Consider the following 126,037-nt stretch of genomic DNA (forward strand, 5'->3'; position numbering starts at 1 on the left):
GGTAGGCTGATCCAGCAGCAGTATAGTCAAAAACAGCATGAAGATAGACAGAAACTGCTTCTGAAAACGTGACCGTTTCACTTTCACGAGGTTGGAGTAATGTTCAACTACTTAAGACAGTGGACAGTACACGACCCCGTCCATAGTTGCTTAGCTAAACTCCATATTTGGTGAGTAACGAACATATTTTGAAATTATAACCCTTGCCGAGCTGTTAATGTGAAAATGAAGGGTAGCTTATTGGGATAGAGAGGAGCCTCGTCATATTCATCGTCTCCTATGCCCAGATACTGAACTTTTCAAACATGCATTTGCAAAGTATGAGAACCTTGATAATAGCCCAAATTTGTTTTTATTAGGAAGACCTGCAAGCAGGAAGAAATGGGCCAATGGCTCATGCTGAAATTCTGCCGTATTTGCCTGACTTACTGCTGCACATTTGTAATGTTTAATATTTAATTTGAGCTGTCTAATGTAGTATCAGAACTAATATGTTAGACAACTAAATGACCTGCTGTTTTGATACTTTTTGCTTACATTTATGAGGTAGAGCGGTGGGCATTCATGTTATGATTCAGGTTCTCAGACAGTGTTCTTTACCAGGAGGAAGGTGGGATATGAGGTATGCTTGAGGTTATATGGGAGAAACTTGGAGAGGGTGGGGGTCTTCATGTTCCTTGGGGTATACTTTGACACTAGACTGACCTGGGCAGAACACATTGAGAGAGTGGTGGGAAAGTGTAAAAAGGTGCTAAATGTGTCTGACGGGGAAGGAGTGGGGGGCTGGGCGTTCCTCATTGAGGACCATGATCAGATCTGTAATAGACTATGGTAGTATAGTGTATGGTTCGGCAGCCTGGACCTTATTGGAAAGGCTAGATGACATACAGGGGCAAGGACTCAGAATATGTAGTGGGGTGTTTCGGACCTCCCCAGTGGCTGCATTACAGGTGGAGATAGGGGATATGCCATTGCAGATTAGAAGACAGCAGCTGGCAATTAATTATTGGGTTAACCTACAGGGACATCAGGGACAGGTGTCTCATCCTGTGAAAGGGATTTTACAGGCATGCTAGGAACATGAGCGAAGACAGAACACAAGCTTTGGGTGGCTGGGTAATACCCAGGCGAAGGAGCTGGGACTGTATGGAAGGAAGTTTAGTCCAACAGTAGTTATTCCTGTAAATACACCATGGCTACTCCTGCCTCCAGTAGTTGATCTAGAAGTGTTGGCGAGACTACAGAAAGATAGGGAGGGTGTTGATCCATCTGATTTTTTTAAAGAGAAGTCTAGATACTGTGTATCAGGATTTTGTGGCCATTTACACAGATGGTTCAAACGATCCAAGGACAGGATTTACTGGGTCAGCATTTGTAGTGCAGGAATGTGGGGTGGCAGACAGGAAAATATATTACAGATCATCTGGCTGTATATATGGCGGAGATGATGGCCATACTGTTGGCCTTGCAGTGGGTGGAGGAAATCAAGCCAGACAGAGTAGTTATTTGCTCTGATTCATGTGCAGTGCTGATGAGTCTCCAGTCCTTTAGCTCACGTTGCAGAGAAGACCTGCTTTATGAGGTACTACAAACCCTTGGCAGGATTAGACAGATGGGTATACAGATAAGATTTACTTGGGTCCCAGCCCATGTGGGGGTGGAGGGGAACGAGGCAGTTGATGTACTGACTAAACAAGCACTTAGTAGTGGGGATGTTGAAGTTGTAGTTTCAATGAGCAAGGCAGAGGCAAAAAGACTGATATATACAGTGATGGTGCAGAGATGGCAGGAGCAGTGGAATAGAGATACTAAGAGCAGGCATTTATTTCAAGTACAGAGGAAAGTCGGGGAGGACGGCAGGAAGGGACAAAAGAGAGGAGGCTATTTTTACAAGATTAAGGGTGGGACACAGCTGGTTGAATAAGATCTTAAATGTGATAGGAAAGCATCCAACAGGAAAGTGTGATTATTGCAAGGAAACGGTGACTGTGGAGCATGTATTGCTATAGCTTGGGAATTATCAGAGGGAAAGAGAGAGTCTGAGATCTAGTGTGAGGGAGAAGGGGATACAGGAAATTAGGTTAAAGAGTATATTGAGTAGAACGTCATTAGATATAGTCTCAAGTATGTTGTTATCTTTATTAAGAGCAACGGGGCTGGCAGGTAGAATTTAGTTTCTCCCTGTCTCTGGCTTACACTCCAGTACAGTAGGTGGCGGTAATGCTCTGTAACATTGGATGCCAACCGCCAATAAACCCCACCGAAGAACAAACCTCCCGTCTTTGTTCGTCACATGACATTGTGGGACGTGTGGTGCTGAAGAGGCAACAACGAAGATGGCATGCTGTGGGAATTGCCTATGTTGTCACTGCTGCTGCAGGGATGAAGAGACCCTCACACCCGAGGAACTGGTATGAGATAATTTGCATAATGTGTACAAATGCCTCAATTAGCAAAACATTTTGTGCGAGATTTCCAAGGAAAACTAAGCTTGTGTCCTGACTTCTTCATCCTGGCTAGAGAAAGCTCAACCCTCTTCTGTTGTGATGTTCTCATACCCTAAAAATGTATGCACGCATGACTGTAAGTCGCTTTGGATAAACGCATCTGCTCAGTGGCATATATTATTATATAATAGACATTTCTCAATGCTAGCTTAACTAGCTAGCTAGCTTGCTAGCTATATTGTATGATAGCTAGATAAATAAAGACATATTGAGTTCGACTATGTTTGCTATATAGCTGTCGGAATAGCAATATGCTGAATAAATGTTTTGGGGAAATTTGTACTGAGTCAAACTAAACAACATGACAGCTAGCTAGCTGACAGTGGTTAGCAACTATGCTGACTAGTAGCCATTGGCACTACATTAGCTTGATGCTTAGCAAGCACGACCCATTCCATTTATCAAGAAACATTGCATGATCATGATGTTCATTGTTTAATAGAGGCCCTTGTCAAACACCCAATTGGACAGTTTGACAATGGAGCACTAGTTGTCTGAAGAAGTGTATGTTGAAAGAGAGCTAAAACATCTAGCTATTAATTCCCCTCAAACTATTCACAGCCTTGCATGATGACTCAGGAAGAAACCTCGGCAACAGCTTGCTCTTTTGTTGGGGGTATTAATTGTGTGGCATGTAGTACTATGTGTAGTAAGTGCCAGCTATCTTCTAATGATGACTGGAAAGCAGTATTGCAATAACTTTATTTGTCAGGCTGAGAGTCGTTTTGTGTTGTTTTTTTATTCTTCATGCATAGGGCCGAATGTCAATGTCACATTCTTCAATCTTCTATTTTCCAGACTATTCTTGGGGAAACTCAAGATGAGGAGGATGAGATCCTTCCAAGGAAAGATTATGAGGTGAGAAAATCCCTTAGAAGCAGATGAACATCAAGATGTTGGCGTAACTCATGTGAATGAAGAGCAAATGGACACACCCAAATAAGCATCAGTGTAGCTCTTGACTAGCTCGGTTGCCAGTCTGTTTCTGCTCTCTTGCCAACTCTTAATGGAATTGTCATGTCAATGTTTGGCTTGACAATGACAATGGAGTAGGGAAGAGCACAAACGGATCTGGAACCAGGCTAGCTCTTGACCACGTCTGTTGCCTGAGTACCATTGAAGTCTGTCTCGTTAGAAAAATATACTAGAGAATCTATACAATAAACACACTCTGACTCATCTCCAAATGGTTCTCTCTATCTTTTGGCAGAGCCTGGATTATGACAGGTGCATCAATGAACCATATGTTGAGGTTCTGGAGGGAATGAACAATAAGGTATACTAAGAAATGAACCGTTGCACTGTGGTATTGTTTAAGTGATAAATACATGTTTTAAGTTAGTTACAAAGTCGTTACTTAGTGATTAAAAAGCCTTTTTTTTTTTTTTTTTGTCTTTATATACTTTTTTTAAATTTCCACAACCAGCATGTTACAATTGTGCTGAGTTTGTCTATATTTCCATTTATTCTAACATGGGTTCTCCTATCACATATTAGAAAGCCAAAAAGTATGAAGCTGTGAGGTGGATGCTGGTGTTTGCAATTGGAGTTTCAGTAGGCCTGGTAAGTGCCATCATTTTCTATCTTGCATGTAGAATCAGACATGCTGATTTTTGGTTAGCTTACATACCAGTAAGCAAAAAACAATGACGCTCTGTACATTCTATGGAAATAATATATGACGAAGGTATGGACGATGCCAAGTTCTACTGCCAAATGGCTGCATTCATCAGAAAATGCACATTAAACTCTTGACACCATTTTATTTTCTTTCAGGTGGGCCTTTTCGTGGACTTTTTCGTACGCCTCTTCACTCAGCTCAAATTCAACTTGGTGGGAAAATGTATCTTTTTTTTGAAGATGGAATATTTCACTCCAAAACTCAGATTGAACACAATATCTCAAATTGATAAAAAAAAAAAACACTATCTCAAATTGATCATGTCTTTCTGATATTGAACACTGCAGGACACTTTTCTTATGGTGGTGATTATTTAGCATTCCTAAAGCCTTCATAAAGCCTTTATATGTATGATATAATAGTCATAATTCCCTAATCAACATATTAGTTAGTTTAGAGCAGTGAGGTGTTGTGTGGCAGACAGTGCTTTTCCTTAATCAGTGTGTGCTAGCTGTGGAGGAGTGCAGTGAGAAAGGCTGCCTGGCTCTGTCGCTTTTCGAGCTGCTGGCCTTCAACATGACCTTCATCTTCATCGCCAGTGTGTTGGTCCTCATTGAGGCAAGGCCGCTCTACACAAATACCTAACATGTCCTAACATTATGTCCTTTCATGCTATTGTTATGCTATTACAGTCGACTCCTGATAAATGCAGTGACTTGGGACTGTTGTGATGGCGTGCACTAAACCAATGCATGCAGTTATCAGGAGCAATTTAAAAGGGACACCGCAAACTATATTGCACTTCAAAAGAGCTGGCACTTATCTGAAGTGCACTTGTCAGTAGTCTGGCTGTACTGCCTGCCCGTACTGACCATACCCTCATTTTCAGAAGTAATGTGCACGCTCATAATCCCTCTGACAATACGCTTTGACAGTTTATTTTCAAAACTGCTTTACATTTTATTTGCTTGTCTGGTGGTATCATATCAGAATTGTCCCAACTTCTACTGAACGTCCCTGTCCTGTGTCATTTAGCCTGTAGCTGCAGGCTCGGGAATCCCCGAGATCAAGAGCTACCTGAACGGAGTGAAGATACCCGGAATAGTCCGGCTACGGACTTTCCTCTGCAAGGCCATCGGAGTCCTCTTCACCGTAGCCGGAGGTACTACAACATAGATGGAACTGGGTCGTATTCACTAGGCACCGAACGGACTGAAACAGACTACCTGAACTTGTCCAATAGAATGGTTATTTTTCGTTTTCCGTTGCAAAACATTTTGCTACGGTGTGCACTAATGAATACGACCCTGACTTTCCAACAGATGCAAACATTATAGGATTAAACTAAAAGGAATCCGGTACCAAAGTGTCTGTTCCGCCTCTGACTAGGTGTTTGATCCCTCAGGTCTGTTTGTGGGGAAGGAGGGTCCAATGATCCACAGCGGAGCCATTGTGGGAGCCGGCCTACCTCAGTTTCAGAGCATCACTTTCAAGAAGATCAACTTTGACATCCCTTACTTCCGCACTGACAGGTACAGTAGAACGCTCTACTAGTGTAAAGTGCTAATAGCGCAGTAGTTCATCATTATAAGTTAAATGTCTGTGCTTAATCTTCATTACAGGGACAAGCGGGACTTTGTGTCGGCGGGGGCGGCAGCTGGGGTGGCCGCTGCGTTTGGGGCGCCTATAGGGGGCACGCTCTTCAGCCTGGAGGAAGGCTCCTCTTTCTGGAACCAGGCACTCACCTGGAAAGTGGTAGGTCGACGGACACGCATACATACAGTACCAGTCGAAAGTTTGGACACACCTACTCATTCAAGGGTTTTTCTTTATTTTTACTATTTTCTACATTGTAGAATAACAGTGAAGACATCAAAACTATGAAATAACACACATGTAATCATGTAGTAACCAAAAAAAGATTAGATTCTTCAAAGTAGCCACCCTTTGCCTTGATGACAGCTTTGCACACTCTTGGCATTCTCTCAACCAGCTTCACCTGGAATGCTTTTCCAACAGTCTTGAAGGAGTTCCCACATATGCTGAGTACTTGTTGGCTGCTTTTCCTTCACTCTGCGGTCCAACTCATCCCAAACCATCTCAATTGGGTTGAGGTCAGGTGATTGTGGAGGCCAGGTCATCTGATGCAGCACTCCATCACTCTCCTTCTTGGTCAAAAGCCCTTACACAGCCTGGAGGTGTGTTGGGTCATTGTCCTGTTGAAAAACAAATGATAGTCCCACTAAGCACAAACCAGATGGGATGGCGTATCGCTGCAGAATGCTGTGGTAGCCATGCTGGTTAAGTGTGCCTTGAATTCTAAATAAATCACATACAGTGTCACCAGCAAAGCACCCCCACACCATCACACCTCCTCCTTCATGCTTCACGGTGGGAACCACACGTGGAGATCATCCGTTCACCTACTCTGCGTCTCACAAAGACACGGCGGTTGGAACCAAAAATTTTAAATTTGGACTCATCAGACCAAAGGACAGATTTCCACCGGTCTAATGTCCATTGCTCGTGTTTCTTGGCCCAAGCATGTCTCTTCTTCTTATTGGTGTCCTTTAGTAGTGGTTTCTTTGCAGCAATTCGACCATGAAGTCCTGATTCACGCAGTCTCCTCTGAACAGTTGATGTTGAGATGTCTGTTACTTGAACTCTGTGAAGCATTTATTTGGGCTGCAATTTCTGAGACTGGTAACTCTAATGAACTTATCCTCTGCAGCAGAGGTAACTCTGGGTCTTCCTTTCCTGTGGCGGTCCTCATGAGCTTCAGTTTCATCATAGCGCTTGATGGTTTTTGCGACTGCACTTGAAGAAACTTTCAAAGTTCTATAAATGTTCCGGCTTGACTGACCTTCATGTCTTAAAGTAATGATGGACTGTCGTTTCTCTTTGCTTATTTGAGCTGTTCTCTCCATAATATGGACTTGATCTTTTACCAAATAGGGCTATCTTCTGTATACCCCCCCTACCTTGTCACAACACAACTGATTGGCCCAAACACATTAAAAAGGAAAGAAATTCCACAAATTAACTTTTAACAAGGCACACCTGTTAATTTAAATGCACTCCAGGTGACTACCTCATGAAGCTGGTTGAGAGAATTCCAAGAGTGTGCAAAGCTGTCATCAAGGAAAAGGGTGTCTACTTATATATAATATATATAAATATATTTTGATTTGTTTAACACTTTTTTTGTTACTACATGGTTCCATACAGTGGCTTGCGAAAGTATTCACCCCCCTTGTCCTTTTTCCTATTTTGTTGCCTTACAACCTGGAATTAAAATAGATTTGTATCATTTGATTTACACAAGATGGCTACCAAACAAGAAATAAAACAAAAAAACAGAACTTGAGCGTGCATAACTATTCACCCCCACAAAGTCAATACTTTGTAGAGCCACCTTTTGCAGCAATTACAGCTGCAAGTCTCTTGGGGTATGTCTCTATAAGCTTGGCACACCTAGCCACTGGGTTTTTTTCCCATTCAAGGCAAAACTGCTCCAGTGCCTTCAAGTTGGATGGGTTCTGCTGGTGTACAGCAATCTTTAAGTCATACCACATATTCTCAATTGGATTGAGGTCTGTGCTTTGACAAGAACATTCCAAGACATTTAAATGTTTCCCCTTAAACCACTCAAGTGTTGCTTTAGCAGTATGCTTAGGGTCATTGTCCGGCTGGAAGGTGAACCTCCGTCCCAGTCTCAAATCTCTGGTAGACTTAAGAATTTCCCTGTATTTAGCGCCATCCATCATTTCTTCAATTCTGACCAGTTTCCCTGTCCCTGCCGATGGGAAAAACAGCCCCACAGCATGATGCTGCCACCACCAGGCTTCACTGGGGGGATGGTGTTCTCGGGGTGATGAGAGGAGTTGGGTTTGCGCCAGACATAGCGTTTTCCTTGATGGCCAAAAAGCTCAATTTTAGTCTCATCTGACCAGAGTAACTTCTTCCATATGTTTGGGGAGTCTCCCACATGCCTTTTGATGAACACCAAACGTGTTTGCTTATTCTATTCTTTAAGCAAATGCTTTTTTCTGGCCACTCTTCCGTAAAGCCCAGCTCTGTGGAGTGTACGGCTTAAAGTGGTCCTATGGCCAGATACTTAAATCTCCGCTGCGGAGCTTTGCAGCTCCTTCAGGGTTATCTTTGGTCTCTTTGTTGCCTCTCTGATTAATTCCCCCCTTGCCTGGTCTGTGAGTTTTGGTGGTTGGCCCTCTCTTGGCAGGTTTGTTGTGGTGCCATATTCTTTCCATATTTTAATAATGGATTTAATGGTGCTCCGTGGGATGTTCAAAGTTTCTGATATTTATTTATAACCCAACCCTGATCTGTACTTCTCCACAACTTTGTCCCTGTTTGGAGAGCTCCTTGGTCTTCATGGTGCCACTTGCTTTGTGGTGCCCCTTGCTTAGTGGTGCCCCTTGCTTAGTGGTGTTGCAGACTCAAAACAGGTGTATATATACTGAGATCATGTGACAGATCACGTGACACTTAGATTGCACAAATGTGGACTTTATTTAACTAATTATGTGACTTCTGAAGGTAATTGGTTGCACCAGATCTTATTTAGGGGCTGTGAAACATGGTGGTGGCAGCATCATGCTGTGGGGCTGTTTTTCATCGGCAGGGACTGGGAAACTGGTCAGAAATGAAGAAATTATGGATGGCGCTAAATACAGGGAAATTCTTGAGTCTTCCAGAGATTTGAGACTGGGACGGCGTTCACCTTCCAGCAGGACAATGACCCTAAGCATACTGCTAAATTAACACTTGAGTGGTTAAAGGGGAACCCCCCTCACTCCCGAGGTGCGCAGTGGTCTAAGGCACTGCATCGCAGTGCTAGCTGTGCCACTAGAGATCCTGGTTCGAATCCAGGCTCTGTCGTAGCCGGCCGTGACCGGGAGGCCCATGGGGCGGCGAATAATTGGCCCAGCGTCGTCCAGGGTAGGGGAGGGAATGGCCGGCAGGGATGTAGCTCAGTTGATAGAGCATGGCGTTTGCAACGCCAGGGTTGTGGGTTCGATTCCCACGGGGGGCCAGTATGAAAAACATAATGTAGGTACTCACTAACTGTAAGAGCGTCTGCTAAATGACTAAAATGTAAATGTAAATGAAACGGTTAAATGTCTTGGAATGTTCTTGTCAAAGCCCAGACCTCAATCCAATTGAGAATCTGTGGTATGACTTAAAGATTGCTGTACACCAGCGAAACCCATCCAACTTGAAGGAGCTGGAGCAGGTTTCCCTTGAAGAATGTGCAAGAATCCCAGTGGCTAGATGTGCCAAGCTTATAGAGACATACACCAAGAGACTTGCAGCTGTAATTGCTGCAAAAGGTAGCTCTACAAAGTATTGACTTTGTGGGGGTGAATAGTTATGCACGCTCAAGTATAGTTTTTTTTTGTCTTATTTCTTGTTTGTTTCACCCCAAAAAATATTTTGCATCTTCAAAGTGGTAGGCATTTTGTATAAATCAAATGATACAAACCCCCCCCAAAAAATCTTATTTAATTCCAGGTTGTAAGGCAACAAAATAGGAAAAAGGCCAAGGGGGTTGATACTTTCGCAAGCCACTGAGATCATGTGACAGATCATGTGACACTTAGATTGCACACAGGTGGACTTTATTTAACTAATTATGTGACTTCTGAAGGTAATTGGTCGTACCAGATCTTATTTAGGGGCTTCATAGCAAAGGGGGTGAAAACATATGCACTCACCACTTTTCAGTTATTTATTTTTTAGAATTTTTGAAACAAGTTTTATTTTTTTGATTTCACTAAACCAATTTTGACTATTTTGTGTATGTCCATTACCTGAAATCCAAATAAAAATCAATTTAAATTTCAGGTTGTAATGCAACAAAATAGGAAAATCGCCAAGTGGGATGAATACTTTTGCAAGGCACTGTATGTGTTATTTCATTGTTTTTATGTCTTCACTATTATTCTACAATGTAGAAAATAGTAAAAATAAAGAAAAACCCTTGAATACAGTACCGTTCAAAAGTATACATTAGAATGTCTAGTTTGAGAAACGGGCGCCTCACAGGTCCTCAATTGGCAGCTTCATTAAATAGTACCTGCAAAACACCAGTCTCAACGTCAACAGTGAAGAGTTGACTCCGGGATGCTGACCTTCTAGGCAGAGTTGCAAAGAAAAAGCCATATCTCAGACTGCCCATCTTAATCTTTTATTTTTATTGGCCAGTCTGCGATATGGCTTTTTCTTTGCAACTCTGCCTAGAAGGTCAGCATCCCGGAGTCAACTCTTCACTGTTGACGTTGAGACTGGTGTTTTGCGGGTACTATTTAATGAAGCTGCCAGTTGAGGACCTGTGAGGCGCCTGTTTCTCAAACTAGACACGCTATTGTATTTGACCTCTTGCTCAGTGGTTGCACCGGGGTCTCCCACTCCTCTTTCTATTCTGGTTAGAGCCAGTTTGCGCTGTTCTGTGAAGGGAGTAGTACACAGCGTTGTACGAGATCTTCAGTTTCCTGGCAATTTCTTGCATGGAATAGCCTTCATTTCTCAGAACAAGAAGAGCCTGTAATCGAACCCACAATTGCTGATGCTGCAGATACTCAAGTAGTCTCAAGAAGGCCCGTTTTATTGCTTCTTTAATCAGCACAACAGTTTTCAGCTGTGCTAACATAATTGCAAAAGGGTTTTCTAATGATCAATTAGCCTTTTTAAAATGATAAACTTGGATTAGCAAAAACAATGTGCCATTGGAACACAGAACTGATGGTTGCTGATAATGGGCCTCTGTACGCCTATGTAGATATTCCATTACAAATCAGCCGTTTCCAGCTACAATAGCCATTTACAACATTAACAATGTCTACACTGTATTTCTGATCAATAAATATGTTATTTTAATAGACCAAAAAATTGCTTTTCTGTCGAAAACAAGGGCATTTCTAAGTGACCCCAAACTTTTGAACGGTAGTGTATGTGTACACACACAGGCTATTCTTCTGTCAGTTTAAGTCATTGTAAGTCAGTTGCTGCTCTGAGGTACCCCTCTCTTCCTCGGTCTCCCTCCCCTCAGCTCTTCTGCTCCATGTCGGCTACGTTCACCCTTAACTTCTTTCGCTCTGGGATCAACTACAACAAATGGGGTTCGTTCCAGCTACCCGGCCTGCTCAACTTTGGAGAGTTCAAGGTACAAGCACTCATTCACATGCACAGACATTGCTTGTTCATGTTTTGGAGGTGTGAGTATATTATGTGGGTCATGTGAAATCCATAGATTAGGGCCTAGTGAATTTATTTCCTTATATGAACTGTAAATCTTAGAAATTGTTGCATGTTGCGTTTTATATATTTATATATATACAGTGCATTCGTAAAGTATTCAGACCCCTTCACTTTTTCCACATTTTGTTACGTTACAGCCTTATTCAAAAATCAATCTACACCCATAATGACAAAGCAAAAACAGGTTTTTAGAAATGTCTGCAAATGTATAAAAAAAAAAAAAACGGAAATATCACATTTACATAATTATTCAGACACTTTACTCAGTACTTTGTTGAAGCACCTTTGGCAGCGATTACAGCAGGGGTGTCAAACTCATTTTAGCTCAGGGGCCACATGGAGGAAAATCTATTCCCAAGTGGGCCGGACCGGAAAAATCATGGTATATATAACTTAAAAACAACAACTTCAGATTGTTTTCTTTGTTTTAATACGATCAACATACAACATAAAGCTGGAGCCTGAGGACAGTGTGTCCAAAATAGTACAAGCACAACATCACTATTAATCATAAAACACGTCAAGTTTATTTGAAAATTCTAAAGAAAAAGAACACACAAACACACAATGCCTCAGTGATTAACAGAACTGTTTCACAGATCACAGAACTATATCAGGGTGTCATTTCTCAGGCAGAAATGTAGATACAAATAATGAAATCCTGTTCCCCAAACAAGTGCAAGAACCACAGAGTCAAGAATAGGTTAAATATACAAATAAAATAAAAACAATTAAAAACAATAGCACATCAACATAAAAACATATAAACATAAATCTGAAAGTGTTGCTCAAACTCCCGTAACAGTCCTGTTATTTTATCTTTGAACCGCTTCATGTCTGCCACATGTTGGGTCGCGCACACATTTTTCAGACAGGGGAAGTGAGCTGCATCACCACCGGCAAGTTGCGTCTCCCACAATGACAGCTTCAACTTGAAAGAACGTATGCTGTCATAATACTGCGTGACAACTTTGTTGCGCCCTTGCAGCTGTTTGTTCAAGTTATTCAGGTGCTCTGTAACATCCACCATAAATGCAAGGTCCTGCATCTATTCTGCGGAATGAAATTCTAACACTGGTTTGCCCTTTTCTTCCATGAACTGTTCAATTTCTTCTCGTAAATCAAAGAAACGCCTCAGCACAGCACCTCGGCTTAACCATCTTACCTCAGTGTGGTATGGCAGGCCATAGATGTGGTCTTTCTCTCTGAGAAGGCTGTCAAACTGACGGTGATTCAGGCTTCTGGATCGGATGAAATTAACAGTTTGGATGACCACCTTCATGACGTTATCCATCTTTAATGACTTGCAACACAAAGCCTCCTGGTGCAAAATACAGTGAAAAGTCAAAAAATCACGTCCCTCCATTTGCAGATTGCACTTTCTCTCTGAACTTTGTCACAACGCCTGCTTTTTTCCCGATCATTGAGGGCGCACCATCTGTAGCCAGGCTGACAGCGCGGGACCAGTCCACTCCGACCCTGTCCAGCGCGCCGACGAGTGCGGTAAAAATATCAGCTGCTGTCGTTGTATCTGTCATCGGCACCAACTCCACGAACTCCTCGGTGACGGTCAATGTGTCATCAACTCCGCGGATGAAAATGGCCAGTTGTGCAACATCTGTAATGTCCGTGCTTTCATCAATTGCAACCGAAAACGCAATAAATGACTTTACTTTTTGCTTCAACTGGCTGTCCAAATCCACTGAAAGATCGGAAATCCTGTCTGCAACTGTGTTTCTTGTCAGGCTGATATTTGCAAAAGCCTGCCGCTTTTCAGGGCACACAATCTCCGCTGCCTTCATCATGCATGTTTTTACAAATTCACCCTCACTAAATGGTTTTGAAGCCACTGCGATTTCATTAGCAATGAGGTAGCTAGCTTTCACTGCAGCGTCACTGATGTCTCGGCTGTGAGTAAACACAGACTGCTGTTTCTTCAGACCCGCCAACAGTTCATTCACCTTCTCTCATCTCCGCTGTCCTTGAAAGTTGTCATATTTGTCGGCATGAAGACTCACATAGTGGCGACGAAGGTTATATTCTTTCAGCACTGCAACATGCTCTGAACACACCAAACATACAGCTTTCCCATTCAATTCCGTGAATAAATAGGATGACCATTTTTCTTGGAACACTCTGCACTCTGCGTCCACTTTTCTCTTTTTTGACAGAGACATAGTGGGGCAATGAGGGTGCCAAAGCACATAATGTTAAAAGTAGAAGCCGTAATAAATATCGCGGGCAAAACAAAGTAGCTCATTGGCTGCACGTGCTTGACCTACTTGCTCTGCCCCGGTATAAACAGTTTGCTTGCTTAACACAATTGCTATTGCGCCATCCAGTGGACGCAATTGGAACAGCAGTTTATTTTATTGAAAAATTGCAGCGCATTTTTATACTCTACAAAAAGAATTTTTATTTATTTTTATTTTTATTTATTTTTTCAAAATCATCTCGCGGGCCGGATTAAACCCGTTTGCGGGCCTGATCCGGCCCGCGGGCCGGACGTTTGACACCCCTGGATTACAGCCTTGAGTCTTCTTTGGTATGACGCTACAAGCTTGGCACCTGTATTTGGGGAGTTTCTCCCATTCTTCTCGGCAGATCCCCTCAATCTGTCAGGTTGGATGGGGAGGGTCGCTGCACAACTATTTTCAGGTCTCTCCAGAGATGTTCGATTGGGTTCAAGTCCGGGCTCTGGCTAGGCCACTCAAGGACAATCAGAGACTTGTCCCGAAGCCACTCCAGCATTGTCTTGGCTGTGTGTTTAGGGTCGTTGTCCTGTTAGAAGGATAACTTTTCGACCCCCAGTCTGAGGTCCTGAGAGCTCTGAAGCAGGTTTTCATCAAGGATCTCTGTGTACTTTGCTCCGTTCATCTTTCCCTCGATCCTGAGTAGTCTCCCAGTCCCTGCCACTGAAAAACATCCCCACAGCATGATGCTGCCACCACCATGCTTCACCGTAGGGATGGTGCCAGGTTTCCTCCAGACGTGACACTTGGCATTCAGGCCAAAGAGCTCAATCATGGTTTCATCAGACCAGAGAATCTTGTTTCTCATGGTCTGAGAGTCCTTTAGGTGCCTTTTGGCAAACTCCAAGCGGGCTGTCATCTGCCTTTTACTGAGGAGTGGCCATTAGTGACTGACTAGTGGGGAGAACAAGTATTTGATACACTGCCGATTTTGCAGGTTTTCCTACTTACAAAGCATGTAGAGGTCTGTCATTTTTATCATAGGTACACTTCAACTGTGAGAGACGGAATCTAAAACAAAAATCCAGAAAATCACATTGTATGATTTTTAAATAATTAATTTGCATTTTATTGCATGACATAAGTATTTGATCACCTACCAACCAGTAAGAATTCCGGCTCTCACAGACCTGTTAGTTTTTCTTTAAGAAGCACTCCTGTTCTCCACTCATTACCTGTATTAACTGCACCTGTTTGAACTCGTTACCTGTATAAAAGACACATGTCCACACACTCAATCAAACTGACTCCAACCTCTCCACAATGGCCAAGACCAAAGAGCTGTGTAAGGACATCAGGGATAAAATTGTAGACCTGCACAAGGCTGGGATGGGCTACAGGACAATAGGCAAGCAGCTTGGTGAGAAGGCAACAACAGTTGGCGCAATTATTAGAAAATGGAAGAAGTTCAAGATGACGGTCAATCACCCTCGGTCTGGGGCTCCATGCAAGATCTCACCTCGTGGGGCATCAATGATCATGAGGAAGGTGAGGGATCAGCCCAGAACTACACGGCAGGACCTGGTCAATGACCTGGAGAGAGCTTGGGACCACAGTCTCAAAGAAAACCATTAGTAACACACTACGCCGTCATGGATTAAAATCATGCAGCGCACGCAAGGTCCCCCTGCTCAAGCCAGCGCATGTCCAGGCCCGACTGAAGTTTGCCAATGACCATCTGGATGATCCAGAGGAGGAATGGGAGAAGGTCATGTGGTCTGATGAGACAAAAATAGAGCTTTTTGGTCTAAACTCCACTCGCCGTGTTTGGAGGAAGAAGAAGGATGAGTACAACCCCAAGAACACCATCCCAACCATGAAGCATGGAGGTGGAAACATCATTCTTTGGGGATGCTTTTCTGCTAAGGGGACAGGACAACTGCAACGTATTGAGGGGAGGATGGATGGGGCCATGTATCGCGAGATCTTGGCCAACAACCCCCTTCCCTCAGTAAGAGCATTGAAGATGGGTCGTGGCTGGGTCTTCCAGCATGACAACGACCCGAATCACACAGCCAGGACAACTAAGGAGTGGCTCCGTAAGAAGCATCTCAAGGTCATGGAGTGGCCTAGCCAGTCTCCAGACCTGAACCCAATAGAAAATCTTTGGAGGGAGCTGAAAGTCTGTATTGCCCAGCGACAGCCCCGAAACCTGAAAGATCTGGAGAAGGTCTGTATGGAGGAGTGGGCCAAAATCTCTGCTGCAGTGTGTGCAAACCTGGTCAAGACCTACAGGAAACGCATGATCTCTGTAATTGCAAACAAAGGTTTCTGTACCAAATATTAAGTTCTGCTTTTCTGATGTATCAAATACTTATGTCATGCAATAAAATGTAAATTAATTACTTAAAAATCCTACAATGTGATTTTCTGGATTTTTGTTTTAGACCTCTACATGCTTTGTAAGTAGGAAAACCTGCAAAATCGGCAGTGTATCAAATACTTGTTCTCCCACTGTGTGTGTGTGTTATATATTAAATATATATATATATATATATATATATATATATATATATATATATATATATATATATATATATATATATATACACACACACACACACAGTGGGGAAAAAAGTATTTAGTCAGCCACCAATTGTGCAAGTTCTCCCACTTAAAAATATGAGAGAGGCCTGTAATTTTCATCATAGGTACACGTCAACTATGACAGACAAAATGAGAAAAAAAATCCTGAAAATCACATTGTAGGATTTTAATGAATTTATTTGCAAATTATGGTGGAAAATAAGTATTTGGTCAATAACAAAAGTTTCTCAATACTTTGTTATATACCCTTTGTTGGCAATGACACAGGTCAAACGTTTTCTGTAAGTCTTCACAAGGTTTTCACACACTGTTGCTGGTATTTTGGCCCATTCCTCCATGCAGATCTCCTCTAGAGCAGTGATGTTTTGGGGCTGTCGCTGGGCAACACGGACTTTCAACTCCCTCCAAAGATTTTCTATGGGGTTGAGACTGGAGACTGGCTAGGCCACTCCAGGACCTTGAAATGCTTCTTGCGAAGCCACTCCTTTGTTGTCTGGGCGGTGTGTTTGGGATCATTGTCATGCTGAAAGACCCAGCCACGTTTCATCTTCAATGCCCTTGCTGATGGAAGGAGGTTTTCACTCAAAATCTCACGATACATGGCCCCATTCATTCTTTCCTTTACACGGATCAGTCGTCCTGGTCCCTTTGCAGAAAAACAGCCCCAAAGCATGATGTTTCCACCCCCATGCTTCACAGTAGGTATGGTGTTCTTTGGATGCAACTCAGCATTCTTTGTCCTCCAAACACGACGAGTTGAGTTTTTACCAAAAAGTTCTATTTTGGTTTCATCTGACCATATGACATTCTCCCAATCCTCTTCTGGATCATCCAAATGCACTCTAGCAAACTTCAGACGGGCCTGGACATGTACTGGCTTAAGCAGGGGGACACGTCTGGCACTGCAGGATTTGAGTCCCTGGCGGCGTAGTGTGTTACTGATGGTAGGCTTTGTGACTTTGGTCCCAGCTCTCTGCAGGTCATTCACTAGGTCCCCCCGTGTGGTTCTGGGATTTTTGCTCACCGTTCTTGTGATCATTTTGACCCCACGGGGTGAGATCTTGCGTGGAGCCCCAGATCGAGGGAGATTATCAGTGGTCTTGTATGTCTTCCATTTCCTAATAATTGCTCCCACAGTTGATTTCTTCAAACCAAGCTGCTTACCTATTGCAGATTCAGTCTTCCCAGCCTGGTGCAGGTCTACCATTTTGTTTCTGGTGTCCTTTGACAGCTCTTTGGTCTTGGCCATAGTGGAGTTTGGAGTGTGACTGTTTGAGGTTGTGGACAGGTGTCTTTTATACTGATAACAAGTTCAAACAGGTGCCATTAATACAGGTAACGAGTGGAGGACAGAGGAGCCTCTTAAAGAAGAAGTTACAGGTCTGTGAGAGCCAGAAATCTTGCTTGTTTGTAGGTGACCAAATACTTATTTTCCACCATAATTTGCAAATAAATTCATTAAAAATCCTACAATGTGATTTTCCGGATTTTTTTTCCTCAATTTGTCTGTCATAGTTGACGTGTACCTATGATGAAAATTACAGGCCTCTCTCATCTTTTTTAAGTGGGAGAACTTGCACAATTGGTGGCTGACTAAATGCTTTTTTTCCCCACTGTATACTACCAGTCAAAAGTTTGACACACATACTCATTCAAGGGATGTAGGCCTAGTGGTAAAAATAATTGGTGGTCGCAGTGAAAAAAGTAATTCTCCCTAAACCTTCTTTGTGTTTTCTCCAGAAGGTGCGTAAACTGTCATGCAAAAAATAAAATATTTGCATTTACCTTCCACTACAACACTGTCAAATTGATTGGATACGGGAGCTTAATGTTTATGACAGTTTGCGATGGAACGCATGAAAAAAAAGCATGTAGCGTACTTTCAGAATTGCTTGCCAAGCTACTCATAGGTAGGCTGTGAGCTACTGGTAGCTCATGATCTACCTTTTGGATACCCCTTGTGTAGGTGAAGCGGAGGAAACAGGTTAAAGAAGGATTTTAAAGCCTTGAGACAATTGAGACATGGATTGTGTATGTGTGCAATGCAGAGGGTGAATGGGCAAGACAAAATATTGAAATGCCTTTGAACAGGGTATTGTAGTGGGTGCCAGGCGAACCGGAGTGTGTCAAGAACTGCAACACTGCTGGGCTTTTCACATTTAACAGTTTCCTGTGTGTATCAACAATGGTCCACCACCCAAAGGACATCTAGCCAACTTGACACAACTGTGGGAAGCATTGGAGTCAACATGGGCCACCATCCCTGGTGAATGCTTTCGACACCTTGTAGAGTCCATTCCCCAATGAATTAAGGCTTTTCTGAGGGCAAAAGGGGGTGCGTCTCAATATTAGGAAGGTGTTCCTTATGTTTTATATTTAACTGTGATGTCTTACGAGGGTCTTGAACCTCTGTATTTGTACCAGTTCTACCAAGATTGCCCTAAAAATAAATACTTTACCTAAGTGTATAGTCATTTTTCCCATTGATTGATTGTGCTTTTTCAGTACTGTTTGTAGGTCCATCTGAACACAGACATTATAACTTAACAACCACTACTGGACCTGGCACCAAAAGCGAACCAGCAAAGGACAGTACCAAAAAATATGATCTATTGAGAACGGATTGATGTGTCAATTGTTGTTTTGTATGTCCGTGCATAAACCCGATGCCATGGTATTGGGACACAAAAAATCTGTTCCCAACTATCTTGAATTTTATACGGCATAGTTGTCAAACCTCTCAACCTTTTTTACGATTTATAGTAGTCATTTTAAGCCAGGCATGGTTTTTCATTGGAGGCAGACAAACCAATTCATTCCTTTCTCTTTTGAGTAATTGCCTCTTCCATTTTTGTGGCAGAGCTATGATGTGGGTATAGTGTTTTGTATGTGGTTCTGTGTGTACATATGATGATATAGTGACTTGAGTTCTACACCTCTGTGTGTCCATCCCTCTCCCACAGTGTTCAGATGGGGAGAAGAAGTGCCACCTGTGGACGGTGGTGGACCTGGCCTTCTTTGTCCTGATGGGGGTGGTGGGAGGGCTGTTGGGGGCCTTCTTCAACTACATCAACACGAGGCTGGCCAAGTACCGCATGAGACACGTCCACCCCAAGGCCAAGTTTGTCAGGTAACTGCTGGGAAACACACCGTAACATACAAAGGCATGAGCATGAACACACACCTTTATGCTTCTATGTCGTTGTAGTGTTAGTTGCTGCAGTTTTTGAAAATGTTTGTTCCAAATTATTAATACATGAAACGTGTATATATGTAATGTAATGCAGTCTTCTACTTTTAGCCTAATTATCAAATAAATTAAATCAATCAACCTTCCCATCTGAGTGGAAAGGCATTTTTCTCAAAAAGGTTGTCATTTGTTTTACATCTCTTATTCCTCCTCTACTCCCTCTCTAGGGTCCTGGAGAGTCTGCTGGTCGCCATGGTAACGACGGTGGTGATATTCGTGGCGTCCATGACAATGGGCGAATGTCGTGACTTGGCCTCCCCCACAACCAACAACAACAGTACAGCGCTGGTACGTTTGGTAGAGCTCAACTTCATAAAAAAAGTGAAGCATATAAAAAACAAGTTAAGAACAGCCATAAAACGATGTCATAATTATCCTAAAACAAGCACTGAAAGCATATTGAAACATAGCAAGATCATAAAACAATCTATAATCATACAAAAATAATCTTTAAAAAGTTTGTCTTGTGTGTTTTCTATTGTGTCTCTGATATCTTTCGGCAGACTAGTCGCCTGAGTTGAATGACTTGAAATGGCATTGATCCCAACCCTGCTAACAAGGGGGGCGATTCAGGAGGATGCAACAGTTAAGAATTTTCAGAAAGTAGTGCGTTGTATAAAACCAATATGATTGTCTGTCATGTAGAATAGAGAATCCAGTCAGCTCGGTTCATTACATTTCTTTATGCAACGTCACTGAACATACCCCAGTTTCAACATTTCACTTAATTGAACATACCCCAGTTCCACTGCTCAGTTTGTTGAGCTGTGTAGCAACTTGCTCAGTGTAAATGAACCAATTCATCTGGCAGAACACACTCCCACTCCAGTATTACACATTCACTGTGTTAATATTTCATGTTTCAATGCTTTGGCTGTGATCTTTGGTATAGAAAACACCTCTATTCCAAACCAGTCTCTTCAGGCCTCTATTCTAGTGTACACTCAAGTCTTTTGCATTTTTAATGAGCCCACACTGGACAGACATCATTTTACAGTGCTTACATGTAAGAATAGATAGAAACATACTCACATTCAATGGCTTTTAGCCATAAAGACCTAAGGATGGAAATGTGTCTTAATAACTCACACTTATGAGCTTAGGGGTAAATACTAACTTAAGTTGAAGTTAGGAATCAACTTCTGTCAGACTAGAGTCGTACTTTTTTTTTTTGCACGTCTCCTGCACGTGCAGCTTGATCTGTAATGATAATGGCCATGTTAGGTCATTGTTGTAATATGGATATGGTGTTTTTTTAGGTGTCACTCAACGAAGACGTCATCAACTCCACCATCCGCCAGTTCTTCTGTCCCAACAAGACGTACAACGACATGGCCACTCTGTTCTTCAACTCTCAAGAGGTGGCCATCCACCAACTTTTCCACCAGGACGGTGAGACAGGACCTGACCTAGGATCAGTTTGACATTTTAGATCAGGGTTTCCCAATAGGCGGCCCGCGGGCCAAATTCGTCCCACCGCTGAATGTAATTGGGGACCCCTGTTTTAGATCATAATGAATGAGATTATGGACAGGCTCCCACCTGATCTGAAGGGCAAAACTTATCCATCTCTTGTACTAAACAGCATGCATTTTTCAGAAACTGCGTTTACTTGCGTTTACCCTCCATTAGGCCTACAGTGCCGGTAGCCTACCCTCTCAGCCGAGGCAATTTTACACACATGAACATGCAGAACAGGTAACCTACATTCAATATAATAGGCCTACATGAGTTGAATCAAAACATGTTTATGCCCTAGTTAATGAGTTGTCCATAATTAATGAGTCGAATGCTTGGAATCTTCACATATATTGACGTAAAACTCTACCTTTCTTTCCTTACATTAATTACATTTATGACCGTGTTATTATTACCGTGTCATTATTAAGCATTTAACAATTGAATTAGAACATTGAACTTAAACCCTGTGTGAATCCTGGATCTTGGAGATCTCGGAAGGTGCACTGTAAGTTTAACTATGCCTACGTAACAGTTCATTATGTTTCGCCATCAAAACATTTCGCATGGGCACACAAATAAAAAATTATGTAGGCCTATGACATTGCAAAATCGAATGCTTCTAACCGAAGGTAAACTATAGGCCTACTGTCATTAACATATACTTGTTGGATGGATTGGATGTGCATTGGTGTCTAGCTGTAGGCTAGTTGTCTTGTGATATTGTCGACCATCAGCAGCTGATCCAGGAAAGAAAGCAAATATTGATAGAAAATAATAAAGATAAATGGTCTACTTCTTCTTGCCCCGGATGGCACGGAGAACACCAATACCTGAAAAACAAAGCAATGAGCGCTCTAAACAGCTGACTGACAAAAGCAAACAATAATACATCAACGGATAAATAGAATGCATTGGAATAAAGGCTATTTTTATGAAGGATTCATGGCAAACAAATGGCAAAAATGAGGAAGTACAAAGGAAAATCTAGGCGTTTAAAGGAGCTCAGCTGAGGCTGAAATTCAGCAATACTGAGTGGACAGGTCCACTGTCTAGCCAGCTATAGAATTCAACAGTACCAGTCGGGGACAGGGAGACAGTTTGTGCAGCCATGTAGAAATAAATGGTTTAAACCATGACAGAGAAGTGGGGGTGTTCGTTTCATTTGAAAGCTTTTATTTTCATATTTACCACTGGATTTTAAACAAATAGGAGAATGGTTAAATTAGCATTATTTAGAGACCACCCAAAAGTTGGACTTTTGTTGCATTTAGGGCAGCTAATGTCTCATTCAGGGGAGCTGAGTCCCCCCTGGCTCCCCCGTAATTCGCACCCTGGCCCCTAGTCTCACTCCCTATACACATACACACTGAAATATATAAATGTGCTTGTGTTTCAGTGTACTGGTGATGGCTATACTTTAGTTAATCATTATACTGAACATAATTAACACCTCTGTGGCCTGCTATATAGTTATCCTCCTATGTAAGTTGCCATATATCAGGAGTGAACAACTCAATCAGGCCCTTGAGCTCTGCAGTCCTGCTTTTACTGCTGTGGTGGTTTTACGAGGTAGAAAATCAGCAGGACTGAGGCCCTTGAGGACTCGGCTGGAGTTGTGCAGCCCATGCTATATTGACCATCCTTGTCATGTGATGTGTATATTTACTGTGTGTTTCCTGTCTGCCTCTGTAGGTACGTTCAGCCCCGTGACGCTGACAGTGTTCTTTGTGCTGTACTTCCTGTTGTCGTGCTGGACATACGGCGTGTCGGTGCCCAGTGGCCTCTTTGTGCCCTCGCTGCTCTGTGGCGCCGCTTTTGGACGCCTGGTGGCCAACCTCCTCAAAATGTAAGGCCAACGTTCTGATAATGTTCTAGAAATGTTTGGGCAATGTTCTCACAATAAAATGTTCTCGTAATGTAAACCCAACATTTGGATAATCTGTACTCAAATACGTAAGCCCAACCATCTCATAGCAAAATGTCCATGAATGGTAATGGTGTATATCAGAGTCATTGTATAGACACACACATATAGCTACAGTTGAAGTCGGAAGTTTACATACACCTTAGCCAAATACATTTAAACTCAGTTTTTTCACAATTCCTGACATTTAATCCTAGTAAAAATCACTACTTTATTTTAAGAATGTGAAATAATAGTACAGCTTTTATTTCTTTCATCAAATTCCCAGTGGGTCAGAAGTTTACATACACTCAATTAGTATTTGGTAGCATTGCCTTTAAATTGTTTAACTTGGGTCAAACGTTTTGGGTAGCCTTCCACAAGCTTCCCAGAATAAGTTGGGTGAATTTTAGCCCATTCCTCCTGACAGAGCTGGTGTTACTGAGTCAGGTTTGTAGGCCTCCTTGCTCGCACACGTGTTTTCAGTTCTGCCCACACATTTTCTATAGGATTGAGGTCAGGGCCTTGTGATGGCCACTCCAATACCTTGACTTTGTTGTCCTTAAGCCATTTTGCCACAACTTTGGAAGTATGCTTGGGGTCATTGTCCATTTGGAAGACCCATTTGCGACCAAGCTTTAACTTCCTGACTGATGTCTTGAGATGTTGCTTCAATATATCCACCACATTTTCCTTCCTCATGATGCCATTTATTTTGTGAAGTGCACCAGTCCCTCCTGTAGCAAATAAAAAACCCACAGCATGATGCTGCCACCCCCGTGCTTCACGGTTGGGATGGTGTTCTTTGGATTGCAAGCTCCCCCTTTTTCCTCCAAACATAACGATGGTCATTATGGCCAAACGGTTCTATTTTTGTTTCATCAGACCATAGGACATTTCTCCAAAAAGTACTATCTTTGTCCCCATGTGCAGTTGCAAACCGTAGCCTGGCTTTTTTATGGCGGTTTTGGAGCAGTGGCTTCTTCCTTGCTGAACGGCCTTTCAGGTTATGTCGATATAGGACTCGTTTTACTGTGGATATAGATACTTTTGTACCTGTTTCCTCCAGCATCTACACAAGGTCTTTTGCTGTTGTTCTGGGATTGATTTGCACTTTTCGCACCAATGTACGTTCATCTCTAGGAGACAGAACGCGTCTCCTTCCTGAGCGGTATGACGGCTACATGGTCCCATGGTGTTTATACTTGCGTACTATTGTTTGTACAGATGAACGTGGTACCTTCAGGCGTTTGGAAATTGCTCCAAAGGATGAACCAGACTTGTGGAGGTCTAAAAACAATTCTGAGGTCTTGGCTGATTGGTTTTGATTTTCCCATGATGTCAAGCAAAGAGGCACTGAGTTTGAAGGTAGGCCTTGAAATACATCCACAGGTACACCTCCAATTGACTCAAATTATGTAAATTAGCCTCTCAGAAGCTTCTAAAGCCATGACATCATTTTCTGGAATTTTCCAATCTGTTTAAAGGCACAGTCAACTTAGTGTATGTAAACTTCTGACCCACTTGAATTGTGATACAGTGAATTATAAGTGAAATAATGTCTGTAAACAATTGTTGGAAAAATTACTTGTGTCATGCACAAAGTAGATGTCCTAACCGACTTGCCAAAACTTTAGTTTGTTAACAAGAAATTTGTGGGGTGGTTGAAAAACGAGTTTTAATGACTCCAACCTAAGTGTATGTAAACTTCTGACTTCAACTGTATATACAGGTAAAAGTCAGTAAATTAGAATATTTTGAAAAACTTGATTTATTTCAGTAATTGCATTCAAAAGGTGTAACTTGTACATTATATTTATTCATTGCACACAGACTGATGCATTCAAATGTTTATTTCATTTAATTTTGATGATTTGAAGTGGCAACAAATGAAAATCCAAAATTCCGTGTGTCACAAAATTAGAATATTGTGTAAGGGTTACATTTTGAAGACACCTGGTGCCACAAACTAATCAGCTGATTAACTCAAAACACCTGCAAAGGGCTTTAAATGGTCTCTCAGTCCAGTTCTGAAGCCTACACAAACATGGGGAAGACTTCAGATTTGACAGCTGTCCAAAAGGCGACCATCGACACATTGCACAAGGAGGGAAAGACACAAAAGGTTATTGCAGAAGAGGCTGGCTGTTCTCAGAGCTCTGTGTCCAAACACATTAATAGAGAGGCAAAGGGAAGGAAAAACTGTGGTCAGAAAAAAGTGTACAAGCGATAGGGATCACCGCGCCCTAGTCAAGATTGTGAAAAAAAAACCCATTCAAAAATGTGGGGGAGATTCACAAGGAGTGGACAGCTGCTGGAGTCAGGGCTTCAAGATCCACCACCAAGAGACGCTTGAAAGACATGGGTTTCAACTGCCGCATACCTCGTGTCAAGCCACTGTTGACCAAGAAACAGCGCGAAAAGCGTCTCACCTGGGCTAAGGAAAAAAAGAGCTGGACTGCTGCTGAGTGGTCTAAAGTCATGTTTTCTGACAAAAGCAAATTTTGCATTTCCTTTGGAAATCGAGGTCCCAGAGTCTGGAGGAAGACAGGAGAGGCACAGGATCCACGTTGCCTGAAGTCTAGTGTAAAGTTTCCACCATCAGTGATGGTTTGGGGTGCCATGTCATCTGCTGGTGTCGGTCCACTCTGTTTCCTGAGATCCAGGGTCAACGCAGCCGTCTACCAGCAAGTTTTAGAGCACTTCATGCTTCCTGCTGCTGACCTGCTCTATGGAGATGGAGATTTCAGGTTCCAACAGGACTTGGCGCCTGCACACAGCGCAAAATCTACCCGTGCCTGGTTTACGGACCATGGTATTTCTGTTCTAAATTGGCCAGCCAACTCCCTGACCTTAGCCCCATAGAAAATCTGTGGGGTATTGTGAAAAGGAAGATGCAGAATGCCAGACCCAACAACGCAGAAGAGTTGAAGGCCACTATCAGAGCAACCTGGGCTCTCATAACACCTGAGCAGTGCCAGAAACTCATCGACTCCATGCCACGCCACATTAATGCAGTAATTGAGGCAAAAGGAGCTCCAACCAAGTATTGAGTATTGTACATGCTCATATTTTTCATTTTCATACTTTTCAGTTGGCCAACATTTCTAAAAAATCCCTTTTTTGTATTAGCCTTAAGTAATATTCTAATTTTGTGACACACGGAATTTTGGATTTTCATTTGTTGCCACTTCAAATCATCAAAATTAAATGAAATAAACATTTGAATGCATCAGTCTGTGTGCAATGAATAAATATAATGTACAAGTTACACCTTTTGAATGCAATTACTGAAATAAATCAAGTTTTTCAAAATATTCTAATTTACTGACTTTTACCTGTATATGCTCTGGTTTATATGATTTGAAATGTGTTGGTTTGGTTAATCTCCCACCTACTTTCCCAGCGCCAGTTTTTATGAAGTGTAGCTGGGGCTCTTCTCATGGAGTTTCTATCTCTTGAAAACTGAAAAATGCTTACAAAGCTACTTTTTAGCATTGACGTACTCTGAGAGGGAATCTGCTAACTGGGCATGTTCTCTCAGCGCTTCTCTCTCCCGCTCTCTGAGTTTTTTTCTCTCTTCAAACCACTTCTACTTCTTCCTCTGCTTTGTCAGACTCAGGCCTTTTCAGTTCTGCTCAACTGCAAGTAATGACTGCTGTGTGTCACACTAGGATGTCTGTGGGAGAGAGTTATGTTAGCAGGCAGCTTATTCCGTTTGGACTGTATGTGCCAGGACAAAACTTTGTAACATAGTTGAGGGAAGATCCCACACACTGCATTTATTGCTTCATATCACATGTTAACTGTCCTTGAGCAGTCTGTCTCACGTCAGATAGCACGACTTGAGTGTGGGTGTAATGCCACCTGTTGGAAGACAATGCAAGCAGTCTTATCAAAACATGATTATTATGCTGATTTATAGTTATTGGTTCATGGATTAGTTTTGTGTTTCTAGGAACAAGAAAATAACGCAATTTGAGTTGACACTGCTAGCAGTAAGCCTTAGTCTTCTGCATGCTTTTATGCTCACTTCCTGTTTTGTTGCCACAGCAACCTGGGGATGGACATCTACTCCGGGACCTTCGCTCTGATTGGAGCAGCCGCCTTCCTGGGAGGCGTGGTCCGGATGACCATCAGCTTGACTGTCATTCTCATCGAATCAACCAATGAGATCACCTACGGCTTGCCCATTATGATAACCCTCATGGTAAAGTACACGTCATTGATTTGAACTTACATTCACAATTTAGTGCACTTGCGTCAGTGTTGGTGCTTACAGGATGGTGTGCGTGTGTGTGTGCGCTCAGGTGGCCAAGTGGACGGGGGATTTCTTCAATAAGGGCATCTATGACATCCACATTCATCTGAGAGGAGTGCCAATGCTGGAGTGGGAAACAGAGGTGGAGATGGACAAGTAAGAAAATAATACTACATTTATGATAGTAAAGATCAGTGGTCATTAAACAGACACTTGTATCCAAATGAACTTACAGCTAACACATTTATCTTCAGTATACTCATACAGTATGCTGAATATACAGTATGTGGCCCTTTTAGAACTTTAGCCAACAGTGTAATCTGCTGCTGTGTTCAATTCCAATTCAAGTCACTCAATTCAGGAAGGGATAACATAAAAAAAAAAAAAATCTAAATAAACCCTAAATAGCTTCTTCTTTTCAGTTTCTTGAGAAGACCTTGAAAATAGATTACCTTTTTTCAATTAATGAATTTGAATTTCAGTTTTACTTCCTGAATTAAAGGACCCTAACCCTGGCACGTATGTGTCTCTCGTTTGTCCCCCAGACTGACAGCCAGTGACATCATGGAGCCCAACCTGACGTACGTGTACCCCCACACGCGCATCCAGTCCCTGGTGAGCATCCTGCGCACCACCGTCTACCACGCCTTCCCTGTGGTCACCGAGAACAGGGACAACGAGCACGAGTTCATGAAGGGCAACATCCTCATCAGCAACAACATTCGCTTCAAGGTAGGAGCCAGGGCCACGTGCAGATAGAAATGTCATGAATAGAGCCGACATGATTTCTTATTCTAGATGTTAGAGAGGTATGTTTGTTCTACATAACCTATTTCTATCTCAACCTTTCACAATGTTTTGTCCTGGGGTGTATTCATTTGTCGCAGACCGTAGCAAAATGTTTGGCCTGTTGCAAAACACATTGCAATGGAAACCGTTTACTGAACCAAACGGAAGCAAACAGTGGGGGGACCTACCTGAATTTGTCCAAAAGAAACTAGCTTTCATTGCAAAACGTTTTCTGTTGTTCCCATTGCAAAACGTTTTGCAACAGACCAAACGTATTCACTAATGAAAACACCCCTGCTGAAGGTTCCCTAGCCATAACATCAGCTGCCACCAGGGGGAGTCAGAACTCTGTTATACTGTATAATGCATGGGTTGGTGCCATCTACAGTACCTTAAAGTATTCATACATCTTGACTTATTCCACATTTTGCTGTGTTACAGCCTGAATTCAAAATGGATAAAATCACAATACCCCATTATGACAAAGTTATATGTTTTTTTTTAATGTTTGCAAATGTATTGAAAATGAAATACAGAAATGTAATTTACATAAGTATTCACACCCCTGAGTCAATACTTTGTAGAAGCACCGTTGGCAGCGATTACAGCTTTGAGTCGTCGTGGGTATGTCTGTATCAGCTTTGCACATCTGGAATTGGGGATTGTCTCCCATTCTTCCTTGCAGATTTTCTCAAGCTCTGTTAAGTTACATGGGGAGTGGCAGTGAGCAGCAATATTTAAGTCTTTCCACAGATTTTAAATGGGATTCAAGTCTGGGCTTTGTCTGGGCCACTCATGGACTTTCACATTCTTGTTTTAAAGCTTTCCAGCGTTGCTTTGGCTATATGCTTGGGGTCATTGTCCTGTTGGAAAGTAAATCTTTGCCCCAGTCTAAGGTCGTTTGCTCTCTGAAGCAGGTTCTCATCAGGGATTTACCTGTATTTGTCTCCATTGTTCCCTCTATCATTTTACATTTACATTTTAGTCATTTAGCAGACGCTCTTATCCAGAGCGACTTACAGTTAGCGCATTCTATCCTTACCAGTCTCACAGTCCCTGCCGCTGAAAAGCATCCCTATAGCACGATGCTGCCACCACCATGCTTCACGGTAGGGATGGTGTTAGACGGGTGATGAGCTGTGCCTGGTTTTCTACAGACATAATGCTTTTCATTCAGGCCAAATAGTAAACTGTTTGTCTCATCAGACCACAAAATATTTTGTCTTATGATCTCAAGAGTCTTTCACGTGCCTTTTTGCAAACTCCAGGTGTGCTGTCATGTGCCTTTTTCTCAGGAGTGGCTTCTGTCTGGCCACTCTCCCATAAAGCCCAGATTGGTGAAGTGCTGTAGAGACTGTTGTCCTTCTGGCAGGTTCTCCCATCTCAGCCAAGGAACTCTGTAGTTCTGTCAGTGGTGTGGTTATTTGGTTTCTTGGTCACCTCCCTGACCAAAGTCCTTCTTGCCCGGTTGCTCAGTTTGGTCGGACGGCCAGGTCTAGGCAGGGTCTGGGTAGTTCCATATTTTTTCAATTTCCCAATGATGAAGACCATTATGCTCTTGGAAACCTTCAACACTCTAGAAATTGGTTTATACCCTTCCCCAGATATATGCCTCATCACAATTCTATCTGGGAGATCTACAGACTGTTCCTTGAACCTAATGGTATAGTTTCTGCTCTGACATGCACTGTCAACTGTGGGACCTTATATAGAAAGGTGTGTTTCTTTCTAACTCATGTCCAAGCAATAGAATTGGCCACAGGTGGACTCCAATCAAGGATGATCTATTGGTTGCGCCTGAGCTAAATTTGGAGCGGCATACCAAAGGAGTGTGAATACTTATGTAAATTAGATATCTGTATTTCATTCTCAATACATTTGCAAACATTTCTAAAAACATGTTTTTACTTTGTTATTATGGGGTATTGTGTGTAGATGGGTGAGATTTTTTTTTATTTTATCCATTTTGAATTCAGACTGTAACACAACAATACGTGGAATAAGTCAAAGGATATGAATACTTTCTGAAGGCACTGTATAGGCTTCTCTTTGGCCCTGTTTCCAATAGTTAGACAATGTAGGTTATCCTTCCTTTCCTCCTTGTAGTGTTGTTACTGTAAAGCACTTTGTGACATGTGACACTGATTTGACACGATTGGATAGACAACAACAAACTTTCTATTTCTATGTTAGGGCAGTGATTACATCAAGGGAATGTAGGAAACTGGGATGCACAGACAGTGAGTTGTTTATGGTCTCTTACTGTAAGAAGCATTACATTATATGAACAGGAAGGTGTGTGTATGGAGCATGTGTGTACACGGTAGCTTAGTGGTTAGAGCATTGGGCCAGTAACCAAAAGGTAGCTAGTTTGAATCCCCGAGCCGACAAGGTGAAAAATATGTCTGTGTCCACGAGCAAGGCACTTAACCCTAACTGTTGATAAAACTGACCCTGGCCATGACCCCACTGCCCGAGGGTGTATGCATAATACACATTTCCATTTCACAAATGTGTATAATACACACTATAAGCACTCACCAAATTATTTTTTATTATTTTCTGTGCGCACGTGTGTAACCCTGCCCTCTCCCCCCCTCAGAAAGCGAGCGTGCTGACGCGGGCAGGGGAACAGCGGCGGCGCTGCCAGTCCATGAAGTCGTACCCGTCCAGCGAGCTGCGCAACGTGTGTGACGACCAAGCGGTGGCCGTGGTGCCCGCCTTGGAGGAGGGCCAGGACATGCTACAGCAGATGCTGGAGAGAAGGTGAGCCCCCACGTACACACACGCACCTTCATTCTCACCCCTGAGTTGACCCCATCCCATTTTTTACAATACCAACCATGTGACCAACCCTGTAACTTTGACTTGGATCAAATGTGTGTTTTGAGTCCCTCATTCTTCTGAAATGTATTAGTTTAAACATTGCACACATTGTAATCAATATATTCACTGTGTAGGAGTCATGATGGTAATGTAGATATTGAGGACAAACGCTTGAATCCAATTCAAGACTTTAATTAACGGCATACACGTAGCATACAAAGTCATCATACATGAGTCTCAACCGGCCTTTTATACTTTCAACTTACATAACATTTACATTCTTATTGGTCAGTACAAAAACATCAGGTCAGTTATATGATCAGCATGGCTGCGTTTACCCAGGCATCCCAATTTTTATATTTCTTCCACCAATTGGTCTTTTGACCAATCACATCATATCTTTTCACATCAGATCTTTTTCAGAGCTGATTTGATTTGAACAAAATACCAATTAGTGAAAAAAAGATCAGAATTGGTCTGCCTGTGTAAACGCAGCATTTGGAAACATATGGGGCCAATATGGAAACATATTGCAACCATCGATGGTGACCAGATTATCGCCAGCTGATCTCTCATGATCTCTCGCGATAAATTCACTGGCACAGCTAATCTCAATTGCAACCATTATTGGTCACCTCATTACCGCTCCGTTTCCAATTCATGCAGTCCATTAAAGTCTCAGGAGGCAGCTTTTGGGGCGACCTGACCAAATTCACGTAGAAATGGGAGTTATAGATTGAAAGCAAGTCTGAGAAGCGTATATCTGTTTTATGTGCGCTATTTCTATTCATACTTTTTAATTATATTATGTGAGATAAACATTTGTAAATAAATGATTTGTAATTATTTTTACCCCCCTTAAAACATTTTTTTTTTTGTTCTAACATTACTGTCCGCAATACAACAACAAAAATACTTAAATACATGTAATTTTGTTATTGAAACATTTAATTTAAATACTGTAGAATTCCGTTAATTCCTATGGAGGACTGCTTCTTCTGAGGAGTGCCAATATGTCTGACCGGTGACTTCACAGCCTCTCATTGGCCAATACATAGTATCAGCAATCCAGGGTTTATAAACATAATTGGTTAACACAGTGGTATATGCGAAGTTCAGCTTGTTCGTTGCAATGAACCCATGGCTTCTAGGTCTTAATATGGATCAGGGTTCCCCAACTGGCAGCGAGTGGTTTTATTTGGCCCTCAAAGTTTTCTGAGCAAAAAACTAATCAAACATGTTTTATGTTTTATCGTTGGACATAAAAGTTTATAAAAACACCAGGAAATCAGCTCCAGGTGATTTTTTATTTTGTAAATCTGCTCCCAAGTATTCCCACACGTAATAGAGACGTGATCATATACAAATGGGGCATGTACTCTACAAGGTGTCAAAATTGTCCAAATAGATACGCAAGGTAGATGGATTATTTTAAATATGTTATTGGACCATAAACAGATATGGCTCATTAACCTTTATGGACCAAATAATGATGATCCACACTTCTTTGACAATATATATAATAAATGATCAACCCTGCAAGCAATTCAAGACAATATTAGTATGGTGGGGGATTATGATACTGTTTTAAATAGCTCAATGGACCGTAAAGGAAATCACACCACGAACAATTTGATGTTGATGGGGGACAAAATGCGGTCGGACCATCATATTATTGGCATATACATTACTCTTACTGAATTTCCATGTGGGCGAGGATATTGGAAATGTAATCAAAGCCTATTGGATGATAATTTATTTTTAACTAGGACAAAGGAATTTATAACAGATTTATTCCGACATAACATAGGTACAGCAAATCCCCTTATTGTATGGGACACCTTTAAATGTGCCTTTAGAGGCCATGCAATTCAGTACTCATCTCGAAAACAAAAGCAATTTAAGTCAAAGAGTTTATACTAACAAAGGAAATAGAAGGTCTAACAGAATAGATAGATGGCAATAAAAACTGTAACATAGAGGCTCAGAATAAATTAGAGGAAAAAGAAATTGAGAAACTTATTCAAGAAAGATCAAGTGTAATATATTATAAAAAATAAAGCAAACTGGATGGAATATGGGGAAAAATGCACCAAATTCTTTTTTAATCTTCAACATAGGAATGCTACCAAAAATAATTTAATGAAACTGGTTACAATTGACGGAGTCACCCATGATTCACGAAATGATATTTTGAAGGAGGAAACAAAGTACTTTAAGCATATGTTTTTGTTTCAGTCGCCTCCATCTCCTCTAACTGAAGCTAATTGTAGAGATGTTTTTCTATTGATAATGTCAAATTAACAGCCATACAGAAAGACTCATGTGAAGGTGAAATTACAGAGGAGGAACATCTGGATGCAATTAAAGACTTAAGTCCGGGAAAACTCCAGGGTTGGATGGCAAACCAGTCGAGGTATACCAAACCTTTTTTTTATATACTAAGAGGACCGTTATTAGCATGTTTTAACCACTCCTATGTAAGTGGTAGATTATCAGACACTCAAGAAGAAGGTCTGATTTCATTATTACTGAAACAGGATACAAGTGGAAAATATAAAGATCCAGTCCATAAAATTTTTTTGAGACCCCTTACACTTCAGTGTTGTGATGCTAAAATTCTAGCAAAATGTATAGCGCATAGAATCAAAAAGGTATTGGCGGACATTATTCATTCTAATCAGACAGGTCTTTTTTACATGGAAGATACATTGGAGATAATATAAGGCAAGTACTGGAAACAATAGAACACTATGGAAAATCTGGGAAACCAGGCCTGCTATTCATAGCAGACATCGAAAAGGCATTTGATAAAGTACGACTGGGGTTTATATATAAATGCCTGGAGCATTTCAATTTTGGAGAATCTCTTATAAAATGGGTCAAAATCATGTATAGTAACCCTATGTGTAAAATAGTAAATAATGGCTATTTCTCAGAAAGTTTTAAACTGTCAAGAGGAGTGAAATAAGGTTGTCCACTATCGGCATATCTATTTATTATGGCCATCGAGATGTTAGCTTTTTTTTTTTTTTTTTTGTCATTTAGCAGATGCTTTTCTCCAGAGCGACTTACATGAGCTATTAAAATCAGATCCAACAATAATATCAAGGGATTAGAAATCCAGGGCTTAAAAACAAAGGTGTCATTGTATGCTGATGATTCATGTTTTCTTTTAAATCCACAACTAGAATCCCTCCACAGCCTCATAGAGGATCTAGATACATTTTCTAACCTCTCTGGATTACAACGAAATTATGACAAATGTACTATATTACGTATTGGATCACTAAAAACTAAACATTTTACATTACCATGTAGTTTACCAATAAAATGGTCTGATGGTGATGTGGATATACTCAGAATACATATCCCAAAGGAAATAAATGATCTCACTCCAATAAATTGTAATAGAAAGTTAGCAAAAATAGATAAGATCTTGCTACCATGAAAAGGTAAATACCTGTCAATTTGTGGAAAAATCACCCTGATTAACTCTTTAGTATTATCCCAGTTTACCTATTTGCTTATGGTCTTGCCTACGCCTAGTGAACAGTTTTTTAAATTATATGAGAAAAAAATATTCCATTTTATTTGGAACGGCAAGCCAGACAAAATTAAACGGGCCTATTTATATAATGAATATGAATTCAGAGGACAGAAATTATTAAATATTAAAGCATTAGACCTATCACTAAAAGCTTCAGTCATACAAAAGTTATACTTAAATCCGAACTGGTTCTCTAGCAAATTAATAAGATTGTCTCACCCAATGTTCAAGAATGGCCTTTTTCCCTTTATTCAGATTACAACCTCTCACTTTCAGTTATTTGAAAAGGAAATCATCTCCCAAATATCACTATTTCTAAAACAAGCCATAGAAAGTTGGTTGCAATTTCAATTTAATCCTCCAGAAACGACAGAACAAATACTGCAACAAATATTGTGGTTAAACTCAAATAGACTAATTGACAAAAACTTTTTTTTTTTTTTACAGAATGTTGAAAAAAGGTATACTCTTCGTAAATGATATCATCGGTAGGACTGGTGGAGTTATGTTGCACATGCAGCTAACAAAAACATATGGAAATGTCTGTTCTACCCAAAATTACAACCAAATAATTGCAGCCTTACAGCAAAAATGGAAGAGGAAAGTGGAAGGGGGAGAAAGTAAGGAACTTGTCTGTCGGCCTTGCATTAAAGAACATAATTGGTTAAACTGTGATAAATAAAAAAGTATACCAGTTTCATTTAAGGACCAAAGTATTGACAGCCTTCCCATATAGATTGCAAAATAGTGGGGAAGAGATTTTTGACGTACCGATCCCATGGCATAGTGTTTATGAACTGATACGCAAAACGACACCGGATTCAAAACTTAGTCTTTCAATTTATTATATAACATTTTTGCTACCAATATAATGTTATTTATATGGGGGATACAATCTTCCAGCTCTGCAGATTTTGCTGCGAAGAGATAGAATCATTAGATCATTTGTTTTGTTACTGTCCATTTGTAGTACTGTCCATTTGTAGCTTGGAGAGCTCTTTGGTCTTGGCCATGGTGGAGAGTTTGGAATCTGATTGATTGATCGCTTCTGTGGACAGGTGTCTTTTATACAGGTAACAAGCTGAGATTAGGAGCACTCCCTTTAACAGTGTGCTCCTAATCTCAGCTCGTTACCTGTATAAAAGACACCTGGGAGCCAGAAATCTTTCTGATTGAGAGGGGGTCAAATACTTACTTTCCTCATTAAAATGTAAATCAATTTATAACATTTTTGACATGCGTTTTTCTGGATTTTTTTGTTGTTATTCTGTCCCTCACTGTTCAAATAAACATACCATTAAAATTATAGACTGATCATGTCTTTGTCAGTGGGCAAACGTACAAAATCAGCAGGGGATACTTTTTTCCATATATATATATATAAACATGGGGGATTGGAAGTGATGCAGACAATTACATTGATGGAAGTTACAATCTATCTGCAATATTAAGCTGATCTACCCCCTAAAAATGGGGCATGTACTCTACAAGGTGTCGAAAGCGTTCCACAGGGATGCTGGCCCATGTTGACCCCAATGCTTCCCAAAGTTGTGTCAAGTTGGCTGGATGTCCTTTGAGTGGTGGACCATTCTTGATTCACACGGAAACTATTGAGCATGAAAAACCCAGCAGCGTTGCAGTTCTTTACACAAACTGGTGCGCCTGATACCTACTACCATACCCCATTCAAAGGCACTTTTGTCTTGGCCATTCACCCTCTGAATGGCACACATACAAAATACATGTCTCAATTGTCTCAAGGCTTAAAAATCATTCTTTAACCTGTCTCCTCCCTTCATCTACACTGATTGAAGTGGATTTAACAAGTGACATCAATAAGGGATCATAGCTTTACCTGGTTTCACCTGGTCAGTCTATGTAATTGAAAGAGCAGGTGTTCTTCATGTTTTTTATACTCCGTGAATATCTGTTTAGTCTTCTTGCGATCAATTTGCAGTCTACAAATTATTTGTGATTATGTTCCGGCCCCGACCATCCGCTCAAGAACAAATCGACCTGTGGCTGAATCTAGTTGATGATACCTGATGTAGGTCTTCAAATCAAATTTTATTGGTCACATACACATATTTAGCAGATGTTATTGCGGTGTAGCGAAATGCTTGTGTTCCTAGCTCCAACAGTGCAGTAGTATCTAACAATTCCCAACAATACACACAAATCTAAAAATAAAATAATGTTATTAAGATATATATATATAAATATTAGGACAAGCAATGTCAGAGTGGCATTGACTAAAATACAGTAGAATACAGTATATACATATGAAATGAGTAAAGCAGTATGTAAACATTATTAAAGTGACTATTGTTCCATTATTAAAGTGACCAGTGATTCCATGTCTATGTACATAGGGCAGCAGCCTATAAGGTGCAGGGTTGAGTTACCGGTGGTAGCTGGCTAGTGATGGCTATTTAACAGTCTGATGGCCTTGAGATATAAGCTGTTTTTCAGTCTCTCGGTCCCAGCTTTGATGCACCTGTACTGACCTCGCCTTCTGGATGATAGTGGGGTGAACAGGCCGTGGCTCGGGTGGTTGATGTCCTTGATGGTCTTTTTGGCCTTCCTGTGACATCGGGTGCTGTAGGTGTCCTGGAGGGCAGACAGTGTGCCCCCGGTGATACGTTGGGCAGACCGCACCACCCTCTGGAGAGCCCTGCGGTTGCAGGCGGTGCAGTTGCTGTACCAGGTGGTGATACAGCCCGACAGGATGCTCTCAATTGTGCATCTGTGAAAGTTTGTCAGGGTCTTAATGTATACAGTTGAAGTCGGAAGTTTACATACACCTTAGCCAAATACATTTAAACTCAGTTTTTCACAATTCCTGACATTTAATCCTAGTAAAAATTACCTTTCTTAGGTCAGTTAGGATCACCACTTTATTTTAAGAATGTGAAATGTCAGAATAATAGTATAGAGTGATTTATTTCAGCTTTTATTTATTTCATCACATTCCCAGTGGGTCAGAAGTTTACATACACTCAATTAGTATTTGGTAGCATTGCCTTTCAATTGTTTAACTTGGGTCAAACGTTTCGGGTAGCCTTACACAAGCTTCCCACAATAAGTTGGGTGAATTTTGGCCCATTCCTCCTGACAGAGCTGGTGTAACTGAGTCAGGTTTGCAGGCCTCCTTGCTTGCACACGCTTTTTCAGTTCTGCCCACAAATGTTCTATAGGATTGAGGTCAGGGCTTTGTTATGGCCACTCCAATACCTTGATTTTGTTTTCCTTAAGCCATTTTGCCACAACTTTGAAAGTATGCTTGGGGTCGTTGTCCATTTAGAAGACCCATTTGCGACCAAGCTTTAACTTCCTGACTGATGTTTTGAGATGTTGCTTCAATATATCCACATAAATGTCCTTCCTCATGATGCCATCTATTTTCTGAAGTGCACCAGTCCCTCCTGCAGCAAAGCACCCCCACAGCATGATGCTGCCACCCCGTGCTTCACGGTTGGGATGGTGTTCTTCGGCTTGCAAGCCTTCCCCTTTTTCCTCCAAACATAACGATGGTCATTATGTCCAAACAGTTCTATTTTTGTTTCATCAGACCAGAGGACATTTCTCTAAAAAGTACGATCTTTGTCCCCGTGTGCAGTTGCAAACCGTAGTCTGGCTTTTTTATGGCGGTTTTGGAGCAGTGGCTTCTTCCTTGCTGAGCGGCCTTTCAGGTTATGTCGATATAGGACTCGTTTTACTGTGGATATAGATACTTTTGTACCTGTTTCCTCTAGCATCTTCACAAGGTCCTTTGCTGTTGTTCTGGGATTGATTTGCACGTTTCACACCAAAGTACGTTCATCTGTAGGAGACAGAATGTGTTTTATTGAATTAAGAATTTCAAATGCCATGGTATATCCTTGTAGGTCAAAATGTCACAAGGATTATTTTATTTTAGACAGCTTTTTCAGTGATAAAATAGGCCTACATAAAAATAAAATTATGAACACTCAATTAATCAAATCGGATATTCGATTAACCGTGCCCATCCCTAGTAAGCACAACTGAATGCAACATGATGTCAAGCAAAGAGGCAATGAGTTTGAAGGTAGGCCTTGAAATACATCCACAGGTACACCTCCAATTGACTCAAATGATGTCAATTAGCCTATCAGAAGCTTCTAAAGCCATGACATCATTTTCTGGAATTTTCCAAGCTATTTAAAGGCACAGTCAACTTAGTGTATTGTGACGTCACGAGAGGCTACACAGCTTTCAGCGGGATTGCTCAAGTAGTGCAAGGAGACAAGGTTCAAACAAAACAAGGATTTTATTATAGGTCTTGGGAAATTAACGAAAATATAACAAAATTCTGTTCTCTTGTGGCTCTTTAAGGGTTAACAGTTCAGGGATGTCTCTTCCACATCCAAAATCATAATTCTCACTCGCTCAGATAACTTTTCCCCAGCCTTACTGTAGTCCACGTTGCAGCTAGTGGCCAACCCAGCAAAAAGTCCTTCCAAATGTCTCTCACGTATTTCCACAGGTGCATATATCCAAAGGTGAGTATTTCCCAAAGGTAAGTATCTCCAAATCCTTATATTCCTCATGGAAGTGGACGTGCAGCACTCTTGTCCTCCAGAGAGCCCAGGTTGGAGACTGTGTCTCTTCCCTTCCCCAACCTTCAGCTCATCAGCTCCTCATTTGTTTCAGCTGCGTGGGAAGATTGGCCATAGAGGGGTGGAGTTCCCGACCATACCAGCAGATGGAGCCATAGCTGTCTGGGTTTGCAGCCACCTCAGGGGGATGTAACGTCCCTCCAGGACACAGCCTCTCGTGACATCACAGTATGTAAACTTCTGACCCACTGGAATTGTGATACAGTGAATTATAAGTGAAATAATCTGTCTGTAAACAATTGTTGGAAAAATGACTTGTGTCATGCACAAAGTAGATGTCCTAACCGACTTGCCAAAATAATATTTTGTCAACAAGACATTTGTGGAGTGGTTGAAAAACGAGTTTTAATGACTCCAACCTAAGTGTATGTAGACTTCTGACTTCAACTGTACATCGGTACATCTTATCTTCCTTGTTTCCTGTGAGAAGTGGAGGGATGCCCATACCTTCCCAAGAAGAGTTACCTAGCACACACACAATGCTTGACTACTAGGTGATGTGCCCAAACAGATGTTATGGTATGTTCTAACCACTGAAGTCATAACCATATCTTAGCACTGATGTCTTTATACCATTACTGCAGTCATAAACCAGAGAATGAACCATCCTCTTATTTAATTAGCAAGGCTGTTTTAGAGGGAGAAGCATGTGTAAGGGAGTGTGTACAATTATTACTATGAATTGTGAATCGGGGCACCAGTCCGTTATTGGACAACATTTGTATTTTAAGGAGAACTGACTTATTAGTTATTTTAACAATAAATCTGTAAGACAAAAATGAAAATACTAGGAATCATAAAGATTTATCTGAAGGTATGAATTCTTTTGAGAATCAATTGGAGGTCACTTTTACCAAAATAAGAAGACCACACAATTCCTTTATACAATCAACATTTGAAGACACTAATCAAAATATTTACAAAACATGAATATTATCATGGAAGAAGGTAGAATAGGGAATATAATGATTTATGAAAAGCTAAAGTGTACTGTTCAGGCTACACTAACTCTTTAAATCTTGTTAGGCGAGCGCCTGTAATTGCTATTTGAAGTGGGGAAAACAGCATACCGATGAACCTCCCGAGTGGCGCAGTGGTCTAAGGCACTGCATCGCAGTGCTAGCTGTGCCACTAGAGCGTCTGCTAAATGACAAAAAAAAATAATATAAATAAAAGGGCAACCTGGAGGGCTAAATGCGCAGCAGTAGCTCAAGGCACTATAATAAAACTACATTCAAAAGTTTGTTGTTTTATTAAATTAAGAATTTCAAATGTCATGGTATATACTTGTAGGTCAACATGTCACAAGGATTATTTTATTTTAGACAGCTTTTTCAGTGATAAAATAGGCCTACATAAAAATTAAATTATGAACACTCACTCAAGTAATTGAATCGGATATTCGATTAACCGTGCCCATCCCTAGTAAGCACAACTGAATGCAACATCAGGATTCACATTTTATTTAACCCTTGCATTATGTTCAATAAGACTATACACAGATTACATTTTGACCTGCAACATAAAAGCAGGGTTAAACGCATATACTTTTGATTTAGTTGAGTCATTTCAACTACAATGTAATATATACATATATATATATATATATATATATATACAGTGAGGAGGAAAAAAGTATTTGATCCGCTGCTGATTTTGAACAGTGAGAGACAGAATAACAACAAAAAAATCCAGAAAAATGCATGTAAAAAATGTTATAAATTTGATTAGCATTTTAATGAGGGAAATAAGTATTTGACCCCTCTGCAAAACATGACTTAGTACTTGGTGGCATAACCCTTGTTGGCAATCAGAGGTCAGACGTTTCTTGTAGTTGGCCACCAGATTTGCACACATCTCAGGAGGGATTTTGTCCCACTCCTCTTTGCAGATCTTCTCCAAGTCATTAAGGTTTTGAGTCTGACGTTTGGCAACTCGAACCTTCAGCTCCCTCCACAGATTTTCTATGGGATTAAGGTCTGGAGACTGGCTAGGCCACTCCAGGACCTTAATGTGCTTCTTCTTGAGCCACTCCTTTGTTGCCTTGGCCGTGTGTTTTGGGTCATTGTCATGCTGGAATACCCACCCATGACCCTGGCTGAGGGAAGGAGGTTCTCACCCAAGATTTGACGGTACATGGCCCCGTCCATCGTCCCTTTGATGCAGTGAAGTTGTCCTGTCCCCTTAGCAGAAAAACACCCCCAAAGCATAATGTTTCCACCTCCATGTTTGACGGTGGGGAATGTGTTCTTGGGGTCATAGGCAGCATTCCTCCTCCTCCAAACACGGCGAGTTGAATTGATGCCAAAGAGCTCGATTTTGGTCTCATCTGACCACAACACTTTCACCCAGTTCTCCTCTGAATCATTCAGATGATCATTGGCAAACTTCAGACAGGCCTGTATATGTGCTTTCTTGAGCAGGGGGACCTTGCGGGCGCTGCAGGATTTCAGTCCATCACAGCGTAGTGTGTTACCAATTGTTTTCTTGGTGACTATGGTCCCAGCTGCCTTGATCATTGACAAGATCCTCCCGTGTAGTTCTGGGCTGATTCCTCACCGTTCTCATGATCATTGCAACTCCACGAGGTGAGATCTTGCATGGAGCCCCAGGCCGAGGGAGATTGACAGTCTTTTGTGTTTCTTCCATTTGCGAATAATCGCACCAACTGTTGTCACCTACTCACCAAGCTGCTTGGCGCTGGTCTTGTAGCCCATTCTAGCTTTGTGTAGGTCTACAATCTTGTCCCTGACATCCTTGGAGAGCTCTTTGGTCTTGGCCATGGTGGAGAGTTTGGAATCTGATTGATTGATTGCTTCTGTGGACAGGTGTCTTTTATACAGGTAACAAACTGAGATTAGGAGCACTTTAAAGAGTGTGCTCCTAATCTCAGCTCGTTACCTGTATAAAAGACACCTGGGAACCAGAAATCTTTCTGATTGAGAGAGGGTCAAATACTTATTTCCCTCATTAGAAAGCAAATCAATTCATAACATTTTTGTTGTTGTTATTCTGTCTCTCACTATTCAAATAAACCTACCATTAAAATTATAGACTGATCATTTCTTTGTCAGTGGGCAAACGTAAAAAATCAACAGGGGATCAAACTTTTTTCCCTGACTGTATATGTATGTATGTATGTGTATATATATATATATATATATATATATATATATATATATATATTCATTCCAAATTAAAATATTGTCATTTAGAGCATTTATTTGCAGAAAATGACAAATGGTCAAAATAACAAAGAAAATGCAGTGTTGTCAGACCTCGAATAATGCAAAGAAAATAAGTTCATGTTCATTTTTAAACAACACAATGCTAATGTTTTAACTAAGGAAGAGTTCAGAAATCAATATTTGGTGGAATAACCCTGATTTTCAATCACAGCTTTCATGTGTCTTGGCATGCTCTCCACAAGTCTTTCACATTGATGTTGGGTGACTTTATGCCACTCCTGGCGCAAAAATTCAAGCAGCTCGGCTTTTGATCACATTCCAGAAGTTTTCAATGGGGTTCAGGTCTGGAGATTGGGCTGGCCATGACAGGGTCTTGATCTGGTGGTCCTCCATCCACACCTTGATTGACCTGGCTGTGTGGCATGGTGCATTGTCCTGCTGGAAAACCAATCCTCAGAGTTGGTGAACAATGTCAGAGCAAAAGGAAGCAAGTTTTCTTCCAGGACAACCTTGTACGTGGCTTGATTCATGCGTCCTTCACAAAGACACATCTGCCCGATTCCAGCCTTGCTGAGGCAACAAGACATTTCACAGTGGGTGCGAGACACTGTGGCTTGTAGGCCTCTCCAGGTCTCTGTCTAACCATTAGACGACCAGGTGTTGGGCAAAGCTGAAAATTGGACTCATCAGAGAAGATTACCTTACTCCAGTCCTCTATGGCCCAATCCTAATGGTCTTTTGCAAACCTCAGCCTGGCTCTTCTTTGCTTCTCATTGATGAAGGGCTTTTTTCTAGCTTTGCACGATTTCAGCCCTGCCCCTAGGAGCCTGTTTCGAACCGTCCTCGCCATGCACTTCACCCCAGCTACCGTTTGCCATTCTTTATGTAGGTCACTTGATGTCATCCTACGGTTGTTGAGTGACATTCGAATGAGTTGGCGGTCATCCCAGTCAGTAGAGAGTCGTTATCGCCCTCTGCCGGTCTGTAGCTTTGTTGTCCCCAATGTCTGCTGCTTGACCTTGTTCTTATGAACCGCCGTCTTTGAAATTTTAAGGATGGAAGCAACCTGACGTTCTCTGTATGCCTCTGCCAGAATTGAACCCTTCTTTTCCTCACTCAAAACTTTCCTTTTCAACTCTTTTGGCATGGTCAATAGTTATTTTTTGATTAATATTACTTTTGAGGTACTATTAGCACTGTTTTTGCCATCCAGCTGGTCCTATTGCAAGAGGATAGTGATGACCACAGCAGTGGATTTCATACTTTTCCTCGTTAAATAAGATGTGGTTCATGTGATCACCTAATCAGTACCTAATTCAGTAGAATGAGGTGTACCTGTGTTGGAATTCAACAGACACTGGAATAGAATGGTTGTCATACATGTAGAGATGCTGATTTAAGAAACATTTGCAGTGGTCTCATAATTTTTTCCAGAGAGCTGTGTATATACAGTGGGGAGAACAAGTATTTGATACACTGCCGATTTTGCAGGTTTTCCTACTTACGAAGCATGTAGATGTCTGTAATTTTTATCATAGGTACACTCCAACTGTGAGAGACGGAATCTAAAACAAAAATCCAGAAAATCACATTGTATGATTTTTAAGTAATTAATTTGCATTTTATTGCATGACATAAGTATTTGATCACCTACCAACCAGTAAGAATTCCGGCTCTCACAGACCTGTTAGTTTTTCTTTAAGAAGCCCTCCTGTTCTCCACTCATTACCTGTATTAACTGCACCTGTTTGAACTCGTAAGAATTACTGCTAATACATGCTTCGTAAGTAGGAAAACCTGCAAAATCGGCATTGTATCAAATACTTGTTCTCCCCACTGTATACACACACACAGTACCAGTCAAAAGTTTGGACACACCTACTATGATATACAATTTTCTAGCGCTGAGTCTCTACTTTTATCCCACGTAAAAAACAGCATTTTAAATTTTGCGACAAAAGACCGAATCGAGCTGGTTGGTCACACACCTACACATTCCAGGGTTTTTCTTTATTTTTACTATTTTTCACATTGTAGAATAATAGTGAAGACAACAAAACTATGAAATAACACATATGGCACTGCATTTGCCTTGATGACAAAGCTTTCATCAAGGCAAAGGGTGGTTATTTGAATAATCTCAAATATGAAATATATTTTGATTTGTTTAACACGTTTTTGGTTACTACATGATTCCATATTTGTTATTTCATAGTTTTGATGTCTTCACTATTATTCTACAATGTAGAAAATCGTAAAAATAAAGAAAAACCCTGGAATGTGTAGGTATGTGACCAACCAGCTCGATTCTGTCTTCTGTCGCTAAATTTAAAATGCAGTTTTTTACGTTGGATAAAAATAGAGACTCAGAGCTAGAAAATGGTATATCATACACTACAGTTGAGGAACAATGGGAAAGTAATTCTGCTTTGAAAGTTTCCAAATTTGTAACCCCACTTTTGAGAAAATGGCCCTTCAATGTTTTGGTACACCTACTGGAGAGCTATTCTTTGTCTACGTCCATTCAGCATCGTTCACACCCTCTTAAGCTTTAGCTCCACCCATCTCTTTAACGATTCACATGTGAGGCCATGTGTTAAACAGTGAGTATTATCGTGTACTAAACAACCAAAGATTTCAAGACCAAAGGCTGGTTTATACTATGTCTATCGACATGTCTGTATTCAGTTGTCATTCATTATTACAGGAAAATAAACCCACAACAATATCATTATTTACAAGTTAATGGCGAGCTAACAGTTGTGAGTGTGATAAAATTAAAGCAAGGCATTCTACCGGACAATTTTTGAACTTGGACACTGTCTCGTTGGCCTAACGTTATATCCTAATTTGACTTTGGTGCAGGTCATGTTGTTCTTCACATTACCGTCTCTGGTAAAAACCACAGGAGATGGTGTTACCTTAATTGGGGAGAACGGGCTCGTGTTAATGACTAGAGCGGAATCAGTGGAATGGTATCAAACATATGGTTTCCAGGTGTTTGATGCCATTCCATTCGCTTCATACATTATTATGAGCCGTTCTCCCCTCGGCAGCCTCCTGTGGTAAACACACACTATATCAAATAAAATCTATGTTTATTTGTCACATGCACAGGATATAGAAAGTGTAAATGTTACAGTAAAATGGTTACTTGCATAGTGGAGTCTTTTGTTTATACACGTAACATTAGTTAGCGAGCCAGTCAGCCAGCTAATGTTAGCTAGTTAGCGAACAGTACGCTTTAACTTGCAATGAAAACGACTTTCTAACTAAATTAGAAACGTACAATACCTGAAAATATAGTTAGCTAGACTCTCATACCCGTATACATGGATGAACGCTTATCCCTCTCTGTCATGAATTCCATGGTTGCCCTTAGTTTGAAGATGTAATCCGGAGACAGGTGTTTTATACAACAGACTTCTGTGTTCTCTTTTCGACTCCCTCCGCATTTGCAATCAAACGCCTGAATTTCTCCATATTCTTAGCTATCATACTCTGCTTCCATCGGACATTCCATTGATTTCAAAACTCGATCCTCTAGAAAGTGGAGAGCTATCTTTCAAAAAAATCATCTTTAGAAAGGATTACCTACACATACTGAGCAGCTCATTATAGACAGAACCTTGCTACATGGCAGACCAATCTGATCTCATCTCTCGGAATGTCCAGCCCATCCATAATCTCAGCCAATCATGGCTAGCGGGAAGGTTCCTGTCTTTTTCCGTGGCTAAACCAACTACGCTCGTAATTTAACTATTGTATTCTTATTTACAGATGGCATACAAGTTTGTTATTAAGGCACATGAACGTTCACGTTCCAGAAGGCATTTCTGCCAAAAAACGCATTTTCAAATCAAATCATTTTATTGGTCACATACACGTGTTTAGCAGATGTTATTGCGGGTGTAGCGAAATGCTTGTAACACCCATTTTGATCCCATAAAAATGTTTAAGTTCAAATGCCTCTCCTGTGAAGTAGTGACGAGCGACATACGCCTAGTTTCCTGAAACTAGTCACATATTTCCACACTGAGGATGGAATAATACTGTGACATTTTGAAAATTATGATAATGCCCTTTTAGTGTAAGAGCTGTTTGAAAAGACCACCTGAAATTTCAGCCTGTTTTGGTAGGATGGAGTTTTTGCCTGCCTGTGTCATCACTAGGCGGTAAATTAGTTAATAGACCAATAAAGGGGTTGCAGTTGTGTCACAAATCACCTAGCAACCACACCAGACGCCGTTTTGGAAGACCAGAGTCAGTCTGGTGGAAGTCCTCCAATCGTCCATATGGCTGGCTGCGTTTTGCTACCACCAGAAACATTGGGAAGATTGCCCATTATTTTGTTTTTTTCTAAGGACCCAGAAAACGGAGGCAGTTGGAGAAGCTATTCAAGTATGTAAATATATTTTGAAAATGATAAACAATGTATTATTAGCTAACTAGCTAGCTAGCTTGCTACAGAAACTTAGTGTGCAGGCTAACTCAAATGAGCTGCTAATGTAATGTTACTCAAACAGCCATGGAAGAGGGTGAAAGGATTAGCAACTCAAGCTGTCAGAGAAGGGAGAGAGTAGGCTACTCTGGATAGGGCAGGTACCTTTGTGGGAGGACATTATGAAAATATTCTTCAGTTCCAGTCCCTAGCAAAAAAATAGGACGGAGATATAGCAACGTATTATTCTGTGCTCTCTAATTTGTGTATAATGAACCCTATTTCTTTGTCATGTTTTCTGTCTGCAGATGGTGGTCCTCTGTAGCTCAGCTGGTAGAGCACGGCGCTTGTAACGCCAAGGTAGTGGGTTCGATCCCCGGGACCACCCATACACAAAAAAAAAAAATGTATGCACGCACGACTGTAAGTCGCTTTGGATAAAAGCGTCTGCTAAATGGCATATTATTATTATTTATTATAGATGACGAGGTCCCAATGAATGTCCCAAGAGAATAAGGGTACATCATTGTATTCCATGAGTTATATGTATACCTATGTTAGCAAATGTTTTAAACAAAAATACAATTTAAAAGACACACACAATGTATAAACCTATTACAACTGGAGTAGGCCAACCATGCTTAGTGTGCATGCTTCTGTTCCAGCCCAGCACTAACACACCTGATTTAAATGTATCAAACCTAATTAGTTGATAATCAAGTGTGCTATTGCTAGGCTGGAATAGATGTCTGCTCACCAGGTAGATCAGGGATCAGTGGAGCGAGGTTGGCCACCTCTGGTATTGACTTTGTTTTGTTCACCTTATGCTTTCGTAATAATAGCCTACTTGTTACTAAGATGTCTAACCTTTACATATGAGTTAGCTTACTTGTACACTTTGAAATTATATAAAATGAAGTGCTGATTCTTTGAAGTGAAGTGTTTAAACCTGTTTCTATTGTTAACTATTATTCAAGATGAACTAGTGTCGATGTTGATTAATCACAGATCACAATCCTGCAATAAAGAGGGGAAGGGAATCTGTCTCAAATGTTCTGTGTTTTTGTGTTGTATTCTCAAATGAACATGACCTTTTTGTTCAGTTGTAAGCTCTCCAATTAGTTTTATTTGATTGTCACTCTTTCTCAGGATATCAGTCATGAGAACCTATTTTGCGGCTGATGATAATGGCATACAACGCCAATGCGGCAGTGGTTCCCAACCTTGAGCACCCACAGCAGCACACATTTTTGTTATAGCCCCGGTCAAACATACCTGATTCAACTCATTGAGGGCCTGATGATTAGTTGATGAGTTGAATCAGGTGTGCTTGTCCGTGGCTACAATAAAAATGTGTACTGTTGTGGGTACTTGAGGACCAGAGTCAGGAACCACTGGCCTACAGTATGACAGCATTAGCATTATGGGCATTTGCAATGCACCCCTTGACATTATGCATCTGAAGCAGAAAATAGCTTAACTCACACATTGTTTACATATTGTTGAGCTATATGTTTTCAATTATAAAATGATACCAGTAGACAATGTATATTAGGCTAATCATTATACTCGATTTTGTACATGCCTTGCGCTGATATGAAATTGTTTTGTGCAAATCCAACCCTAGTGAAATGTCTGGAAGCAGGAGATGATGGGATCCTTATCTTAAAACATACAACTACTACTAAGTTCAATGCCAGTTGGAGGTGCCACTGTGATAATGAAGATGGTTTGCCTAAGACTACCACAACTATTACATTGTCTACGCTACTTGTGTTTAAATTGTAAAAGAAAGAAAGAATAGTTAGGCTATAAGAAATACATTTTTATTCAATGAGGCAAGGCAAAGCAGAGATGACACACAATACAACAATATAGACTATTATTAAAGTATATGTACAATATCATAAACAATAGTATTTTACATGTTCCAAATTACAATGTATTTATTCATACATGTGTACATAAGTTACTGTGAAACTGTGTTTCTGTTTAATCAGCAGTTATTGCTACACCCTTCATTCGGTTTAAGGGGGCACTTTTGTCATGACGACAAGGGGAAGGTGCTCTCTACTCAAATGGCACAACAGAATCATTCAGATTGACCAAGGCACAGCATATGACAACCATTTTGTCTAACTGAGGGATGTCTCCTTTCATATCTGGAAATGGGCGAAGTAGTAGAAGTAGAAACTGATGCTGCTGCAGCATTGCTCATCTTCACAGTGGGAATCCAGTCGACATGGGTGTCCTGATAGAGGTTAGCTGGTGAACCTACAGCATCAGGGCTCTTGATTGGTTGTGTTTAATTCAGGTGTTTTAGTGTCATATAAAGATTAAATCTATTGTTGGGCTGGATGAACCAATAGTCAACACATCAGGTTGTCCTATCCCATTAAGGCCTTTGTTCTATGCTGTAATGGCCATACATTGTCACTCTTTATGAATAAAGTTCTCAACAAATTATCATTGGGTCAGTGCCACTGGAGTTTTTTTGGACAATAATGTCCTCCTCCAGGCTAGATAGACGTCATATTGTACAATTTGTGTCTCCCCTTTTCGTAGGCCTAGATTAGATGCTTGCATTCAAGACAAGGTCGTTTTTATTGATCTGTTTGTCAGTGTCAGCAGAGAAGGCCTAGGCTACCCCATGATTTGTCGTATAAAAAAATATTCTGCTAATGTCTCCAGTGTAGTAGAATTGCATTGCCCTCTATAGCTCAATTGGTAGAGCATGGCGCTTGTAACGCCAGGGTAGTGGGTTCGATCCCCGGGACCACCCATACGTAAAAATTGATGCACACATGACTGTAAGTCGCTTTGGATAAAAGCATCTGCTAAATGGCATATTATTATTATTATTATTATTATTATTATTATTATTATTAAATGTGTTTATCAAAGGCCACATTTTTCCTGTGCAAAGGAAAGAAAAGAAACATCTCTGATATAGCCTGTAGGCCTATGCCACTATGCGTTGAGCCATGCACAGTGATTAGACTGAGTTATATTAAGAGCCTAAATTATGACTGTCCAATCTACTCATCACATTAGGAATAGTAGGTTTACATTAGTCTGCAAATGTGATGATAGATGCATGCAATGCTTTATTATAAATGTTAATTTTTATGGTGGAAAAAATAGCTTCCCTAAAACTTGAAACTCATGCGCAGCCTATGAGAGAAACTAATGCTAATAGCTAGACTACACGCTATTTAGCTAGCTAATGTTGGGTAACTTAGTCCTGTTGTCAACACCTGGTTAGCATAACAGCTAAACTCTAAATCGATCAGACTAACCAGTGATGAAATGATCGGAACAGACCCTGTACTGACAGCTGACTGGGTTCAGGTCTTGACTGGCAAAAATATTTATTAGCTTTTTTGACAGTTCTTGAGTCTTATCTCCTTGGTGTGTCATGATTGTGGGTAATCTGTTGTCTTTCCTGCCTTGTTAGAGCAGCCAAATACTGAACAGAAATGTACCATGGTGATGAATCAACTCGTTTTAGGCTCTGTTATCATGCAGCTTGGGGTAGCCACTCAGCTGGTGTTGTCGGAGGAATTGAATCTTCCAATATGGTCTCCAGGAGGCGTCATACGCATTGACGGGTCCACAGTGGAGAGGGTCAAGAGGTCCAAGTTTCTCGGTGTCCTCATCCCTGAGGATTTAGCACCAGCACAGTCGTGAAGAAGGCATGGCAGCGCCTCTACACCCTCAGGAGGCTGAAACGATTTGGCATGGCCCCTCAGATCCTTAGGAACTTTTACAGCTGCACCATCGAGTGCATCCTGACTGGTTGTATAACCGTCTGCACCGCTTTCGACCGAAAGGCCCTACAGAGAGTGGTACGGATGGCCCAGCGCATCACTGGGGGTGAGCTCCCAGCCATTCAGGATGCACATGCAATGCGGTGTCTGAGAAAGGGCCGAAAAATTGCCTATGGCTCCAGCCACCCCAGACACGGACTGTTCTTCATGCTCACTTCCGGCAGGTGGTACCAGTGCATTAAGGCTCAGACCAACAGACTCCTAAAAACTTCTATCTCCTGGCCATAAGACTGTCACGGTAATCTCCTTTTATGCATTCTGGGCATGCTTTTGTAGTACCTAACTTGCTAATGACCATCAGGTCCTAATGGCCTGGTACTCAGGGCTCTATTGCCCCTCTAACTACTCTGACATCAATGCAAATGCCATCAAAAATCACATCAAACAGTTATCATCAAAACAGAATCCTGCTTTTAAAACTCAACTTACTGTGATCAATTTGAAGAAAGAAGTTCATCAGCAGGTTGAAACTGAGTGCAAAACATGGTCGTTGTGATGTTGTTTCAAAGCCTAACACAACTAAATGGACAGCGCTTTCTAAGGTGATGATTAATTCAATACACCCATACGCATATTAGAGCTTATACATACGCATAGGCTTATGAGCCCAAGCCAGAAAAAAAACCTGAATTATGATTGCGCCTTATACAATACATAGCCTACCGCATATTACACATGGCAGGGACACATAAAACAAAACTGATTTAAGATGTCTTTGGTACATAATTGGTCTAGCCTATACTCCTCCCAAAAATATTTTGGGATTTTTAAAAATATTTTCATAATTAATTGGGTGGAACATTACCTTCAGCTATACAGAATATCTCACCACCATGCGTTTCCATCTCCTCCTCGCTCTCCTTTATTCCTTTCTTGAGCGTGCAAAGGGGCTGTCAACAGTTTAGTGAAATATGTTTTGTTTGCGAAAACATGTTACTGCAATGTTCCCAAACAGATTTCACTTAGTTTCCCAAATTAAGGACTGGGTAGCTGCAGGAACAGGTTAGAGAGCCCATGGCATAAAGAGTTTGGGCGGAATATCACCTGTCGGGCAGCGAGAGCATGTTCCTCAAACAGTGGTTGATGCGTGGCGTGAAATAAGTGTTCTTATATTTATTTCTCAGCTGCTCATATTAAGCATAGCTCCGCTATAAAACTGAAGTAGCCTACCAGGCATCATCGAAAAACTGACTGACGAGAAAGCTCGCGGCCTCCATTCGCTATTTGAGTACATGCCCCTGTTCCTGCCCATTTGATAATGGGCCATTCTAAATCGAAACTCATTTAGCATATTAGTAAAGACGAGATTAAATTGAGAATAGTCTGATGGGTGAAAATATGATCACTTGATGAGAGAACAGTTGTGCAGGCTGAGGCAAGGAACAGAGCGCAAGCTTTTTTTGCGACTTTCTCAAATCATCAATAGCCTATAGTCGCATCATGCAGCCCTTATATGTTTTGATTTTTAAGACACTCTAAGGTTTGTATCATTCACAACTAAAGTTGCCAAATAACTCTAAATCTAGCATATAGGACCTGTTTCAAATGATCCGTTTTAGCTCAACATAGTCCCTTCATATGCGCACTCGCTCCGGAATGGGAAAAATATCCTTTCTATTTTATTCAGCTAAGTGCAATTATATTCTTTTAAAATAATATAATATAAAATAATGGCACGGGACTTATAAGCATATCTTGTCAGCTGAATGAACAAGCCTACAGCCTATGGCATGGGGCATAGCCAGTTGACATACAGTAGGCCAACTCGTATTCTGTTCTTCGGAAATACATTTTCTTCATATCATAATGTTTCTTTAGATCTGACTAAAATAAACAATGGATTTTTTTTTATGGTGTATATTAAATTGATTTATTATACTTTTTTAAATGTAGATGTTACGAAGGCGCACATCAGCGGCTTGTATGCAGCGTGTACGCCTTGAGGCCTGGAGATGCTAAACGTGTGTTTATATTATTTAACGGTCAACTACCATGAGACTGGCATCTTTTACATGACAATAACCGGCTGACAAAATATCATGACCGCCACAGCCCTAACACACCTTCACTGTCACTCTTATTCACATGTACACACACATACTCACATACGCACACTCACATACACCCTCACCCACACACTAATTACTGACGCCACACACTTACCCTTCTGCTAAAACGATTTTCTGTTAATCAACACCCACTTACATACACACCCACCCACCACTTATGCTGCTGCCATACTGTTTACTATTATTATTATTTATCCTGCTACCAGTCACTTTCTCCTAATCCCTGCCTACATGTACATAACTATCTCAAACACTCCATTATCCCTGCACATTGTAAATGTGGTACTAGCACTGACCCTGTATATCGTTTTTTTTTTTTTCTTCCTCTCTTATTTCTTCTGTTTTATTTTTGTTATACTATTTTGATATTCAATACTGCACTGTTGGGAAGGGCTTGCAAGTTAAGCATTTCACTGTACTTGTGCATGTGACAAATGAAACTTGAAACTACTATATTACTTTTTTTATTGAACCTCTTGAGATGGGGAAATGTGTTTTTTATGAAGTTGAACATGTGCTCTTTATGACAGAATGTTAAAATTAGGTGAAATCAAGTATTATAATTTCTTTCCAGTTACACTTCTTAAAAGGCACAGAATTGGTGGAATGACCCTTATATGATTACTTTATGGCTTGGTCAATATGAAAACATATGGCTTCTAGGTCTTAATGTAGGTCTTAATGTATACATCGGTACATCTTCCTCGTTTCCCGTGAGAAATGCGAAGATGCCCATACCTTCCCATTCCCGAGAAGAGTGCAGTTACCTAGCATACACACAATGCTTGACTACTAGGTGATGTGTCCAAACAGATACTATGGTATGTTCTAACCACTGAAGTCATAACCATATCTTAGCACTGACGTCTTTATCCCATTACTGCAGTCATAAACCAGGTAATGACCCATCCTCTATTTAATTATAAAGCATGTTTAGAAGGAGAAGCAGGTAAAACATAGTTACTTCCCATTAACTGTGATGAGTCAGTCTGGTGTTTTTATTTGGAGAAAATGTTGTGCTGACGTTTGTGTCTGTGTGTATCTTTCCAGACACGTGCCCTACCCTAACCTGTATCCAGACCAGTCCCCTAGCGAGGAGTGGACCATGGAAGAGCGCTTCCGACCTCTGACTTTCCACGGCATCATCCTGCGGTCCCAGCTGGTCAACCTGCTCATCCGTGGCGTCTGCTACGCAGAGAACCAGTTGGTTAGTGTCCCAACCCAACACACTCCTCAAAAGAGTCATATTCGTTAGTGATGGGTGAAAACATTTATACAATAGATTATTACGAGATTATCTTAATCTTATCTTGATTTTAATCTTTTTATATGGTGAGCCAACATGTTTTCAGCACTTTTATTTCAATGACTGCTCAAAACTTTTTTTCTCATGGCTCTCTTGTTCCTCTTGAACATCGAATCACAATAAAATCAGAGTATCGATTCGCAATATATAAAATAGTGTTACATATAGTATCGGCACCTAAGTATCGTGATAAATCATATTGGGAGGTCCCTGGCAATTCCCAGCCCTAGTATTCATTAGGCACCAAATGGAAGAAACTTGTTTTTGTTCTCCGTTGCAAAGCGTTTTGCTACGTTTTGCTACTGTGTGCTATGCACTAATGAATATGACCCAGGAGTTAGTCAGTGTGTCTAGGGGAGAGAGGAAGTGTGGGAGTGTCTGTGTGTCTGTATTTGTGCATTTTTCTCTTTGACTGTATGTCTGTGCATCCACATAGAGTGCCACGCAGCCCAGACTGTCATACGCTGAGATGACGGAGGACTACCCCCGTTTCCCAGACATCCACGACTTGGACCTGGCCCTCCTCAACCCCCGCATGATAGTGGTACGACCCAGTCCATCACACATCTATAGCTACTACTGCACCCACACCCCCACATGATAGTGGTGCAACCCCGTCCATCACACAGGAGCTGTATTGTTAGACTTCAGTGGAGTTTCTGATATTATCAATCATAATCTGTTGCTGAAAAACCATGTGTTATCTGCCATATCGTGGATTGAGAGCTACCTATCTAATAGAACACAGAGGGTTTTCTTTAATGGAAGCCTCTCTAACGTAAACCAGGTAGAGTGTGGTGTTCCTCAAGGCAGCTGTCTTAGCCCTCTACTGTTCTCCTTTTTTACTAATGACCTACTACTAGCATTGAATAAAGCCTATGTGTCTATGTACTCCGATGACTCAACATTATACACGTCAGCTACCACGGCAAGTAAATCACTGCAACCCTTAACAAAGAGCTGCAGTCATTTTTAGAATGGGTGGCTAGTAATAAGCTAGTCCTAAATATATCGAAAACTAACAGCATTGTATTTGGGACAAATCATTTGTTAAACCCTGAACCTCATCTAAATCTAGTAGTGAATAATGTGGTGATTGAGAAAATTGAGGAGACTAAACTGCTTGGTGTAACCCTAAATTGTAAACGGACATGGTCAAAACATATTGATTCAACGGTTGCTAAAATGGGGAGAGGTCTGTCTGTGATAAAGCGCTGCTTTCTTAACATCACAATCAACCAAACAAGTCCTACAGGCCCTAGTTTTATCATACCTGGACTACTGCCCAGTTATATGGTCAAGGCAAAGAGTGACATAGGCTAATTACAGTTGGCCCAGAAGATAGCAGCACATCTGGCCCTTAAATGTACACATAAGGCTAATATCAACAACATGCATATTTACATTTACATTTACGTCATTTAGCAGACGCTCTTATCCAGAGCGACTTACAAATTGGTGCATTCACCTTATAGCCAGTGGGATAACCACTTTACAATATGTTTTTTTTTTTTGGGGGGGGGGGGGTAGACGGATTACTTTATCCTATCCCAGGTGGAATTTCAAGTGTCTCCAGAAGGTGGTGAGTGACTCCGCCGTCCTGGCGTCGTGAGGGAGCTTGTTCCACCATTGGGGTGCCAGAGCAGCGAACCGTTTTGACTGGGCTGAGCGGGAACTGTGCTTCCGCAGAGGTAGGGGGGCCAGCAGGCCAGAGGTGGATGAACACAATGCCCTCGTTTGGGTGTAGGGACTGATCAGAGCCTGAAGGTACGGAGGTGCCGTTCCCCTTACAGCTCCGTAGGCAAGCACCATGGTCTTGTAGCAGATGCGAGCTTCAACTGGAAGCCAGTGGAGTGTGCGGAGGAGCTGGGTGACGTGAGAGAACTTGGGAAGGTTGAACACCAGACGGGGTGCGGCATTCTGGTTGTAGGGGTTTAATGGCACAGGCAGGGAGCCCAGCCAACGGCGAGTTGCAGTAATCCAGACGGGAGATGACAAGTGCCTGGATTAGGACCCGTGCCGCTTCCTGTGTAAGGCAGGGTCGTACTCTCCGAATGTTGTAGAGCAGGAACCTACAGGATCGGGTCACCGCCTTGATGTTAGCGGAGAACGACAGGGTGTTGTCCAGGGTCACGCCAAGGCTTTTTGCACTCTGGGAGGAGGACACAACGGAGTTGTCAATCGTGATGGCGAGATCATGGAACGGGCAGTCCTTCCCTGGGAGGAAGAGCAGCTCTGTCTTGCCGAGGTTCAGCTTGAGGTGGTGATCCGTCATCCAAACTGATATGTCTGCCAGACATGCAGAGATGCGATTCGCCACCTGGTTATCAGAAGGGGGAAAGGAGAAGATTAGTTGTGTGTCGTCTGCGTAGCAATGATAGGAGAGGCCATGTGAGGATATGACAGAGCCAAGTGACTTGGTGTATAGCGAGAATAGGAGAGGGCCTAGAACTGAGCCCTGGGGGACACCAGTGGTGAGAGCATGTGGTGCAGAGACAGATTCTCGCCACGCCACTTGGTAGGAGCGACCTGTCAGGTAGGACGCAATCCGAGAGTGAGCCGCGCCGGAGATGCCCAACTCGGAGAGGGTGGAGAGGAGGATCTGAAGGTTCACAGTATCAAAGGCAGCAGACAGGTCTAGAAGGACAAGAGCAGAGGAGAGAGAGTTAGCTTTAGCAGTGCGGAGAGCCTCCGTGACACAAAGAGCAGTCTCAGTTGAATGACCAGTCTTGACACCTGACTGGTTTGGATCAAGAAGGTCATTCTGAGAGAGATAGCAAGAGAGTTGGCTAAAGATGGCACGCTCAAGAGTTTTGGAGAGAAAAGAAAGAAGGGATACTGGTCTGCAGTTGTTGACATCGGAGGGATCGAGTGTAGGTGTTTTGAGAAGGGGTGCAACTCTCGCTCTCTTAAAGACGGAAGGGACATAGCCAGCGGTCAAGGATGAGTTGATGAGCGAGGTGAGGTAAGGGAGAAGGTCTCCGGAAATGGTCTGGAGAAGAGAGGAGGGGATAGGGTCAAGCGGGCAGGTTGTTGGGCGGCCGGCCGTCACAAGTCGCAAGATTTCATCTGGAGAGAGAGGGGAGAAAGAAGTCAAAGCATAGGGTAGGGCAGTGTGAGCAGGATCAGCAGTGTCATTTGACTTAACAAACGAGGATCGGATATCGTCTTTTCAAAATGGTTGACGAAGTCATCCACAGAGAGCAGGGAGGAGAAGTTGGCAAAGAGCTTCCTAGGGTTAGAGGCAGATGCTTGGAATTTTGAGTGGTAGAAAGTGGCATTAGCAGCAGAAACAGAGGAAGAAAATGTAGAGAGGAGGGAGTGAAAAGATGCCTTGTCCGCAGGGAGTCTAGTTTTCCTCCATTTCCGCTCGGCTGCCCGGAGCCCTGTTCTGTGAGCTCACAATGAGTCGTCAAGCCACGGAGCAGGAGGGGAGGACTGAGCCGGCCGGGAGGATAGGGGACATAGAGAGTCAAAGGATGCAGAAAGGGAGGAGAGGAGGGTTGAGGAGGCAGAATCAGGAGATTGGAGGGAGAAGGATTGAGCAGAGGGAAGAGATGATAGGATGGAAGAGGAGAGAGTAGCGGGAGAGAGAGAGCGAAGGTTGCGACGGCGCATTACCATCTGAGTAGGGGCAGAGTGAGTAGGGTTGGAGGAGAGTGAGAGAGAAAATGATACAAAGTAGTGGTCGGAGACATGGAGGGGAGTTGCAGTGAGATTAGTAGAAGAACAGCATCTAGTAAAGATGAGGTCAAGCGTATTGCCTGCCTTGTGAGTAGGGGGGGACGGTGAGAGGGTGAGGTCAAAAGAGGAGAGGAGTGGAAAGAAGGAGGCAGAGAGAAATGAGTCAAAGGTAGACATAGGGAGGTTAAAGTCACCCAGAACTGTGAGGGGTGAGCCATCCTCAGGAAAGGAACTTGTCAAGCTCATTGATGAACTCTCCAAGGGAACCTGGAGGGCGATAAATGATAAGGATGTTAAGCTTGAATGGGCTAGTGACTGTGACAGCATGGAATTCAAATGAGGAGATAGACAGATGGGTCAGGGGAAAAAGAGAGAATGTCCACTTGGGAGAGATGAGGATTCCTGTGCCACCACCCCGCTGACCAGATGCTCTCGGGGTATGCGAGAACACATTGTCAGACGAGGAGAGAGCAGTAGGAGTAGCAGTGTTTTCAGTGGTAATCCATGTATCCGTCAGCGCCAAGAAGTCGAGGGACTGGAGGGTAGCTTAGGCTGAGATAAACTCTGCCTTGTTGGCCGCAGAACGGCAGTTCCAGAGGCTGCCGGATACCTGGAACTCCAAGTGGGTCGTGTGCGCAGGGACCACCAGGTTAGAGTGGCAGCAGCCACGCGGTGTGAGGCGTTTGTATGGCCTGTGCAGAGAGGAGAGAACAGGGATAGACAGACGCATAGTTGACAGGCTACAGAAAATGGCTACAATAATGCAAAGGAGATCGGAATGAAATGAACTAAACATCTGGGAAAGCGAGAGAGCGGGGCCTCCCTCACTTACGTTTCACTGAAACACCCAAATATACAGTGGGGGAAAAAAGTATTTAGTCAGCCACCAATTGTGCAAGTTATCCTACTTAAAAAGATGAGAGAGGCCTGTAATTTTCATCATAGGTACACGTCAACTATGACAGACAAAATGAGAAAAAAATATTCAGAAAATCACATTGTAGGATTTTTTATGAATTTATTTGCAAATTATGGTGGAAAATAAGTATTTGGTCACCTACAAACAAGCAAGATTTCTGGCTCTCACAGACCTGTAACTTCTTCTTTAAGAGGCTCCTCTGTCCTCCACTCGTTACCTGTATTAATGGCACCTGTTTGAACTTGTTATCAGTATAAAAGACACCTGTCCACAACCTCAAACAGTCACACTCCAAACTCCACTATGGCCAAGACCAAAGAGCTGTCAAAGGACATCAGAAACAAAATTGTAGACCTGCACCAGGCTGGAAAGACTGAATCTGCAATAGGTAAGCAGCTTGGTTTGAACAAATCAACTGTGGGAGCAATTATTAGGAAATGGAAGACATACAAGACCACTGAAAATCTCCCTCGATCTGGGGCTCCACGCAAGATCTCACCCCGTGGGGTCAAAATTATCACAAGAACGGTGAGCAAAAATCCCAGAACCACACGGGGGGACCTAGTGAATGACCTGCAGAGAGCTGGGACCAAAGTAACAAAGCCTACCATCAGTAACACACTACGCCGCCAGGGACTCAAATCCTGCAGTGCCAGACGTGTCCCCCTGCTTAAGCCAGTACATGTCCAGGCCCGTCTGAAGTTTGCTAGAGTGCATTTGGATGATCCAGAAGAGGATTGGGAGAATGTCATATGGTCAGATGAAACCAACATTTTACCAAACTTTTTGGTAAAAACTCAACTCGTCGTGTTTGGATTTGGAGGACAAAGAATGCTGAGTTGCATCCAAAGAACACCATACCTACTGTGAAGCATGGGGGTGGAAACATCATGCTTTGGGGCTGTTTTTCTGCAAAGGGACCAGGACGACTGATCTGTGTAAAGGAAAGAATGAATGGGGCCATGTATCGTGAGATTTTGAGTGAAAACCTCCTTCCATCAGCAAGGGCATTGAAGATGAAACGTGGCTGGGTCTTTCAGCATGACAATGATCCCAAACACACCGCCCGGGCAACAAAGGAGTGGCTTCGTAAGAAGCATTTCAAGGTCCTGGAGTGGCCTAGCCAGTCTCCAGATCTCAACCCCATAGAAAATCTTTGGAGGGGAGTTGAAAGTCCGTGTTGCCCAGCGACAGCCCCAAAACATCACTGCTCTAGAGGAGATCTGCATGGAGGAATGGGCCAAAATACCAGCAACAGTGTGTGAAAACCTTGTGAAGACTTACAGAAAACGTTTGACCTGTGTCATTGCCAACAAAGGGTATATAACAAAGTATTGAGAAACTTTTGTTATTGACCAAATACTTATTTTCCACCATAATTTGCAAATAAATTCATAAAAAATCCTACAATGTGATTTTCTGGATTTATTTTTCTCATTCTGTCTGTCATAGTTGACGTGTACCTATGATGAAAATTACAGGCCTCTCTTATCTTTTTAAGTGGGAGAACTTGCACAATTGGTGGCTGACTAAATACTTTTTTTCCCTACTGTATAAGATCCCACAGTTGACAGTGCATGTCAGAGCAAAAACCAAGCCATGAGGACGAAGGAATTGTCCGTAGACCTCCGAGACAGGATTGTGTCGAGACACAGATCTGGGGAAGGGTACCAAAACATTTCTGCAACATTGAAGGTCCCCAAGAACACAGTGGCCTCCATCATTCTTAAATTGAAGAAGTTTGGAACCACCTAGACTCTTCCTAGAGCTGTCTGCCTGGCAAAACTGAGCAATCAGGGGAGAAGGGCCTTGGTCAGGGAGGTGACCAAGAACCTGGTGGTCACTCTGACAAAGCTCTAGAGTTCCTCTGTGGAGATGGGAGAACCTTCCAGAAGGACAACCATCTCTGCAGCACTACACCAATTAGGCATTTATGGTAGAGTGGCCAGACGGAAGCCACTCCTCAGTAAAAGGCACATGACTGCCCGCTTGGAGTTTGCCAAAAGGCACCTAATGATTCTCAGACCATTTGAAACAATATTCTCTGGTCTGATGAAACCAAGATAGAACTCTTTGGCCTGAATGCCAATCGTCACATCTGGAGGAAACCTGGCACCTTCCCTACAGTGAAGCTTGGTGGTGGCAGCATTATGCTGTGAGGATGTTTTTCAGCGGCAGGGACAGGGAGATTAGTCAGGATCAAGGCAAAGATGAAGGGAGCTAAGTACAGAGAGATCCTTGATGAAAACCTGCTCCAGAGCACTCAGGACCTCAGAATGGGGCGAAGGTTCACCTTCCAACAGGACAACGACCCTAAGCACACAGCCAAGACAACGCAGGAGTGGCTTCGGGACAATTCTCTGAATGTCCTTGAGTGGCCCAGCCAGAGCCCAGACTTTAACCCAATCAAACATCTCTGGAGAGACCTGAAAATAGTTGTGCAGCAACGCTCCCCATCCAACCTGACAGAGCTTGAGAGGATCTGCAGAGAAGAATGGGAGAAACTCCCCAAATACAGGTGTGCCAAGTTTGTAGCGTCATACCCAAGAAGACTTGAGGCTGTAATCGCTGCCAAAGGTGGTTCAACAAAGTACTGAGTAAAGGGTCAATATGTAAATATTATATTTCAGTTAGCAAAAAATTCTAAAAATCAATTTTAGCTTTGTCATTATGGGGTATTGTGTGTAGATTGATGAGGGGGAAAAACGATTTAATCAATTTTAGTATAAGGCTGTAAGGGGTCTGAATACTTTCCGAAGGCACTGTAACTCAAGCTAGCAGTAAAATCAGATTTAAAAAACAGATGAAACACCTCCCGGCACAACACGGACTGTGAAGAGACAGAAATTCACACACACCCACACACTATTCTTTGTAATGTAATGTAGTATTGTAATATTGTAATGTAATAATGGAGCATTGTAAATTTATATTATGCATAATGTTTTGAATGATGTTATGTTTTATCTCTTTTTGGACCCCAGGAAGAGTAGCTGCTGCCTTGGCAACAGCTAACGGGGATCCTAATAAAATACTAAATATTACATCTACAGCTAACACTGCACTTACACCCCCACATTATAGTGGTATGACCTAGTCAATCATTATGGATGTGTGACAACTCTTTATGGAGTCAATACAATGGAAAATGCGTAAAAGGGACAATTTACTTCAAACATAAAATTGACATTTATTTTTAACAAGTGATCATCTTTCCCTTTCAGGACGTCACCCCATACATGAACCCGTGCCCCTACACAGTGTCCCCAAACACGCATGTGTCCCAAGTTTTTAACCTGTTCAGGACCATGGGCCTCCGACACCTGCCTGTGGTCAACGCTGTAGGAGAGGTGAGTGTTACTGCAAATGGTAATTAAGACCCATTCCTCTAAGACCCATTCCTCAACTTGCTGTTTCCTCTCTGTGGACAGGGTTGTATTCATCAGTGAACACTGTAGCCAAACGTTTTGCAATGGAAAAGAGAAAGGAGTGTTTCTTGTTGGACAAGTTCAATTAGTCCCTCCTTGTTTAAGTCTGTTTCCTTCTGTTTGGTGCCTAATGAATACAACCCATCATAAAGACAAGACACACCATAAACTAATTTCAAGTATGTGACGCAGTATGTATTAAATGTCTATATTGTTCAAATCTAAACCGGTATGAATTATCAACATTCTCTCAGACATAAATGCAGCTTCAAGTGACTAAAGCCACTTATTTGGTCTGTGAAAATGTGCTCTAGAATTTGCTTTTGCATAGACGCACTAAGCAGAGAAATTGCTTTCTTAATGAACTACTGTAGCTAATTAATTATTTTTGAGAGTCTGTCTAGAGTAGAGGAAGCAATTTGCTCCATGATGTCGCTTTCTGAACCTTCTCTTTCAGATTGTGGGAATAATCACACGACACAATTTAACCCACAAGTTCCTTTTGGTGAAACTCAGACAGCACTACATCACCATTTGAGCTCCAGAATCCAGTCTTTAAAGCCGACAAGAGCCGCCCACGTCTTGCTGTCCTTGAGACACAATCCTCCCTTCAACTGGACCTGTACCATGCTTTTCCATGTCTTATCCATTACACACACACAACCGCATGGCATCCATTCTCTGTATGAGACAATAGGCACACACCCCTTGTAATGAAAGCTGGTGACTTTCGTCTGCTGAGGAGCCTTCCTTCACCCCAAGACATACCCCGTGTCCCAACAAGTTTCCATGCTTTATCAACCGACCGACGATTTATCATCTTTATCACTGTAGCACTTTTGTTTAGATTTCTGACTGTATGTTTTAATTTTGTTATGTTTACTGTATATTTAAATGTACTATTCTATATATTTGCACTAAAACCATTTCACTGTCCCGCCAGGGCTTCGATCAAAGTAGGCTTATCAAGAGATCAAGATGTCACATTAGGGACCATTTCTAATCAAGGGATATGTTTGGAGCTACATTAACACAAAAATACATAATTGCACTTGTGTATATAAAGCTTAACAGCAGACAGTTATTCTCACAAATATTCAGGCAACAAGGTTATGAGAGTGTTTGAGAGGACTGAGGAAGATGGTGTATGTCAAGACTGGATGGAATTGACCAAGGTTTATTCATTTAATTTGTGTTATTTTGACTAAATATGCTGGGCCAAGGAAGGCTCAGCATATTTTCTAGACAGAAGGGTGGATGTTTGTTTGTCAGTATTAATCCTTAAGAGTCTATTGGCGCACCCGTGCGCTAATCTAAGTAACATAACAAAATAATCCCCATCAAAATCTGTCAGGTTAAACTAGAGATATCAGGTTTTTTGCATGGGCTGCGTAACAATCCACCACATCAGCCTATGTCGGGCGTTCCGCATCTGCGGTCGAAGGTGGCCGAGCTACAGCTGTGTTTGTCAGACCATGAGACATCCTGAAAATTGGTATTCTCATGAAAACGTCTATAGCGTCGGAATGGTTTGGCCAACAAACTCTCACGAACACAATGGTGTTCTCCGTTTTGCTCTACGACCCAACCACAAGTGTCACAGGAATCGTCTGAAGGTAACTCATACAAATGAATGGAAGTATGGAGGTAGTTTTGTGCCAACAAAAATATTTTCGGAGCTTTCTTATATCCTAGATATAGGACAGACACTTCAAAACCGTATTTATTTTTTACTGTATTTTTTGCCATTTATGAACGTGTTATTCAATGAGTTTCTATGGGCTATAGTAGTAAAGGCCAAATTCAATATTATATGAAAATAAATAAAAAATATTTAAAAACAATTATACCTAAAGGGGTCCTAAAATTCCAAATGAAATAGCTAAATGATCCATGGTATGACCATCTTAATACAATTCCATATGTTAGCTTTGCTTTTCTAAATAGTGTGGATAGATGTAAAGATAATAAATTATGACAAACCATGATGGCACATATTTATACACTAAGTATTCCTTGTTTTATTTATGTTATATTTTTTGCTAAATGTTTTATTTAAGGAATGAACATTGTACTATGAATGGATCAAATGAAATGGCATTACATTTGGTCTATAACAAGATGGATCGATTTTACTTTGGGAATAAACGTTATTATTCTTTGTATCATCGCCATAGCTTGGGTTTAAAAATGTAAGGGTCATTTTTCCAAAATTCCCTGGTTTTCCAGAAATCATAGTTGGAGGATTCCCGGATTTCCTGTTTATTCCTGCGTAATTCCAAGAATCTTCCAACCAGGATTTCTGAAAAACAGAGAATTTTGGGTAAGTTACTGGAATTTTGCAACCCTAGCCATAGCCCACTTGTTATTTTAAATCAATGTTTTTATCAGAGGAGGCTGGTGGGAGGAGCTATAGGAGGATGGGCTCATTGTAATGGCTGGAATGGAATTAATGGAACAGAGTCAACGTGGTTTCCATATATTTAATGTGTTGGATACCATTCTTATTTACTCCATTCCAGTCTTTACAATGAGCCCGTCCTCCTATCGCTCCTCCCACCAGCCTCCTCTGGTTTTTATATATCATGCTACTTTATATCCACACTAAATGTTGTCTCTGCAGATGACATGCCATCAGATGAGATTGTATGACAAATGGTAAATGCACTACGCTTAGCTAGTGTCGGGACCAGAGGGACTGTTTATTTGCCAAATAACATTATGGACACACCTGTTTTTAGTACATCTGCTGTGGAGGTTTAGGCATTGCTCTGAGCTTGTTGAGAAGTTTGTGAAAGCTTGACAAATGTAGGAAAGCAAGCCCAAGGCAAACAGCATAGGTCCCTTGGAAAGATAAAGCAGAGACCTCTGTTTTGTGCCTTGACATTACTCTTCAAAATAAAGGTCCCTTTGTTTTGTAAATCATTCAAATGTATCCATCTTATTTTTGTATAATTATCACTGTTGAAAATGTTTTAGAAGATATAATACAAAAGTGTTGTGTTATGTTCAATGATAGCATATTATATATACAATGCTCAAAAAAATAAAGGGAACACTAAAATAACACATCCTAGATCTGAATGAATGATATAATCTTATTAAATACTTTTTTCTTTACATAGTTGAATGTGCTGACAACAAAATCACACAAAAATTAACAATGGAAATCAAATTTATCAACCCATGGAGGTCTGGATTTGGAGTCACACTCAAAATTAAAGTGGAAAACCACACTACAGGCTGATCCAACTTTGATGTAATGTCCTTACAACAAGTCAAAATGAGGCTCAGTAGTGTGTGTGGCCTCCACGTGCCTGTATGACCTCCCTACAACGCCTGGGCATGCTCCTGATGAGGTGGCGGATGGTCTCCTGAGAGATCTCCTCCCAGACCTGGACTAAAGCATCCGCCAACTCCTGGACAGTCTGTGGTGCAACGTGGCGTTGGTGGATGGAGCGAGACATGATGTCCCAGATGTGCTCAATTGGATTCAGGTCTGGGGAACGGGCGGGCCAGTCCATAGCATCAATGCCTTCCTCTTGCAGGAACTGCTGACACACTCCAGCCACATGAGGTCTAGCATTGTCTTGCATTAGGAGGAACCCAGGGCCAACCGCACCAGCATAGGGGGTCTGAAGATCTCATCTCAGTACCTAATGGCAGTCAGGCTACCTCTGGCGAGCACATGGAGGGCTGTGCGGCCCCCCAAAGAAATGCCACCCCACACCATGACTGACCCACCACCAAACCAGTCATGCTGGAGGATGTTGCAGGCAGCAGAACGTTCTCCACGGCGTCTCCAGACTCTGTCACGTCTGTCACATGTGCTCAGTGTGAACCTGCTTTCATCTGTGAAGAGCACAGGGCGCCAGTGGCGAATTTGCCAATCTTGGTGTTCTCTGGCAAATGCCAAACGTCCTGCACGGTGTTGGGTTGTAAGCACAACCCCCACCTGTGGACGTCGGGCACTCATACCACCCTCATGGAGTCTGTTTCTGACCGTTTGAGCAGACACATGCACATTTGTGGCCTGCTGGAGGTCATTTTGCAGGGCTCTGGCAGTGCTCCTCCTGCTCCTCCTTGCACAAAGGCGGAGGTAGCGGTCCTGCTGCTGGGTTGTTGCCCTCCTACGGCCTCCTCCACGTCTCCTGATGTACTGGCCTGTCTCCTGGTAGCGCCTCCATGCTCTGGACACTACGCTGACAGACACAGCAAACCTTCTTGCCACAGCTCGCATTGATGTGCCATCCTGGATGAGCTGCACTACCTGAGCCACTTGTGTGGGTTGTAGACTCCGTCTCATGCTACCACTAGAGTGAAAGCACCGCCAGCATTCTAAAGTGACCAAAACATCAGCCAGGAAGCATAGGAACTGAGAAGTGGTCTGTGGTCACCACCTGCAGAACCACTCCTTTATTGGGGGTGTCTTGCTAATTGCCTATAATATCCACCTGTTGTCTATTCCATTTGCACAACAGAATGTGAAATGTATTGTCAATCAGTGTTGCTTCCTAAGTGGACAGTTTGATTTCACAGAAGTGTGATTGACTTGGAGTTACATTGTGTTGTTTAAGTGTTCCCTTTATTTTTTTGAGCAGTGTATATATAGATATATTGTCATAGTGCACAACTTCACCTTTCCAATGCTTGAGTTGTCCAGACTTACTCAAGACTCCCTGTTGCCTGGTACTAAAATGAGGACATGCATGGTCAGGCTGGCTGTGTAAGGTGTTCTGATGTGCCGGATACAGAGGGATTGCACGAGGTCCTGGTCCCAGTTTTCCACATTTGACTGGCTCTGGGAACCTAGCCCACACTTATAAACTACCAATTACCAATCAGACAAATCTTCCGCCACAGTGGAAAAATCTTCCCAGGGTTGTTATTCCATGGGCTGTCGCACCTGTTCTTATCACTGGGATAACAGTCACTGACAAGCCCAGGAGTCTAACCAGAGTTCCACAAGGGTCAGTTGCAGTGCCACTTAAGGTTTACAAGTGATCCTGACACTGTTAAGGAGAAAAGTCGCCAGGCACATCATTTGTGTTTGATTAGTTCCTGCACGGAACAGCTGCTCCTCCTGAAAATGTAGCACCTTCTCTCAATGGGTCGTTGCCATCTGTGGTGATCCTTCACTGAAGCAGACTACCGGAGTCTAATTCATAAAGAGTAACCCAACTTGACATGAGTGTGAGACTGGAGTGACAGGGCTTCGCTTTAGCGTAACCAACACTGGCGTCCCATTCACGCTGCCTGTCAGAATACATTCCCACCAGACACACTCCACATTGTGTGTAGAATTGTTGAATTAGTTATGAATGAATCACATATTTTATCTCAGGTTGAGGTTATTTTTGACTTCATGTATCAAAGTGGCTGTTATACAGATTTTTAATATTTTCTGGTGTTGTCCAATGCCGTAGCCCCCTCAGTTCATTATCTAACGATCGTTCTAGGCTATAGGAAGACCCCTATGTCACCAAAGGTAGTTTTTTTAGGATATCAAAGAGTTATGTTTGCCTCTCTGAGGAGCTTATGGCTAGTTCCTGCCATTTTTGCTGCAGAGGTACTTCAAAAAATATTGAGTTATAATAACATTTCACATTCACAGTAAACATCATGGCAAGATTCAGCCCTTCAGACAACCAGCACCATGCTTATACACTAGACTAGAGTAGTCCTACAATGCCATGCCCTTGTTCCTTGTTGTGCTGATGTACAGGCAACATGAACAGCAGACATCCACTTTAGAGAGCAGAGAGAATTCCTGCTTTACAGAATGTGTTGTACATTGACAAGCCCTGAGTCCTCCCCCTTTCCCTTGGAAGATCCATTGCAGAACGAATCTAATAGTGGGTTGAGTCATTTTCTGTTTTTTCTTGGTAGTCTGAGCATTGTGTCCTCTTGCTGCTGTCATGTCGAAGTGGAGGGATAGAGTGAGCAGTACTGTTGTCACTAGGCACAAGACACCCTACACACAACCACATCTCCACTTCATCGAACACTGATGTGAAAGCAACTGGACTTGTGAACACAAATTATAAAAATCATGCCGACCCCAACCAAACTGAGCTGGACCAGGCCGTCTCAGTAGAGCTTTGTTTGGTGTAGCTCAGTTTGGCTCAGTGTTTCAAAACCCTTGTTGTGGTAGGCATTCACCATATTGCTTTCCTTTAATCTGTGGCTTAAGGCCAGCAAAGATATGAGAGCAGCCATGGGCTCATTGAGATGCACCTCATCTCTGAAGGCACTGCAGACTCCTTGGAGGAGTGTTAGGATGTTATTAGCTCACTTCACCACTGCCCAGAAAGGTGTTTTTAGGATGTGTAATGATGGCCATTTGCAGTCTATGGGGAAGAAGAGCTAGGTGATATACTCAGGAAGTGTGGAGGCAGCCACACTACCGGGCTACTAGTTTTCAGGGTTTCGAAGTCTGGAGACTTGAGAGATTTTGGAGCAAAGTTAATTAAGTACAGATGGTGGCCTTCAATAGTTCATATACAGAACAAAAATCTAAACGCAAAAATTTAAACGATTTTACTGAGTTACAGTTCATATCAGGAAATCAGTCAATTAAAATCAATTCCTTAGGCCCTAATCTATGGATTTCACATGACTGAACAGGGGCGAAAACAAGCACACATCTAAATCGCTGTGAAATATATTTTAAATAAGATAAAATATCATCATCTGCTGGTGGACCAAAACTGTTGTTTGAAGCTAGTGGACTACCAGCTTAAAACGGCTGTAAAAACGATATTTGTTGTTTATTGTAAATATATTTCACAGCGATTTAGATGGTACAATGATTCCCTACACTATTCAGTGCTTGTTTTCTCACATAAACTGAAATTGAGCGAACAGTGTAGAAGTTTAGCAACCAGGAAATGATAGAGCGATTTCCACAAGATAACCCAGCCACAAAGTCAGAACAGCTTTCCCATTTTGACAACAGATGCCGGTCTGACGGGAGAAATCAATAGGTATTATCACAGCCAATCACAACACTGCCAGGTAAATAATACTGTGAAACACTATCATTCCACGATTAGCACTCAATATATTATGGACATTTTCTGAAATTGCAATGCAAAAATTCAAAAGAATCCTATGTGTAGCACCTTTAATACAATTTAAGAACATAGACAAATGTTGTCAATATACTTCCTGTAAATTATTCTCCGGACATATATGATATAGATCAGAGGTCTTCAATAGGCGGCCTGCGGGCGATTTGATTTGGCCCTCCAAGTTTTTAAAAAGTTTCTTTTAATTTTCAATGTTGGACAAAAAAGACCATAATCACCAGGAAATCAGCACAAAGTGATTTAAGTATTCCCACGCATAAATACAGAGACATATGTTATCGTATCTGAATGTAATCAAGGTTTGAAATTATGTTTTTGTCAAATACTATATCTGTTTGAGCTTCTTGCTGTAAATGTTCAGTGTACAAATTATTTATAATTATGTCCTGGCCCCCAACCATCTGCCCAAGAAAAAATCAGCCCATGGCTGAATGTAAACGCAACATGCAACAATTTTAAAGATTTTACTGAGTTACAGTTCATATAAGGAAATCAGTCAATTGAAATACATTCCTTAGGCCCTAATCTATGGATTTCACATGACTGGGCAGGGGCGCTGCCATTGGTGGGCATGGGAGAGCATAGGCCCACCCACTTGGCAGCCAGGCCCACCCACTGGGGAGCCAGGCCCAGCCAATCAGAATTAGTTTTTCCCCTCAAAAGGGCTTTATTACAGACATAAATACTCCTCAATTTCATCAGCTGTCTGGGTGGCTGGTCTCAGACGATCCTGCAGGTGAAGAAGCCGGATGTGGATGTCCTGTGCTGGCGTGGTTACACGTGGTCTGCGGTTATTAGGCCGGTTGTACGTACTGCCAAATTCTCTAAAACGAAGTTGGAGGCGGCTTATGGTAGAGAAATTAACATTCAATTCTCTGACAACAGCTCTGGTGGACATTCCTGCAGTCAGCATGCCAGTTGCACGCTCCCTCAACTTGAGACATCTGTGGCATTGTGTTGTGTGACAAAACTGCCCATTTTAGAGTGGCCTTTTATTGTCCCCAGAGCAAGGTGCACCTGTGTAATGATCATGCTGTTTAATCTACTTATTGATATGCCACACCTGTCAGGTGGATGGATTCTTGTGGCAAAGTAGAAATGCTCGCTAACAGGGATGTAAACAAATTTGTACACAAAATTGGAGCGAAATAAGCTTTTTGTGCGTATGGAACATTTCTGGGATATTTTATTTCAGCTCATGAAACATGGGACCAACACTTTACATGTTGCGTTTATATTTTTGTTCAGTATAGTTTGGGACCACTGATATAGATGATAGTTGATGCTAAAATCTTGAGTCCACAAATGTTTTCTATTCTACTTGCTATAACAATAGCATGTGTCATAATAGTATCACAAGAGTGGTTCACGACTTAAAGAGTTACATTGACTTCAACTGTTAAGTTGTATCAACATTTATCTTATAATGCAACTAAGTTGACATAACTTAAGGGGGTAACTCTTCTTTTGAAGTTAAAACAAGTACATATGTTTTTCTGTGTACTGAATATACATCAACTGACTGTACTAGCTACCTCTTTTAGGACTGCAGCCTAGGCAGCTCGGTGTCCCGATGCAGTCCATCCTGACTCCAAAGCACCCGGACACAGCTTTACTCCTGGTGGCCATGAGCAGGTCCTGCAGTCGGCTTCTCTAACTCCAGGCCCTGCTGTAGCTCTCTTCTGCAGCTGGCTCCTGGACGTCTGAGAGCAGATGCCTCTCTGGGTCCTCTGGGGCCACATCCCACCATGGGCTAGCCTGACTGTGTTCGGGCTCTGGGTTGGGGCCCTCGTAGTCCACTGCAGGATCCTCTGCTATGGCCACCGCAGCCAAGGTCTCCTAAAATCTCTCCAGTAGATTCGGTAGAACAGGGAATTGACATGGACGTCACAATATTTCACGACTTTATTTAGTTGCAGTATCCTGGGCACTGTTATGGTCATCTATCACAGACAAACAAGTTCCTGAAGCCATTGACATGAAGGCGATTCAAAATGTATTTACCTTCAAATACAAGAAACCTTCATTCCAATAAAACTCTAGATAATGTACACAAAATATGGTTTTGAAGAGCGCATATTAGGTCAGACATTTTCTCTTTGACTAGCTGTTATTAGATCACAAACGTTGCCAGGCCAACAACCATCCATCAATCCAATTCAACACAACTTTATTATCAATTCTACCAGGGACAAATAATCAGTGAGCCCTACCTACAGCAACTGACTGGACTAGTAGCTACCTATCTTCAATTGGGCCAAATTACTAGCAGGGTATGTCACGATCGTTAGACGGAGTAGACCAATGCGCAGCGTTAGTTGCAAACATACTTGAACTTTATTATCTTTAGTGATAATATAACAACAAAGCAACAAACGAAACGTGCAGTCCTACGGTTTACACAACCAACACGGAAACAAACCAAACGGAAACAAGATCCCACCAACACTAAGGGAAAACAGACTGTTTAAATATGGTTCCCAATCAGAGACAACCAGCAACAGCTGACACTCGTTGCCTCTGATTGGGAACCAATCTGGCCAACATAGAATCTACACACCCTGGCTCAACATATAGAGTCCCCAGAGCCAGGGTGTGACAGGGTATTTACATTTTAGGCATTTAGCAGACGCTCTTATCCAGAGCAACTTACAGTTAGTGAGTGCATACATTATTTTATATTTTATTTTTCATACTGGCCCCCCGTGGGAATCGAACCCACAACCCTGGCGTTGCAAACGCCATGCTCTACCAACTGAGCTACATCCCTGGTAGGGTCTGTCCAACACATGGGCTGCCATCAACGTCTGCTGACAAAGCAAGACCAGAAGTCCCCATGAGGCATGCCTGATTCCATTTAGGCTGTGGTTTGTTAGTGCTAAGGCAGGTTGTTAGCCAGGCACTCTCTTATATAGGCACTTAGAAATAAACATACACACCCACAGAGGAGACGATCTGGTGTCAGTGGCTCATCATTTTGTGGATTGTCTGAAGTGCATTCTGACACCTCTGTCTGATAAGGCTGCTGGTAAAATGTCCTTTTAAGTGGCGGCTGGCTGGTGACTGATGTGTGTGTGTGAGGATACTCATGGTAGGGCTCAGGATCAGTCTTAGGGGCCTGCGCTCAGACATAGCTGTGCTTTGCCGGGAATGGATCCGCTACACAAATACTTGGCATTGCTCTCGCTCCAAACCCTAAATATACCATAGTGGGTTAAAAGCATGCTCTGCTAGTCTATATATAGTGGGGGTTTATTCATGAAACTTTTCTCCAGGTTAGAATAGAATACTGTTTTAGGGAATGTTGATTGCATCATACTGGCTTACTTGGCAAACATAACATACATAGAGACATCACAAGACATAATGACAAGGCAAAAATACACAAATAAGTACGGTGTTAGGTATAGTCCTAGAAAGCCTGTAGGTACCTCATTGAACATTCAATAACCTTTAGCTCTGTCTATATGGTGTACAATCCAAACCTTTAACTGAGCAAACACTGATGTTGGCCTAGTTTAGAATGGTTAAAGCATCCTTAAAAGAAGTAGAATATCTTCCTTTGAGTGTGTGGACCCCCTTTATAGTGTTTTCTCTTGGAGTTTCCTAATCATCTTGCATGGCCCAAAAGAGAGAGAGACCTATGAGAGGCCATGTTTGACTTGATTCATCTTGAGTGGTGGTATTTATGAGTCGTCAATAATAAATAGTCTACTTGTGAATAAGTCATGTTGTGGCAATAGTTACCAGGCCCTCCTATCAGTATTATGGTAAAGCATGTGAATTATCTGCTAATGGGACTGTTGTTGGGCATTCACTGATATATGGATGAGACTTGGGTGCTCCATATCAGACTCCATATCTCATGTCCTATCCATGTCTGGCCAGAGTCATGGGTTTGTCAACGTTGTGAAATCATGGAACCATTGAACCAAAGTATAAAGTTACACGTCCAAAATAGGTTTGGACGAGTCAGAGGGGTAGCCAAAGCCTATATCCCGAGCGTTCTCTTTCCATGGTGCTGAAATAACAATAGCAGTGCCGAAGACGGTGTTGAAGCAAACCTCGAATTTGAGGTTTATTCCTTGTGATTTTACTTAGCACCAAGTAGTTTTTATTTGCTTCTCTAGTAATGTATTGTTCTGTGGGGTTTGATTGTTCTGTGAGGGTCACCCTGCTAGGTCTCTTGTGAGTTAGTAGGGTATGGTCAGGTCATCCCAACTGATAAGCATCTGGCTCAATTTGGCTTATGATAGGCCTATGAATAGGATCCCAAGGTGGTTTAGGGAAACTTCACAACTCATTATTTTCCTCATTGATTATTCAGTCTGAGCCTATGACTTAGGCATTCTGTAATTTTGAATAAAAAAAATTCTAATGGATGGTATAGAAAGTAACCAGATAAAACATTTTATGCGCAATTGTAAACATTTATTGTACACCAATGACACCGGTTCAAATAAATATATTGCCAATAATCTAAATGTAATAAATATAAAATAAATAGGTAGCCTACAGACTATAAATAAGAATACACTTTGGTAAGTAATGACTTTGCTGTTCCAGGTAATGTGTAAGACTTCATCTTCTCTTTGGATCTGAAAATAGAGAAAACAAGAAATTAGCCAACACAATTTTGTCTCTTAACATAGCTCTCACAATGGATATTGTCAACTTAGCCACGCAGTTTCGGAGTGGACAACTTGGACTCTATTTGGTTAAGAGATTTTGTCTGATGCACAGTATCCTATGATCTTAACCTTAACTATACCCACTGTCTTTGCCAACCATGTTGCATCCAAGAGAGCTCATTGAGCCGATTCGGTCTATCCTTCGCCCGAAGCAGCCTGAGGATCTCTTCGATGTTGAGTCGTTTCGGACAGTTTTCAGGTCACGAGCCGAGAGGAACTCTCTTATTGCGGATTTGTCGAGTCGTGTTTGTTGTTGCTCTCTCTCATCTGCTGCAACCATTGCGATGTCTTCGAGAGTCATGTTGTCCAACTTTTCTGTGGCGACCCGATCGACCTCGCTCCGCTCAGGAATGGACTCTTCAAGTCGATGGAGAAGTACCTACAATGCCAAAAGCAAGTTTGAACAAACGGTTTCAATTGTATCTATCCTTGGGCTTCAACGTATAAGAAATATATCCCTCAAAGGTGTATATGAGCCTGTAGGCCTATAGCCTAAAAAGGACTTACCTTTAAGACATCTATGTCATCATTGGTCAGTAACTCATTGTAGACAGGATATGCGCTGAGCAGCGGCAGATTTAAGAACAGGAGAAGGCCAAAAAGAGGAATGTTGGAGAGCTGCATTATTCTCTTTCTTCTTCAGTGAAGGTGAAGTGGTGTGTAAAGCTTATTTATTTTCCTCGCAGTTGTCGTTGTTTCTACACACCTACCGCATGGTCTTTTATATCTAGTCTGACACGCACAGTTATGCGAGGAATTGGAGTTGCATGCCAACACCTGATTGTGATAACAGTAGCTGTCGGAAATGACTCCTTTTAAAGCGTTGTCTTCCTAGATAATGGGGCATACCCATGACATAGGCATAGTCAGAGAAATCCTTTCTTTAGAAACACACGTTCATAAATTGGCTCACATATTGTAAGAGATTGTTGACTTGGAGTAGGCCTACTGGAAGTCATACGCTTAACACAGGCTTTGCCAACAGCTGGCCGCTGTCTAGCATTGAGGACAGGCCTTGTGCCTTGTTTAATGTTACTAAAGTTGGCGATATTCATGATTAAGTTCTCAGTAAACCACAATGATTCAATGACCAAATATATGTCACAGGCCTATATGGGTTTTAGGTAACCCATATGCATAAAAGTGAGTTTAATGAGATATACCCAGGGGTGTACTGGGACAAAAATTCAGCCCTGGCATTTCAGCCACACCAGCCCACAACACTGCATGCGTACACACATGCAGAAACGCTACTGACACATAACATCTGGATAAGAGTGTCTGCTAAATGACGAAAATGTAAATGAAAATGTTAATAACATATGCAACTATAGTACAGCGTTTCTCAACTTTTACTGTACCAGTGACCGGTGAAACATATTCCTCCTTTTTTAACCAGCTCTTTTTAACCAGCTCATGTTTAAGACAAATACAACATGTAAAAGCACCACTACAACTCACCACTATAACTGTGTCTCTGTTGCCTCCCTGTTGTGCAGTCTGTCTCTGCATCTTCTCTGCTGTCACTCTGTCTCTGTTTTTGCTTCTCCTTGCACTCCTCTGTTGTCTGTCTGTCTGTCACTCCTAAGTGTTCATTGCTATTACATACAGTATAGAGGCAACATATTAAGGAACTGGCAGAGCATCTGTGTCTCTTTGTTTTCTTCCTACCTCCACTGCACTCACCTCTTGAGCTGTCTCTGCTAACCCTAGCATCCTTTCCCACAGCACTGGTACCAGAAGACCAGGGGACCATACTACCTGTGCTAGGCCCAGAAACATCCTAGTTGTGAATGAATAAACACATGTATTAGATACAAAATAAAGGTTACTGAATAAATGCCAAATAGATGACCATTGGCTCATAATACCTTATGAAAGCCTAACTACTTATATTGAAAATATAAGTGCCTGGCTGTCATACATGTTCCCCCCTATCCTAAGGGTTAATTACTGTTACATATATAATATATCAATAAACTGGCAGTACATGTGTCAGTGTGTGTCTCTCTCTTTCTGTCTGTGCGGTAACACTTTATTTTAAGAGTCCATAATAAACTATTTATAAGGCATTTACAAACCGTTTGCTCAACATTTATTAATCATTACTCGCACATTTGTAAATGTTAGTAAGCTAGTTATTCACACATGTACACAGTGCCTTCGGAAAGTATTCAGACCCCTTGACTTTTTCCACATTTTGTTACGTTACAGCCTTATTCTAAAATTAATTTAATTGTTTTTTCCCCCTCATCAATCTACACACAATACCCCATAATGACAAAGCAAAAACAGGTTTTTTGAAATGTTTGCTAATTTATTCAAAATAAAAAACTGAAATATCCCATTTACAAAAGTATTCTGACACTTTACTCAGTACTTTGTTGAAGCACCTTTGGCAGCGATTACAGCCTCGAGTCTTCCTGGGTATGACACTACAAGCTTGGCACACCTGTATTCGGGGAGTTTCTCCCATTCCTCTGCAGATCCTCTCAAGCTCTGTCAGGTTGGATGGGAACGTTGCTGCACAGCTATTTTCAGGTCTCTCCAGAGATGTTAGATTGGGTTCAAGTCCGGGCTCTGGCTGGGCCACTCAAGGACATTCAGAGACTTGTCCCAAAGCCACTCCTGTGTTGTCTTGGCTGTGTGCTTAGGGTCGTTGTCCTGTTGGAAGATGAACCTTCGCCCCAGTCTGAGGTCCTGTGGGCTCTGTAGCAGGTTTTCATCAAGGATCTCTCTGTACTTTGCTCCATTCATCTTTGCCTTGATCCTGACTAGTCTCCCAGTCCCTGCCACTGAAAAACATCCCCACAGCATGATGCTGACACCACCATGCTTCACCGCAGGGATGGTGCCAGGTTTCCTCCAGAAGTGATGCTTGGCATTCAGGCCAAAGAGTTCAATATTGGTTTCATCAGACCAGAGAATCTTGTTTCTCATGGTCTGAGAGTCTTTAGGTGCCTTTTGGCAAACTCCAAGCGGGCTATCATGTGCCTTTTACTGAGGAGTGGCTTCCGTCTGGCCATAAAGGCCTGATTGGTGGAGTGCTGCAGAGATGGTTGTCCTTCTGGAAGGTTCTCCCATCTCCACAGAGGAACTCTAGAGCTCTGTCAGAGTGACCATCAGGTTCTTGGTCACTTCCCTGACCAAGGCCCTTCTCCCCGATTGCTCAGTTTGGCTGAGCGGCCAGCTCTAGGAAGAGTCTTGGTGGTTCCAAACTTCTTCCATTTAAGAATGATGGAGGCCACTGTGTTCTTGGTGACCTTCAATGCTGCAGAAATGTTTTGGTACCCTTCCCCAGATCTGTGCCTCGACACAATCCTGTCTCGGAGCTCTACGGACAATTCCTTCGAACTCATGGCTTGGTTTTTGCTCTGACATGCACTGTCAACTGTGGGACCTTATATAGACAGGTGTGTGCCTTTCCAAATCATGTCCAATCAATTGAATTTACCACAGGTGAACTCCAATGAAGTTGTAGAAACATCAAGGATGATCAATGGAAACAGGATGCACCTGAGCTCAATTTCGAGTCTTATAGCAAAGGGTCTGAATACTTATGTAAATAAGGTATTTCTGTTTTTTGTTTTTACTAAATGTGCTACAATTTCTAAAAACCTGTTTTCACTTTGTCATTATGGGGTATTGTGTGTAGATTGCTGAGGATTTTATTTATTTAATCCATTTTAGAATAAGGCTGTAATGTAACAAAATGTGGAAAAAGTCAAGGGGTCTGAATACTTTCCGAAGGCACTGTATACTTCCTTAAACATCATGTGTTGTGTGCTTGTTCTTTTACCAGGTACTGCAGGAATGTCTACCAATGGCATGCCCATATTTTTGTGAGAAATGACACTGGTAAGTCAAAACATTTATAAAGTATTCATAAAGTATAAATAGCACTCACCTTAGATTAAGGACTGCAAAAATACTTTACTAATGCCTTATAAATTGTTTATTACGGACCTTAACATAAAGTGTTACCCATCCTAGTTGTGAATGAAAAAACACATATATTAGACAAAGAAGAAAATCACTGAATAAATGCCTTTTAGATTACCATTGGCTTATATAATATCTTATAACAGCCTACTACATATTTCAAATTAGTGCATGTCAAGTGTTCCCCCTGTCCACTTAGTTAATGTGTGCTGTGATGACGCTGACTCAGTAGCTCTTGTCAGAAACGCATTTTATTGAATTCCCCTTATAAATTCTTTAGTTCGTTCATGTTTCCCCATATATCTAGTAATTCATTTCTCCTAAATGTATATACTGTTGTTCTTTTCCTCTTTTGCCAGTGTCATTAGTATTTACTGTGAGCAAGGTTACTTATGTGTCGAGGAAATCTTTGGTCAAGTTGCATTGTGGCGCATTTAAGTTTCATATTTAAATGCAGTAATGTATCCTTTTGCAATCCTCCAAGTGGATGCGATGTTCAGGTGCACATGAACACTTGCTACACTGACGAGAAAAAAAATGTTTATTTCCTTATTGTAATGCATCCTGTGTTTGAAGTTCGCAAGTCTCGGAGCTCCATGCCTTGTCTGTCATGTACGTGCGTAATGGGAGCACGGGCGGGTGCACGGCTCCATAAGTAATACGTTTTGCTGCTGCTTGTTGGCCTGCAGAACTATTGTTATTAAATATGCCTTTGTAGATTATATAAATATTAATTGGATTTCTCCATTCACCTGGAACCACCTTTCACTGATAATAATCTGGACACTATTTTGCACCTGATCCTGCTGCCTCCTGCTAATTACTGCGCTTAAGGCTGCTCCAACATCTGGTCACATGTGCATTTTAATATATTTTAATAATTTAGACATAATTTAGCTCGTGTGTGTGTGTCTAAGGTGGGGTGTGTGCTGGGCCCTGGGCCTGGGCTGATGCTCTCTCTACAGACCTGCCATATAGATTTTGAAGTTGGACTATTGTTGTGTCGATGTGGAATAATAGACTGCTGCATCTGCCACGTTCTTGTTTCTGAATTTACATTGACTTTTGTAGTGTCAGTAACTTTTCTTTTAACAGTAACCAATGGGAGACTTTCCAGTTTACTGGTCCAACAGCAAGAGTTGGGCTTATAATTAGAAGGAATTCGTTAACTGTGTCATACTACTTGTCTACAAGAATGCGAAATATTGTTGATAATTCGTTTTATCATAATAATCCTCAGATTATTTGGACTTCATGTGCTGTCTTTGCAGCGCTGGTTGAGTGCATAAACTATTCCTTGTATTGCAGTAAGTAGTTATCAGTATGACTTGAATTGATCTCATTATCTTTCTCTCTGTGTGACAACTAATGTGACTAACTATGGAAGGCTATAATGTATTTAATTAATAAAACGTATATGATTGGATAATTGATAGTTATGATAATAAAGCAAAGCGTTCCATATCTAATAATTTATTAAAAATAATACCATCTCACAACATGATCAAACATATACATCGATTTGATACACACAAGTGAACAATACTGTACAGGCGCAAACAAATAACAAATACTTTGTATTAGGTATTTCTGGAGAGTGCAATTAGCAATCATATATCCCTTTTTCGAAGTAGAAATACAATATGCATGTCTAATTGTCACTGATAGTCTAGAAACAAACCAACCCAGAAATTAAGAGATTGAATTTCGTATGTTTTAATATCGAAATTATTTAGTATACATTCGTTTATGAAATGTTTTTCTTCTATTGTTTGAAGGGAAGAAATGCATTCTCCAGAATGGGAGGGAGAGTTCCACAGAGGTCAGAAATGGCGCAGTTTCGTGACGTCCATGAATGGGCGTTGTTCTTCAGTTCCAAGATATTCTCTTCTTGTTACCTGCAAATACAAATTAAAATCATATCATAATCTACTCATTATTTTCATTTTTAGTGGTTATATTGTTAGTCAAACATCACCATGCAGAAGTTCAACTCATAGCCCTAAATTGTATCAATTAATAAAGAATATACAGCCCTTTCTTGATTATAATAATGTAATGGAGTTAATATCGATGTGTGTGTGATCTTGCAACAACCTTTATGTTATATCTTACAATAGACAGAGCTATGCGTAAAATCAATTCGTGCGTAAAACCAATACATTTTACGCATACCTTTTAGCCTCAAAGTATGGACTTATTTCCACACAAATTGACATCGTACTACATTCTTGAGCTTATTTATTTGTTTAAAGGCATTCCACTCAAATAATTGCCATCAGATATACCAGTCTTGACGTTATTGCACCCCAGTCCGCTCCACGAGCCGATTCTCTCAATCCGGTTACCGAAACAACTGTTGAACGATTTGGCCGTCCTCCTCAAACCGATTAGATCTTTCAGGTGTGACACCACAGGGCTTTCGGTGGCAATTCTTTTGGGTGCGTTCATTACCATTCTCTCCTCCTGCCCCCGGATCGCCGCGGGCGAGTTCTCAATGTCCTCCATATCGGCTGCGTCCACGTCCTCAGACTTAGACGGATAAAGGTCATTTTCCTCATTAACGGTCAACTTGTCCTCGAGCCGCTGGATCAGGTCCTATAAGTGAACAAATGGCGCGTATTAATGTCACATAGTCATAACGTATTACTTTGAAAGGTGATTTTAATATAGAATGTAGGCCTGTGCGCATAGAATGTATGCTTATGTCTCCAGTTACTTTTTGTCTGCAGAAATTACACAATTCTAAGAACTTCAATTAACTTGATTGCCTTTTTTATGTTTTTGAACTGCTTCTAACTGTATGTCTTACCTTCAGATTATCCAACTCCTGAACATTCCTACTGGCATACAGATTTCCCCAGCTCACACTGTGGGTCATTATTAATATGATATATCCAAAGAAAATATACAATTTTGCCATTCCGATATCAATCCCAGCGGTCTTTTTGAGGTGTTTCAGATATCCCGTTCAGTGTTTTAATGACGGGATGACTAGGGGGGCTTTTTATGTAGAGCCCGTGCCTCGGATAGTAGCCTACTTATCAAGGACTGCATGTTATGACATAATTCAGCTTGACATTCCGTCGCCTTGACAGTGATAAGGGAGCAGGGTTGTGTGCGGCGTCCGACTGCCTTTTAAGATAATATTTTGTTTGGACCATTATTTGGACTGGATAACTATTGGTAACTATTGAGGTGTCATGTTTTTATTTTGTCTTTGGGGATGAGAGGAGGAGGAGGGTGAGGATGGGAGATTAAGAATAGGTCAGGTGGAGGATGGAGAGGTGAGAAGGAAGTTGCGATAGGCTACTGATCGCTGTTGGGAGTTATGATGATGATTTTGGCTAGTCAGAAACAGATGCTTCACTTGCTTGGGTGAGGAGAGTGTAAGTCTCGGTATGCCAGACCAAGATTGTAAAAAAAACCCGGAAACAATAAACTCACAACAAAGTAATTTATTATGCAAAATATTTATTTCGCCGCATTAGGCTACAATCTATCGCAAGTCTGCACGTTCTTTTTCTTACAACAAAATAAATAGATAAATACATTCAACAATAGTATATTATAGCAAGAGCCAAAAATGAAAATTCGTCAGTTCTAAAATAATAACAATTTAAATATGCCAAATGCGAACCACAAATTTCAATACATCTCATCACAAACGCCATTGTAAACTCTCAGTCGATACTTTCTGAGGTGATGAGGTTCATCCTTCTCGAAGAGTTCAAGTAAGGGTCGTTTCTTGTGCTCTGATCAACAGCCCAGACCCTGCAGAAACAACACAAAACATAGAGCCGGTCTTGAGAAACAATATTGCATTTATTTGATAGTTCAAATAAACACATTATAATATAAATTCAACTCCATCATACTGTGGCTACAGCTTGAGTGGAGAATTTCATTCGGTTGGATTGACGCAGAGGATAACCATACCTGTCCTTTAGCATCCAAGCCCACTGAATGACCCAATTCGCTCTAGCCTGACGCCGAAGCAGCTTCTCAGTCCACCCTTCTTGAACCGGCTCCACGAGCGCTTGGGGGTCGTCATAATGTCATTGAGAAGACGCGCAATTGCGTTTTCCTTTCCCGTCAGCGCGGGATCCCTTGCATCTTCGGAGTCCCAAGGAGGCACCTCTTCCGCGGTGTTCTCTGTAATGAAGTCTTTCCCATCCACCCCCATCTCCTCCGACGTGTAATATGGTACATGACTCTCCTCCTCCAGAAGCTGTTTCAAGCTCTAACGGAGAGAAACCATGGAATTATTAACCTCAATGTCACTTAAAGCCACTTGAAACAGTCTTCCATCAATTACAATAATATATATATATATATATATATATATATATATGAATTGGTGGAATAAGAAGAACAGCAAAATAGCAATGATCAAGAGACTTTGGCCCATGAAGCACTAGCTTACCTGTAGGTTTGACATGGGGTTGGCTCCTACCAAGTTCAGAAGTACAAGTGCAGTTAAACAGCAAAATGGGATATTTGAAATCATTTTCATGTAGTTTGTCTTCTCCCCTTCGCTCTGTAGGTAGACCAAATCTTTCCCCTTGCCTGTTCTCCTTTGGCAACTAAACGTCACCAGGTGCGCTTTTATATCTGTGCCGTTTCGTCACGGAGGCCCAAGAACACATGAACCGTGATTAATCTAGAGATTATGCTGTGGGAGTGTGTAGTTCATTCGACTGGATCTCCACCTCAATTGACATATGCCTTAAACTGTGACGCCAAGAGGGCTCTACCCAATTACCCCTATCTCCATAACCGTGTCAAGAGACGCATAAAGGGGGCTATGCCTCCAGCTAAACGTTTCATATGGGCATGTCTCTGTGGTTCATTTGAGATGATGCTGTTTTGTGATGCTTTCACAAGAAGAGACAGACAGACAGACAGACAGACAGACCACTGGGCAAAAACTGGTTGAATCAACGTTGTCATTTCAACCCCCAAAATCTATGTGTTGAAGTTGAATCAATACGGGAAACAGAATTGGATTTGCAAAAAGTCATCAATTTCGTATTTTTTTCACCCAACTTTTAACCTAAATCAATTGACATTGTCACGATCGCTACAAGATGCGGACCAAGGCGCAGCGTGATATGCGTACATCTTTAATTTATGTACACCACAACACGAACAAAAACAACAAACCAAACAATACGTGAAGTCCTAGGTTAAATAACACCAACACAAACCTTCCGGAACAAAGATCCCACAATAAACAGTGCCAAACAAGCTGCCTAAGTATTGTCCCCAATCAGAGACAACGAGAATCAGCTGCCTCTGATTGGGAACCACCCTGGCCAACATAGAAATACACGAACTAGAACAAAACATAGAAAATAACACATAGAAAATCCACACCCTGGCTCAACATATAAGAGTCCCCAGAGCCAGGGCGTGACGGACTGTGACCGCGCCAACCAAACACAAGAGGGTAGGGGCCGGGTGGGCATTCCGCCTCGGAGGCAGATCCGGCTCCGGGCGTGACCACCACTCTCTCTCTAACCCCCGTAGCGCCCCTGGTCTGGTCCCGCTGGCCGGAGCTGGACTGGATATCGGTGGAGCGGATTGCTTTGGCTCCGGTGTGGAGCAGCTGACCGGTGCCGGACCAGGCACCGGTGGAACAGGCACGGACCGTGCCGGACTGACGACGCGCACCACTGGCTTGGTGCGGGGAGCAGGAACGGGCCGGACCGGGCTGACGACGCGCACCACTGGCTTGGTGCTGGGAGCAGGAACAGGCCGGACCGGGCTGGCGACGCGCACCACTGGCTTGGTGCGGGGAGCAGGAACAGGCCGGACCGGGCTGGCGACGCGCACCACTGGCTTGGTGCGGGGAGCAGGAACGGGCCGGACCGGGCTGACGACGCGCACCACTGGCTTGGTGCGGGGAGCAGGAACGGGCCGGAAAGAAAGAAAGAAAGAAAGAAAGAAAGAAAGAAAGAAAGAAAGAAAGAAAGAAAGAAAGAAAGACAGACAGACAGACAGACAGACAGAAAGGCAGACAATATGAAGTCCCAATGCAGTGAAGTGGAGCAAACAAAGAATAAAGAAAAAACTAAAGAGAAACTTGTTGATACAATAATATGACCTTGAACAACAAAGTCTATCTTGCACATATTATTCAATTCATTTCAAGTGTAGTGGTTGTAGGAGGAAACATTCATTGCATAGGCTATTTATAGGCTAAATACAGAAAAGTTGGTATTGGGATTTATTTCACAACCTATCACAGTGTCTCTTTTCAGTCTCTTTTTACTTTTTATTGAACAAAAACTGATATCCAGGACCTGCTCAGGGACAATAGATGTGCGTATATAACATTTTCCTATTTGGCATTGTGAGTTACCAAAACTCTACATTCATTACATTCATTCTGATAAGTTTTGTCATCTCATCCACAGGAGTGAATGGTTTACGCATCACTTTTTAATCAATCAATCAATCAAATTTTATTTATAAAGCCCTTTTTACATCAGCAGATGTCACAAAGTGCTATACAGAAACCCAGCCTAAAACCCCAAACAGCAAGCAATGCAGATGTAGAAGCACGGTCCAAGCTCTTTTGATCCTAAAATTGCTTCCCTAACCTCCTCCACTCCTATTCAAGTCTTGCATTTGTTCTGACATACTTGTTATGAAGCATATCGATTTACAGTTGTTACTGCAGGCTTGTTGCATCTCTCGAACTCACTCTGGATCCCTGTCAATGAAGATGGTGTTATGATCTCCTTTTCTCCTCTCCTCTCCTCTCCTCTCCTCTCCTCTCCTCTCCTCTCCTCTCCTCTCCTCTCCTCTCCTCTCCTCTTCTCTTCTCTTCTCTTCTCTTCTCTTCTCTTCTCTTCTCTTCTCTTCTCTTCTCTTCTCTTCTCTTCTCTTCTCTTCTCTTCTCTTCTCTTCTCTTCTCTTCTCTTCTCTTCTCTCCTTTTCTTTTCACACCTGGACATAAATAGTTACTCAGTAAGGCTGAGTTTTTCTTTTTGTTTCCCTCCCTCTCTTTGTCACACACTCTTCTATTTATAGAAGTGTAGGAAAGTCCAACCAGTGTCAATCAAGAAGTCATAAACACATGTTTTTTCCCCCTGTGGAGAAGCCTGCAGAAAATACCTTGAAACTAAGAAAATGTATTGAGATACGTCTTGGACAGAATGTTACAAAGATGTCTCTCTTGGCCTTCAGATACGAACCTTACATTTCACACTTGGCCAAAGAGTCAGACATTTGCTGGTCTATTGTTCAGTAGTCCTGTCTCATGCAAAAGGTACTGTTGAAAACAAATCAAATCACGATTGCCCTTGTATCCATGGATACAGAAATGGATCTAGCCTCTATAACAACAATGCCTTAAGGCTGCTTCTACTTTACGTTATTGAAACATGAAGCACCAAAACTGGAGCAAGCATCTATGCTATTATGCTATTCCATAATATAATACTTTTCAACACTTTTTGAACTGTCTTTTTTTGGCCCTTATTGCTGTAATGTCCAATATAGAGAAGAGTTGAGAGTTCACATATTGCCAGTGGTTTGTCATCTCAAAATGGGAAATCTGGTGTTGAATGTAACTGTATGGATCTGTGATGATGCTGAACGCTTGCAGTCCATGTTCATGAAAAGAACACAATAGAATAGAAGTTTGCATATATATTCATGCAACTTTATATATATATTAGATGTTACTATCTGTATATCCACCACATAATAGTACTGTACAACCCTTAAACATTAGCAAACACAAAATACAGTATTTTGGTGCTAAGGCTAATGTAGCTGTGTTTTTCAAGGCTGCTGCATACACCTATTGTTCATTGTTCACAGCCACACACACACACGCACGCACATACACACGCACTCACGCACGCGCACGCGCACACGCGCACGCGCACACGCACACGCACACGCACACGCACACGCACACGCACACACACACACACACACACACACACACACACACACACACACACACACACACACACACACACACACACACACACACACACATTACCAGGTTCAGATCAGTTAGTGCTGTGCATCATTTATATGATGAAGCACTGATGTGCTAATTAAAAACGTTAATGAGGGGGAACCCCGTTAGCTGGATCAGACACATTCTTCATCGTAGTGACAGTGTATTGTTTTAAATGTCACACAACGTAACTAGCTCTGGGGTAGTTATGTAGCTCATTTTCACCTATAGGTTTATGTGGTTCAAAATCTGTAGTGATTTAGAAAGGCAAATGAAACACATGGTTCAATAAAACTGGATTGTATCCTCAATAATTGCCATGGTATTGCCATTTGACACATCTTTGTTTCCAACTTTGATAAAACGTTGACATCATTCATGTTGATTCATAATATACATTGAGTATACAAAACATTAAGAACACCTGACACCTTTCCATGACACAGACTGACCAGGTGAATCCAGGTGAAAGCTATGATCCCTTATTGATGTCACTTGTTAAATCCACTTCAATCAGTGTAGATGAAGGGGAGGAGACAAGTTAAAGGATTTTTAAGTCTTGAGACATGGTTTGTGTATGTGTGCCATTCAGACGGTGAATGGGCAAGACAAAAGATTGAAGTGCCTTCGAAAGGAGTATGGTAGTAGGTTCCAGACGCACCGGTTTGTGCCGAGAACTGCAACGCTCCTGGGTTTTTCATGCTCAACAGTTTCCCGTGTGTATCAAGAATGGTCCACCACCCAAAGGACATCCAGCCAACTTGACACAACTGTGGGAAGCATTGGAATCAACATAGGCCAGCATCCCTGTGGAACGCTTTCGACTTTCGCTTTCGAGTCCATGCCAGAACGAATTGAGGCTGTTCTGAGGGCAGAAGGGGGTGGTGCAACTCAATATAAGGAAGGTGTTCTTAATGTTTGGTATACTCAGTGCCTTCAGACTATTCACACCCCTTTACTTTTTCCACATTTTGTATTACAGTGGAATTAAAATGGATTTAATTGTCAATTTTTGTCAATGACCTACACAAAATACTATGTAATGTCAAAGTGGAAGAACAATTCTAACATTTCTAAAACATTTATGAAAAATAAAACACTAATAGAAGTTGATTAGTTAAAGGGGGTGGGTGCAACTCAATACTGAGAAAGGTGTTCTTAATGTTTTGTACACTCAGTGTATAATTGTATTATATTTTAGCTTAGAGAGAGAGAGAGAGGGCGGGAGCGAGAGAGATATAGAGAGAGAAACCTTTCAACCATACATTTTTTATTTGTTGAAATATATGATGAGGTGAATTTTTGGCCTGCCAGGTGTTACATTTGAAAAAGTTGAGTCTGATAAACAGTCTTGGTGAAGTTTCAAACCCCTGAAAAGTACATTATCGGCAGATGCCCTGAGACCTAAGTCAATTTGGCATGATAGCTCCTTGTGCCAAGAGCCTGGTGAATTGTCAATTAGTCCCCCTCTACCTCCACACGGTGTGCCCCACATCCGAGGCAGCGGGAGGTGGTGGAAATCAGGCTAATCGCTCATCATTTGCCCTTGGTCTCTCTTCTCACTAGGGTTGTGTGTGAGTGTGCACTAGGGGTGTGCGGGGTTGTTTGGAACAAGCTTATAGTCTATACACATGCATGGACATACTTACACACACAGGCATTCACATTCATACCACACCAACACACACACACATACACACGCAAACACGCATGCGCGCACACTATTTCCAATAGAAGTGAAGCTTAAAAACAGGAATGTGATTTACAGTAGACAGATTAATTTGTCATTTTCCCCCATGTTCTATGACAATCCTGTAGCCTAAGCTTTCACACAAAAATGTCTGTAAATTATTTAGCACAAACTGGAAGTTTCAGTATCAGTAAGAAAGTTCAAAATGCTGATATGTGACAAAACGTTGGAGATTAGGGCCGGGATTCAATCTGACTGCATGCACGTTGTCAGCTATGCACCTATTAAAAGACAATGTTCCCGAGTTTGTGGAGACCGCATATGTCAGCTCAATTGGAAATTACCTTTAAATGCCAAGTGCGCTATAACATGAATCTACCACTGATCGGATTGAATCCCAGCCTAAATTGTATTTTACAGCAAAATGAGAGTCATATGTTGCTGTACAGCCATGTCAATATATAGCTAGCTACTAATAATATACAGTAGAAGATAGTATAGCTAATGAACATTGATAACAAATCAGTGATGATGATTACTATGACAACAATGCTAATGATCCACCCGCTCCGACACTTGAATGAATAATGTGACAGGACGAGAATGGGTAGAGAATTTGTCACCTGATTAGGGACAGGACGAGGCGGACGAGAGACAGCCACTGAACCACGGATGTTCTCAACTAACGCAGTCTGTCAGCACTGTCCTCTCACTCTTCCGACACACACTGATTATCATAGAGACATTGCTACAGCGCAGTGGGAAGAACACTCATTATCCCTGATTCATTGGATGCATACCAAATGGCACCCTATTCCCACTACTGTTGAACAGGGCCCATAGGGATTAGGAATATGGTGCCATTTAGGATGTAACTACTGTCTTTCTGAGAAAGGCTTTGGTTGGATCCCTATCCACCCCCACACAGCAAATTGGCCAGTTGATTTTTCATTGTAACATTTCTAGTGTTGATTCAGGAGTTACATTCACTCTGTAAGAGTGACATTAACACTCAGTTGTGTAAAATAACCCCCAGTGTTGGTGTCAATAACTAGAGTTATTGTTTTACATGGTGGAGAGTAAAACAGCCCCATCAAAACCACACCCATCATTATCATATTTCCCAGCATGCTCTATTGCAGGTTTATTTTTTAGGATTGTTTTTTATATCTGTGTCTTTGCATGTACATTGACTGATTCATCTTATGCTACACAAAGATAAATAACATACATTTTTCTAAACTAATCCAATCCGTTAGTTAGATTTATTGCACCCGTTACTGAAATGGTTGTTCCAGTTTAAATGCTTTAGGTAGTCTTCTTATCAACTTTCTTAACCCTGGCAGTCACTCTGAATCCAGGTTGTAGGTGAATACAAATTCCAACTGTTGGACATCCTAACTCTGTATGGATTCCAATAGGAAATACACATCACTTTGCAAGCCAGCATAATGTAACCTGCAGGCCTGATTTGGGCTGAAAACCAGGAGTTTCCTAACACCACTGTGTTAGGGTAAAACTAGGCCATCAAAGTAAAGCCTTATGATATATGTATTGTATTGTCATAGATTGTAATGATAGTGTTTGCATAGGTACTCAGTTGGTGAAAGCAAAAGTCCTTTCAAATGAAAGAATTCAATAACCATGTCTCTGTCACTAACAAATACAATCATGGGTGTTAAATATGCAAATTAGGCTCTACACCATACAGTGTTAAAACAACACCCAAAAACTTTGCAGGTGTTAATTTCTTAAACTGAGAAAGTGTAACAGCACCAGCACTAAGCAAAGTGATTCCAGTTTACTCTAAAGCAAGTGTTATGTTTTACACTGTAGGTGTTACGTATTACTCTACAGTAGAGCTATGCAAACACCACAATAAAGTTCATCTGAACACTTTAAGAGTTGAATGGGGAGCACTGCAACAGAGTTAAATCTTTAACACTTTCAAAAGTGTTATTTTAACACCAGTTCAGTGGGACTCATATGATCACTGAAAATAGTGTACATTTAGCACTTTCAGAGTTAAATGTACACCATTGCTTTTGTTGTGCACTTCCATATCCCCTTTAACCAATTATTAATGAAAATGCTGAAAAAAATTACCTGTCGAAACCTGCCTTTCCAAAGACAATTAAGGTCATCTGAATGACTTTTTAACCGTGCGACATGGGTAGGATATTTTGAAGATAGTATCCGTGCTATTTTGGGCTATGAATTGAGGGTATTGCTCATGGCACCTGTGTAATGATTGATTCGCCACTGGGGGATCATTAGCTTGGCTGTTGAGGTGTTCTGGTGGAGTGTGTGTGTGCGTGTGTTGGTGTGGTTGCGTGTGTGTGAGGGTTTGTGTATGTGTGCGTGTATGTGTGTGTGTGTGTGTGTGCATGTGTGTGGCTAGCCTCTGAAAGGCCAGGGAGAGAGAGGTGTGTGCACTGACATCATAATGGAATGGCATTTGCAGGGCAGGAGATATGACAGGACTCAAAAGACAGGCATTTGTTGGACATATCACCTCAATATCAAAGACAAGGAAATGCAAACATATTCTTTAGAACATGAATAGATGTGATTAATACTCCTAGGGCAAGGAGTTTTTCCTCAACATGTGACTTGACAAGCCATTTTAGATCTCATCTCATATCATGTTACCTCATGTCATCTCATATTTTGCCACCTCATCTCATTGTTTCTCAGTTGGCCAGAATGTGTCAGCGGTTAGTGCCTCTGACCCCTCACATATGCTAGTTGGCATTGGATCGAATCCGGCCCACTGCCCTTTGCAAGTCTTAAGCCTATCTTTCCAGCCTTTATCCTAGCCTGCGCAGTTACATCACACCCCGTGGTTTTACATAGATAAGGCTATTTTAATGTCAGAGACCTCCTCGCATATATTTAGCATTAGTTCATGCAATTTTTTTATTGTGTGTCGCTTAAACAAGCCAAGTACAGCTTTCGAAATGGCAAAGACGTTGTTGTAAGGTTAAATATATGCACGATTTGGATGCGTAGATTAGAATTTCCTAGTCCTCAGATAATTCCCATTATAAGAGTCTTGAGTAGTATTTTCTTTGCTGAGAAAATGTCACACACAATCTGATTTCCATTGGGGATCCATTGGGGATTTCCACAAATACACCAGGTGAATATTGGCAGGCCCACTCTACACATCTTACAGAGTGTGGCTTTACCACCCAACAACAACAACAACAATGATCCATTTCAATGTACCACTTTTAAATATGCCTCCAAGACATTCTACACTGGCACACAAATCCAAAAAGAGCTAGCTTTACAAGATCATTAAAATCTCTTTAGTGCCTCTTCTTCCCAACACTGACCCCCCGTAGCTCTCTGACATATATCAATGACGTTACCCCGGGCCAAACGCACCCCTGCCGTGGATGTCAGAGGAACCATGCGCAGTAATGATGAAAACACTGTGTCCACTCTATGCATGCCCCAGGCTACTTTCAGACTTTTCAGGGGTTGCCGGCTTTCTCCTCAAAGTGGGGAGTCAGGGACAGTTGGCACAATGTACATTGAATATTTGTAAAGGTGTAATGGTGAATGATTATATATATATTTTTGAATGGCTTCAAAAACTCCCCATAAAGCCATTTTGTGTGTTCCTGTGGTAACGCATTGGTTCGGTATCAAAGCCAAGTCCACAGGGTTTCAAACCCTTGAGTAATTAGCTTTGAATTCTGGCTTTTGCTGTTGACATGAGCTATTATGTATGGACTGGTGGCTTTGCATGAAACCCACCTGCGACATCACCCCATACAAATCTTTAAAATTATTTTAACTAGAAATTGTGCACCAATATTTCATTCTAAAAGCCTGTTATGTTAGATGATGTGCCCTTTAATATAGACCACATGGAGAATTCAATAAATAAATAAAATTGTAAGAAATCTTGCTGATATGAAAGATAAGGTCCTTATGCTTCCAAAACCGTACCACAAGTGATGCGTGTTAATGTTCAGACTGAGCATCGGAGCTCTTAACAAAACTGTACAGAAGACGCCTTCGTCCAATGACTCTTATGTGTAATGTAACGGAACTGAGAGTCATGATCAAGGTCTACCCTCACGGCCGGCCCGCTCATTAGGCAGGATTAGTGTTGGTCCCATGTTTCATGAGCTGAAATAAAATATCCCAGAAATGTTCCATATGCACAAAAAGCTTATTTCTCTCAAACTTTGTGCACACATTTGTTTACATCCCTGTTAATGAGCATTTCTCCTTTGCCAAGATAATCCATCCACCTGACAGGTGTGGCATATCAAAAAGCTGATTAAACAGCATGACCATTACACTGGTGCACATTGTGCTGGGGACAATAAAAGGCCACTCTAAAATGTGCAGTTCTGTCACACAACACAATGCCACAGATGTCTCAAGTTTTGATGGAGCGTGCAATTGGCATGCTGACTGCAGAAATGTCCACCAGAGCTGTTGCCAGAGAATTGAATGTTAATTTCTCTACCATAAGCCACCTCATCGTCGTTTTAGAGAATTTGGCAGTATGTCCAACCGGCCTCACAACCGCAGACAACGTGTAACCACGCCAGCCCAGGACCTCCACATCTGGCTTCTTCACCTGCGGTATCGTCTGAAACAAGCCACCTGGACAGCTGATGAAACTGAGGAGTATTTCTGTCTGTAAATAAAGCCCTTTTGTGAGGAAAAACTCATTCTGATTGGCTGGGCCTGGCTCCCAGTGGGTGGGCCTATGCCCCCCCAGGCCCACCCATGGCTGTGCCCCTGCCCAGTCATGTGAAATCCATAGATTAGGGCCTTATGAATTTATTTCAATTGACTGATTTCAATTGATTTATATGAACTGTAACTCAATGTTGCATTTATATTTTTGTTCAGTATATTTTGCTTGTGTCACGCCCTGGCTCTGGGGACTCTAGTATGTTGAGCCAGGGTGTGAGTTTTCATTTGTTTATGTTCTAGTTGTTGTATATCTATGTTGGCCAGGGTGGCTCCCAATCAGAGACGGCTGTAGCTCGTTGTCTCTGATTGGGAGTCATACTTAGGTAGCCGTTAGGCATTCATTATTTGTGGTTTCTTGTTCCGTGTTGGTTTGTGTATGTAACCAGTGACGTCACGTTTTCGTTTTGTTGTTTTGATCGTGTGATCATTCCTATAATAAATATGTTTGCATTCAACGCTGCGCCTTGGTCCTCCTCCTTAGACGATCGTGACAGAAGAAACCACCAAGATGTGACCAAGCAGCGTGTCCAGGAGCCATCGCCAGGGAGATCCCTAACAGATCTCCTTCGCCTCCTCGACTGGGTCAAGCCGAGTGAGGAAGAGAAGGGCTTGACCTTGTGGCAGAAGGGCGAAAGGCTGGCGAGGGACATGGAGACCTGGTCCACGGGTAGGGGAGACGCCCAGACATTTTTTAGGGGGGGGCTAACGCCGTGGACGACGGGCCAGCAGGAGACCGCGGCAGAGCGGCCCAGCGGATTGGCAGAGGAGGCCGCCAGGTTACGGGGGCCACTGGTCGAAGAGGGGGTGGAAGATGTAGAGGCACGGCGAGAGGTACTGGCGTGTGTTGCCAGTCCGGTCCGGCCTGTTCCTGATCCCCACGTAGGGCCAGTGGTGTGTGTTCCCAGTACGGTCCGGCCTGTTCCTGCCACTCGCACCAAGTCTACGGTGCGCATCGCCAGCTCGGCCCGGCCCATTCCTGCTCCCCGCACCAAGTCAGTGGTGCGTTTCGTCAGCCCTGTCCGGCCCGTTCCTGCTCTCCGCACCAAGTCTGTGGTGCGCGTCGCCAGCCCAGTCCGGCCCATTCCTGCTCCCCGCACCAAGTCTGTGGTGCGTTTCGTCAGCCCTGTCCGGCCCGTTCCTGCTCTCCGCACCAAGTCTGTGGTGCGCGTCGCCAGCCCAGTCCGGCCCATTCCTGCTCCCCGCACCAAGTCAGTGGTGCGTTTCGTCAGCCCTGTCCAGCCCGTTCCTGCTCCCCGCACCAAGTCAGTGGTGCGCGTCGTCAGCCCGGCACGGCCCGTTCCTGCTCCCCGCACCAAGTCAGTGGTGCGCTTCGTCAGCCCGGTCCGGCCCGCTCCTGCTCCCCGCACCAAGTCAGTGGTGCGTTTCGTCAGCCCGGCTCGGCCCGCTCCTGCTCCCCACACCAAGCCACTGGTGTGCGTCGTCAGTCCGGCACGGCCCGTGCCTGTTCCACCGGTGGCGGGTTCGGCACCGGTCAGGTGCTGCGTCACGCCGGAGCTAGAGCAATCCGCTCCACCAGTGTTCAGTTCAGCTCTGGTCAGCAGGGCCAGACCGGACCAGGGGTACTTTGGGGGGTTAGAGAAGGAGTGGGGGTCATGTCCGGAGCCGGATCCGCCGCCGAGGCGGAGTGCCCACCCGGTCCCTCCCCTGTTGTATTTGGTTGGCGCGGTCGGAGTCCGCGCCTTTAGGGGGGGGTACTGTCACGCCCTGGCTCTGGGGACTCTAGTATGTTGAGCCAGGGTGTGAGTTTTCATTTGTTTATGTTCTAGTTGTTGTATATCTATGTTGGCCAGGGTGGCTCCCAATCAGAGACGGCTGTAGCTCGTTGTCTCTGATTGGGAGTCATACTTAGGTAGCCGTTAGGCATTCATTATTTGTGGTTTCTTGTTCCGTGTTGTTCCGTGTTGGTTTGTGTATGTAACCAGGGACGTCACGTTTTCGTTTTGTTGTTTTGATCGTGTGATCATTCCTATAATAAATATGTTTGCATTCAACGCTGCGCCTTGGTCCTCCTCCTTAGACGATCGTGACAGCTTGTCCATTCCCAGCGCGCCTCTCCAGGGTGCTGTTGGAGAGACGCATTGCTGCGGTGCTCCACCAACGTTCCGTCCCAAAAATGATCTAACATAAATAATGTAGCAGATATACTGTAGGATATGGCAGAAAGAGTATGTGACTTTTTCTGAAGCCTACAGGCTGGAGATAAAATGTATGACAATGTAATGAGACGGACACTGTTTACATCATGCAGGTTTCTCCGAAATAGCCTAACCTAAATGGCATCCAATCAAAACAAATATGCACTGTCATGTTAACAAACAACGTATGCTAAAAACAGGACAGGCCAAAGTAAAATGGACAATATGGAATGGACAATCACAACTGTTGTCCAGAAGTTTCACCCTATTGTCATGATCAGTGTTTCAAGTTTGTATCCGTCCATTTTTGACAAGCTGATCATAGCAAAAAATAAAATACTTCTGCATTTCCCTCTGTGTAAACACATTGCAAATTATTCACAATAACTCCTGATAAAGTTTGGTAGCTGATTTTCAGAGCTTAAGTAGCCAAATTGATTAGTCACTTGAATCAGGACAAAAAAAGCCAATGCAACGGCCTGTTTTACAAATGGTAGACCTACCACATGGATGGGCATTCATAAAATTCCATTGGGTGGGACATGGTAGGCTACACCCCAGTAAGCACGAGCCGTTGTCTCTTGGACCTTTTTGGTCCTGTCCGGACCGGACGTCTTTTTTTGGTGTTTTACCAACGGTAGGCTTACCACATAGATGGACATTCATAAAATTCAATTTCAGGCGGCATTTTTTGGTCTCACCTAGGGCGGCAGAGAGTAATGTCATAGATAGACAGGTGTCACGACTTCCTCCGAAACTGCCTCCTCTCCTTGTTCGGGCAGGCTTTGGCATTCGTCGTCACCGGCCTTCTAGCCACTGCCACTCCATATCTCATAATTCCATTTGTTTTGTCTTGTCTATTACACACACCTGGTTCATATCCCCTCATTAGTACCTGTATAAGTGTTCCCTCTGCCCCCTTGTCCTTGTGGGTGATTGTTTATTGTGAGGAGATAGTAGCTCGGTTGAGCTCAGTGTATTTTGTATTGCCGGGGTATTTTCCCCGTGTGCCTGTTTGTTCCAGTGCGCCTGTTTTGCGCACTGGACTGGTTAACGCTGTATTACTGTATAAACTATGTATACTGTGATTTACCCTCCTGCGCCTGACTCCTTCAAATCACGCATCACAGAATCACCCACCCGCTATGGAGTCAGCGGGAGAGGAGCGCATGCTTGGAGTCGTGGCACGGGTCCAGGAGCATTCAACAATGCTAGCCAGCTTGGGAGAAGTGATGGATCGGGTTCTCCAGGTCGTCCAACGCCTGGAGAGGAGAGGACCCGATCTGTCAAGACCAGCTGGGCAACCGGATCCAGCCACCCATACCCCAGCACCCAGAGGGATCCATATATCCCAACCACGGGATTTCGACAGCACAGCTGCTCTCTGCCAGGGATTCCGCCTCCAACTGGAGCTCTACTTCTCCAGCATCAGCCCGGCCCCATCAGAGCGGGAGAAGGTGTCCGCCCTCGTCTCCTGCCTCTCGGGGAAAGCCCTGGAGTGGGCCAACATGGTCTGGAATTAAGGAGGAGCCGCGTTGGACAACTACGGGGAGTTCGCTCGCCTCTTTCGGGCTGTCTTCAATCACCCGCCCGAGGGTCGAGAGGCGGGCGAGCGGCTGGCCCACCTGGGGCAGGGGACGAGGACTGCGCAGGACTTCCCCCTGGAGTTCCGGACTTTGCTCTGGAGTTCCGGACTCTAGGGAGCTAGCCTGCCGGGACACCATGTTGTCCTTCTCTCAACTGGTGGACATGGCCATCCGTTTGGACAACCTGCTGGCGGCTAGAGGACGTCCTGGAGGGAGCCTGCCCGTTCCAACCCCGCCCGACTCTGATCACGAGCTGATGGAGCTGGGTGGAGGGGCGATCCGAGAGAGCGGAGGATGACAGCGCCAGTGTCACTCTAGTGGCACGAGAGGACATTTCACCACACAATGTCGTCAACGTACTTTTGGGTCTGGAGGCGGCAGGCAGGGCACTCTCGCATCACCCCAGGTATCGAAGACCCACAATTGTTCAGAGCCCTCTGCTGCGCACTGTACCCTACCCATCCACTTTCCTGATTACATTGGAGTTCCCCAGTGTAAGGCGCTAGTCGATTCAGGCGCATTAGGGAACTTTATGGACAGGTCATTCTCACACAGTCTAGGCATTTCATTGGTTCCCCTATCCATTCCACTCCCCATCAGAGCACTTGACACTCGACCATTAGGGTCCGGGTTTGTTAGGGGAGTTACAACACCAGTCGCTATTGTTACCCACAAGACTCATCGCGAGCAAGTCACTTTTTTTTATTATTGAGTCTCCTGCTTTCCCTGTTGTATTAGGTATTCTTTGGTTAGCACTCCACAACCCCACCTTCTCATGGCCGCATATTTTATTTTACTGCTGCTCTTTAGTCATTTGCTTTTATTTATTTTGCTTATCACTTTTTTTAACAGTGGGGAAAAAAAGTATTTAGTCAGCCACCAATTGTGCAAGTTCTCCCACTTAAAAAGATGAGAGAGACCTGTCATTTTCATCATAGGTACACGTCAACTATGACAGACAAAATGAGAAAAAAAATCCAGAAAATCACATTGTAGGATTTTAAATTAATTTATTTGCAAATTATGGTGGAAAATAAGTATTTGGTCAATAACAAAAGTTTCTCAATACTTTGTTATATACCCTTTGTTGGCAATGACACAGGTCAAACGTTTTCTGTAAGTCTTCACAAGGTTTTCACACACTGTTGCTGGTATTTTGGCCCATTCCTCCATGCAGATCTCCTCTAGAGCAGTGATGTTTTGGGGCTGTCGCTGGGCAACACGGACTTTCAACTCCCTCCAAAGATTTTCTATGGGGTTGAGATCTAGAGACTGGCTAGGCCACTCCAGGACCTTGAAATGCTTCTTATGAAGCCACTCCTTCGTTGCCCGGGCAGTGTGTTTGGGATCATTGTCATGCTGAAAGACCCAGCCACGTTTCATCTTCAATGCCCTTGCTGATGGAAGGAGGTTTTCACTCAAAATCTCACGATACATGGCCCCATTCATTCTTTCCTTTACACGGATCAGTCGTCCTGGTCCCTTTGCAGAAAAACAGCCCCAAAGCATGATGTTTCCACCCCCATGCTTCAAAGTAGGTACGGTGTTCTTTGGATGCAACTCAGCATTCTTTGTCCTCCAAACACGACGAGTTGAGTTTTTACAAAAAGTTCTATTTTGGTTTCATCTGACCATATGACATTCTCCCAATATTCTTCTGGATCATCCAAATGCACTCTAGCAAACTTCAGAAGGGCCTGGACATGTACTGGCTTAAGCAGGGGGACACGTCTGGCACTGCAGGATTTGAGTCCCTGGCGACGTAGTGTGTTACTGATGGTAGGCTTTGTTACTTTGGTCCCAGCTCTCTGCAGGTCATTCACTAGGTCCCCCCGTGTGGTTCTGGGATTTTTGCTCACCGTTCTTGTGATCATTTTGACCCCACAGGGTGAGATCTTGCGTGGAGCCCCAGATCGAGGGAGATTATCAGTGGTCTTGTATGTCTTCCATTTCCTAATAATTGCTCCCACAGTTGATTTCTTCAAACCAAGCTGCTTACCTATTGCAGATTCAGTCTTCCCAGCCTGGTGCAGGTCTACAATTTTGTTTCTGGTGTCCTTTGACAGCTCTTTGGTCTTGGCCATAGTGGAGTTTGGAGTGTGACTGTTTGAGGTTGTGGACAGGTGTCTTTTATACTGATAACAAGTTCAAACAGGTGCCATTAATACAGGTAACGAGTGGAGGACAGAGGAGCCTCTTAAAGAAGTTACAGGTCTGTGAGAGCCAGAAATCTTGCTTGTTTGTAGGTGACCAAATACTTATTTTCCACCATAATTTGCAAATAAATTCATTAATAATCCTACAATGTGATTATCTGGGATTTTTTTTCTCAATTTGTCTGTCATAGTTGACGTGTATCTTTGATGAAAATTACAGGCCTCTCTCATCTTTTTAAGTGGGAGAACTTGCACAATTGGTGGCTGACTAAATACTTTTTTCCCCCACTGTATTTGTTTTACTTTGCATTGTTGGTTAAGGGCTTGTAGGTAAGCATTTCACTGTAATGTCTACACCTGTTGTATTCAGCGCATGTGGCAAATAAAATTTGATTTGATTTGATTTGATGCCCTACGGTTTGATGAATGCTCCATCCGTCTTCCAGTCCTTTGTGAACGAGGTGTTTCGGGACATGCTTGGTCGCGGTGTAGTTGTCTACATCGATGACATTCTGGTGTATTCCACTACGCGCGCCGAGCATTTGTCCCTGGTTCGCAAAGTGCTGGCCCGACTGTTGGAAAATGACCATTATGCCAAGGCAGAAAAGTGTCTGTTTTTCCAGCAGTCAGTCTCCTTCCTCGGATACCGCATTACCACCTCAGGTGTGGAGATGGAGGGAGATCTTATTTCAGCCGTGCGTAATTGGCCGACTCCAACCACGGTTAATGAGGTGCAGCGCTTTATTGGCTTTGCCAACTACTATCGGAGGTTTATCCGGGGATTTGGCAAGGTCGCAGCTCCTATTACATCTCTGTTGAAGGGTGGGCCGTCCCGGCTCCGCTGGTCTGCTGAGGCTGACAGGGCCTTCAGTAACCTGAGGGGTCTGATCACCTCAGCCCCGGTACTGGCCCACCCCGATCCATCACTACCGTTCATAGTGGAGGTGGATGCATCCGAGGTAGGGATAGGCGCTGTCCTATCTCAACGCTCGGGCACACCACCCAAGCTCTGCCCCTGTGCCTTCTTCTCCAAGAAGCTCAGCCCGGTGGAGCAGAACTACGACGTTGGTGATTGGGAGCTGTTGGGTGTTGTCCGAGCCCTGACCAAGTGGAGGCATTGGCTCGAAGGAGGATCTTGTCAATGATCTCAAGGCAGCTGGGACCATAGTCACCAAGAAAACAATTGGTAACACACTACGCCGTGAAGGACTGAAATCCTGCAGCGCCCGAAAGGTCCCCCTGCTCAAGAAAGCACATATACAGTGAGGGAAAAAAGTATTTGATCCCCTGCTGATTTTGTACGTTTGCCGACTGACAAAGAAATGATCAGTCTATAATTTTAATGGTAGGTTTATTTGAACAGAGAGAGACAGAATAACAATAAAAAAATCCAGAAAAACGCATGTCAAAAATGTTATAAATTGATTTGCATTTTAATGAGGGAAATAAGTATTTAACCCCTCTGCAAAACATGACTTAGTACTTGGTGGCAAAACCCTTGTTGGCAATCACAGAGGTCAGATGTTTCTTGTAGTTGGCCACCAGGTTTGCACACATCTCAGGAGGGATTTTGTCCCACTCCTCTTTGCAGATCTTCTCCAAGTCATTAAGGTTTCGAGGCTGACGTTTGGCAACTCGAACCTTCAGCTCCCTGCACAGATTTTCTATGGAATTAAGGTCTGGAGACTGGCTAGGCCACTCCAGGACCTTAATGTGCTTTTTCTAGAGCCACTAATCTGTTGCCTTGGCCGTGTGTTTTGGGTCATTATCATGCTGGAATACCCATCCACGACCCATTTTCAATGCCCTGGCTGACGGAAGGAGGTTCTCACCCAAGATTTGACAGTACATGGCCCCATCCATCGTCCCTTTGATGCGGTGAAGTTGTCCTGTCCCCTTAGCAGAAAAACACCCCCAAAGCATAATGTTTCCACCTCCATGTTTGACGGTGAGGATGGTATTCTTGGGGTCATAGGCAGCATTCCTCCTCCTCCAAACACGGCGAGTTGAGTTGATGCCAAAGAGCTCGATTTTGGTCTCATCTGACCACAACACTTTCACCCAGTTCTCCTCTGAATCCTCTGTCTCCCGAGTGGCGCAGTGGTCTAAGGCACTGCATTGCAGTGCTAGCTGTGCCACTAGAGATCCTGGTTTGAATCCAGGCTCTGTCGTAGCCGGCCACGACCGGGAGACCCATGGGGCGGTGCACAATTGGCCCAGCGTCGTCCAGGGTAGGGAAGGGAATGGCCGGCAGGGATGTAGAGCATGGCGTTTGCAACGCCAGGGTTGTGGGTTCAATTCCCACGGGGGGCCAGAATGAAAAAAAAAAATGATAATGTAAGTCACTCGGGATAAGAGCGTCTGCTAAATGACGTAAATGTAATCATTCAGATGTTCATTGGCAAACTTCAGACGGGCCTGTATATGTGCTTTCTTAAGCAGGGGGACCTTGCAGGCGCTGCAGGATTTCAGTCCTTCACGGCGTAGTGTGTTACCAATTGTTTTCTTGGTGACTATGATCCCAGCTGCCTTCAGATCACTGGCAAGATCCTCCCGTGTAGTTATGGGCTGATTCGAGGTGAGATCTTGCATGGAGCCCCAGGCCGAGGGAGATTGACAGTTATTTTGTGTTTCATCCATTTGCAAATAAACGCACCAACTGTTGTCACCTTCTCACCAAGCTGCTTGCCGATGGTCTTGTAGCCCATTCCAGCCTTGTGTAGGTCTACAATCTTGTCCCTGACATCCTTGGAGAGCTCTTTGGTCTTGGCCATGGTGGAGAGTTTGGAATCTGATTGATTAATTGCTTGTGTGGACAGGTGTCTTTTATACAGGTAACAAACTGAGATTAGGAGCACTCCCTTTAAGAGTGTGCTCCTAATCTCAGCTTGTTAGCTGTATAAAAGACACCTGGGAGCCAGAAATCTTTCTGATTGAGAGGGGTCAAATACTTATTTCCCTCATTAAAATGCAAATGAATTTATAACATTTTTGACATGCGTTTTTCTTGATTTTTTTGTTGTTATTCTGTCACTCACTGTTCAAATGAACCTACCATTAAAATTATAGACTGATCATTTCTTTGTCAGTGGGCAAACGTACAAAATCAGCAGGGGATCAAATACTTTTTTCCCTCACTGTACATGCCCGTCTGAAGTTTGCCAATGAACATCTGAATGATTCAGAGGAGAACTGGGTGAAAGTGTTGTGGTCAGATGAGACCAAATTGGAGCTCTTTGGCATCAACTCAACTCGCCATGTTTGGAGGAGGAGGAATGCTGCCTATGACCCCAAGAACACCATCCCCACCGTCAAACATGGAGGTGGAAACATTATGCTTTGGGGGTGTTTCTCTGCTAAGGGGACAGGAGGTTAGAGTTGCCAAACGTCAGCCTCGAAACCTTAATGACTTGGAGAAGATCTACAAAGAGGAGTGGGACAAAATTCCTCCTGAGATGTGTGCAAACCTGGTGGCCAACTGCAAGAAACGTCTGACCTCTGTGATTGCCAACAAGGGTTTTGCCACCAAGTACTAAGTCATGTTTTGGAGAGGGGTCAAATACTTATTTCCCTCATTAAAATGCTAATCAATTTATAACATTTTTGACATGCGTTTTTCTGGACTTTTTTTGCTATTCTGTCTCTCACTGTTCAAATAAACCTACCATTAAAATTATAGACTGATCATTTCTTTGTCAGTGGGCAAACGTACAAAATCAGCAGGGGATCAAATACTTTTTTCCCTCACTGTATATCCCGGGTACGAAGAATGTGAAGGCAGACGCATTGTCCCGACTGTATGACACAAAGGAGAGGCCTATAGAGACAACACCCCCATACTCCTGGCCTCCTGCATTGTGGGTCCGGTAGTATGGGCGACGGACGCGGATATAGAGCAGGCGTTACGCACAGAGCCATCTCCACCTCTGTGTCCAGCTGGGCTGCAGAACGTGCCTGCTCTTATCCGTGACCATTTGATCTACTGGGCACACATGTCACCCTTCTCTGGTCACCCAGGTATCGGTTGTACAGTGCACTGCCTGGCCGGAAAGTACTGGTGGCCTACCTTGGCTAAGGACGTGAGGGTGTATGTCTCCTCCTGCTCGGTGTGCGCCCAGAGTAAGGCACCTAGGCACCTCCCAGCTGGTAAGTTACAGCCTTTACCAGTTCCACAACGACCATGGTCTCACCTGAGAGTTGATTTCCTTAACGATTTCTCCTCTCTCATGGTAACACCACCATCCTGGTCGTTGTGGACCGCTTTTCCAAGGCCTGCCGCCTCCTTCCTCTGCCCGGTCTCCCCACGGCCCTGCAAACTGCAGAGGCCTTGTTTGCACACGTCTTCCGGCACTACGGGGTACCAGAGGATATAGTGTCTGACCGGGGTCCCCAGTTCACATCCAAGGTCTGGAAGGCGTTCATGGAACATCTGGGGGTCTCGGTCAGCCTGACCTCTGGTTTTCACCCCGAGTCTAATGGGCAGGTGGAACGGGTAAATCAGGATGTGGGTAGGTTCCTGCGGTCCTACTGCCAGGACCGGCCGGGGGAGTGGTCGGTGTTCTTGCCATGGGCCGAATATGCCCCGAACTCTCTTCGTCACTCCTCCACTAACCTAACTCCCTTTCAATGTGTTTTAGGTTACCAACCGGTTCTGGCACTGTGGCATCAGAGCCAGACCGAGGCTCCTGTGGTGGATGCCTGGTTTCGGCATGCGGAGGAGACGTGGGACGCTGCTCACCTCCACCTCCAATGCGCCGTGCGTCGTCAGAAGGCCAACGCTGACCGCCACCGCAGTGAGGCCCCGGTCTTCGTACCGGGTGATCGGGTATGGCTCTCGACCCGGAATCTGCCCCTCTGCCTGCCCTGCCGGAAGCTGAGCCCGCGGTTTGTTGGGCCGTTCAAAGTCCTGAGGAGAATCAACGAGGTTACCTATAGGTTATTACTCCCCCATGATTATCGCATTAACCCCTCATTTCAGGCCGGTGGTGGCTGGTCCGCTCCAGGAGTCTGAGGTGTGGGAGGTCCCTCCGCCTCCTCTGGACATCGAGGGGGCCCCGGCGTACTCCATCCGTTCCATCCTGGATTTGAGGCGTCGGGTGGGGGGCCTTCAGTACCTCGTGGAGTGGGAGGGGTACGATCCGGAGGAACGGTGCTGGGTCCCGGTGAGGGATATCCTCGATCCCTCCCTGTTGCGCGATTTCCACCGTCGCCATCCGGCTCGCACTGCTCCGTGTCCTCCTGGCCGTCCAAGAGGCCGGTGTCGACGCGCTGCTGGAGCTGCGCGTCAAGGGGGGTGTACTGTCACGACTTCCTCCGAAGCTGCCTCCTCTCCTTGTTCGGGCAGGCTTCGGCGTTTGTCGTCATCGGCCTTCTAGCCACTGCCACTCCTCATCTCATCATTCCATTTGTTTTGTCTTGTCTATTACACACACCTGGTTCATATCCCCTCATTAGTACCTGTATAAGTGTTCCCTCTTGTCCTTGTGGGTGATTGTTTATTGTGAGGAGATAGTAGCTCGGTTGAGCTCAGTGTATTTTGTAATGCCGGGGTATTTTCCCTGTGTGCCTGTTTGTTCCAGTGCACCTGTTTTGCACACTGGACTGGTTAACGCTGTATTACGGAATAAACTCTGTATACTGTGATTTACCCTCCTGCGCCTGACTCCTTCAAATCACGCATCACAACAGGTTAGATGTATTTTTACAACAAATAAAAAATTGCATTCAATAGCCACACCCTGTTGCACACAACAAGCTTCCATTCCCCCTGTCACAAGGATATTATGGCTGATTTAAGATGAAATCATCAAGCCTGTTATTTTCTTTTTGGCACTTAATAGACACTTACTTAGGTCATTTATTTATTTCACCTCTTGATATGGGAAGATATTGCTTTGAATGGTCATTAATATATAATATCTATTGTCATCTTAAACTGTGCTCAATAACAGGCTGTATGATCGATGGAAGTAGTATAGTAACATCTAGGTCGTGTTCAGTAGGCATTTAAACAGAACATGTCTTAAAACATAAAAGGAACATTTGCATTTCATTGGAAAACACTTTAAAAACGGAGGTACTACCTGTAAAGTGTCCAATGAAAATGCATATTTTTGTTTTGCTGTTTCAAATCATTTTCTGTTTAATTACTACTGAACACGCCCCCGGCCCCTGGTTCCTGTGTTGGCACCCTGAGGCAGAGGCAGGGTGGTGTTTCGGGTCGCCCCCTATCTGCCCAGCACCACTGCCATTTTTGGGGTGGAATGCGTTTCACCCCTTTATGCCAGAACGTCACGCATGGAGTCTAGTGACTGGAACAGAGGTCTGAGGAAGTGAAAATAATTTAGACCGATTTCTCACTTTTAGAAGAACAGTTACATTTTTTAAAGCAGAGATGCACTAAGATATGTATGCAGGGCATGGAGCACTAAGCATTGAGAAGTAACAGTGATATCTCCTGAAAATGTAATACATTTTCACTGGTCCTGGGCAAAAACCGCTCAGTACCTGATGCTGGTAGACTATAAGAAATCAAGACTCTCCTTTCCCTCAATAGGTTCTGTTGTAGACTTATACAACATCGGACCCGTTTTAGAGGACGTACATGAAACAATGTCATATAATGTAATATAGCAGTCACACAGGGGTGTGCATATGACGTAGATGGTAGCAAGGTTTCTGTGAGTCAGCACCTGTGGTCAGGAGAGAGACAGAGAGAGAAGTAGAAAGAGAGAGAAAGAAACAGCATGAGAGAAAGAGAGGGAGAGAGACTGAGAGAGAAAGAGATGTATAGAGGTAGTAAAAGAGAGAGCAGAGAGAGGGCAGCACCTATTCATTGCGGTGCCGTCATCACGCTGCCCCCCCCCCCCCGTGACAGCTTTATTATCAGGACACTACAAGTGAGTGTGGCATGACATGCAGGCTCTCCGAGGGTGTGTGTATGTACTAGGCGGAGGTGGAGGGGGTATTAGAGGGGGCGTCGGCGGGAGGGTTAGAGATGGAAAGGTAAAGGCCCATCTTGACTTTTTGAGAGCCTTTTCAATCAAATGGCTTCATTTGTTCAAGTTGATCGTTGGGACACGTTATTGTGGTATGAAGTATTAGCATAATAAACGCCGGTTTACATTTATTGTCATGAGTCTTGCCCTTGAGCCAGAACTGAGCGATTTCCCCTTAGATAGACCAGAAGAGCATGCATTTGATCATTTTCCTCTTCAACAACAGCAGTCAACATTACTCTCTGAACGGCTGGTTTACATTACTCCCAATCACTTATTTGTATGGATAAATAACGCGGCAGCAGGTATGTTGCTTGCTGTGGTAAACAAGGGTTGTTCTACGAAATGAGGGCCTTTTGCGTCCCTATTTTAAGTAGATATTGTGCACCAATATTGAATTTTAAAAGCCTGTTATATTCAATGAAGTGCTCTTTAATATAGACCTCATGGAGAATTCCATAAATCAGATAAGCTGTGGAAGCTCAGACAATCATCCCCTTCCTCTATCACATCACTACTGATTCACAACTGTGTCATTCAACTGTCACTAACTGCAGTCAAAAGGTTTTCCCAGATAAACAATATAATAACATGTATATCTGTGACTGTGTCCAAATGTTTGTTTGTTTGTTAACATATTAACACAAAATCGTTCACAAATAAGGGTTCCCAAAATGTCATACTATAACTTGTTCCCCAAAAAAAGGTTGCCAATATCTCTTTTAGTGAATTTGTTATTATTAACATGTTATATGACACTAACACTAATGCTGTGTTCGTAACCAAGTGGGAAGTGGGAATTTACCACCATAGAGTTACATAGAGGACTCTAGAGGAAAAAAAAACATATTTTGGCATGGACATTTCCATTGAGGCCTTCACCATTTTAAAGTAGTCAACTAGGTGGGACTTCTTATGGGTGAAGGAAGAATCATATGATTCCATCCGGGTCATCAGGAGGGATCAGCCAATGAATTATATACGTGAGAAAACATTCCATAACTGCAGTAAATTGCCATCCTTGGCTTTAAACCTATTCGAACAACACACTCTAGATTAGACATGCACAGATACTGTGTGTGACTGTGTGAGAGCGAAGTGTTGCATCTCACTCATCTCAATATCCTAGCCTATTTATTGATGATAGGCCCTGCTTTACCGAAGTTGCGAGACATTGCAAGCCAAGAAATTGTGAGATACAGCATTCCATTGCAAGATACAGCTTTTGATTGCTGATAGATAGCCCTAGTGCACAGTTCTGACTCTGTCTGCCTGGTGGCCAACCTGCCTATACTGTGCCCCTCCCCTCTCTCTCAGTCCCTCGCTAGCTCACTAAAGATTCAAGTGTTTGTGTTCTCGGAAGTACGACCACTAATCAGTCTCCTCTGTTCCAAAAATACTGAATCTTAGGAGTCGATTCCTAGTGGAATCGAATCTTGACACTCAGAAATGGGAGCCGACACCGGGAGTCGACATGCAAGGAGTCAAGGAATCAATTATTTTGGAGTTGACTCTCCACCACTACGTCTTTGGAAAAATGGCAGAGAAAGGCAAGCGACAGCAGAGTGAAGTCCTGTGTGGAAGTATGTTGAGAAGTTAAATGAGAAGGAAATGCAAACTTTGTAAGATGCAATTGAGGTACAGTAATCATAGCAGGGGTTGGAACCGGTTCAGGGAACAGAACAGAAAACCGGTTCAGGGAACAGAACTGAAAACAGGAAAATAACGCAATTTTTCAAGGAACAGAATCAGAACCGGGAATGAAAATCATCTATACTGTTCTGGAACAGAACTGTTATTTTAAAAGAATGGGAACCGGTTAATAACGTTATTTTACGTTCCAAGCATTTTTTTCCCCAGTCCCCACAAAAAACGCAACAAAGCGCCTATGCAAAGTTCTCCCTCTGTCAATCAGAAACTTCTTCCAGCATCTGCCTGCCAGCTACAAATATTTTCCAGTGTGTGTGTAGGCTACCTGCCCCTCCCCCTCCGAAGCATAGCTGTAGCCTACTGACGTTACAAGAGTGATTCAGAAGAAAGGGGGAGAGATTTTTAATTAGAGAAGAATGGATGAACTTTTCCAATGCTAGTTATGGATACTATAGTTATCACACTTCACATTAGATCTATTAACTACACAAAGGTAAGACGTGTTTTAAATTCTGGTTCCGCTCTGCACACACAAGCTTGTTAGCTAGCTAGCTTCTTTGGTCCAACGTTAAGCCAACTCTGAAGTTCAGACATTCAAAGTTCCTCCATAGAAGCCGCTCCTCCGAAGGTATAATTCTGTGGGCCTAATTCAGATAATGCCTATCATCACAAGATGCCCAGCGCTTCAAGCCAAGCCTCCTCCTCCACCCTCTTCCGCTCTCTCCCCACCCGCATATTTTCAGTTGCATCTCGTGCCCACACTTGTCTTTCCATCACGCATGTAAACAACTCACTGAGCTATAGCTTGCCCGCTCCATAGCATAGCATAGTAATTTAATGTCAAGCGAAATAAAAAATAATCAGTTTAAAAAGGAACAGAAAGGACCGGTACTTTTTGGGGGGATTGAACTGGTTCAGAACTTTATTTTGGTTCCAACCCCTGAATGGTAGTACAGGTGCAATGCACCATGAGACCCAAACCGTTGCTGGCAGCAGCGCAGCTGTATTGTGAATTCACGTGGAATTTCATGACATTTAAAAAAATGGCGGTTTAAACATTAAGATATTTTTGCCATTTGTCACATCCCTACTCTAGATGGCAGTAGAAGAAGAAAATTGACTACTTCAAAATTGAGATGGCCTCAATGGAGCTCAATGACGAGTTTCCCACTAGTAATTATCAGTTGGAGGGCCATTCAAATAGATAGATCCAGTCGTATGTGGTAAACATAGATAATGATAGAGATATCATCTTTATATATGTCCCATTATGGCATATGTGAGCGCACGGGCAGCGCCATTGAGGCCCTCTCCATTTTGTAGTAGTCCATTTTCTTTTTCTATTACAACAAACTGAAAGAGTGCATACTGCCATCTAAAATGTGTTATTTGAACAGGTATAAAGCCACAGTTGGTGATTTACTGCCACCTACAGTTTGCTCAGGAGTACAAATCATTGGCTGATCCCTCCTGATGTCCTGGATGGAATCATGTGATCCTTCCTTTACCAATAGGAAGGCCCACCCAGTTGACTACTTTAAATGGTGGTTCTATATCTAACTCTATGGTGGTAAATTCCCACTTCCCACTTGATTGCGAATGCAGCATAAACTCCACAGTATTCCTATGTCACCATCTGGCAGGTCCAGTCAGCCAATCAGGCATTGTGTTGTTCATACACTTAGCTCAATTATTGAGAGGTCAGATGTCAAGTCTCTGGTTGCTGCTAGCAGTAATTTAAGTAAATGACAAGCTTGGCATTCAAAATGGCCCAGATTGCTGGCAATTCACTGTTGGGCCATATGACAAGAGCTTCTTGTAAATAAGACCCAGCTAACAGAAAATCTGCCTTAGGATAATTTGGATAATAAAATGCTCCTGGTCCCAAAGATGTATGCAAAATGTGTTTTTTAATCTTTATTTATCCAGGTTAGTCTCATTGGGATAAAATGTATTTTTCAATAGTGAACTGATCCAAGATAGTGTAGTGGATGGCTAAGTGCTAATGTAAAAACATAGATAACGTGCATTCAGATCGTTATATCCTGATCTGAAAAAGGTTATTATTTTAGCTCGGGAACCGGTATTTTTCTTGGTATGGTAAGGTAAAACTCTTGGCCCTAATCACAAACGTAACCTATATATCCTATGTCCCCATCTTTGTTAACCCAACAGTCACTGTGTCACTTGTGGGGCTGGCCTAGACTGGATTGGTGCTGCTGTGCCTCAGTGCGTGTGTGTTTGTGTGTGTCAAACAGGGGTCTCTTGCCATTTCGGTTACAGTGACACCACTCCCATCTCTCTCTCTCACTCTGGGTGTCACTCCAGGGACGTGGCAAAAATGTTCAAGTGTTCACAGGACTCCACCGCAGCACCAGTCCCAGAAGCATGTGGTACACCTGGCAAAGATGGCAGGGTCATATTCATTAGGCACGAAATTGAATCAAATGGTCCTGAACAGTGAGGTACTATCTGAAACACTTGTTTATGTTTTCCGTTGTACACCAGTTTTAAACATTTTGCTATGATGTGACCAAATGAATACCGCCCAGGTCATTCTCCCTGAATCCAGCTAGCTCAAATAAATGACTCACACTACGGCACGTTCTCAACCCGCACAGGGTATCTTGGATTTCGAGCTTGAACATGCATCCAATTAATAATATAACCAGTCATCATGTTTTAATAATGATGTCTATAAATGTACACTATACACACAAAAGTATGTGGAAATCCCTTCAAATTAGTGGATTTGGCTATTTTAGCCACACCCACTGCTGACAGGTGTATAAAATTGAGCACACAGCCATGCAATCACCATAGACAAACATTGGCAGTAGAATGGCCTTACTGAAGAGCTCAGTGACTTTCAACATGGCACCGTCATAGGATGCCACCTTTCCAACAAGTCAGTTGGTCAAATTTCTGCCCTGCTAGAGCTGCCCCAGTCAACTGTAAGTGCTGTTATTGTGAAGTGGAAACGTATAGGAGCAACAACAGCTCAGCCACGAAGTGGTAGGCCACACAAGCTCACAGAACGGGACCGTCGAGTGCCGAATTTGGTAAATATCGTCTGTCTTCGATTGCAACACTCACTACCGATTCCAAACTGCCTCTGTAAGCAACGTCAGAACAAGAACTGTTCGTCGGGAGCTTAATGAAATGGGTTTCCATGGCCGAGCAGCCGCACACAAGCCTAAGATCACCATGCGCAATGCCAAGCGTCGGTTGGAGTGGTGTAAAGCTCGCCGCCATTGGACTCTGGAGCAGTGGAAACACGTTATCTTGAGTGATGAACCATGCTTCACCATCTGGCAGTCAGACGGACGAATCTGGGTTTGGCGGATACCAGGAGAACGCTACCTGCCCGAATGCATAGTGCCAACTGTAAAGTTTGGTGGAGGAGGAATAATGGTCTGGGGCTGTTTTTCATGGTTCGGTCTAGGCCACTTAGTTCCAGTGAAGGGAAATCTTAACGTTACAGCAAACAATGACATTCTAGACGATTCTGTGCTTCCAACTTTGTGGTGACAGTTTGGGGAAGGCCCTTTTCTGTTTCAGCATGACAATGGCCCTGTGCAGAAAGCGAGGTAAATACAGAAATGGTTTGTCGAGATTGGTGTGGAAGAACATGACTGCCCTGCACAGAGCCCTGACCTCAACCCCATCGAACACCTTTGGAATTAATTGGAACGCCGACTGCGAGCCAGGCCTAATCGCCCAACATCATTGCCCGACCTCACTAATGCTCTTGTGGCTGAATGGCAACAAGTCCCTGCAGCAATGTTCCAACATCTAGTGGAAAGCCTTCCCAGAAGAAAGGAGGCTGTTATAGCAGCAAATGGGGGACCACCTCCATATTAATGCCCATGATTTTGGAATGAGATGTTCGACGAGCATGTTCGACATACTTTTGGTGTTGTAGTGTAGTTCTGGACCACTTGAAGTAGCTTCGAGGTTTGGACTTCTGTACGCAAAACTAGAATCAGAAATGATTAGAAAAAGAGGAGGGCTTAATGTGCACATAGAAACAGATATGTCAGTCCATTTTAACCCAAAGTAATACTCCTACTCTCACAAATGATACCCACCCATTCCTACTTTTACTTTTATAGGTTTCGTTTCAGTGCTGCCCAACTCAGGCTGTTCGTTTTCAGAATCCTGAGAATGATGATAACGTTTGTCTTAGGATAAACAGAACTTCAGCCACTGAGTAATGCACCCTTAGATTGTACAGTTGAAAAAAAAAAAAAAAAAACATCAGCAAGGGGCTCAAGTTTGATCAAATTGTGCCCCCTTGTGGCTTATTGACAGAACAACTTACACCACTTGATCAGCTACATGATTCATACACTGTACCTGAATGATCACAGGTTGGTCGGTCTCTCTCCCTCTCTCAATATTAGGAAGGTGTTCCTAATATTTGGTATACTCAGTGTATATTTGTTTCTACTGCCCTTTTGAATATAACGTAATTTATTTGAAATGTGGTAATTGTAATAGTGTAGCTTAAATTTGTTGCTCACATTGCTTGAACTGTTGTTCTCAGGGCACTATTGCAAATGAGACCCTGTTCTCAATGAGTTTCCCTGGTTAAATAAAGGTTAATAAAGAAATTCTAATAATACCATCCTTGACAGAACAACTTACACTTGACAAGCTGATTCATACACAGTACCATCCATTATACAACCAGTGTTTCACTGACATGATTTCTGAACTCCAAATACACCCTTCGCCACTATCCGAACTAGACACTGCTGTAGATCTTAGGTTTTAGATGGGGTATTTGCTTTGCCATGCTTTCCGACAGGCAGGGTGGAATTTTTGCCATATTACTTAATGTGCCTGTATTCAGCAGTACTGATCTAGGATAAGTTTTGCCTTCGAGATACATTGAATTATGATTATATGGACAGGGGGAACCTGATCCTAGATTACCACTCCCACTCTAAGATGCTTTTGAGGGGATACTTGGAATGACATAACCCAAAGCCTTAATACAGAAACATGGCAAACGCCTACGGTGCTATTTGTTGTCCTCAGTGTGGATCAAGAAGAAGAAGCCAATATAGACTATTGAGATGTATGCTTCAAGTGGAACTTTTTTCCACTTTGAGCAGCCTACAATTATCTTCATTTGATGGTCATACAATGGGGGACTCCACCCCTTGGAACTCTGCACCAATAAGGGCGCCTCTAACCAGAATGACGCCGCCCACAAATCTGCATGGAATTGCACCCACTTCAACTAATTCAGCTAATGTGCTTGTGACTCTTTGAAGAAAATGCTGAAATAAAACTGGATACAAATTAGATCCACAATGGCCAACATGTCGACTTAACATTGAAGAGATTCACTGCTAATTTTAAAGGAGATTTTATTCATCCCATGGATGTTTTGATCTTCCAGTACAATAATGGGACTATAACAAATGGACAATGACAACACACTCTGTCCACACACATACGTACACAAACGCACACAGTCACACACTAACCACAACATATATCAGAGTTACTTTTTAAATGTTCTCTATTGTGGTTCTTTCCACAACTCAAAATATTAACTGCATAGTCACTTTAACTCTACCCACATGTACATATTACCTCAACTACCTCAACTAGCCGGTGCCCCCGCACATTGACTATGCAACGGTACCCCCCTGTATATATAGCCTCCCTACTGTCACTTTATTTACTGTATATATAGCCTCCCTACTGTCACTTTATGTCACTTTATTTTACTTCTGCTCTTTTTTTCTCAACACTTTTTTGTTGTTGTTTTATTCCTACTTTTTTTGTTTAAAATAAATGCACTGTTGGTTAAGGGCTGTAAGTAAGCATTTCACTGTAATGTCTGCACCTGTTGTATTCGGCGCATGTGACCAATAAAATTTGATTTGATTTGATTTGATTAAAATCACCTGAACCTCCACTCAAACTGCCGGGGTTATTAATCCATTGCAATTTAGTTCTAGAGAAGTTTCTTGTCCCAGTCCATCCTACCATCCCAGCCCTCCGTCACATATGAAGGATGGATACAGATCCAGGCAGCAGGTCCGGTTTGTCTCCTCCCGTCCCCCCGTGGGCCTTCTCCTCCCTGGGGCTCTCTAGTCCCTGGAGGCCCCCGATCATGGAGCCCAGGTTGCCAAAACTTCCCGGGCAGTGCTCCACCTGGGCCGACACGGACACCCACAGGGCCCCATGCTGGATCTCGGAGCCCTGGGGCACGGGAGTGGAGGTGTTCTCACTGAGACTCTGCACTGTCACACAGGACTGAGAGGTGGGGAGTGAAGGAGGAGGGAGGGGTAGGAGAGAGGGTAGGGAGGGAGGAGGACAAGAGGAGATGGGGAGGGAGGGAGAGAGAGTGGGAGAGGAGATGGAGGCAGAGGGAGAATGACAGGGTTGGAGAGAAAGAAACATGGGAGGGAAAAGGTGAGAGCTAGTTGGGCATTCAGATTTTTGGTCCATAATCTACAGGTGTAATATTGTAAGGACATTTTCCTAGTTATGATCTCCCCTAAGAGGGTTAACCCTGTTGGAGCAGGGGGGTCATTTTGCTATTTGATTTTGAATTTTAGGACCCCTTTCGATATCAAAAAATATATAAAAGATATTAAAATATTGAATTTGACCTTTACAACGCATTGAATAATACATTCATAAATGGCAAAAAAAGCATAAGGAACAAGGTTTTGAAGTGTCGGCCAAAACAACGTTTCAGTGAGAAGACCGATTCTCAGGATGTCTCATGGTCTGACAAACACTGCTGTAGCTCGGCCACCTTCCACCGCTGATGCGGGAACGTCCGACATAGGCAGATGTGGTGGATTGAGATGCAGCCCATGCCCACATAGCCCAGATATCTCTAGCTTAAACTGACAGATTTTGATGGGGATTTTTGTATTATGTTACTTAGATTGACGCACCGGTGTGTCAATAGATTCTAGGGAGTTTTAACTTGTATTTTATTGTATTCCTTCGTAAATACACTCACATCCGCCATAGAAATGTCGCTCCCCACAAGTGTATACTTCTTGCGGGCTAGATTGGGGTTCCAGTGACACACCAGGCTGTCATTCTGAACACTGTAGTTCTTGTGTCCGATCAGCCAATATGTGTTCATTTTCCCTTTACCCTGAGAGGGGAAATGCTGTTTTATTTTATAATAGCTCAAAGACAAATCACACTAAGGATTAGAAAACAGAAATCTCTCACACACTAATTAGAAGTCATCTGATGACTTTTGACTTGTAAGTTAATTAGCTAGAGAGTTTGGATGGGTCCCAAATAATTATACACTTCACTGGCACTCTGGGAAAATCGACAGGGTCTATTGACAGTTCATTACACAGTACTTCTCCCCTCTATGTCAGTGTGAGGACAGTTGACCTACTAAGTATTGTAATGATGTTATAATGTTCACTAGATCAAATAAATAAGGTGATGGTCATGCTGTCGAACTGTAACTTAGTCATTCAACAGTCATAATGTGAGCTTCTGCACTCCACTTCGCTGGAGACAGTATATAGAGGATATGAATAGCCAATGATTTGCTTAGAGTAATAATGGTATTTTAGTGGCTGAAACTAGACATTTCTTCAAATAGCAATATATATTTAAAAAATAATAGAATAATTTTGTTTTCCCAAGGAAACTTGATAATTATGGGGTGTGCTGTATTCCCAAACAGTCTCACCTTCACCTCAGTCTCTCCTCTCAGCTGGAGCTCGTAGGCACCGTCCTTCATCAGGGCCAGGTAGGTGGCTGAGCTGGCATGGATCGTCTGAGCTGACACACACACACACACACACATGAAAAATAAAAAGAGAGCCGCACACTCTAGGAGCTCAGAGAGCCGCACACTCTAGGAGCTCAGAGAGCCGCACACTCTAGGAGCTCAGATGCAATAATGTAATAACCTAATAACCAACGTTTCGACAGACAAGCTGTCTTCATCAGGGTATAATGACAAACACTGCGGGACACTAGTTTATATAATTTCAAAGGACACACACACAGGTGTCTGTAATCATGGCTGGGTGTTGCTTGATATCATTGGTTAATTTACAGATATAAATAGAACATATAAAACACATGAATGGATAGCATATGATCATAGATACAATTTGGCTACATAGGCCTACAAACAAACAAACACACACACACACACACACACACACACACACAGCATTGAGAACAGGTGCCTGCATACTGTATGTGTGTGTGTGCGTACACCTACGCAGGCTGGTGGACTCCATTCTGGAGGCTGTGTTGACAGTATCTCCAAACAGGCAGTATCTGGGCATCTTGTAGCCGACAATACCTGCCACACATGGACCTGGAGCAAAGAGAACAAATGAAGAGAAAGACAAGCCTGCTACACCATATTTTACTCACTGATATTTACATTGGTAATAACTCCATACAATAATCCCAGTTTATAAGGAGGCAATCAGGTTATAGACTTATATCAAACCTACCACAGCAATACATATGCAATATATATTACCACACATGAAGTTCCCTCTTAGGAAATAAAAGTTATTTGAATTGAATTCAATATTGCTTGCATACACATACTGTACGTCTCAAAACATCTGCCTGTTAGGTGAGATTATCAGGTACTTTTGCAGCACCTAAAACCATTTTGTGATATGATTTGAACATGGGTATGTGTGTTTTGTCACCTGTGTGTATGCCTGCGAGGAGCTGCAGTCTCTTGTTGGGCATGTGGGGTATGGCCACCTGTCTGACGGCCGCCACCAGGTCCAGCGACATCTTGGCTATCTCGTCAGCATGCTTGTCCCCATTCCTCTCAGGCAGCCCACTCACCACCATGTAGGCATCGGCTATCGTCTCAACCTGGGGGACCAAATACAACGGGTCCACTCATGATAAGTGCATGTTGGATAGATCAAAAGCATCCCAATACTCAAACGTACACACCATTTTGTATAAAGTGATGTATTAGCCATGCATACTAAATAGTCTGATAAGATGACTCTCTTTATATGTTTGACAACAGGTGGTAATCAGATAATGGGACAGGCTGTACCAAAATGAACGAATGGGAGGGAAAAACTCAATTGTGCATTAGATGACTCCTTCTCAGTATGGATGAGCATAGCATGTTGCTATTTGTTCAGTTTTAACTAAACAGTATGTTCTAAATAGTACGTCGTATGGTTAGTACTCAATGTAGGGTGATTCCACACTAGCATGGTGCAAAATTATTTTTGGTATCACAGATTGTTCTGGCAATTCTCACATAAAAACTTCATTGGGAGGAAGGATGTTTAACATAACTTTTACATTTGTATCACAAACTATTTTTTGAGAAAAACATAATGAAAGTGTCAATTTAAGCCCTTTTTAGACCAATACAGTGGGGGAAAAAGTATTTAGTCAGCCACCAATTGTGCAAGTTCTCCCACTTAAAAAGATGAGATAGGCCTGTAATTTTCATCATAGGTACACGTCAACTATGATAGACAAATTGAGAAAAAAAAATCCAGAAAATCACATTGTAGGATTTTTAATGAATTTACTTGCAAATTATGGTGGAAAATAAGTATTTGGTCACCTACAAACAAGCAAGATTTCTGGCTCTCACAGACCTCTAACTTCTTCTTTAAGAGGCTCCTCTGTCCTCCACTCGTTACCTGTATTAATGGCACCTGTTTGAACTTGTTATCAGTATAAAAGACACCTGTCCACAACCTCAAACAGTCACACTCCAAACTCCACTATGGCCAAGACCAAAGAGCTGTCAAAGGACACCAGAAACAAAATTGTAGACCTGCACCAGGCTGGGGAGACTGAATCTGCAATAGGTAAGCAGCTTGGTTTGAAGAAATCAACTGTGGGAGCAATTATTAGGAAATGGAAGACATACAAGACCACTGATAATCTCCCTCGATCTGGGGCTCCACGCAAGATCTCACCCCGTGGGGGTCAAAATGATCACAAGAACGGTGAGCAAAAATCCCAGAACCACACGGGGGGACCTAGTGAATGACCTGCAGAGAGCTGGGACCAAAGTAACAAAGCCTACCATCAGTAACACACTACGCCGCCTAGGGACTCAAATCCTACAGTGCCAGACGTGTCCCCCTGCTTAAGCCAGTACATGTCCAGGCCCGTCTGAAGTTTGCTAGAGTGCATTTGGATGATCCAGAAGAGGATTGGGAGAATGTCATATGGTCAGATGAAACCAAAATAGAACTTTTTGGTAAAAACTCAACTCGTCGTGTTTGGAGGACAAAGAATGCTGAGTTGCATCCAAAGAACACCATACCTACTGTGAAGCATGGGGGTGGAAACATCATGCTTTGGGGATGTTTTTCTGCAAAGGGACCAGGACTACTGATCCGTGTAAAGGAAAGAATGAATGGGGCCATGTATCGTGAGATTTTGAGTTAAAACCTCCTTCCATCAGCAAGGGCATTGAAGATGAAACGTGGCTGGGTCTTTCAGCATGACAATGATCCCAAACACACCGCCCGGGCAACGAAGGAGTGGCTTCGTAAGAAGCATTTCAAGGTCCTGGAGTGGCCTAGCCAGTCTCCAGATCTCAACCCCATAGAAAATCTTTGGAGGGAGTTGAAAGTCTGTGTTGCCCAGCGACAGCCCCAAAACATCACTGCTCTAGAGGAGATCTGCATGGAGGAATGGGCCAAAATACCAGCAACAGTGTGTGAAAACCTTGTGAAGACTTACAGAAAACGTTTGACCTGTGTCATTGCCAACAAAGGGTATATAATAAAGTATTGAGAAACTTTTGTTATTGACCAAATACTTATTTTCCACCATAATTTGCAAATAAATTCATTAAAAATCCTACAATGTGATTTTCCAGATTTTTTTTCCTCATTTTGTCTGTCATAGTTGACGTGTACCTATGATGAAAATTGCAGGCCTCTCTCATATTTTTAAGTGGGAGAACTTGCACAATTGGTGGCTGACTAAATACTTTTTTCCCCCACTGTATATGATCCGTGAACCGCATATGGCACACACATCTTGGTGTCATTATACTCCTTATAGTGTGCTCTAAAATATGGAGTATGTCTATATTCTGAGAAAAAATTTACATTAACTTATTCAACATTACAAATATTATTATTAACTACTTTTTTTGATTGTGCTTATTTTTAGACATCGTTTTAAACAATATACTCTTCAAACACATCACATTTCCAGAATGGGCTCTCTGCTACTTTTGAAGGATTTTTTTTATTTTATACATAGAAATTGACATAGGTAATTAACCAATGAGAGTCCTCCTGTAGGATTGCACATTCAGCAAATCACCAGCAGAGGGAGTTCCCTTTGAATCCATTTTCCCATTCAATGTCGATGGTGTTCATACATGGCACATTACAGGATTTGCCCCAGTGTTTTACCCAAAAGGCTCAGACTTTTCTGTTTCCATATACGCAGGCTGGCACTCGTGTCTCACTGGGCCATGGCTCTGGCGGACCTTCTCTCACTTCGGGCCAAAGCCAGGCCACTGGTACTTTTCAGTTGTCATTTACATAACAATGGCTAACTGTGAAGTTCCTTCTCACAAAGCAAATGTTTTGATTATGTTTAGTCCTCACTGTCAGCCCTAGCTATGCAAACACAATTTCCCTAGTATAACATAAGGGTGCATACCAGCAAAGCCCCTCCCCAACACTAAACAGGCGGAGCCTCGTCTGGAAGCAAAACAGTTAATTCTGCCTAATTTATTGACTTTTTAAAACCATAGTTGATATGGATGACTTGCTTAAACAAATATGGTTTCTACTGACTCCTTGTGGATTTGTGTAAATCGATAAGAACCCCATTGTCCTACGATAATAACGAACGCCAACATGAGTTTTGACTTCTGAACCATACACAAGCTGTCACGAATTCCGCCGAGGCTGCCTCCCCTCCTTGTTCGGGCAGGTTTCGGCGTTCGTCGTCACCGGCTTACTAGCCACTGCCGCTCCATATATCATCATTCCATTTGTCTTGTCTTGTCAATTACACACACCTGGTTCATATCCCCTTATTAGTCCGTGTATAAGTGTTCCCTCTGCCCCCTTGTCCTTGTGGGTGATTGTTTTATGTGAAGATGAGTGTAGCTCGGTTGAGCTACCCGTACGTTGTATTGTCGGGGTGATTTCTCCCCGTGTGCCTGTATTGTGTTCCAGTGCGCCTGTATTACGCCCTGTGCTGTTGACGCTATCCAGCGTAACTGTGTACTACGGAATAAACTCTGTATTCGGTGATTTACCCTCCTGCGCCTGACTCCTTCAAATCACACTCTCACACAAGAATTATTACATTTATGTTCAGTAAATTAATAATGTTTGTTCTTATATCATTAACACTTAGCTCCAAGTATAAGAAAGTGCAAGCAAACGAGCTGCGACAAGGTAGGCTTATTCGTTCAGCACTTTTAAAATGGACACCGACAGAAATTCAGATAGATTCAGAGAGAGAGAGAGAGAGACGCGGTTAGTCTACCATTTGAAGTATTTTATTAGGCCTATGTGGTCTAAAAATGAAGGAAAATACAATCACGAGGATCCACTTTTATAGACAATACACAGACGCAAGGACAGCGCATTGTGCAAACACAACTCTCGCAATATCAACTGGACTTACATGGGTCTATTACTGAACTTTTTGTTGAAAACAAATATTTGAATGGTAAGAGACTTTCACTGGCAAACATGGTTACAGACCCAACAACATTATATAGTATCCCCTCCTTGTGAAGAAAAGCACATGAGCTAATTTATGCAGCAGCATACAAGACCTTTTTGGACTCACCGTTGTTGTGCTCACTTGAACAGGAAGGTGGCGCGGTGGTCCTTCTTGTGGGCAAATTTTGTCATCAATGGTGCTTTCAAGACAACTGGGAACTTGCAAAAAAACAAGATCGAATCATGACGTCAGTGATCTTCAGGTCAGAGCTCTAGAAAGTGGCCTGAGTTCCCAGCTTGGAATTCCGAGTTGGATGACAGTTTAAAACTTATTTTCCCAGTCGGAGCTTGTTTTTTTCCGAGTTCCCAGTTGTCTTGAACTCACTGAACTCTGAGATTTCCCAGTTCCGAGTTTCCAGTTGTTTTGAACTCGGCAGAAGTCATGCTGGATTGACAGCATGGCCAATGTATTCAGCCTTTTCTGGCCCATAGTGTTACGAGTGAATGTTTATCCTTTTAAGCTTGGAAAATAGACTATTTCAGACAGATGTTTTAAATCCTTAAACCCAGACTTGGACCACACACCCTCTTCACTGAATAGCAGGCAGGGGAAGCAAAATAGTGATTGCTTTAAAACGCTTGCAGTTAGCCACTGATTCCTTCCAAAACCACTCATTGTTGAATTTGCGACTTCCGACTTGTTGTGTAATGTTTATGTCCAATGGCCGATGAGCACCGATACCTTTTATCTATAACTAATCTTCATATGACGAGGATTGAAAAGGATTTGCCAGTAGATTGTTGACGTGATTCAGGATGATGACCGCTTGTCTAGCTTGCTAGCTAAGATTTTGAAAGTAACATGATCAGTCCAATCAAAGCTACGGTAGATATAATGTGATTTGACGTCATTTTATCTGTGGCCAATGACCTTGAGCCTTCTTGGATGGACACTTCTAATGTAAATATATGGTAGCACCCAAGAGGGCTTGAACTGCCTAGCTCTCCCTGTAGATTCTGCAGTGAAGTAGTGTCCCCATGAGTGACAGAACACTGAGCCAATCACGGCGCAACTAGAGAAGATTACCAACGCCTACGCTCTGTATATTCTGCTGGCTGCCCCTCCACCACAGAAAGCACTGAGCTAGGCTGAAACACCTGCATTTTGGAGCTGCCTTACTCAAGAAAGAGACTATGTTTGTATGCAGCTTTATTAACTCAATCTTCTTCTTTTTCTATTTTTTTTGTATTGTTTGCAAACTGATATGTGACATGAATTAATGCCAAAATTACATGCAAAACAGGCAACAACAAATATATATTGTTGCCCTGAATGACAGGTCGCCACTGCTGGTGTTACAGTCGAAAAGCTGGTGGTGCTTATAAAATGTATCATCATTTTAAAAGTAGCAGAGAGCACACTCTGATGTAGCCTACTTGACAAGTATATTCTTAATCAATATGTCTAAAAATGAACAAATTCAAAACGTGTTCTTTTAAAATATTATTACTAATAGTTTTAATGTTGAATAAATGAATGTGTAAAATTATATTTCAGAATGTAGCAATACTCTACTGTAAAATATGCTTGTGGATCTTTGATGTCATGGGGCTATTTTGCTTCCACTGGTCCTGGGGTAAAAGACTTCATGAACTTTACCCAGTACCAGGACATTTTAGCTAGAAACCTGGCTGCCTCTGCCAGGAGGCTGAAACTTGGCAACAAGTTCAACATTTTACAACGGCAATCGCAGTCTCTGGACTTGAAACCCATTGAACATATGGTTTGAATTGATGAGGGCAGTCCATAAGCGCAGACTAAGTGTATCAAGGATCTGGAAGAATTCTGTATGGAGGAATGGTCTATGATCCCCCCCAATGTGTTCTCCAACTCATAAAAACATTTTGAAAAAATGCTCAGTCTGTTATCCTTGCAAGCAGACAAGTGCACAGATAGGGCTCTACCTGTGGAGAGCACATGCCCAAAACAGGGTTGGCCTACGTTTATCATCCTTATAAAATACAGTTTAGCGATCTCCTACTGACTAATCTTTGCCAGAACTATAGGTTACCTAGTGATTTGGTTGATCATTTTCATATTTCAGATAGGCCTGGTTCCTACAGGCTATATAGTACCTTCGGAAAGTATTCAGACCCCTTGACTTTTTCCAAATTTTGTTACGTTACCGTCTTATTCTAAAATGTATTAAATTGTTTTTTCCCCTCATCAATCTACACACAATACCCCATAATGACAAAGCAAAAACAGGTTTTTAGAATTGTTTGCTAATTTATTTCAAATAAAAATAAAAAGTATTCAGACCCTTTACACAGACTCGAGTCTTCTTGGGTATGACTCTACAAGCTTGGCACACCTGTATTTCGGGAGTTTCTCCCATTCTTCTCTGCAGATCCTCTCAGGCTCTGTCAGGTTGGATGGGGAGTGTTGCTGCACAGCTATTTTCAGGTCTCTCCAGAGATGTTCGATCGGGTTCAAGTCCGGGCTCTGGCTGGGCCACTCAAGGACATTCAGAGACTTGTCACGAAGCCACTCCTGCGTTGTCTTGGCTGTGTGCTTAGGGTCGTTGTCCTGTTGGAAGGTGAACCTTCGCCCCAGTCTGAGGTCCTGAGTGCTCTGGAGCAGGTTTTCATCAAGGATCTCTCTGTACTTTGCTCCGTTAATCTTTTCCTCGATCCTGACTAGTCTCCCAGTCCCTGCCGCTGAAAAACATCCCCACAGCGTGATGCTGCCACCACTGAGGAGTGGCTTCCGTCTGGCCACTCTACCATAAAGGCCTGATTGGTGGAGTGCTGCAGAGATGGTTGTCCTTCTGGAAGGTTCTCCCATCTCCACAGAGGAACTCTGGAGCTCTGCCATTTTTTGGTACCCTTCCCCAGATCTGTGCCTCGACACAATCCTGTCTCGATGCTCTACGGACAATTCCTTTGACCTCATGGCTTGGTTTTTGCTCTGACAGGCACTGTCAACTGTGGGACCTTATATAGACAGGTATGTGCCTTTCCAAATCATGTCCAATCAATTTAATTTACCACAGGTGGACTCCAATCAAGTTGTAGAAACAGCTCAAGGATGATCAATAGAAACAGGATGCACCTGAGCTCAATTTCAAGTCTCATAGCAAAGGGTCTGAATACTTATGTAAATAAGGTATTTCTGTTTTTTATTTTTAACACATTTGCACAAATATAAATAAATCTGTTTTCGTCATTATGGGTTATTGTGTGTAGATTGCTGAGGATTTTTTGTTTTTTTTTTATCCAAAAAAGGCTGTAACGTAACAAAATGTGGAAAAAGTCAAGGGGTCTGAGTACTTTCCAAAGGCACTGTATGTCTAAAGATAAGCAGCTGTAACATCGAACTGCCTTCAATATTATTGGATGAAGATTAAACATATTCTGGCGATTTGAATATGATATTTGTTGATGGTGCGGTGCAGACAGAATATGCTTTCCATCCGATCCAGCAACCTCCGCTACAAGTAGGCCATATGATTTTGTTTGCTTTGGACTCCTGAGAAGTGACATTTACATTTACATTTACGTCATTTAGCAGACGCTCTTATCCAGAGCGACTTACAAATTGGTGCATTCACCCTATAGCCAGTGGGATAACCACTTTACAATATGTTTTTTTTTTTTTTTTTTTTGGGGGCGGGGTGTAGACGGATTACTTTATCCTATTCCAGGTATTCCTTAAAGAGGTGGGGTTTCAAATGTCTCCGGAAGGTGGTGAGTGACTCCGCTGTCCTGGCGTCGTGAGGGAGCTTGTTCCACCATTGGGGTGCCAGAGCAGCGAACAGTTTTGACTGGGCTGAGCGGGAACTATGCTTCCGCAGAGGAAGGGGAGCCAGCAGGCCAGAGGTGGCATTCTGGATGAGTTGTAGGGGTTTAATGGCACAGGCAGGGAGCCCAGCCAACGGCGAGTTGCAGTAAACCAGACGGGAGATGACAAGTGCCTGGATTAGGACCTGTGCCGCTTCCTGTGTAAGGCAGGGTCGTACTCTCCGAATGTTGTAGAGCATGAACCTGCAGGATCGGGTCACCGCCTTGATGTCAGCGGAGAACGACAGGGTGTTATCCAGGGTCACGCCAAGGCTCTTCGCACTCTGGGAGGAGGACACAACGGAGTTGTCAACCGTGATGGCGAGATCATGGAACGGGCAGTCCTTCCCCGGGAGGAAGAGCAGCTCCGTCTTGCCAGGGTTCAGCTTGAGGTGGTGATCCGTCATCCATACTGATATGTCTGCCAGACATGCAGAGATGCGATTCGCCACCTGGTTATCAGAAGGGGGAAAGGAGAAGATTAGTTGTGTATCGTCAGCGTAGCAATGATAGGAGAGGCCATGTGAGGATATGACAGAGCCAAGTGACTTGGTGTATAGGGAGAATAGGAGAGGGCCTAGAACTGAGCCCTGGGGGACACCAGTGGTGAGAGCACGTGGTGCGGAGACAGCTTCTCGCCACGCCACTTGGTAGGAGCGACCGGTCAGGTAGGACGCAATCCAGGAGTGAGCCGCGCCGGAGATGCCCAGCTCGGAGAGGGTGGAGAGGAGGATCTGATGGTTCACAGTATCAAAGGCAGCAGACAGGTCTAGAAGGACAAGAGCAGAGGAGAGAGAGTTAGCTTTAGCAGTGCGGAGAGCCTCCGTGACACAGAGAAGAGCAGTCTCAGTTGAATGACCAGTCCTGAAACCTGACTGGTTTGGATCAAGAAGGTCATTCTGAGAGAGATAGCAAGAGAGTTGGCTAAAGACGGCACGCTCAATAGTTTTGGAAAGAAAAGAAAGAAGGGATACTGGTCTGTAGTTGTTGACATCAGTGGGATCGAGTGTTGGTTTTTTGAGAAGGGGTGCAACTCTCGCTCTCTTGAAGACGGAAGGGACATAGCCAGCGGTCAAGGATGAGTTGATCAGCGAGGTGAGGTAGGGGAGAAGGTCACCGGAGATGGTCTGGAGAAGAGAGGAGGGGATGGGGTCAAGCGGGCAGGTTGTTGGGCGGCCTGCAGTCACAAGTCGCAGGATTTTATCTGGAGAGAGAGGGGAGAAAGAAGTCAAAGCATAGGGTAGGGCAGTGTGAGCAGGACCAGCAGTGTCATTAGACTTAACAAACGAGGATCGGATGTCGTCAACCTTCTTTTCAAAGTGGTTGACGAAGTCATCCACAGAGAGAGAGGAGGGGGGGGGGAATTCAGCAGGGAGGAGAATGTGGCAAAGAGCTTCCTAGGGTTAGAGGCAGATGCTTGGAATTTAGAGTGGTAGAAAGACATGATACAGTGGGGAGAACAAGTATTTGATACACTGCCGACTTTGCAGGTTTTCCTACTTACAAAGCATGTAGAGGTCTGTAATTTTTTATCATAGGGACACTTCAACTGTGAGAGACGGAATCTAAAACAAAAATCCAGAAAATCACCAATTATTAAGTTCTGCTTTTCTGATGTATCAAATACTTATGTCATGCAATAAAATGCAAATTAATTACTTAAAAATCATACAATGTGATTTTCTGGATTTTTGTTTTAGATTCCGTCTCTCACAGTTGAAGAGTACCTATGATAAAAATTACAGACCTCTACATGCTTTGTAAGTAGGAAAACCTGAAAAATCGTCAGTGTATCAAATACTTGTTCTCCCCACTGTATGTCCCTAGTTGATATTAGCAGCTAGCATGAATAACTTTCAGCTCCAAATTCAGGTGTAAAACGAAGTTTATTTCTGTAGCCTATCTTGCGTTTTGAAAATGCATCACCATTTATAGCTATGTGCGCACATATTCGCATATGCACAGGTGCATGTGTGTGCGCGCGGGGTCGCAAGTTTTATACCACTCCTTTTTGGGGGTCGTGGGTCAAAACGTTTGCAACCCACTGGGATACATGATAGTGGCAACATATGCAGTCTCTGAGCAATTGTATTAGTATAAAACAATATAATTTCCAAAAATGTTTATACAATCATTTTTGCTCATATTTATCAATGGTGTCAATCATTTCGGACCCCACTCTAGTTTTAGTAAGTAGTAGGCAAGAACGAGTTCGGTCCAATCCAATCTCCATGTAGGCTACCCAGTTCAGTCTTACCTTGTAGACGTCATAGGAGTCGATGCGAGTGTCGAAGCACATGTACAGATTGTTCAGCATCTCCACGACTTGCAGAGGGGTGCAGGAGGCCGAGATAGTGGTGAAACCAACAATATCACAGAAGAAAATAGTCACCTGTACAGAATGACAGGAAAAACAAGATGCCTCTCTTAACCTCATCATATGGTAAATTGTGCGTGCTAAGTACATTGTGCGTGCAAAGTACATGTATACAGTGTACACCCCCTTGTGATTTCAGTCTCTTTTACAAGACAGACAGTTGTCCACAGTAAACATGGGTAAATGGAGTAAGTGTCATTTGTAAGTGTACTGTACAGTTCTATTGTATACTTATAATACTTGTATAGTCTCTGTCTAGCAACTGTGCAATGGGGGTTCCCCAGGAATCTGTCTTATGGCCTTTACTCTTTAGCTTATATGACCTTATAATGACCTTCCTCATGTGTGTCATGATGTTGATAGCCAAATGTATGCAGATAATATTGTGATTATTAGCCTTGAGCTAGCCTCGAGCAGGCCCATATACCGGCAATCTACCTCTCTGTCTACCGGATGGGAGTAGCCAGCTAACTAGCTACTTGCTATTAGCCACCGTTAGCGGTTTTTCACCATTGTCCATGGCCTGCACTACCTACCAGCCAGCTCTAGCCTGGACTATTATCGGCCAGTCTGCACTGTCTGCACAGCGCGTTATCGACCCAGAACCTATCGGATTTTCTGCCAGAATCACTGAATCACTGGACCTTTAACACTGGATAATCACAACTAGTTAGCTGCAACCAAATGAACGTTGTTGTTGGCTAATCAG

At 42.7% G+C, this 126,037-nt stretch overlaps 4 protein-coding genes across 5 annotated transcripts; 1 reads left to right on the forward strand and 3 right to left on the reverse strand.

Annotated features, from left to right (window-relative positions):
• The first annotated feature begins 2,309 nt into the window (after positions 1 to 2,309).
• Positions 2,310 to 63,365, forward strand: LOC121538302 (chloride transport protein 6-like). Of its 2 annotated transcripts, XM_041846179.2 has the most exons (22): positions 2,310 to 2,411; positions 3,306 to 3,365; positions 3,718 to 3,783; positions 4,005 to 4,070; positions 4,284 to 4,350; positions 4,640 to 4,746; positions 5,164 to 5,290; positions 5,534 to 5,660; positions 5,751 to 5,883; positions 11,198 to 11,311; positions 19,169 to 19,335; positions 19,623 to 19,743; positions 20,715 to 20,847; positions 22,609 to 22,762; positions 26,873 to 27,029; positions 27,130 to 27,236; positions 27,626 to 27,812; positions 30,472 to 30,635; positions 53,464 to 53,620; positions 54,156 to 54,263; positions 61,547 to 61,672; positions 62,208 to 63,365. In XM_041846179.2, the coding sequence occupies exons 1-22, from the start codon at positions 2,337 to 2,339 to the stop codon at positions 62,286 to 62,288; spliced, it is 2,604 nt and encodes an 867-aa protein (XP_041702113.2). In that variant the 5' UTR covers positions 2,310 to 2,336; the 3' UTR covers positions 62,289 to 63,365. The 2 variants fall into 2 exon arrangements, with proteins under 2 accessions (XP_041702113.2, XP_045063079.1); XM_045207144.1 differs by lacking the exons at positions 53,464 to 53,620; positions 54,156 to 54,263; positions 61,547 to 61,672; positions 62,208 to 63,365 and adding an exon at positions 46,438 to 46,550.
• Positions 63,366 to 63,606: 241 nt separating this feature from the next.
• Positions 63,607 to 71,973, reverse strand: LOC123481816 (natriuretic peptides A-like). The gene is made up of 5 exons (XM_045206915.1): positions 71,928 to 71,973; positions 71,598 to 71,719; positions 70,589 to 70,680; positions 70,377 to 70,489; positions 63,607 to 64,052 (listed from the first exon to the last, which is right to left on the reverse strand). Exons 1-5 carry the CDS (start codon positions 71,971 to 71,973, stop codon positions 63,916 to 63,918), a joined length of 510 nt encoding a protein of 169 aa, XP_045062850.1. The 3' UTR covers positions 63,607 to 63,915.
• A 1,277-nt stretch (positions 71,974 to 73,250) lies between these two features.
• Positions 73,251 to 74,232, reverse strand: LOC121537484 (brain natriuretic peptide). Its single transcript, XM_041845106.2, has 3 exons — positions 74,040 to 74,232; positions 73,617 to 73,911; positions 73,251 to 73,439 (listed from the first exon to the last, which is right to left on the reverse strand). The coding sequence occupies exons 1-3, from the start codon at positions 74,154 to 74,156 to the stop codon at positions 73,423 to 73,425; spliced, it is 429 nt and encodes a 142-aa protein (XP_041701040.1). The 5' UTR covers positions 74,157 to 74,232; the 3' UTR covers positions 73,251 to 73,422.
• Positions 74,233 to 78,931: 4,699 nt separating this feature from the next.
• Positions 78,932 to 80,469, reverse strand: LOC121537483 (ventricular natriuretic peptide). Its single transcript, XM_041845105.2, has 3 exons — positions 80,287 to 80,469; positions 79,763 to 80,072; positions 78,932 to 79,372 (listed from the first exon to the last, which is right to left on the reverse strand). The coding sequence occupies exons 1-3, from the start codon at positions 80,395 to 80,397 to the stop codon at positions 79,344 to 79,346; spliced, it is 450 nt and encodes a 149-aa protein (XP_041701039.1). The 5' UTR covers positions 80,398 to 80,469; the 3' UTR covers positions 78,932 to 79,343.
• Between the last annotated feature and the right edge of the window lie 45,568 nt (positions 80,470 to 126,037).

This window comes from Coregonus clupeaformis, chromosome 24 (genome assembly GCF_020615455.1).
Source record: "Coregonus clupeaformis isolate EN_2021a chromosome 24, ASM2061545v1, whole genome shotgun sequence".
In the NCBI taxonomy this organism is placed as follows: domain Eukaryota; kingdom Metazoa; phylum Chordata; class Actinopteri; order Salmoniformes; family Salmonidae; genus Coregonus; species Coregonus clupeaformis.

What these genes read in the sequence shown, in the direction of transcription:
- LOC123481816 (XM_045206915.1), bottom strand. Translation starts at nt 71,973, where the DNA reads ATGTCTGAGCGCAGGCCCCTAAGACTGATCCTGAGCCCTACCATGA. An exon ending in CCTACCAGGGATGTAGCTCA is followed by an intron (nt 70,681 to 71,597) that starts GTTGGTAGAGCA and finishes GAGAGATTTTAG; the next exon opens with GAGACCTTGGCTGCGGTGGC. An exon ending in CACAGTCAGGCTAGCCCATG is followed by an intron (nt 70,490 to 70,588) that starts GTGGGATGTGGC and finishes GAGTTAGAGAAG; the next exon opens with CCGACTGCAGGACCTGCTCA.
- LOC121537483 (XM_041845105.2), bottom strand. Translation starts at nt 80,397, where the DNA reads ATGGCAAAATTGTATATTTTCTTTGGATATATCATATTAATAATGACC. An exon ending in AGGAGTTGGATAATCTGAAG is followed by an intron (nt 80,073 to 80,286) that starts GTAAGACATACA and finishes GTTCACTTATAG; the next exon opens with GACCTGATCCAGCGGCTCGA. An exon ending in GTGCAATAACGTCAAGACTG is followed by an intron (nt 79,373 to 79,762) that starts GTATATCTGATG and finishes TTGTATTTGCAG; the next exon opens with GTAACAAGAAGAGAATATCT.
- LOC121538302 (XM_041846179.2), top strand. Translation starts at nt 2,337, where the DNA reads ATGGCATGCTGTGGGAATTGCCTATGTTGTCACTGCTGCTGCAGGGAT. An exon ending in TTCCAAGGAAAGATTATGAG is followed by an intron (nt 3,366 to 3,717) that starts GTGAGAAAATCC and finishes ATCTTTTGGCAG; the next exon opens with AGCCTGGATTATGACAGGTG. An exon ending in CAGCAGATGCTGGAGAGAAG is followed by an intron (nt 30,636 to 53,463) that starts GTGAGCCCCCAC and finishes GTATCTTTCCAG; the next exon opens with ACACGTGCCCTACCCTAACC.
- LOC121537484 (XM_041845106.2), bottom strand. Translation starts at nt 74,156, where the DNA reads ATGCAGCTCTCCAACATTCCTCTTTTTGGCCTTCTCCTGTTCTTAAAT. An exon ending in ATGACATAGATGTCTTAAAG is followed by an intron (nt 73,912 to 74,039) that starts GTAAGTCCTTTT and finishes TTGGCATTGTAG; the next exon opens with GTACTTCTCCATCGACTTGA.